At 35.8% G+C, this 144,179-nt stretch overlaps 1 protein-coding gene across 3 annotated transcripts; it reads right to left on the minus strand.

Annotated features, from left to right (window-relative positions):
- Nucleotides 1-49,823: 49,823 nt before the first annotated feature.
- LOC145674274 (BSD domain-containing protein 1-like) lies at nucleotides 49,824-111,014 on the minus strand. 3 transcript variants are annotated; one of them, XM_081744113.1, is made up of 10 exons: nucleotides 110,864-111,013; nucleotides 104,021-104,056; nucleotides 98,209-98,254; nucleotides 88,072-88,188; nucleotides 77,906-78,061; nucleotides 70,573-70,755; nucleotides 66,748-66,889; nucleotides 64,528-64,947; nucleotides 58,897-58,986; nucleotides 49,824-53,688 (listed from the first exon to the last, which is right to left on the minus strand). In XM_081744113.1, the coding sequence occupies exons 1-10, from the start codon at nucleotides 110,872-110,874 to the stop codon at nucleotides 53,663-53,665; spliced, it is 1,227 nt and encodes a 408-aa protein (XP_081600239.1). In that variant the 5' UTR covers nucleotides 110,875-111,013; the 3' UTR covers nucleotides 49,824-53,662. The 3 variants fall into 3 exon arrangements, with proteins under 3 accessions (XP_081600239.1, XP_081600249.1, XP_081600256.1); XM_081744123.1 differs by having other exon boundaries at nucleotides 66,757-66,889; nucleotides 110,864-111,011; XM_081744130.1 differs by lacking the exons at nucleotides 49,824-53,688; nucleotides 58,897-58,986 and adding an exon at nucleotides 59,029-59,048 and having other exon boundaries at nucleotides 110,864-111,014.
- Nucleotides 111,015-144,179: the final 33,165 nt, after the last annotated feature.

Raw genomic sequence — 144,179 nt, forward strand, 5'->3', positions numbered from 1 at the left:
CGTTTATATATTTTTTAATGTTTTAGGTAGGCCCGTGCCTACCCGGCCTACCCGCTAAAGCCACCACTGCTCGTCTCAGGTAGGAGCTATTTCTGGACAGAGTGTTGACATGTGATGAAAAGTGGGTCTTGTACGAAGCTCCACGGTGACGTCATCATTGGTTAACATCCCATGAACCGGTTCCAAAACAGCCGAAACTAGCACTGGGCCAGAAGAAGTTCCACCTGTGTGGCGTTGGTTTGGTGGACTATTCGCGGCATCGTGCACCGGGAACTGCTACCAGCTGGACAGAGCATCAATGCAATTGTGTCCTGTCAGCAGTTGAGCCTTGTTCAATAAAAACGAAAAACTATGGAGCCACCACTTGTAAATCGCAAAGGGGTCCTCCTGTTACAGAACAACACTAAGCCCCACGTGGCTAGGATGAGCCGGGGCACCATTTTACGCCTTGGATGGGAAAGCTATTGCATCCGCGATACTCCTCGGACATTGCAGCTTCCGATTATCACCTGTTCCATTCCTTGGACAATCACTTTAGAGGGGGTCAGTTTAAATCCCTTGTAGAGGTGCAAAATTCACTTGATACCTTCTTCATTTCACAGCCCACAAAGTTCTATCGCGAAGGAACGTTGGCAGAAGGTCATCGATGCTGTAGGAACTATTTTTGATCTTCCAGATACGTCTTAGGTGACATATATATGTTCGAAGGTGGTGGGTAAAAAAGCGATAGAACTTTCTTAGTTACCTTTATACCTGTACATTTTTCATAGCGTTGATCCTCTATTATTGAGGGCAACAATTGTTTATGAAACAATCAAAAGTAATTTGATTGTATTCTCGCTAGTGAATGGAGTTTAGATTCAAAATAATTTTTACTACTGAGAGTTATTGTAGTTGTAATCTCCTGGGGAGTCTCTCGTTAGCCACTCGTGTACTAGGAAGTTAAAGTATTACTGTGTCAAAGCCCAGGGAGATGAGTAATTTCCAGAAAAGTAAATAACTCTCTCAAATTATTATAATGAGAACGTCTTCGTGTTATGTTTTGATTAGAAAATAATTCCATTCAAACTTTCCATCCCAGTGGATTTTTGGAGATCTTAATTCATCAGAAGAAGTCGATTGAATTTGTCTTCGTTTTAGTACAAAACAAAATAGATTACACCATAGTCATCTTTCTTCCAAATCTTTCCATCTTTTTTTTTTTTTTTTTTTTCATGTGACAAACTATGCTTGGCAGGAAAAAAAACTATGGTTGCAGTAGTATGGCTTTGAAGCAGGTGAAAAAAATGGTGTTGATTCGTTGATACTATTGGGCTAAGCACAGGCAAATCAGAGGAGCGGCAAGGATTTACTCTAGACAGTCGCCAAGTATGTTTCCCTCCCACAACTGCATTGAAATCTCCCATTACAATTACACATGTACCTTCTTCTACCTGTCTATAATTTAATCCATTTTCCTCATAATTTTCCTCTACTTCTTCAGTTGTATGCAAAGTCGTCGGTGCATATGTCTGTATTACTACTAGATCCTTCTTTTTTTCCCTTAAAATCTAATATCTTTTATTATTATTATTTTCACAGTTTATTCTATTGATTATTGAGATCTCCTCATTATGATATAGTGACGCCTATATACTCATTGGTGTGTTTTACATTATTCTGTTCTTCGGGCACATGTGCTAGACAACATTGTGGAGATCTCAGGTCACAGTCCCAGCCCGAATCTTTGCGGGACTGACTTGTCTAATTCGGAGCTTTTGTTTCTTTCATTTCATACTTAAAAGTAATTAGTTGGAAGTGAGAGATTTCTCAAATTATTAATTGTAAACAAGTATCAAAGTGTGAACTTCAGGTCCGATTAATTACCACGTGGTCTTAGCCGGTTAGATCGCATGTACACTCTTGAGACCCTTACCAGAAACAATGTGACTCTTTCCTCGATGGGGTTATATTGTGAATAGCGGGATGGCACCATACAAATCAGATCCTGGGCAACTCCTTTACCTTCAACTATCCTGAGCTAAGCCTTATAGGCTATGCTAAACCGCCATAAATTATTTGCAGTGGCGGATCTAGAAGGTAAAAACTTGGGGGGGGGGCAGCCAGTACCTAAACTATGATAGGCATATATAAACTTTCAAAAATATATAAATAATAGCTTAAATTATTTTGTCACTAAAAAATTGGGGGCCTAGCCCCCCGGCCCTGGCCTAGATCCGCCACTGATTATTTCATTTCAAGAAAAGAACTACAAACTTTGCCTTATCTTGAAAATAAAAATCTTACGGACGTCCATGCCCTTCACTACATAGCACGTCTTTGCTTCTTTTCCTTTCTATACACATTTCATTCGCTTCCTCATTCCTTTCCTTCTTGTTTATGGTGTTCGCTGTCAGTTTTCTCCGGAGAGGGCTCGAGCCCACAATGACATTTTTCCTAAGAAAATAAAAAAAAATGCATCTTATCTTATTTCATGCGTTCTGTCTCTGAATGCGATTTCGTTACAATCGTAAATATACTTTAGATACTTATGAACTAGTACCTTCATTACAAATTTTGACATTTTGCTTCCATAACTTTGTGCGGACCTCTTCTCCACCTAAGCGCTTTGTCAAGGAAAATACTATGCAGATACTCCCTTATTTTAGGTCAACTATTAGAGCAATTTCATTCTCTTCGGTCTACTTCTTCCTGCACTCTTCGCGTCGATTTTCAAGTTTTTGAATGGGGGCTTTTGTCCCCCTCCCAAGATTCATTTTCAGCAGAAATTAATAATAATAAAAACATGTATTAGCTTCATGTCTATAGTAACAATCTGCCAAATTTGATCGTAATTGGCTTCCTTAGATCACTAAGATGATCCTTCTTGTAAGTAAATAACTCTGCACTTACTTTTTATTTTATTACTATTATTGTTTGTTTTAATTTCAAGCCAACAAACGTATAGCAGCAGGAGTTCTTGTCCTTACATGCAAACCATCAAATTGATTGAGACATCAACGTTAGCAACAAGAAAGAAACATTAACACTGATTTTTTAATATATATACTTTAAGTATAAACAATGACAGTTATATTTTCGTAAAATTAAGTGCTGTAAAGTAAAGAATACTCTGACTGTGTGTACAGGATCATGAATACCACAGGTAGAAAACCTTCGCCATTCATATATGGTGATTTTAAAACATTGAATATAGCGCCAGAGGGCTGTCTTGTTTTTGTTCAATGTCTTTGATCTTTACTCAAATAAATAAAAAGAAAAGAAACATTACATATGTATCTTGCGACCTTTTTCTTTTGCATTCTTCATATTTGGATTTTTCGTTCTTCTTTGCATCATCTTCATATTTTTATATCCTTTTTTCTCCTTTTCTTGTTGGAAATTCTTTGCTCTAGTGGGCAACGGTAACCCACTGCGTTTGTTGCAGCCCAATATTTCATTGTTAATTTATAGTCATTAGTTACTGTGGGACTGGAGGGCCTCTTGACACCCGACTGATGGCCGCTGCTCTGACTGAGATGAATTGGTCGACCGTTCGCTTCTCCTCAACGAAGGAAACCTTTCTGTGTTTTCATTTTTCTTCTGGTACATTCTTCAGAACCAACCATGGCCACCAAGTTCGATTTATAGTGGCGCCGCTCTCTGACAAAATGGCATCTTCATTTGTTTTTTCCCTTGTCCAACTGAAGATTACAGTATCTTCCGTTTTTCAGGTCTTATTATCACTTTCAATTTAAAGATTTCGGAAACATGAAAAATTAAATAAAAAGCAAACATAAATGTTGCTTTAAATAATTTGATAATTATAATAAGAAACTACACACTATTTTCTTTTTTCTTCAAAAAGTTTGTCACCTGTTTCAGCAGGCTCGTTCATAAAGGAGGGTGACCAGGGTGCCTCAGACCCCAAGTATCCACCTGCAACCCCTTAAAATTTCCGTTTGTTTATTTAAATTTAGAAGATAAGCAGTTGAGAAAGTCAATGGCTTATACTGGTTTGATTGCTTGGGCTACCACTAATCTTTCCAACACCTGTACATTATTATTATTATTATTATTATTATTATTATTATTATTATTATTATTATTATTATTATTATTATTAATAATAATAATAATAATAATAATAATAATAATAATAATAATAATAATAATAATAATAGCTCTCCCTCTTTGTTGTAATGAGTAGGCCTAATTGCTAGTTGGGCCTTGTTCCTCTTTAGTAACACTTATGCCTTCTTGCTGGTCTAATCGCTAGAGTGCACGCCTTTGATGGACGTGGTCTCGGGACAATTTTCGGTGGGAGAGTGTTGAACGCACTACGATGATTTAGATTCTACCTTAGCCTGTCGGTCCATGTCTCATCTAGACTCGGTGCTGCAAAGGAAAACTTCTATCGAACAAACAAACAAATAAATAATAATAATAATAGTAATACTAACAATAATAATAATAATAATAATAATAATAATAATAATAATAATAATAATAATAATAATAATAATAATAATAATAATAATAATAATAATAATAATAATAATAGCTCTCCCTCTTTGTTGTAATGAGTAGGCCTAATTGCTAGTTGGGCCTTGTTCCTCTTTAGTAACACTTATGCCTTCTTGCTGGTCTAATCGCTAGAGCGCACGCCTTTGACGGACGTGGTCTCGGGACAATTTTCGGTGGGAGAGGGTTGAACGCATTACGATGATTTAGATTCTACCTTAGCCTGTCGGTCCATGTCTCATGTAGACTCGGTGCTGCACAGAAACACTTTTATCGAACAAACAAGCAAATAAATAAATAAATAAATAAATAATAATAATAATAATAATAATAATAATAATAATAATAATAATAATAATAATAATAATAATAATAATAATAATAATAAAGAAAGAAAGAAAGAAAATAATGAAATGAAATCTTTCAGCTTTACATCCCACGGTTATGCCAGTGAGTCTAAAGGCGGCGGTGATTGTGAGAAATGAATGAAATGATAGAATGAAGGTGAGAAGATACTGGAGAATCCCGAGAAAACTCACGCACACGGTGTTTGTCCACCACAAGGTTCACTTGGCGTGAGCAGGGATTAAACCAGGGACCCCATGCACCAGAAATGAACACTATCATTGAACCACCGCGGCCATTTATAAGAGAAAGAGTACAGATGAAGTGTAAGATCAAATTTTCATGCTACATCAATCATTCCGTCTCCTTTAGCCTAACCGGCATAACAGTGGGACGTAAAACTTAAAGATTTCATTTCATTTTTACATCAATCATTTCCCTGTTAAACAGGTATAGTTATATTGAGAAAGTGTACAAATATATATTGAGTTAAGATGTTTTGAGGGTAGTCAGGACCCGTGGGTGCGCCACTGTGTGCATGTTATAAAGAACGCTGAAATAGCCGATTATTTACAATGGAGCCTCAGTCTGTAAGAGCTTTTGCAACGTAACGCAAATAATGAAAGAAGTAACTATAACTATGCCGACTAAAGCAAAATACTGCAAACCACAAAATTTGCATTGCGTTGGCGCAAACCGTTACAGAACAAGACTCAAGATGTCCGAGACAATTCCCAGAGATTCCCAAAATACGCTGTCATTCTCGTATAAATTCCCTTTACCTTCGCTCACGCACAAGAAACCGATTACTCTAGAGGCATCTGGTGTTACTTGCTAGCCCGTACGTACGCTGCTTGCGGTGGTGGAGGTAAGGGAAATGCATTGATAACTACACGATTCTTCTTGCAGTTGAGTAAGTAGATGAGATTTCTTACTGTGTTGCCAAATTGAAAATCCCTTAAGGAAGCGAGACAGAGTGCGAGAAAAAAGTTAGTGGATGTTTCTAAATTCATACATCTCGCAGAAACTTGTATCATAGAAAGAAGATACTCAAGTATAAAATTAACAATATAAATTAGTTTATATTACATTATTTTTATTTTGTAACATTCTAGGGCTCGGTAGGCCAAAAATTACGCCACTGGAGGAAGTGTTATAGCTTGTAGTTGGGGCAGAATAGAGAACCTAATTCAAATAGCATTCCCATTGTTATCGCTTATTGTTTCCTCTAGAGTAGGGCCGCTGGATTTAGTAAACGAAAAATCGGGACACTAATCTCAGGCTATATATAAGGTCAGGATTCCTACTCATTTGGTCAGAATCAACTAATTACTTGTCTTTTCCAGCTTACTACTCACAATTTTCCAGTTTATTCTGTACAGAGTTAATACAAAGGAGCCTCCAGGAAATGTATGAAGAATGTGAAAAGGTAACATAAGAAGAGTTGTTAGTGTCCCTTATTGCGAACTACAGTTTGTTCTGTTTAACATTTTCTAGATATTACGCGAATTACGACACACTCTCCCATTTATGATTGAAGAGATACTTTTTCTTTGTTGTGTCATCACTTGTCAAAACACTATCATAAAAGAAATACAAATTTAGCAAGTAAGACATACCTAGGACGTCCCACGGACATCCTATTTAGATCGTGATGTCCAAAGGATATCCACGGGATGTCTCCAAGATATTCTCTGCTATTAGAATGATAAGTTTGAGAAACGTTAATGAAAATGCAATGAAAAACATTTGAATATGTGTATTTGCTTCAGGTAACTGCAGTGGTTCTGATTTCATTGTGTGTGTGTGTCTTTGTGTGTGTAAAAGTGAAATGAAATCTTTGAGTTTTACGTCCCACATTTATGCCACTTAGGCTAAAGGAGACGGTGGTGATGAGTAATGGATGAAATGGTGGAATGAAGAAAGTGGGAGGAAACGGGAGAACCCCGAGAAAACCCACGCACACGGTGTTTGTCCACCACAAAGTTCACTTGGCGGGGTCTGGGATCGAACCCGGGACCCCAAGCACCAGAGGTGAACGCTCTACCACTGAGCCACCGCGGCCCCTAAATAAATAAATTTTACCTAGCAAAAAGTCATAAAGACTTTATTTGTGGATATGTTGTATGTACCTAAGTACTAGTTAAAACATCAAGTTTGTGACCTCCTAGATACTGTGTTAACACCAGGAGGCCCCTGAATACTCCGAGGGATTCAAAGAAATGCTCAATCCAATGCGACGAGTATATTTACATTGCGAAAGGTCGTAAATTTTTTCTTTTTGGTCACGTTGTATGTACTTAAGTACTGATGAAAACACCAAGTTGTCGACCACGTGGATCCTGTGTTTACACCGGGAGGCCCGCGCCCGCATGTACTTCGAGGAGCACGGAAAACAGCTTAGTCCAGTAGATAAATATATTTTTGCCTTGCACAAAATCCTGAAAATATATGTTTGCATGTGTTTTGTCCATCTAAAGAACTTATTTTTGCATATGCTTTGTCCATCTAAGTGCTAGTTAAAACACTGTACCAAATGTATAGGGTAGTTGAAATAAAGTGTTCATGGATTTTGAGAGTGACCCACAAGAAGGTAATGCACAAAACACGGTATGGCGTTGCACTAGATGTAGCAAGAGTGGTATGCAAAACAAACTTATAGAACAAAAACGCACCGATGCAGCGGAAGAATGAAAATGAACATGCGAAAACGTCATGGTAGATAGCTGTAGTATGTGTGCCAGAGCTCTAATATAAGCTCATGTCGAGATAATACATGAATGTATAGTATTTAAAAAAAAAAAAAAAACAGAAAAGAAAGAAAGAAAATGTAATAAAGCAAAAAATTGATTTTCAGATGCATAATATCAATATAAGACAAATTACACTCAGTGGAATATTAAAAATAAGCGCTACCGTAAGTAGTGATGAGCGCAAGAGTCTTGGTCTTCCAGTTTGTGCAAGAGTCTTGCGTGCAAGACTAAGGCCAAGACCAGGAATCCCGATGCAAGACCAAGACCGAGACTCTTGCACAAGAGGCTTGTATAAGTACTGGTGCTACTTGAATTTTTTATAGAATGTAAAAGGGAAGGGGAAAAATCATTACAACTTTCACTAGAATTTCTTGGCTTCAGGAAAAATGCCGCTCGAGTGCATATGTTCCCACTCCGTTTATGCAATCCGTGTGAGTCGATCTGCCCCTATGTCCATAACAAGCGGATAAGCGAAAAGTAAACTAAAATATGTTGTGGTCGCGGTGGCTCAGTGATAGAGCGCTCAACTCTGGTGCATGGGATCCTTGGTTCGATCCCAGTTTGCGCCATGTGAGCATTTTGATGGACAAACACCGTTTGCGTGGGTTTTCTCGGTTGTTTCCTTGTGTCCTCGTACTTTCTTCATTCCACCATTTATTGATTTCTCATCATCATAGTCTCCCTTAGACTCGCGCATAAACGTAGGACGTTAAACTAGATATTTCATTTAATTTCAAAACATATCAGTGGTGTTCTTCTTCCAAAACTAAAGAGAAATATAATATTGAACATCAGTAATTGAAAACTATAGGTCCCGACTACATGGGTACTGGCCTTGGCTCCGAAGCTCAGGCATCCGTTGGAAATTTTTATTGTATGCTCATAAAATTAATATCGAAATAACATTTTCATGACATTAATAAAAGCTTAGTACATGTGACCCCAAGTTTGATTTCATGGACGGATGCTTATACGTTGAATAATTGTTTATCAATATAACTTCTAGCCTCCTTAGATCTACGCACATAGAAGATTGAGCGATATAACATTATATAATAATAAATAATCCATATTCACAAGTGAGAGTGATTTTGTGCAGTTATTTCAAATAACTTGGAGTTTGATGCCGTTATTTTCTATTTCTAATATAGGTCAAAAGTATTTCTATAAATTGAGTTTATACAAAAGACATAGACAGTTGAGTCGTTTTCAATTTTCACTCAAATTATTCTAAAATATTAAGAGGTTTGATTATAATAATTATTATTTTAATTTTTTCTCTCTTTTTTGGTCAATATTGCTAAACATATCATCATCATCATAGTTATTCTGCCATTATTAGCAGGTCACTTGCTGCAACTGAGAAGCTTCGATGTACGTGGTCCTCAGCTAGTCTCTCCATCTTGAAGTACCAATTTTCTGTTTTAATACCCTCTTTCTACTATATTTTCCTTCGCCCCTCCTTCTCTTTTCTTCCACCATACCCTCTGGCACGTATCTCATAATACAGTTCCACCTCCGCCAATGTCCCAACCAGTTCCTCTTCCTCCTCTTAATTACATCTAAAATTCTTCTTTTCTACCCTACTGCTATTTGTAACACCCTGTTCGTTTTCTGTTCAACCCAGCTAATTCTCCCTTTTTTTCTCCATGATCACGTTTCAAAAGTTTCCATTTTTTTTTTTTATCGCTTTTGCGTAATGTCCATGTTTCTACACCGGAATCAGTAAAACAAAATCTCAATATGTAATTGGAAGTTTGTTCAATACAAAGATTATCTATCGTTGTTGAAAAGAAAAAAAATATGATGCCTTTAGAGTGTAAAAATAATTTTGTAATTCATGGTATTTCAGCGATCTGTGTTATCTTCATTTTCTTTCATGCGTCTCAGGGGTAGCCTCCCCAGTCTCGGAACCAGTGGAGTGTTGGATATGTTAAAACAATATTCAAAGATTACGAAAAGTTGTGATTTACCTTATAAGTGAAGCGTGGGCACCCATTGAAAAAAATAAAGGTCAACACCCATGGTGTACACTATCATCATACTTACACGAAGTTAAACTATATTACACGTAGAAATATACATTGTATTTCCGTTACTATTGCACTTTGTAGAATTTATTATCCCTTATATCCAGAGTAAAATTTACCTATAAAAAACATAAGATTTCCTGAAGGCAAGACTTGCAAGACTCTTGCAAGCAAGACCAAGACCAAGGGTTCCAATGCAAGACCAAGACCAAGACTAAATGTGCAAGACCAAGACTAAGACCAAGATCATCTGGATCTTGGTCTTGCATTTGCTCATCACTAACCGTAAAACGGGGCTACTTTGCTCATCACTAACCGTAAAACGGGGCTGATTTAAGAAATTTTAAAGAAAATCACATGTAACTTAACAAACGTAATAATTTAGAACACTGTATTTTAAACATATATTAGCTAGATATAAAAGGAAAACATTCGTGCAAGTGCATTAGTAAACATTCAGTATGCCCATGGTTATTGAAATTTAAACTTTGGTGCAAAGTGAACCCATAGGTAGGGATACTTTGCACAACATACCAAAAAGTATGTTCAACATACGAACATAATGTTTCCGTGCAATGTTTTTCCTTCAGTATTTATACATTTCACTTCTTACACAATACCGCATGCAGTCCACAAATATGGATATTAGAATGATGGTACTAGTATCAGTACTTAGTATGAATTATCGATATTTCCCAAGAAAATTATGTATTTTTTGGTACCGGTACAGCAACCACATTCAGATAGTTTAGCGTACTATATGCTTCACAGAAATGCCAACTCAGGAACAGACAAAAATTCCCGTCAACTGATTTGCCTTGGTTGCTCTTTATGTCCAAGAATATTATCCCAAATGTAATCGGTAGAATATTTACGGGATTTTGAGCTTTCAGGCTGAAGCCCACCCAAATTGCATGATTTCTTCTTTTTTCTTTTTTTAGAATCTAATGTTAGTCATTCCTATGCGTAACAGCTTCAAGTTCTCCAAAAGTCTAGTGATTTCTAAAACAAAACTAAGCTTTTCTGAGTGAAGCCCCTATCAAAATATTTTCTGGATCCGCCAGTGTTCATAATTTATTTTTCCACAAGAAATCCATTCCAGCATCTACCTAAATAGGAAATTTACCTAAAATTAGAAGGCACGAGGTACCAGCAGTAGTAATTTTCTATCTAACGGGTTACTCTGGACCGGTGCAAAGTAATCCCGATTAGAGGCTGAAACCGCCTTCTCCCAGTTTTTTTATGGCTTTAAAACATGTAACAGTTCAATTTCAACTATTGCTTCAAAGTCCCATTATACAGAACAGTCTTCTACGAAACTGACTTAACGTTGTCGGAAATTCATGTAGGTGATATCTTTCAAAATTTCTCGGTCTTTAGAGTGACTGCTTTCCATGCTTCTAAAACAACAAACCTTCCGGATAATTAGAACTGATGTTAACCTCCAACATTATAACCAAAATACAATTAGATGCTGTATCTTACAGTGACAACTGAAACTTTCTCTTTACAGTTCATAGTTTTACCGACAAAGAACTGTGCCACTCTTTTCATGTTTTGTGCAAAGTTACCCTTGATGTGCAAAGTCTTACGCTATCACTCAATATTTGTATTGTACCAAAATCTAATCTTATCAGTATTACTAGGCTCATATTATTTTTCGATATATATTTCACAAACATGTAAGAACCGTTGTCAGAGCCGGTTTGACTTTTCCTATCATATTGGAACCGGTTCATGAAACGCTCCTATCTTAACTCTCAGAGCTAGGCCGACAAGTACTTTGTATGAAAACGGTTCGTGAACCGGTTCTTGAACAACAGCCGAAACTCACAACCGCTCCCAGAACCAGTTCGACCTTTTTCCTAACATATCAGAACCGCTCCCAGAATCGGTTCGAGCTTTCTCCTAACACCTCAGAACCGGTTCTTCATTTTCTTGATGTCTAATAACCGCTTCTCTCTGCCCTTAACATCTCACAACCGGTTCGAAAACCACTTTCTGAAAAAAACAGAATGGTTCCTGAACAATAGCCACAACCCAGAATCGGTCCGGAGCGTTTTCAAAAGAACCGGTTCATTTTCCATCCCTGCATATGCCCCCTCTTAAATATTTTTTAAAATCCATTTTCCCCTCTGGAAGGTAAACAATCCATAGGACGATAGGCTGGATGTGATTTTCTAACTCTTGGTTGTTTGTTTAGTAAAATTAATTAGCTAAACAAATGTTCCGAAAACCTTCCGTTTTTAGGTAAGATATATTGGGCCTTATGCAGAATCGTTCTGACGCTTGATTAGTGTCATACTAAAGAGTTCGGCTAACATGTTTCCTGCAGTAGCCTGGCCTTTACTATGATGCTAATCATACTCCAAAACGACTCTGCATAAGGCCCATTAGTTCTTTCAGTTGATATATTTTTCAGTCTGAAAAACGAAAACTAAGATAAACAGGTGTTCCAAAAGCCTTTTTCGGGTCAGTTAATTCTTTCATTGAAAACCAGGACGTCTGACAACCCTACTCTAGAGTATGATTTATCAACCTGTGATACTCGAGCCACTGCTAGGAGGTACACACGAATCGGTGCTGATTATCATGAATGTTGCCTCCCACAATTTGTTTTTGGTACCAATGCCACAGTTTCATCATTTTTTTTTATCACGAATACATGTGACCTAACTGGCGTACTGACTGCCACAAACCTAAAGCAAGTAGCATTTGAGAAGAGGGGAGGGTGTGCAGAGACGCACTTCAGCACCTAAAATCAAAATCTACATATGTGAGATAGAATTATAGCAAATTTATGTAAATCGGAACTTGAATAAAGAGGAACTGTGTCTATACGAAAAGGTTTGAAAGTTACCTATTCTGTTATTTATTTCTTACACCAATGCACACAGTTGCTCGACGACGAAAAGCGACGTTAACACGGAGAAGCATAAGAGAAACTTGATGAATTTTGTTCAACACCACATTTAATTCATACTTTCAGGCAGTGTTTCTTTCAGAATCAATGTTCCGGGGAGCACTGCTGATACTATTCTATTTATTATTATATTATAGAAGTGTTATTTTGGTCTCCTCCGGGGGGGACACTCTCAGAGCTCCGGGGAGGCAGTGACCCCCAAAAAACAGGTCTGGAAGAAACACTGCTTTCAGGTGGCTCCAATAGGAACCTTATCACTTGCTTGACCACAAAGTGCATGACGTCCAGAAAAAAAGAAAAGAAAAAAGAAAAATAATTACAACCAGACAGCTTGGAATTCGGAAGCATTTAGAGGTGGCATTTTCGAAGTCTATTTTAAATTCGTGCTGTTCAGCGCTCTTCCAAGACAGGTCCTTAAAAAAAAAAAAAAAAAAAAAAAAAAATCCAAGAGTGAAACTGTTCTAAATTTTCTAAAACATAAAACTTAGAACACTGAAACTTTCAGATAAAATATTCTATAACAGAGAAAGTAACTCATTTATAAAAATCATAGCACATGTAACTCCATAACTTGCTTAATCCATTGGTGGTGAATTTTGTTGTGGTATTTCATGTATATTATTGTTCATTATAGCTTTGAAAATAGTTAACATGAATTAATAAAACAAAATTGATCAAAACGCTAAAATATATTAATAATACCTGTATAACGGTTTCGGCATTATAACATTATTCTGGCTGGCTATGGACCTATTGTTGCAATTAGTCTTTTTATAACAAGAAGAGTTGAAAATTTTCAAAGTAGCCTTGAAGTAAATTCAGGCGCAGGAGTCATTGTCTAGTACACAGATCTATAATCTTATAGACTACTGACGTCCTCGGAAAGGGAATTGGAATTTATGAAATACAGTGTTCGAAGTGGGAAAAAAGCAGAGGTGGTATGTTTTATTACGATTTTGAAGGGACATACCGGCTATCTAAAATGTTGAAATACAGCCAGGGTATGTTGCCTAAAAGATGGCATTTCTTTTTGTATAATGACTGAAAACCATTGGAGAGCTTCTCTGTAGTTAGGGGCTGGGGGAGAGAGAGATGGAGAGATTTTGATCTCCTGCCAACAACTTTCTGAAAAAATAAAAAAAAATATCCCCTTATGTTGTATTATACAGAATTATAGTAGTAGGCCCCCCCGTATATCTCGCCGAGTCAGCAAAAATTTTAGTGACGTCATAGGTCAAAGGTCAATGGCCTTGGCCCGGGGTCAATGACCTAGGGGTACCTAGGACCACCCCTCTAAATTTTGGCAGGGGTACCTTGGCCCACCCCCTAAATTTTGGCAGGGGTACATAGGACCACCCCCCTTAAATTTTGGAAATTGCCAAATCTAAAAATTTGGTATGGTAGCCTAGGACCATAGTATGTACCTCTATCAGTATTGGGTGTCTATGTCGTTCCCTTTCATGGGTAAAAAATTGCCAAAAATTCAAATTTCGGGGGTTTTTGACCTAATTTATCCCCTTTGATGAGGTGTTATTACCCTATATAGTTATATGGGCGTATACAGGGGTCCATTACTTTTCATAAGACATGGGTATATTAATGCACCCCTTGAAAAATTTGGGTAGGGTACCTTGGCCCACCCCTTCAATTTTGGAAATTAACCAATTTCAACATTGGGTATTATAGTATAGGACCCTAATATGTATTATAATAAATTTGGGTGGTCCACCTCATTCCCTTCTAGGGGTACAAAATTGCCAAAAATATAAACGTAAGCAATACGTTATACCACGTGTTTGGTTTTTGGCTCAATTTATCCCCTTGGATGAGGTGTTATTACCTTATATAGTTATATGGGCGTATACAGGGGTTCATTACCTTTCATAAGACATGGGTATATTAATGCACCCCTTGAAAAATTTGGGAGGGGTACCATGGCCCACTCCTTAAATTTTGGAAATTGCCCAATTTAAACATTTGGTATTATAGTATAGAACACTAATATAGATCACTATAAATTTGGGTGGTCCACCTCGTTCCCTTTTAGGGGTACAAAATTGCCAAATTTTAGTACAACCACGTGTTTGGTATTTGGTACATTTTATCCCCTTTGATGAGGTCCTATTACCTTATATGGTTATATGGTCATGTATAGGGGTTCATTACCTATCATAAGACATAGGTACATTTGTGCACCCCAGGAGGGTACCTTGGCCCACCCCTTAAATTTTGGAAATTGCTCAATTTAAACATTTGGTATTATAGTACAGGTCCTCAATATGTATCATGATAAATTTGGATGGTCTACATCGTTCCCTTTTAGGGGTACAAAAATTGCCAAAATATAAACGTAAGTAATACGTTGTACCACGTGTTTGTTTTTTTGGTCCATTTTATCCCCTTTGATGAGATCCTATGATTACAAGGGGTCCATATCCTATCATAAGACATGGGTATATTGTTGCACCCTTCTTAAATTTTGGCAATGGGGGTCCACTGAAATTGTCCAATTTAAGCATAGTACAGGACCTCAATATGTTTCGGTGTTCCTATTGTCAAATTTTTAAGTACAACCACGTGTTCGGTTACTGACTCAATGTATCCTCTTTGATAAAGTTATAAGGTATGGACGGTATCTCCTTTCAATTTGGTAGTACCCTTCGGGTGTAGTACAGTCACGTGATCAATGATTTGGTTTTGATGCGCGACGAGGTCCCTGGTCAATGTTCTTTAGGAATTAGGTGGAAACTTTGCCCAGGGTTCTCGTCTTATATCGCACAGTTCTTTAGGAGAATCTGATAACGTTGTATATGGAATGGACAATAAAAACACATAAATAAGTATAAATTGTATTTTATTCATTTTTCTGGTTTCTTCTTTTTCTTTCTTATTGACAATGTTTGTATATTGAGCTGGGTTTCTTCATTAGACCGCCTCCTCTTCTTGATTGTAATGATTTGTTTCCATGTTTTGCAGCATAGCACCCGTTTGCAAAGCTTCGTATTGTGAATTCTGTAAAAAAGAACGAGGAAAAAGATGATTAGTATAGAAATAGATGATGATTAAACAATACATTTGCAATGATAAATATGATAAAATTACCTGGAAGGTATATTGCAGCAGTCTACGATCATTAACCGTGGGTACTGTTGTGAACAAGTATTGAATTTCACGCAGAGATTTTCCTTGGGCTTTACAGCACAAATAAAAATAAGCATAATAGCCACATACGGATGAACCAAGACTTTGCATTTGGCTATTATTATATTTATAGTACATACAATGAAGTTTTAAGAATGCAACATGTTGTGGTACATAAGGAGGAAGGCCATAGCTGTCAAAATATTCTCCAACACCGCGATGATCAATATAAATTGCAATCCAATGACTTCCTAGTTTTGTGGATGGATCTGTATTTACAATCATTGCCAGAGGAAGAGAAATCCGTGAGGGCAACTCATCGCTTGCAAATACCCCGGTAAAATGATTTCTGAATAATGGACTACCGTTTAAAGCACTAGCTAATTGTAATGTATTCAACATCGTGAATGGAAATGATACATAACGTATACGTACCTTGTAATTTAAAAGTCCAGGATAATGTTGCGCTGGTGGTCGATCTCTAGGAGTGAGGAAAACTCTCCATAGACAATACAGTTTGCAGGTGCTGCTAATTTCTCTTGGAAATGAACTTCCAATCGGATGGCTCCATGTCGTTGTAAATTCCAATAGTGACAATCTCCAGCAGAAGAATCGGGAGTTAGGTCAAATACAAACAGTGTATATCCATTCTTGTAGTCGGCTCTTGAAATTGTATTTCCAGTATTGGTAAAATGTATGCCAGAGCCTGAGAACAATGTGTGGTACGATGAAATGTAGAGATTTTCTTCAAAGTTGGGTTGCAACGGTTTTGAAGGTACAGCTTTTCCATCCACGTACAGTGTAAAGAAATTAATGTTTAGATGTTGAAATTCAAATGGATTGGTGGTAATAGTTCCACTGGATGCTTCATTCGATGTAAATCCTACAATAATACGATTTGGCAATGTTCCCATAAACAGGTTATCAATAGTTTTGGATTGTATATCCTTCGGGATGGTAAATGATTTCATTTGAACCCTTGTCAGAGGATACTTTGCCGGTGTAGATTGTAAAATTTTATTGTGTGCCAATTTAACACTAGGGCTAATGTTGACTTTTTTCACCTGCAACGATGCATCTAGAATATTGATTTTTGCACTGACACCACTTTCACCGGCCATGAGACAAAAGTTTGGTTTTGCAGGAATAAGTTTCACACGTAATTCCACTCCATGAATTAAAAATTTATCTTGATTAAAAATGTCACAATGAAGATGTCCAATCATATCGAATTTCATACTTTGTTTTGTCAGTTCATAGCGTTGTTGAAATCCTTTGTTCTCACTAGTGGTTGCGTTCATATGACCAGCCGTATCTTGAAACCACATTGCTGTTTGTAAATGTGTATTTTTAGCTCCATCACTATAATTGAGCAGTTTTTCCATGTACGAACGATATGGATGATTATGTGACGGAAATGAAATCAGTTTATTGTTCAAGTAGATTTGTACTTCACTAAACATAGCATTTAGAAAATCATTGACAGGTGCAATTGCTTTATCCGTATTGGTGAAGGAGGAACCATCTGGTTTCACAATTTGTGCTTGGATGTATAATAAGGTTTGTGGCAAATCAATGTATTCATCACTGCTACCACTCACTACAAATTCTATTGGTGAATTTTCAGCTATTGAACTAATTGGTTTGTAGCCTATAATACGATTGTCCAGAACACTGGTTTGCGTGGGCAACGTTGAAAAAATGTCCAATTCACTTTTTACACATTCACAGGATTGATGATGTAAGAAAGCCATCGTTGAATTAATCAAAAATATCTGGTGACGATGCCAATGATTTCTTCTTCTTCTTATGTGATAATTTACGTCTCTTTGTAGGATTGATGGTGTTGTTGATCGTTGGAAGGTCAACCTCAAACTGAGAGCAGTCATCCCATTTTCGTTTATGATATCCACTTCCCAGCATAGTTTTCAACTTATTTTTAGCTTTTTCTTGTAAATTTGATTTTGCCTCTTGCATACGTTGATGAAACGATTCTTCCAGCGGTTGATTCGAGATCACAACATCATTAATCATATTGGCACCTGATTTTAATAATTCTTTTCCCACAGTTTTAGCTCCTTGCTTCACAAGTGGTAACACTGAACGAAATAAGCCACCAAGGAAACTTCCAATGCCATGTCCTGCTTGATAGGGACTTCCCACATAGACGTTGCCGATACCGGACAACGCTTGTTTTTGGTAGTATTGCAAATACGGATCAGTCATGACGACGACGACGGAAATGTAGTTTTGTACACACCGTTCCAAAGGTGAATGGCATACGATGACCTGTGCTATCCCTTATATCGATTTGTATTTGCTCAAAATTCATTTTTTAAACCGGAACATAATGTGCAGGATTAAAGATTTGTACTGCATGACTTCCAAAAGTATGATTCACAGGATCCATGTTGACAATTCGTAGCAAGGGTACCATTGTATCTCCAACAATGACAGATTCAATAATGTCACAATAGACGTACATTTGTGATGGTAAGCCTAATCGTACATCCGGTGTATATTGTCCCTTTTCCATATCTTTTAAATCACTTTTCGGGTCAAATCCAAGCATTAAACTAACACTTGGTGAGATTTGTACAGAAGTATGGATTTCCTTTTTGGGATGTCTTATGAGGCATATATTATTAGTTGCGTCATGAGATATAAATAAATTGGTTTCTTTATGATGTATATTAATTGCATGAATAAGATCCCGTATATTGTTATAATAGCGTACAGGGATCGTTACAACCTTCCACGGTTCTTGATCATTACTACTTGATGATTTGTAATATATTTTATTGTTTTTACTGTTAATGTTCAGCAAAGAATGTGGATAATGAATCTCTACAATTGCCACATCCCATTTCTGGCGAAACTCTACACGTCGTTGTAATTTCGTAATATATGAAGTCAATGTATTTTCTGGAAAATAATCCATGGAACTATTACTGGGAAGTGTAACGTAAAAATCTTGATCAGGTTCCATTCTTCTTCTTCTTCTTCAATGAAGTTGCAGGGATCCACGAATTGAATGAGGAAGGATATCCTTTCCACTGGACGAGATACTCCTTTCTGCGACCTTTTATTCTTGTACGTAATATTTTATCGATGAGGAACGTCGAAGGAAGCGGTACTGGTTGTAATTCTTCTCTGTAGAAAACACCATCGATGAGTTGATGATTTAAATCCTCTAGTCGATACACTGGTGGGTTTCTTGGTACAATGGCTTTTACTCTGAATATTTCCCAAGTCCAGTTCTCGAGGTAACCCTTGTCAAAGATACGTTTTGTTTTACTTATACGAACAGTATCACCAACAGATAAATCCGTATCTTGTTTTGAACGTTGTAGCTTTTTGTCGTATAAGTTATGCCACACCTCCAGTAAATTGTCCTGAGAAACGTTTGCAGGTGCCATTTTAATACTGGAATGCCGACTTTCATTGTATGCTTTTACAAGTAAAGGCAATACTTTGATGTAATTGTATGTTTGATATTTGGTAAAGTATTTCCACATACGATGTTTCAATGTCTGATTAAATCTTTCTGCGATGCTGGCTTTAATATCTGGATCCTTTGTTGTAACATGTTGCACGTTGTGTTTCCTGAAAAACTTTTGTACTGTCTTGTTGGTAAATTCAGTTCCTTGATCACTACGTAGTACAATTGGTTTCCTGTCCTGGAAAATCATTTCAAATGCATTCACTATATCCTCGGCACTTTTTGATTTTAGTGGTACAGCCCACCCGTACCGACTAAACACATCAATCACTGTAAGAATATAGCGGTAATTGTCATTATAGTTTTGAAGTGATTGTAAATCATTTAAATCACATTCCCATTGATCATCAATATTGTTGACAAGATAAAAATCTCTACGGAAATGACGACGTACAGGACGATGTAACGTGTAGGTAGGTTGTTTGTTTAACCAAAGTTTTATTTTGGCTAGAGGTATAGATTTTCCTGTGGCTTGCCATAATTTCTTTGCAGTAGAAAATGATGCAGGATGTGCTGGATTGTAATAAATGAATTTCAACTTTTTGTTCATGGTTTGTACGTTGACCATTGTGGAATGATACGTTTTCTTTTTGGTCGGACTTCTAAATCGTCATCATCATCTTCTTCTTCTTCTTCTTCTCCGGAAGAAAATAATTCAGGTGCCGGTTTTGGTGGTGCAGATCCTTCAGATGCTGTTGTACTATTATGCTTGACAATATAGTTTAATCTCCGTGGATTACCAATCAATTCTTGAGGTGTGTTTGACGATGCAAGGTAGTTGCAAAACAATTCCCAGCCTTGAGGATTAGAATGTTTCCTCGGTCGAGTCACATCGCACATTAAATCTACAATATTGGATCCATGTAGTTTATTATCGTTGATGTACACTGTTCCTTTATGATCCCACGTAATTGCGTCATCTTGTTTTAAACGACGGAATAGTAGTTCGGCTTTCTTACGATACATTTGTGGTATTGCGGCTAAAATTTCTTGTTTCGTGCTATCGTCAACATTCGGGACGTCACCATTAGGTTTCATTGATGTAATTGTAAGTGGTATTGGTTCTTCTTGTTTACGTATCACATAAAGATATTTCTGTAATATTCTATTGTACTGATTCCATTTTTCTTCATCACTTGGATACGATGTATTCAATATAGATTGTATTTCACGATCGAGATTAGATTCTCGATTTTCACTCACACGGGATGATGATGCATGCATTCGTTGAAGCATTTCTGGTGGCACTAAAACCATCTTCTTGCTATGTTCCATGAAGTTTATTGTTTAAACAAAATACTGGATAACACACTTCCTACAATAGGTGCAAGTAATGCAGGTAAGAATCCTCCTTGTTGTACGGCTAAATGTTTCTTCTTTTTATCCAATGATTTTGTATTGTCTACGAGATAGCGGAGCGTGTTCTTGTAACGCTTTAATCTTGACTTCTGCGCACTTGTCAGTGGAACATTGCCTTTTAAAACATTATAACAACATTTACAAATACTATGAATTAATGAAGCGTCTGCATTGGCAATAATAGCTTTACGCAATCTTGGTTTAGCTTTGTGCAGAGCACGTAGCAGATTAGCGTGTTTCACTGTAGGAGACATCGTGACAGACTAAGTCATTCTTTTCACATGCACAATAATTTAAACATGTTTTGTTGGTACGTAAACATAATGATGCAAATCGTCGGGAAAAATATTTGTACGAAATCGCATTTCATCGGGTGTATCTTGTTTAAGATCCATCAGTAAATAACCATGTGGATTTCTTGTTGCGTCTGCATAACTTTCTTGTAGAAACAGTGGATGCTCAGGCATGATTTGATAACTCATATGCTTGATTTGTGACTTGTCACGTGGATTTTTAAACAACACCAAATACGAACAATTTAAACTCATATTTCTATTTGCTTTACTTTGATGAAATACATTTTGTGTTATAAAAATCACACTAATATTTCGATGATGTGATCCTTTTGTGAACATATCAACAATATCACTATTCACTTCTCGCATATGGTCATCAATAATAATCAAATGTGGTCCATCTTGAGGCTGAAAATCTTTCATTCGTGGAAGTCCTTCGTGAAATTCTACTGGAACTGGCATTGTTGCATACACGTCTTGCCATTCTGCATAATACCAGTATATCTTACGAAATTTTGCATTGATCATGGTTGGGAGATGTGACAGTAATCGCTTCACAAAATACGTTTTTCCACACCCACTAGGCCCTGCGAGAATACAGGTAAATGGATGTTTCCATTGTGTATCCATGATGAACACTAACACCTTGTTTCAAAAATGATGCGTATTTAAAGAGAGTACAAATTTTCTTTTTGTTTTAGATTGTAAATTCTTGCACTCACTGGTGTGAAAAGGAAAGAAACAGTTCATCTGTTTATCGAATAGTTGAAAACCGTTTATTTGTTAATCGAATAGTTGAAAACCGTTTATTTGTTAATCGAATAGTTAAAAACCGGATAAAGTTTAACGGTTAACCGTGAAAGCTGATCACTGTTTGATTTAAATTCTAATTGAAAATTTTTCGTTTCAAATTTGTTTTGAAAATTGTTTCAAAAATTTTTGTTTGAAAATTTTTTGTTTCAAATTTTTTTCAAATTTTTTCGTTTGAAATTTTTTTGTTTGTAAATTTATTGTTTCAAAATTTTTTGTTTGAAAATGTTTCGTTTCAAATTTTTTTGTTGAAAATTTTTCGTTTCAAAATTTTTGTTTCAAATGTTCTCGTTTCAAAATTTTTCGTTTCAAATTTTTGTTTTGAAAAAGTTTTAGTTTCAAGATTTTTGTTTAAAAGTTTTCGTTTTCAATTTTTTGTTTTGATTTTTTTTTAGTTTGAAAAGTTGAAAAAAAAAGTTTTAAATGCCAAGAATCTTGTTCAAAGTTTCCGCCTAATTCCTAGAGAACATTGACCAGGGACCTCGTCGCGCATCAAAACCAAATCATTGATCACGTGACTGTACTACACCCGAAGGGTACTACCAAATTGAAAGGAGATACCGTCCATACCTTATAACTTTATCAAAGAGGATACATTGAGTCAGTAACCGAACACGTGGTTGTACTTAAAAATTTGACAATAGGAACACCGAAACATATTGAGGTCCTGTACTATGCTTAAATTGGACAATTTCAGTGGACCCCCATTGCCAAAATTTAAGAAGGGTGCAACAATATACCCATGTCTTATGATAGGATATGGACCCCTTGTAATCATAGGATCTCATCAAAGGGGATAAAATGGACCAAAAAAACAAACACGTGGTACAACGTATTACTTACGTTTATATTTTGGCAATTTTTGTACCCCTAAAAGGGAACGATGTAGACCATCCAAATTTATCATGATACATATTGAGGACCTGTACTATAATACCAAATGTTTAAATTGAGCAATTTCCAAAATTTAAGGGGTGGGCCAAGGTACCCTCCTGGGGTGCACAAATGTACCTATGTCTTATGATAGGTAATGAACCCCTATACATGACAATATAACCATATAAGGTAATAGGACCTCATCAAAGGGGATAAAATGTACCAAATACCAAACACGTGGTTGTACTAAAATTTGGCAATTTTGTACCCCTAAAAGGGAACGAGGTGGACCACCCAAATTTATAGTGATCTATATTAGTGTTCTATACTATAATACCAAATGTTTAAATTGGGCAATTTCCAAAATTTAAGGAGTGGGCCATGGTACCCCTCCCAAATTTTTCAAGGGGTGCATTAATATACCCATGTCTTATGAAAGGTAATGAACCCCTGTATACGCCCATGTAACTATATAAGGTAATAACACCTCATCCAAGGGGATAAATTGAGCCAAAAACCAAACACGTGGTATAACGTATTGCTTACGTTTATATTTTTGGCAATTTTGTACCCCTAGAAGGGAATGAGGTGGACCACCCAAATTTATTATAATACATATTAGGGTCCTATACTATAATACCCAATGTTGAAATTGGTCAATTTCCAAAATTGAAGGGGTGGGCCAAGGTACCCTACCCAAATTTTTCAAGGGGTGCATTAATATACCCATGTCTTATGAAAAGTAATGGACCCCTGTATACGCCCATATAACTATATAGGGTAATAACACCTCATCAAAGGGGATAAATTAGGTCAAAAACCCCCGAAATTTGAATTTTTGGCAATTTTTTACCCATGAAAGGGAACGACATAGACACCCAATACTGATAGAGGTACATACTATGGTCCTAGGCTACCATACCAAATTTTTAGATTTGGCAATTTCCAAAATTTAAGGGGGGTGGTCCTATGTACTCCTGCCAAAATTTAGGGGGTGGGCCAAGGTACCCCTGCCAAAATTTAGAGGGGGTGGTCCTAGGTACCCCTAGGTCATTGACCCCGGGCCAAGGTCATTGACCTTTGACCTATGACGTCACTAAAATTTTTGCTGACTCGGCGAGATATACGGGGGGGCCTACTACTATTATAAACGAAAATGCTCAAAAACCGAGTTTTTATACTAACAATTTCCTGCGAAAAAACTCCCAGAAACCCCTCTCGACCGAGGGAAACTCCCGGAAGATCCACCCTCACAGCAGACACCACCTAAATCAGCCCATGCTCAAAACACGACGTTTATATGCATTAATCCAAGAAGATGGCTAACCCAAGAAGACACACACATACACAAGAAAGAAACAATTCGATATGGGACATCAAAATATAAACTAGATGAACTTCTTTGAAGGGACGTCATTTTAAAAACAAAAGATAGGAAGAAAATTTTTAAAAAATGTCGGTGTTAAGAAATTACTTCTACATAAGAAAGAAAATCTTTAACGTGCAAAGCTATTCGTCAATTATTGTGTATAAAAATTGATTTATTAAAGGTATTTAGCATCTACTCTCCAATGACGGTATGTCTTGATCACTGAAAAACCAGAGACGGTATGCCTTCATCGCGGATAAACCAGAGGCGGTATGGCATACCACCACATCCTGTCTCACTTCGAGCACTAATGAAATACTTTGAAACGTTTGAGACAAAATTCACGGATTGTTGCAGCATGACGATTGAGAATCCCTGGTCTAGCAGCTCCGAAAAACCGTTACTTACTTATCTTGCACTACGTAGTGAATACAATATCTATAGACATAGGCTATCATAATTATAACTTCTTCAGAAGTGGTCTTTCATATATTTTTTATATAATCTATTGATGACACGTCCAACTTTTAATGTATTAAAACATTTTAGTTCTGAAAGATCCGATAATCATAGATTATTTCTAGTCATATTGGTATTCTACTAGCAAACGTATATTACAATTATTTTGTTATCGTATGATCTGTGATGAGAAAACATTTTCGTCTGTAAATTTTTAAAATTTAAAAATTAACTCCATTCTTCCCAATAAGGAGTTAATGTACTTCCGCGTTCTTTCCCCTAATCTTATCGAAACAGCAAGTACATACTTGTTTTGGGAGCTAGACTATATCATATACACAGCACATATATTTCCAGTTTTCTGCTGTATATGCGATATAGCCGCCACACCATGCGTTATACGTGAGCACTTGTTCTCTCGTTGGACCGCTATCTTCAGTCGGGATTTACGACCGATCAAGCGTTTGTTAGTGGACCTAGTCCGGCCTAGCAGCCACTGTCATCTGTTCTGAAGCTGCAGCGGTTTCCTTTGATTCTCTGGTTTTGCCCGTCTTGTAGCATCCTCCCACTCAGAATCTGATAAATGCTCAAGATCGCAGGTCTTGTTACATTACATACTGAAAAAGATTTTTAAAAAAAACGAAGAAAATAAAATGACTGCAAGTAATACAATGTACTACATCTTACATGACCAGTGTTAGTGTATTGTATGTACAAGAAGTTTCTTCAAGTATTCCCTTCTTGTTTTATCTTCATAAATAAAGTTCATATAATTTTCTACTCCTTGTGATTTTAGGTGTAGGATATTAAGAAGCAATTAAGTACAAATACAAGTTTTGAACTACGGGGTGTATTAAAATTTGGAATCCAACACAACATACACACACATTTCAAATTGACATCTATTGCATAATACAGAACTCCAATGAACGTCCGTATTCAATGAATATCCATTGTGGGTCCAAGATAGATATCCACCGATCTTATGCACATTCAAAGAATACCAAAATACCAAATCCATGTTTCTTACTCGTTTGGATATGATCTGATTCTGTTGACAAGCATGCCAGATGGGAAACCATTAAAGGGAGTTCATGCACTATAATTAAAAATAGCACATCAGCGTTGCCAAAATGTTGACACAAAAAGTCACTAAATGAGAGGTGAAATGACTCCAAATTGGGAGAAAAGTCGCTAAAAAATTAATCCGTGATATTTCGTCTCTCTATCTCCTTTTATATATATATCACAGTATCTTGACAATAATTTTCTTTTAGTACAGCATATATGGAATCAATATCGCTTCAAAGAAAAAAAAGTTTGAAAACACACATGAAACTTAAAAGTTCACCAAAAAAAAACTTACACCCACTTCACCGTTTATTTTGCTTTTAGAGATAATCGGTAATGCTGTTTTATTTGTGCATCTGAACGGAACCTCTGGAAACTAAATTACATTGAAGGTTAAAATTCTTCTCGGTTAGAGGGCAAGACGTAGCCTATCAGAAAACAAAGCGGAATTCTAGAGATTTCACATGCAATATAGGCTGTGTATTTGCCGAACTGATTGATGCTTTTGCTGATTCAAATAAGCAAGAGGAAAACGAACATATAGAAAGTGCCTCCAACTAATAGTGCTAGATTTGTTCACAATACAACAGTCGCTAGATTTGTAAATAAGTCGCCAAATCGTCATTTAAAAATCATCAAAAAAGTCGCTAATCGGAATTATTATTATTATTATTATTATTATTATTATTATTATTATTATTATTATTATTATTATTATTATTATTATTATTATTATTATTATTATTACTATTATTATTTGCTATTCTGGAAGTCGAATCCCCTAGATTTAGTGACTTTTACTCCACATTGGCCACACTGTAGCACGTACTGTAAAAGTTAACTAGTAGCGTTAAAATAATAATAATAATAATAATAATAATAATAATAATAATAATAATAATAATAATAATAATAATAATAATAATAATAATATCTTGGATGTTATTTTTTGTAGTAAAAATAATAAAAACAAAATTGGAAAATAATTTTGGGTCGCAGCGACAGAAAATGTTCCCTAACCAACATTGAAGTATTTAAATAAAAATAAAATATTAACGGGCACATTAAGAATATGGGTGCCACTGTTTGAAATTTCTTTTCATACTATTTTTGCTCTATCCTAATGCACTATAGACTCTTATTTTCTTGGCACATACTCAATTGTATACAGATTATACTATGCTTGCGATCTAAAATGCCATAAAAACAGTTAGCCATGTGAAAACACGCACCAACCTGTGCTAGGTGGTCATTAAAGCAAGAATTATGTTAGTAGGATAAATTAGGTTAGGTTATATTAGTAGAGTTACTTATGTTGGGGCTTGTATGATGCATTTACAAGTATCTTAATGTGGGGTTTGCAGAGATACGAGTTCCTATACCACATGTAATGGTTTCACTAGTAGGCTAACATTACACTTGTAAGCATAAAATAGTTTATCTGTGCAAAAATACTCTGACGGCGAAAAATAATATCTAATACACTGCTCTTTCTAATATACTCACTTCTTTTAAGCATCTTATACCACTTAAATTGATTTCAGATTTTTTATTTATTTATTTATTTATTTTACTTTTTTAAGTGCTAACCATAAGCTAGCTCCCTTTTAAAGGGCTACACCCTCTCTTAGGTGGGAGAATTGTAGGTATTATGGTAAAGAAGTAAGGCATGGGTGGGCTAAGAGTTATTTATTTATTTATTTATTTATTACTAGAACTAGGATATTATAATCTTTTTGATCATGATCATACTTGAATGGTGGGTGTAGTTTTAATAACATAAGAGCAGTAACATAATAACGAGTATAATTGAATACAACATAAATATAAATATGGTAATTATAGAATATATATATATATATAAGTGAGGAAACAAAGCAAAATATGAGAACAATAGAAGTGCGAAAGCTGAGATAGATTATATAAATAGATGAAAAGAGACGTTACTTTACATAAATATGATTGTTATTAATAAGAAAATAAATAAGAAAATAATCAGGCAGTATATTATAAGCAAAGAACTTTAATGAGCATAACGAAGGATTAGGTATAGCATGCACGATACGTATGATATAGTAATGGGCGTGAATGATGTGGCGAGGTGCATACACAGGACAACACGTGGGTGATATTAGTTAGACAAATGAGCTTATCTTCAGCCTAGGGGCTGCTCTAGGCAATGATGAAAACGAATGAGGTCCACGTTAGTAAATAATGGTAATCACTGTGCTGGAAATGATGGGTGAATGAGAGGAAGATGTTCATGAATGACGTAATGGTCGATGATAAGTAAAGCGGGATCTAACGGTGGTAGAGTATAGTGATATAAGGTGAAGAGAAGCGAAAGTGGAGAATGATAGTAACGGTGAGGTGTTGGGTGAAGTGCTAAATAACGCATTTTATCCTGAAGTAATGGATGTCGGTTTTCGAAACGTCTGGTGATCTATGTTAGCCGTAGCTTTTCAAGATAGTATTGTAAGGTCGGAAAAGTAATTTGACGGTACAGTTCATCTGTGGGACTAGGTAGCTTAATACGGAACGCTGTACGAAAAGCATGGCGTTCTAGGATTAAGAGTTTATTGTAGAATTTTGTCGGAGCAGCTAACCAAGCAGTGAAGCCGTACGTAAGGACTGGTCGTAAGAAAACTTTGTAAGTATTTAGTATGGTGTGTGCTTTAAGGCCCCAATTGGTACCAGTCAATCGTTTCAAGAGATTAAGTCTATTATAGGCTTTAGTAGTAACAGTTTTCAAGTGTGGCAACCAGGTAAGGTGGCGGTCATATGTAATTCCCAGATATGTAACAGTATTACTGAGTTGAATAGGCACCCCATCAACCTGGAGAGAGAGTTTTCATGGATCTCTACGCAATTTGAAAGTTTGTCTCGGTGGTAAGAAAACTACGGCCTGAGTTTTCGCTGCGTTGATAGTAAGCCTCCAGAGAGTACACCAGGTGTAGAAGCTTTCGATAGCAGTCTGGAAGATAGTATTGATCTGCTGGATAGTTGTTCCAACTGCTAGTAAGGCCGTGTCGTCCGCATATTGAAAGAGGTGTACTTTATCTGGTAATCGGGGCATTTGATTTCAGACTAATAAGCCTACTTTTATAAATATAAAATACACGGTTAATATATGAGTTATAAGTTGGCCGCCTACATAAATAAGTACCTGAAATGTCGTTCATCCTTTGTGGATTAACTGGTAATTTAAAAAAAAATGAAGCACATATTCTTAATCTGCACTAACAGGCCTATTAGATTGAGTATACAGTGCGAACTGACACTACAACTTTTCAGAAGATGTAATCCCAAATTCCAAATCCTTTCCTTTCCTATAGTGAACCCAATTAACGCCTTATTCATAGCTTTTAGGTATCAACATCTGAGCGTAATAAGGAAACTCAATGAGGTCTCACGAAGTGGGGGCCAATGTTTATGTGAAACTTTTAAATAATAGGATCTTTAATTATGCTAACAAGCAAGAGATTCTGAAATGTAATGAAAGTTTAAGGGAGTGCACGACAGATGATAAAATCTAAATAAAACAAATAATAAATATCGTCTGAAATATTAAATCTAAAGTTACAATTTGAAATTTTAGAAATCTTATTTTAATTATCAATCAATCAATCACTCAACCAATCAATCAATCTATCTATCTATTAAAATGCTACAATAGCAAAAAACTTTTTTTGCTAGCCGAGGCTAGCGCCCGCCCAAAGGGTTACGTCCTTTATTCGGGATGAGGGAGTGAAGGAAGTTGGTGATGTTATAGTACATGTAGTTGGTTAAAAGAGGGTCTCATTTATTTATTTATCTTTATTTAAATAAAATCAAATCAATAATGGTCATTATGGCCTTTTGGCCATAATCATTAGGAACGGAAAGTGAGCCAGGATTCGAGTACAACTATTACAATACGAAGTAAGATATTCAATACAAATTAATATATACAAGTTAATATATACAATACAAATTAATATATGTATGAGCGATACTATAGAAAATGACGATCATGTGATGAGATGAGAGCGAGGTGCTATTGACGACACAACACATGGGAAATGTTAGTCGGAAGAATGCTGGTTATCTTCTTATCCAGAGACTGCTCTGGATATAATGGAGACATGGGGAGCCCTGTTAGTACGGAAGGATTACTGTGCGACATGTGATGGAAGAATGTAAGGTGAGTGCAAGTCTGTGATGTAATCTTCGATGAGGGGTAGGAATGGGCTATTGGGCGGGAGAGTGTAATGGTAAAGAGTGAATAATATAGATAACGGTGTATGGCGTAAGAGAGCAGAGGTCTTGCGGAAAGTAGCATCACGATGCATGGTGTCGAATAGCATAGGATGGTGTCTGGAACCGCTTCGTTATATAGCGAAGTCGCAAGTCTTGAAGGTGATACAGAAGGTTGGCGAAGGGGGTCCGAGCATATAGGTCTCGTGTAGGACTAGGAAGCCTGATACGGTAAGCAAGACGTAGGGCATGGCGTTCTAAAATGAGTAAGCGTTTGTAAAAGGAAGTTGGTGCATCGACCCAAGCTGTATACCCAATTACCCATACGTCAAAACGGGACGCATGAAGACTTTGTAGGTATTTAAGACGGTAGTTGCTTGGAGACCCCAAGTGGTACCTATGAGGCGGCGGAAGAGGTTGAGGCGGTGTATGGCTTTGGTTGTAATGCGTTTAATATGAGCATTCCATTTCAGCTGTGAATCGAAGGTTATGCCGAGATATGTAACTGTTTTGCTTGCGGATATAGCCTGGAGCCTGGTGGGGTTACGATGGATGCGGCTGCGAGTACGTGGAGGAAAAAAACAATTCCCTGAGTCTTATCTGCATTGATTTTGAGACGCCAGTGTTCACACCAGGAGTAGAAAGAATTTATGGCCTGTTGGAGAGTATGGTTGATCTAGTGAATAGTGTTACCAGTGGCTAGGAATGCTGTGTCATCACCGTATTGGAAGAGACTAACATTTGAGGAAGGCGAGGGAAGTCCGCCACGTTTAAGAGATAAAGGTGAACCGGCGGAACCTTGTGGAACACTTGAATAATGAAGACAGGATGCGAGAGATGGTTGTTAATGGAGACATATATCAAGCGGCAAAAAAGGAAGTGAAAGATGAAGCGAATATAACAATGGGAAGGCGAAATAAAGAAAGTTTATACAGGAGGCCTATGTGCCAAACTTTGTCGAATGCTTTTTCTAAATCAAAGAGCACAAGACAAGAAGGTTTCGAGAGATTGTAATGATTAGTGATATGTGTAGTGAGACGAAGAAGTTGATCATTAATACTGAAGGATGGTCTAAAGCCTGCTTGATGAATGGGGATGGAGTCATGAGTAGTGAGATGAATACGAAGGCGGGATACTAGTATCCGTTCAAGGATTTTGCTGAAGACTAGAGTAAGTTATATAGGGCGGTAGGATGAAACAGATGATGCTATCTTACCGGGTTTCAGAAACATTAAGGTTTTAGAAGTCTTCCAGTCGGCAGAAATAAATCCTGTGCGGAGAACAAAAGTGAAAATTAGGGAGAGTAAATAAAGCAGAACATAAGGACCCTCTTTAATATGTCGATAGGTGATAGTATCAATTCCAGGAGCTGTATTGCGTTTACGAGCAAGGGTGTTATGAATTTCAGCAACTGTGATGGGAACGGTGAGAGGTGAATTGGGTGGGAGAGTGTGATTGAGATTTGGTTGCAAGACAGGGGCATGAAGATTAAGATGATCAGCAGGATGGAGACGATTCGGTGCGTCAGGTGAGAGTGGGGTGAAAACATCCAAATGCATCGGCTTTTTCGGTATCAATAGGGATAGGAGTGTTATTCTCAAGTAACGGATAAGTAATAGTACTAGAAGATTTACCAGTCAGTCGATTAAATCGCTTCCAGAATTTTGTGGGATGCGTGTTTTCTGCTAAGTTATTATAGCTTTTGATCCAGGTTCTTTTCTTGTATGCTACAATGTAATTATGAACAGTTCGTTGGTATTGACGAGATAATCGAAGCGATTCCAGATTACCGGTACGTTTGTAGTCCGTATAGAATTGTCGCGAGCGACGAATCAGAGGCAAATATTGAGGTGGTAATGTCGGTTTGTATGGATGAAGAAACGTCTGCGGTATATATTTAGAGGATGCTTTGGGTGATCGTGTGGAGAGTGTCGCATAGATCGTGTTCAGTGGTGGGAGCAGGAATGTTTTCTAAGTGAGTGGTGAGATAAGATCGATAGTTCGGCCAATCCGCCCTGTCGTAACAAGGTATGAGTCTGGGAGGCATGGCGGAAGGAACTAGATGATGCTAGCCGTGTGGAGTAATGGTAAGTGTTACGGGCACGTGGTCGCTGCCCATGGGATCAAGGACAGCCATTTGTATCTGGGAGAGTAAGCTGGATGAAGTAATAACGATATCGGGTGTAGTGTTACTGGTAGGTCGGGTAGGTTTTGGAAGGTGATGGAAAAAGCCAGTAGTATGGGCTTGGATATATATGCGAAAGTCAGATTTTTGTCTGTCAGAGCGACTGTGGAAGTTGATGTCAGCCATGATAACATAGTTGCGAAAGGAGTCGGAAATAAACTGGAAGAACTGCAAAGGAATGGGACGTTCAGATGTATATGGTGGCCACTGTTACATAACATTGTGGAAAATATAAAGTAGTGATCAGATGTTCAGGCAAAGATTGCATCCCAGAGCTATGGAGTCTATGGGGAATTGAAGGAGGAAATCCGATAGCTACCCTACCGTTGGCGCGACGTGAGGGCATGAGGCAGTCGTGACGGAATAGATGGTATGAGGGGATTTTGCAGAGGGAGGCAGTAGTAAGATAGGTTTCATTCAGTAAGAAGCAATGAATGTGTTCCTCCAAGAGTAGTTGTTCAAACAAGGGTTTATGTTTAGCTAATGAGCGAATATTTAGAAATAAGAAATTAATGGTCATAATTACAGTGATAAGCAGTGGGTGTAGCAAGGTGTTTCATTAGGAGTTGAATGAAAATGAACATAGTTGCCAGAGTATGTGCCAGTGAAATTGATGTGGAAGATAAAAATAAACTCCTGAGCTCCAACCTATAACCTTTGATTACAAATATTTGATTTACGGTTATTTGTGATTTTGCATTTAACAGAAACAAATATTCTAAACTATGTGTACTTTAAATAAATTATTTAAGTAGACCTGTTTCATATAAAGTTTATTTTTCTTAAATTATTGTTCAAAGCCTTTGTATTTTAATAAGGCTTTTTCAAAATCAATGCAAATGAATTGTACTGCCATCTTTGGAGTTTTTTTAAACTATACGTTTGTGGGCGTTTATATGTTTATGGCCAATGTTTTCGACAATGAGATCTCGGAAACTACAGGCTCTAGAAAGATGACGTTTCCACTGGTTGATTGCAAATTTTATGTAGATTGTCCAGTTCTAATTGAATATTTAAAAAACATGGCCATTATTTCCTTATTACATTTTTACGGTTACACTGGAAGTGTTGAAATTAAAAAAAGAAAAAAACAAGTATCATATCATACACATTATACATTTCAACACCACATAATTGTATACAGGGGTTGCATACCTCTCAGGAATTTGTTTCATGAGCAAATGATAATGAAAAATGAATTATAACCATTTCTCCACTCTAACAGTAAGTTGAATCTTTATTGTATGGAGTCTTTTGCCCAATGAACACCATATATCACTGACATGATAATTAATTGTGTGTAATGTATTTGCTTATTACATACTGCATGCAAGAAGAAAGAAAGCACTGATCATACATGAATTAAAAACTTCAACCGGAAGTAGGCTCAAATCTTGCAAATGGTGCGAAATATTGAAAAAGTAATCGACAAAAACTCCCCTTTATGGTATATCTCGCCAATTTTTATCAAGACGTGTTTCACTTGTGTCTGTAAAGGGACATATACATATGTGAGGAATAACAAGGAGATTTATGCTCATATGTGAATGATGCGCTGTGTAGAGAGCGCAGATTCAGCTAGTCTATATATTAGGTTTATATGTTTGTCTCCAATCCTTTCGACAATGAGATCTCAAAAATCACAAATGCTAGAAACGTGCCGTTTTCACTGGTCGATTACAAATTTTGTGTATATGGTTCAATTCTAATTGAATATTTAAAAAAATGGACCGTTATTTCTTTATTACACTTTTAGGGGTACACCGGACGTGTTGCTTTTTTTAAAGAAAAGCAAAGCATTGTATCCTACGAGTTATGCATTTTTTCAACGCCACAAAGTCATACGTGTGGATTGCATATCTCTCAGGCATTTGTTTTATGGATAAGGAAAAACAAAGAAGAATCATTTCTCCAATCTAACATAAGGCGAATCTTTATTGTTTGGAGTATTTTGTCTAATGAACACCATATATCATTAACATTATAATTAATTGTGTATGTAATGTATTTGCTTATTATATATTACATGCAAGAAGGAAGAAAACACTGATCATACATGAATTAGAAACTCCATCCGGAAGTAGGCTCAAATCTTGCAAACGGTGCGAGATATTGAAAAAATCACCCCTTTATCGTACCCCGTGCCGCTTTTTATCAGCCCGTCTTTCGCCTATGTCTGTAAAGGGACATGTACAGATGTTCAGAGGCATGACAAGGAGATTCATGCTCATATGTGAATGACGCGCTGTGTAGAGAGCGCACGTTCAGCTAGTATTTCTTAACTTTTCTCCTGCATAGCATAATTACACATTATTTCTTATCCCCTTACCCCATAGGAGATGTGCCATAAAATGACGTATTTATGGCAGATACACATCAGGCACAAACACATTGGCTGTTCCTGCAGGAAAAGCACATATGCGATCACTGTGGATTTACCTTTGCTAGTGGAAGACAGGAACACTGAACATACTGCACAACATGTATTTATTACATCTAACGTGGATGTAATATGATATCAAAAGTAACAAATCACACTCCACATTATTCACCAAAGAATAAATTTCAAATTTTTGTTATAAAGCGTTCACTTGCAGAGTTGGATTTAAAGCTTTAAATAATAATAATAATAATAATAATAATAATAATAATAATAATAATAATAATAATAATAATAAGAAGAAGAAGAAGAAGAAGAAGAAGAAGAAGAAGAAGAAGAAGAAGAAGATATCAATAGAACACAAAGATCCATGTCCAATTTTAGAAAATTTTATAGGAGAGTAAAAATAAAGTTCGATTTTTTATGAAAATTGCAAATTGTTTTATTAGTTAAAATAAATTCTAAATTTATATATATATATTAATAGCCCAGTAATAGATAGCGAGAAGCACTTTTTTATATGGGTTCAGTACTGAATAGATAGGTTCCATCTCTGACTTCATTCATCTACTGCTCTTCGTGGTGAACAAACACCGTGTGCATGGGTTTTCTCAGGGTTTTCCCGTTTCCTCCCACTTTCTTCATTCTACTATTTCATTGATTCTCATCATCACCATCCCCTTTAGCCTACACAGCATAACTCTGGGACATAAAACTGAAAGATTCCATTTTCATTCATTATTTGCAACTGGAAATGGTAGAAATCCAATTTTAGTGTCCCCCAGACGAAAAACGGAAGAGATTGCAAGATTTTTTTTTTTTTAATATGAATTCAGTCTCAGTTGTTATTCTTTTACTGAAACCGGCAGTAGTAAAAGTAATATAATTTTCAATATTGATTTATATGTAGTATCAATTGTAAAAGATAGCGAGGAAGAATTTTTGATTTAGATTCAGCATTCGAAGAACAAGAATCTCCATTTTCTGAAATTATCACATTCTATTGCATCCGGAAGTTAGAGATCTAGTACTATTTGTTTCGGTATTGCACTTATATAGTTTGGAACTCTACTATAGTTTCATAATGTGAAATGAAAGAACTCTACCATAGTTTCATACTGTGAAATCAAAGAACTCTACCATAGTTTCATACTGTGAAATCAAAGAACTTTATTATAATTTCATACTGTGAAATCAAAGAACTCTATCATAGTTTCGTAAGAACCAAAAAGAATACATTTCTACTACTTCCGCTTGAAATAGAGGGATAAGGACGGAAATGTAATTTATCCTCTACACGCTGAATCCATAATAGAAAATCGTTCCTAACTATCTCCGACTGTTTTTACTCTGATATTTATCGACAGACAAACTTCAGTTTTACACGGCTTTCGACACTTATTTATGACATTAAAACTAATAATACTTTTGAGAATTGTATTGGCAATAGTAATGCGTTTATCATTGGTACTATTTTTGCGTCACATTACTAGAAATATGCATTATTATTTGCCTAGATTTCTTTCCACAGAAAATAATTATTATTACTCCAATATTTGCTTCTGACACTCATGTTCTTCTGTCATAAACCTCCTGATGAATAATGTTCCTAATTTACTCGAAATCACATAAATATTTTGTTTATACAAGGTAGCGACAGTTTGATGTAATTCGCGGTATCGTTGTTGGCATTTTCAAAGTTCTTGCCATTTGTAACTGCCTATGACATTTAGTTTCAATCTGCTATGGTCTTCCTTTAACCCACTGAATATTTCTACTTTAATGTTGCTGAGTTATGTTCACACAGAAAACACATTTCTTTCTTTTGTTCATGCTACAAAACAGACCTCATGTGATGGCTTCATTATTTTAATTCTGCTCATGTGCGGTAGCCTTTTCTGCACATCATATCATCATCATCATTATCATCTCTGACAAGCTGCTTGCCTCAAAATCAAGATTCATTGCACTAGTCCTCCACCTGTTCACTTTCAGCTAGGGGTTGTTCTGTTTAATATTACCCATCAATTACATCATATATATATGGTGCGAATTACCGGGGGATGAGGGGGATTTCCCCCCTCAATCACATTTTGTTTCCCATCCTCCCAAAGAAATCGAATGAAGTATCCCATCTGGGATGCTCGCTTCCCCCCCCCCCAAAAAAATAAAAACTATGCTTGGTATAACGCCAAATTTCATTGTTTTTTGTCATTTTTTGTTAAGTTCAATCTGCTAGCTGTATTTCGAAAATAAGCGACGATGTAAACTATTCAGTTTTGGCCATTTCTAATTTCCCCACTATTTTCATCGTTGTTAAGTTGAACTGGATTATTATGACTAGTTGTTCGTTGCAACCGTATCTTCGTACCCTGGGGGCCGCGGTGGCTCAGTGGTAGAGCGTTCACCTCTGGTGCTAGGGGTCTCGGGTTCGATCCCAGCCCCCGCCAAGTGAACTTTGTGGTGGACAAACACCGTGTGCGTGGGTTTTCTCGGGGTTCTCCCGTTTTTTCCCACTTTCTTCATTCCACCATTTCATTCATTCCTCATCATCACCGTCTCCTTTAGCCTAACCGGCATAACCGTGGGACGTAAAACTCAAAAATTTCATTTCATTTTTCTTCGTACCCTTCAGTTCTTTGTCGTTCGTGAATTTGAATGTAGTAATTGTGCATAACAAAGTCAAATACGGATTTATAAATGCTGTTAGTGGTTGGTCAAGAAGAAGTAAACAAATAGCTTGTACCACCATACTTGACGAAGGTCGGACATGTCATATTAATTTTCTACATTTGTATCGATTATCACTTTGTTTTAAATTGTTATATTTAATTTTCCAGTGTATTCTTTCTTAGCGCATGGCCATCATTGCCTAGTGGTTTCAGTTTACGGAACTCGAAGGTTGCATTTATTTTGTAGTAATTGGCATAGTAATTGTAATGGCTATCGCAATTTTTGCGTTGCGTTGCGATACACAAATTTTATGGACACCGATATGGAATGTGCCCATATATTACAATCATCTTGTTCAGGTAATTCAGAGTGATATTTCCTTGTTAATTTTTTCTTTGTTTAAAAAATTCAGTGAATAGCTATTTGTAAAATAGAGTTCTTCGTCAAGTAAAGAAGGGCTATGAACAACTAGCCATTAACGAAGGGCTACGATTAACTAGCAGTTTGCATAATATCCAATAAATAGAATATAAGTCGACTATTAACTCCTGGACGTCACTGCGTTTTTCAAAGCCTGTCCTGAAAGTAATGTCAGTAAGTCTATTTAAAATCATTTATTGAATTTATGTTACAAGTGTTTAAAAATCTTCAAATTGGCCTCCTTTTGAGTCGATACATCGGTTCAAGGGGGACTTCCAGCTCTCGAACGCGTTGCGGTAGTCCTCTTCCGGAATGTCCTTTAATGCTGCAGTGTGTGTCTTTCATCCCATCCACTATCCCAAAATGCTTGCCTTTCAGGGGTGTTTTGAGACGTGGAAACAGAAAAATGTCGGGGGAGCCAAGTCCGGACTGTACGGGGGCTGGTGGATCGTTGGCACCCCTGCCTTGACCAGATAGTGAGTGACGATGAAGGCACTGTGGGCCTGCGCATAATCGTGGTGCAACTTCCAGTTGTCTGCGATATCCGGCCGGATGCGTTGAACCCTGCGTTTCAGTCTTTTGAAGATTTCCACATAAAATTTGGAGTTCGCAGTGGTTCCATGTTCTACAAACTCGTAACGAACCAGTCCATGGATGTCAAAAAACACGATGAGCATGATCTTGATCTTTGATTTGCTCATCCTGGCTTTCTTCGGGCGAATGGATGAGGGCGTGTGCCACTCCGATTATTGCCTTTTGGTCTCCGGGTCATATTCAAATACCCAAGTCTCGTCTCCGGTAATGACGTTGTCCAAAAATTTTTGATCACGTTTGTACATTGCATATATCGAGATTTTCTTAGCACGTTTCAAAGCGGCGCGACTTGTGGTTGTCAGTGAGCACTTTTGTAACCATTTTTGAGCACGCCTTCCGCATGCTGATATTTTTTGTAACGATTTCATGAACTTGAGTTTTCGAATGTTTAACATGTTGACCATTAAACGAACACAATCTTCGGTCTGAGTTCAACAGTTCACTCACTCGCGTCACATTGTCAGCCGTGTAGGTCGTGGATGGCCGTCCGGCGCGGTCCTCATCGTCGACCTCTTCCCGGCCTTCCAAAAAGGCCTTGTGCCACCGATACACATGCCGATCTGACAGGGCATGTTGTTTGTAAGCAATCTTGATCATAATAACAGTTTCCGTAGCGGTCTTGCCAAGTTTCACGGAAAACTTGATTGCAAATCTTTGTTCTAACGAGCGCTGCATTTTCACTTGCACTAGGTCGAAAAACAACCCTCACGGACAGGCCCGTCCTCACACTCCGGATGCTCGGAGCATATTGAGTGACGGGGTGCTGCTTAGCTGGGGTCCCCACTGCCAGTTTCAACCAGTTAGACCACGCTCCGACGTACAGTCGCGTCACAATAAATTCACTGGCATTACTTTCAATAACAGACCTTGTACAGTTTACAGAAATGAACTTTTGAAACAGTACTCAACATTTAAGTTACATATTTTCTCGTGGCTATATGTTTTAACGTACACGCTGCGGATGCTTCCGTAGTAAGCAGACACGATATTGAAGGTAATTAAGCGCATAACTGGATTTGTTTCAGCATTTGCTAATACGACTGGCTCTCCGCTATATAAGCATTTCAACTGAAGCGGGCTGTAACAAACTTCCATCTCCACGGTTCCTTGTGTTTGGACTAACGCGTGCTACAATGTATTTTGTCGCGGTATATTTCATGTTTTTTTTTTTTTTTTCACCTAGAAGCGTTAAACAAAAATCGCAGAGCGCGTTATTCCAAATACAGTTCCTAATACTTCCGACTTCCTTCAGAAGTATTTCGTGTTTACTGTCGTCAAGTCTTACATTTTGCCTACTTTGGAACAACCTTTAATTCAGAATATATCTAAGAATTCTGTAAATAGCGTGTCTGGGAATTATGTCCTGTAAGAAACCCCTTGCACATTCATTGCATATTGATGAAATTTACACTTTTGGCTTGTATATGTATGACATCTTTTACGCTAATATGAGCTGCCTCTCCACGGTTTCTCGAATACGAAATAGCAGGTGTTAAAATTTATCTTTTCCGCGATTTTCTATGATGTTGAAATTTAGCTCTGAATCTATACATTTTTTCCCACAGGTCCATATGAACTTTTTTTCTCATTTTGATGTGAGGAATTACCTCTTATACTTTGTCGATATAATTCATTAATACCGATACATACACATATACATAGTCATTGTCAAAAGCCTGCGCACATTATTAATTTTTCAGAAGTTTCCAAATAAAGGACTGTATCCACACAAAATCGTATTTATTGAACTCATTTTTAAAATTAACAACACTGTTCATATAGTTCATATTGTTCGTTTTGGTTTCACAAAAACCAAAACGATTTTGAATTTAAGGAATATTACAGAAGGTATAGAAATAAATTTACACAATTAATAAAAGAAGCTAAAAATGATTACTGTAGAAAAAATAAATTATATAATAACAATGATAGTAAATTATGGAAGGTAATAACAGATATTAGAAAAAAATGACAAAAAATATGTAGAAATAAATGAACTAAACACTAAAAATGGTCTAGTAATTTATCAACGTCTTCCAATGTTAATAGTTGAAAGTTTTAATGGGCATTTTTCCAATGTTGGCAAAAAAAAAATAACAAAGAGATTGATAATAAAATAAATGTTAATTTGAATTGCCAAACAAACGTAGTGAACTCTATATTTTTCCCTCCAATCACTGAACAGGAAATTAAACACTTCATAAATGAATTATCACCAAAAACAACATCTCATAGAGATGGATTATATTGGATTGCAGTATATCTTTAACCTAAGCTTAGAAACAGGTATGTTTCCTGATGATTTTAAGACTGCTGTAATAAAACCTATATATAAAAAGGCTCAAAGGCTGATCCTAATAACAATAGACATATATCAACATATATCAAAAAAGTAAAAGTACATCAGGTGCGGTGTACAATTTAACAGAGATAGTTTGTAAAATGTTGATAAAGGTAAAAAATTTGTTTTCCTAGACTTAGCTAAAGCATTCGATACAATATCACACAAAATTCTCTTAAATAAACTAGAAAGATGTGGAATAAGGGGTATATCGCTATCTTGGTTAAGCAGTTATTTGAAAGACAGAATACAGGCCATCCAAATAGGTAATTTTCAAAGCAATTATTCATATGTAAAACAAGGAGTCCCACAAGGAACTGTATTAGGTCCAATATTTTAAATTTATATAAATGATTTGTGTAATTTGAAAATGGACGGGCATGTACAATCATTTGCTGATGACACCTCTCTTGTATTTACTGGTAAAACATGGACAGATGTATTCAAGACAACTGAAGCAGAAATGAACAAAATTAAAACAATGGCTTGATAATCATCAGTTAGTATTACCTAGGTAAATGTTAAAAACCAGGTATACAACTGGTTTACGCCAACTTTAACAGGGCATTCGGAAAACATGTCACTAAAATTGCATTATCAAAATACTGAAAATGTAACTGTAGTCCTCTTATTAGTGAAAATAAAGTAAAATACTTACGTATATTTATTGATAAGCATCTAAAATGGTCTTTTCACATTACACATATTACCACAATACTAAGAAAATTATTATATAAATTTGTTCAATTACAAAACATTGTAAGCATAAACATATTACGCACTGTATATTATGCTCTTGTAAATAGTATACTTACATATGGTATATTAATTTGGGGTGCTGCTTACCCTACTCATTTAAAACCTCTGATTGTTCAGCAAAATAATATTGTAAGAATATGTTTAAAACAGGGACTTGAAAGTAGAATAAATAGACTCTATGACCAATTTTCAGTGTTAACACTTTCAAAATTATATTTGCAGAAGGTATTAATATATGTTAAAAAGGATAGTAACAAATGGGACGTAATAAAACATATATATAACCAGAAATGTAACAAACAAAAATTTAAAAATTAAAGCAACAAGTAAATCCATAACTCAATATCAAACACGTTACAGAGCTCCGAAGATCTATAAGGAACTCCCACTCTGAATCAAAGAGGAAAGTAATTTCAAAGCATATAAAAGATTAATTTTACAGTGGTTAAAAGAATCAAAAAGTATTTAAAAAACTATTGTTAGCTAAAAGTAAGAATTATAAACCTCGCATGTTACAGTAAGAAAATAAGTAAGTGGAACAGGCTCACACACAAGCATTTGCCTATATGAGCCATTTTCTATTGTTTCTTTATTGTTTGCATAAGAAATACAAAAATTTTGCAATATAGAAATAAGTGCATTGAATTAATCTGCCCGACACCGGAAGATAGACATGACTTCTGAAAGTCCAAAATCCTGTCATCTATAAATACCGGGTACGTTAAACTCTGTTAATAGACGGAATCTAGGAAGTCCGATTTTCTTTGGAGAAGCAATAGCACTTACAAGTAGGAAATTTGACTTACTAATTTCAGTAGCAGTTAATTTGTCCTTATACTTTTATTTTATTCCATTAATATTTTGTATATTGTTATTTTTTTATAATTTAGTATGTTTATATATTTTATGTATATTCTTTAATATATTGGATACATCCAATACATACATTTTCTTCTTTCTTTAAATAAATAAGTGGTTCTCAACCTAATTCCCATCTTGACCCGCTCGTGAGTGCAAGCCCGAATGACTACGAGCCCAGTTGAGAGATGTTAGTGCGAGCCCAAGTGACCGCGAGCGGGAGTGATTGCGAGAACAGTCGAGGGAAGTGTCGGAAACGCGAGCCCAATTGAGATAAGTGAGCGCGAGCCCAGTTGAAAGAAGTGGGCTCGAGCGCGAGCGAGCGTAGTGCAAAATGTTCATCTATGTTTTCTGTCCATGGCTGTTTTCGCTCACACAGTATTTGAATTCGCACTTTTTGTCCTTGCGCGGTTTCTATTCATGCGCTGTTTTTGTCAATGCGCTGTTTTTGCCGCTATATCTATTTAACTGTAGAGTGCCTGTCAATTATGCAATCTGAAACACAGGAAAGACGTTTGGGTTGTCATACTTAAGGGACTTCTATTGTTCCTGGCTCATCTTTCCTAAAGATGTCTATAAAAATTGTAAACAGTCTGTGGCAGTGGTTCTCAACCTAATTCATATTTTGACCCGTTCGTGTGAGTGCAAACCTAAGTGACCGCGAGCGAGAGTGATTGCGAGAACAGTTGAGGTAAGCGGTCGAAAACGCGACCCCAATTGAGGTAAGTGATCGCGAGCCCAGTTGAAACAAGTGAGCTCGAGCGCGAGCGAGCCTAGTGCAAAATGTTCATTTATGGTTTTTGTCCATGGACTGTTTTGCTCATGCGGTATTTCCATGCGCTGTTTTTGTCCTTGCGCGGTTTTTGTTCATGCGCTGTTTTGGTCCACGTGGTATTTGCACACTCTGTTTTTGTCCATGCGCTGCATTTGTCCACGCGGTATTTGCATGCGCTGTTTTTGTTCTTGCGCGGTTTTTGTCCATGCGTTGTTTTTGTCCTTGTGCTGTTTTGACCGGATTCCCCCATTAATAAGTTAGGGAGAATATGAAATGTTAAGGGAAATATGAAAATAAAAGACAGGTCAGGTGAATGACATGTTACATCAGAAAACAGCAGAATATCCTGCTGTCATATATCCTTGTTTTTACCCTGCTGACATTAATGAGATTTTCGTAAATTAAATTCCTTAGTTTTAGTTTCAAGGAAAGCAACTGGACAAAGGTATATTTTAGTAACATTCGAATTGGCAGTAAAACAATTAGCAAATCGCGTGAAGCAGATGGTTTAGTCATTGTAGTCTGTTTGCAATTACAATATTTTTCCTAGTTCCATCACTTATTTAATCGTTCTAGATTAAAAATATAAATAATGTATAACATTTGCAACTTAAAATTACCACAATCTTCTGTATCGTACTATTTTGTTTGTCTGCAACGAAATTATCATATACGTACTGCAATATTATGGTTCAATTTCCAACTTTGACTGTGGCAAAAATGCAGAGAGAGAAAAAGCCAGATTTAAAGGGAATTCGTAAGAACTTAGGGTCATTTTTTCGGATTTTTAGTCTCCAGAAGGCAGTATCACTTTTTATGACCAGAACTGTACCAGCTAATCTAATCTTCTGATATTGCGGAACTACGTAAATTTTAAAGCAATATATTTTTCTGTATTTCTTTACTAAAGCTCCCTCTCTGTAAAGAATCTTGAGCCAAGTTAGAGAGGAGAGGCGACACCTTACAAACGAAAGAGGGCAGTCTGGACCGATGAATCAAAATTGCGACTTTTCGCCTTCCAACGCTAGAAGTTAGTGCGTCGACGCCCCGAAGAGCGCTTTCATTCCTACCGTGTACTACCTACAGTACGGCATGGAAAATATAGCGTCATTGTTTGGGGATGCTTTACAGATTACAAAGTTGATGATTTATTTCAAACTAATGGAATAATGGACCAAAATATGTTTCACAACGTTTAAGTGAGGCAAGGAATTCCACTAGGAACGCAGATTTGGGGCAATAACTTTGTACTACAACAGGATTACCGTGTCAAACATTATTTTACGTTTTCCTGCTAGCACATTAAGCCTGCTAGCTAATAGTGATCTTTTCTTGCCGAATGCCTCTTTGGCTACGGCGATTCTTGACCTGATCTCTTTGGTGTAGTAAGAGTTTCTCGTCAAAATACTTCCCAGATATTTGAAATGATCGACTTCGTTTTCTTTGTTCTAATCTGATCTATAAAGGCATGTTTCCACGGGGACGTAACTTTTTTAAAAAAGGATTCCAACCTTGCAGTCTAGAAGAAAGGACCTTCGATTGTGATATCGACAGCTGTAAGTCTTTAATCAAACCATTTAAATTCCTACTGTGGTGCTGTTGATACCTCCATATCCATTTGCATTACTGCTCATGCCTTCCATGTCAACCGTGTTAAACTGGCAATTATTTAGAAGTACTCGAACAAGCAACTCTATATTGTGTTGAATGGGCAATGATAAGTCACAGATTTTCTTGCTTTAGGAGTTATCTTGATACTAGTTCACCAAGTAATGTTAATAATTATTTTGTACCATTGCTAATTTAATGTAAAAATCTATCAGAATGAGCTGCAGCTTCACAGTAGACACTCAGATGTTCTTTGCAACAATGTTGCTAGTTCGATGTGGATGAATTTCCCATATGAAGTTTACCTCTTTTTACAAATTTCCCATCTTACAATTGGAGCTTCATACAGAACAATACAGATCAAAACAAAACTAAACGAAACAGACAGACACACAGACACATACACAAAAAGAAAAAAAAAACTTCTCCAAGTAACAAGTAAACGACTAACGTAAATTTCTGAAGTTCTACAAAATTCCTTTTATCTCTCCATTACTCCTACTTAGACAACGCGTACCTGCTTTATTGGGAAACGAAAATTTCACATGCAAGTTCTCCATACATTTGACTTTACAAGTTTATTTTTATTTTCGTAGAAAGCTATACTTGAGTCAAGAAACTGAGTAAATGGAGCCAATTTATTTACAGCGATCCTCATCGGAAAATGCAAATTGTGCATGTTACAGGTAAATGACAACATAAAACATATATATATAAGTATCAATCAAAGAAAAACGGCATAGAAGATTCGTAGTAGTGGTACTGAATGGAATTGCCTGTAAAAAAAAAAAAAAAATGAAATGAAATATCTGAGTTTTACGTTCCACGCTATGCCGGCTACGCTAAAGGAGACAATGATGATGAGAAATGAATGAAATGGTGGAATGAAGAGTGGGAGGAAACGGGATAATCCCGAGGAAACCCATGCCTGTAAACACGTCAAGGACAGTTTGCACAGCAAAGTCGTCGTGGTCTGATGGTTAAGATAACAGAATATCTAAAGGTCTGTACGAATCCATAGTTCTTTTTTTTTTTTTAATCATTTTTGCGGTGCTTGATAGGTGATGCCAAACGTTTTAACATTTTATGGTAAAGGAGGACAGACATTCAATTGTTGTTGACTATAACATTATGACGATGAAAATTGAGCTTATATGATCACAAATACAATAATGTTTAATTTATTCTCTTATTGTGTGGAGCTCAACATTTCGAATCGATTCCTCCAAGCTTGGACATAATTGAATGTTTTATTTTACGTTTTTTTTTTTCCCTCACGGAGGTTATGTAAAGACGGAATCTATAGTTTAACGTGGATTTAGAACCATTCACCCCATCGGGAATCGAATCCAGGATCAGAGGCACCAACTGTGGCATGGAATGAGTTACAAAATAGGACTCCCCTCCTCAAATTTAAGGAATCACTTTGTATAACTACCTGACAGTTTGAAAACTTTTACACAAATTGAAAGTCTACAAGGAGTTTTAACTTCTCAAATTTCATTTCAAAATTTTCATAAACATTGGATGGGCTTCATATCTTACAGAGGAACATGCCGCCAGATCACTTCGCTTCTCTCCCTCACTTACCTGAAAATGTATTCCTTTAACCTCTTTGGATGCCGAGTGTCGTATGCGACACACAACATTAGTATTATTTGTCTTAATAGAGCTACAACATGGCACATACGACACTATATGTTGCTTCTCTTCCTTGCCAGCTTAGGCGCTGCATTTGATAGAAGCTTGACAATTGAAGAACGCTTTCCGTTTTTCCTAGGTAGTGTTTTTGAAGGGAAGAAAATATCGCAGAAACCGAAAAATGACACGATTACTTAAGTATTTTACTTCTCTGTCTTGACCGGTTATTTTTTATAATCCATGTTGATTTATCTTGTTAAAGCCTTGGGGATAAATACACAGTTAATTATTTTCCTCTTCTATTGTATGGGGGAAAATAGAGACCTTTTGTTTTATCATGTGACGTATGCGACACTATGAAACCAACCGCTACAAAAGATGATTATCTATAATCTAGAGATATCTCATGTTTTCAATCTTTTCACTTGGGTTTTATGAACATGTGACCGTGTTTCAGTATTGGACATTGTTGTTGTATTGCATAGATGTATTAAGGTGCGTTGCAAAATACGACCAGTGCATTAAGGTGCGAAAAGTGTATGTAAAAGGAGGAAAGTGAACTGGATTGGATAGTTAGTTTAACACTAACAATAAATCACACAAAATCAAGCAAGTAGTTGGTACAGTATATTGTATGGTACAGTGTGTAGAAATACAAGAATCAATGGGTATATAGAGAAATGCACGTTGCAAAATGATACGACCACTGCACTTAATACCTTATGTATGAACCATTGTTCACTGCTTGTTGAAACACGCGGTCTAATATGGTGTTCACTTGGCTCTCTAACGTGGAAATGTCAAGTGCATCCCATGCAGCAATAACTGCATCTTTCAAGGACGCGATAATATCGCATTGTCGACCTCCAGCATATACTTGTCGATATAACCACCTCAAACATTTTTCATTGGATTCAGATCCGCGGAGATTGCAGGCCAATCCATTATAGGCACGTTTTTGTAGTCAAACCAATCGTTTGTGGAATTGGCCACAGGCATAGGGGCATTATCCTGTTGAAAGACCCACAAAGGTTCACCAATCACACTAGCGAAGGAGAAGCAAATTATCTTCGAGCACAGTTTATTAATCAGTGGCCTTCATACGGCGAGAAAGGACAGAGAGATTGGTTTTACCATAAGTACCGTACCCACTCCAGAGCATTATGGATTTTCCACCTTGCTGCTGTTTGGAAAAGATATGTTCTCCTTTCCTCAAATCATGCCAATATGCCCACCCATCTGGAACATCTAAATTAAATTTACTTTCATCCCTGAAGATTACTCGCTTCCATTCTTCTTTCCAGTGCACATGCTCTTTTGCCCATCGTAGTCTCTTGCGCTTATGATCAGCGCTGAGTCGCGGTTGAACTTTCTTTTCTTTGTATTGGAACAAATTACACTGCTGCACAGCGCGGTACAAGGTTGATTTGTGGACTTTTATGGTAAGACCACCGGACAGGTTGCCTAGACACCACTAAAATTACGCACTACATTTCTTACTTGTCTCGGTGTTTGTTTCCGTAATTTTCCAGCCGACTTCTTTACAGCATACTTTGCTCCGAGTTTCAAATAATTATTCCCTACTCACACAGTGTGCCCAATTTGTCTACCTATAGCTCTAGAAGACATTCCTTCAGCTTTATACGCGGTAATTTGGCCGTTTTTGTACTCAGAGAGTGCGCTCCTTCGATCTATTTTTCCTCCTCCTCTGTCATATGCATTACGAGCGCGTTTCAAACCCGATACTGTGTATTTTCCAATCACATAAAATCTAGTTTCCTGCTTGAAAACGCATGAGCGCCAACAACCTTCATCAATCTACAGTAACGCCCTCTATCACATAGTGATCGTATCATTTTGCAACAGCTGATATCCACGTTTTGGTTTGTTTCTTTCCTGGCTACTCGTTATCAGAACAAACACGTGAGTTTTCCATGTCCTTTTCTAGTGCATACTAACAGCTATTAATCTACTTTCTGTTTCGTTGTTATTTTCTCTTGGTCTTGAGTTATGTTAAATAACTCTGGTGGCCGTATCATTTTGCAACGCACCTTGTCTGTGTAATACACACAGACGTATGTAGTGGAGCGGCAAGAGGGACAGACCACTATCAGAAAATAGTTTCTTACTTTATTGGTAGAGCTCCAATGTGCCCTATATGACGCATATGATTGTCACTACTCTATGCACAAAACATTGTAATTTCTCTTACTCTTTGCATGTATGGAACGAAAGCATTAAGCAATATAAAATTTACAAGACAAAACTATTTTCTTCTACTAGTTTTGTCTTGTAAATTTTAGACACTGAAGAGATTTACGTATGAATGTTTGTCCTCGTCTCTCCCACTCTAACTCTGCAATATACCCACAATTATACATACCCTTTGTGCTAAAGAGACAGATGAGTAATGAAAGTGATGATCATGAAATTAAAATGTTGTGCTCTCCCACTCGGATCACGTGGACCAAAGGTACACACGCCAACCAGTAAACCAGCGAGGATGATTTGAAGAAATTCGATACTAACATGCAAGTAAGATTTTAATAGATTATACCATGTTAGTTCTAGATTCTTCTAATTCCTATACTCTTTGACATCTGCCGCTCAGATATCGTAGTATTACTAATCTTCGTTAATACTTTATAAATATACCTTGTCTAGATTCTTCGATTGTTGGGTGAGAACGTTGGTAGGTAATTCACCAAGATTATCATCATAATCCTACATCTTTATCTCTGAAGCACAAAGAGCAGAATGTGCATAAACGGAGGTTCTAGTCTACACCATTCCTTAGATTGATTTTTGGTTTTCGAATTTACAGTATGAGATCATATTTCGTTAGTGGTTACTATTCATTACCAGAACCAGAATAAGCCACCATAACGAGCTAACAGCTCTTGCGAGTTGAGAACAAATGTCAGGTCCGTTCAGTTTTTCTTTGTCAACCTCAACAAACACAACACCCAGCGAGGTAAAACTTTCCTGATTCCAAAATGATCCTGCAGAACATGAACCTGTCACATACTATTGCCTACAGTCGCACTTACTTCGCGGATAATTATTTCGATGTGTTCCTGTATACAAGAAAGTTAACGTCGTTCACAATTATGTTTAGGCGTTTATTACAATTGTCTTCACAATATCTTCTGACAGCTCTAAATCGATCAACCCAATGATAAACCACTTTTGGAATCTATATCCCACCGAATATTGCACTTTTAGTAGTTACCGTGCCTTCCATATTTTCAAAATTAGCGATTAAAAACAAGTCTATACTCGCGGAGAGGCTATAATGTTCTGACCCGCGCTAATATCGCTGGACAAACAGACTTATCTGTACACGGAAATACTAGTTATCAAACCTATATTATTCGGCGATTCAGCGATTTTCGGAATATTCCACGCACATTTGATCCGATTTTCTATTCATTAACTTGACTCTACACGCAATTTGTCGTCAGAACTAAATTATATAAATAACTCTTTACTGACCACCGTGTGACTTTTCTCTCATTTCTTGACTTTTCATGACCGAAATACTTGCTATTTGAAAACTGTACAAAATGGGAAGAAACAGAGAACACAAAAGTGGAGAAAGTAATTTTTTTAAAAAATGAACTTTGCCCCATCAGATTAATTACACGATTTCACGATATTGCCTCCCATTAGTTCCACACAGAAGACGAACTAATTTTGTTGGCTGAAAAAAATCGGGGAGGAGGGGGAGAATATTTGCCAAATTATGTATGGATTTTTCATTTTTATTTTTGAGAAATGGCTGGTAGCTTGCCTGGCCTCTCTTCCGGAAACGGCTCGATTGTAGATTGTAACAATGGAATTTCCTTGTGAACATACATAAAATTATTCTATGAATTCCAGAAAGACACAGGGAAATAATACAAAAAGACTAAAATAAAATAATATAATAGTTTATTTGTTTCGTTTGCATTAGAAGTCAGTCACAACAAATTAGAATGTTCTGATACCACGATACGACCATATCAAAGTAATCTCAAACTTAATTTCCATTAAACGATCGCATCAAATTCTCTTAATTCGATAGCAGACTTTTGATTATATAAATCATTTATTTATTTATTTATTTATTTCAAATTGCTAATGTACTCATTAGACAATTGATATGTGTGTGTGTACACTTACGTAATGAGTGCCTAAAACAGAAATTATATCACATAATATCTTAAGAACACGTAGTGAAAAGAATATAATCAAAGGTGAAGTACTTTTTTTTTTAATAAGTTCAACAAAACATGAAAACAACCATATATGGAAAAAAGATAGAAAACCTATTTCTACAGCTAAATTAAACTGCAAAACTTAACAAATATGAGATTGTATACAAAGTATTACATAACATACATATATAACCTTTTTACACTTACAAAACAATTTAAAAAATACTTGTTAAAGTGTACAGAACTTCTCCTTTTAGGATATAACAGATCTTTCTTCGAATTGTCTATGGGAGGAAAACATGGGTCTGATTTTAAACAATATTTCTAACTCTTCTACTAATTGCAAACATGAACCTCCAACTAATGCCCTCCATTTACATTCTATTTTAATATTCCAAGGAAGATGAACTTTCCATATATATAGATATATATGGAAGAAGACTTTTCTTCACACAGTCAGGTATCATCTTTCGAATTTAAATTAAAGTTGGCTTTTGAAAAAAAAAAATCTCAAAATTATATACCTATATAATTCATCTATTCATCCGCGAGTCCGCTTCTATACGTACGTTCACAAATTTAGCTTACACGCTCACGTATACAAGCGGCATAATCTTGAATTATATACAATGAAACACATGATTAATAACAGCTGCATGCTTTATGTGTAAGACTAAAGATAATCCTCAATATGCGCTTTGATCTTGAGGCCTCAGGTTATAATAAATAATATAAAGTATTATTCGTCAAATGAAATGCACCTACATGTGACTATGTGCACAATAAGCAAAAATTTCTAAATCTTGAAGAGCGTCAAGGATAAGCTTCAGTAAATTTACGTACTTTTTTTTAGGACTGCTTGAAGGTGCTTTAAAATCGTACCATCATGCTTTTGTGTGTTACTGCTTGAGGCGATTGGTTCAAGGCTAATTCTTTATCGATATTAGACAAAAACTCGTGCTGAATCCAAAAATCCTTTAGGCGATTATGCGAAAGTAGCCTGGAAAAGTCATGAACAGAATAAATGGTACGAGTAGCGAAATACGGATAGAGATCTTTATGAAAAGTTGTCTTTCATAAATCAATAGTTCAGTAACAATATTTTCCATTTTTGTGCTTTTTCTCGTAACGCAGTGAATAATTTGTTAACATGTGTGTATGTCTGCTTAACCAAAAATTGGTGAAATGTGAAATCATGTACAGCAAGAACACTGAATGTTAGTCTGAATTTAGTAGCCAGTAGAAGGTAAAGTTAAGGTCAAGTGCTTAAATCCAAACTAAAATATTTGGTCACCAATGGGGAACAGAAATTTTGCGCTCTGATGTACAATCATGTTCAAGAAACCTTAACATATAACTCTTAAATAAATAAATAATAATAATAATAAAACTGCAAGAAAATAATGTGAAGTACTTATTGATACGCACACTACAAGAAAAGGTTTTGAAAAAATACGTTCATATCTTTGTTGGAATGCTATCTACAGTTAAATGAGCAGATGCATACGAACTGGTATTCTGAAGAACGTTCTTAATGAGTGCACTATGCAGGTTCCACAGATGGACGATTACATATACACACAATGCTATCTCTACATAAGTGGTCGCATCTTTTGTGATATTGCAGCTTTGTGAAAGCCCAGTATCCTGAATCAGCGCAATTGATACTTTTACCAATGTGTTACAATTACCAATAAATGCTGTACACTATTGCCACTCAACTGTTGAAATTCCTACATACTCTATTATTAGTAATACATCCCAAAAGAGCTACTAGTAAAAGTTCAAGCAAGCTGTCCATTAGTACGAAAGAATGAAGCATATGACGACACCTCAAGTAACCAAGCAAAATGAATGTGCTTACGTTCGGAGCACGTGGTTCTGGATTTGAATCTCACGGTATAACTTTTTCTGATACTGGTTGGAAGAACGACATGGGGTAACTGAGGCTGTTTGAATTAAGAAGCACAGCCCAGTTTCGAATGCCTCAAAATAAGATGAAATGAACCGATGTGTTAAATAACATAGTTCATCTGGAAGTCGTCTTCGTAAGCAAAAGGGCCCTTACTAAATGTAACGCCATGGAGTTTAGTATTTCTATAATGAAGAAACAAAACTACAGCAACAACTTACAAACGAATTTTAGTAAATCTTGTTTTATTTTTTAGAATACAAATCAAGCTATTTCATTAAATAATGAATTATTTCAATCTTTAATTTTTGCAATTTTAAATAATAATAATAATCACAATATTTTCACCCAGTTCACTGGGCTTTTTCAGACGAAAACAAAAAATGTATAACACACCACACTTAACCTAATAAGTGATAGATGTGCATCCACTTTGGTTGTTAACAAACAAATTTTGGGTAAAATATTGTGATTATTAAACTATGTTCATAAGTGAAAATGTATGCATTTACTTAATAATTAAACCGGTTTGGAGAGAAGTGATGTTAACTTCTCTAGCTACAGGCATGCCGCTGTGATTGAAAATATTCAATATGATAACAATGGGAATGTCAAAACGCTTTGATCACTTTGAGCTAACTCAGCAATGGTTCAAGACAATCAAGCCACTTGCCAATACTAACTGGAACACTGAAACAACACAAAATAGACAGAGCCTACCTAACTGTACAAAATGTTATCTACATTAAAAACAGAAAACGAAATCTGAAATTTTGTTACTGTCAAAGAAACATGTATGAGCTACTTCTAATCAAAATCTTGAACTTGTATTAGTACTATGTAACATAACTTTAAACTCGAACTGTCGTACATGTAATTGTCAATCGCCTACCAATTGCACAAATAGGAAAGGAACATATTTTGTATTCTGATAAATTAATATAGACGAACTAGGCACGCTACCAGTTTTCATATATGTTCAAAAAGACTCCTGCTGTAGTCATATTGCAGGATAGAAAGAAATAAAGGATGCTTATCTTGTATAAAATCCTCCATGAAACAAATCACTGTACAAGAAAACCAATAAAATAATTTACAGAAATAACAAATTATATATTAATAATATATTCTGATTGCAAGCACTTAGTCCTTGCTACACTTTATAATACAAGAAAAATTACATATGATACAAAAGAAAAATTCTTAGAAGTAGCAACTTAAAATAAACCCCGAAAAGAATTTTAAAATGCAAAACACATCAACTGGATTCTTTTGTGTTCAGTATCATTTTGTTTTGCCTAACATTAGACGAAATTTTGGAAAAGTATAATTGGAGCACCTTTTGATTTGCACTTCGTATAAATTCAGTTACATACATGATTACAAATTATTTACAAAACAAAGTTACAATATTTTCTCCCCATCTACGTTTATAATAATTATTCGTATATATATATATATTACTTATACGCACATATGTAAAATATATATTTATATATTATATATAATAAATGTACAATAATCCGATTTCCATTCAGCAGCATTAACGCGAACAGTCTAGCCAATATGAAGATGCAATTACATAATATATTCAGATACAATTCAACCAGAATAGTGTTTATTTCAGTCCTCATTCCATTCCAGTCATACTTTCCCGCCTTTAGTTGCTCCTGCAAAATTAATTCAACAATGAAAGATAACTATTATCAGGTGAGAAAAAAATACTGGATACCAATAACCAAAAAGAGTTTTACAACACCACAGGTACACCTGTAGTAGTATTAAACTCGAGAAGTATGATACTGTTTCAAATGTAACAGAAAAAATAAGAAAAATCATAATGTAAAAACACAGCAATGAAAGAAAATATCATAATTGCTGTAGCGCTAGAAAAACGTTTCTCACTATGCTTAACTCCCCTTCTATATGCCCTTTGGCTCGTCATTTATATCTTCAAGTAAGATGTTACTCTACAATATGCTTGCACTCCGTGACATACTCCGTTCTAAGACCCCACTAATTCAGTCATTTCCAAGTGGTGTGCGCGACGAAGCTATTGGTGTACCGGGAAAAGTTAGAGCATTACGGAAAATAATACACGCTTTATTGAGAAGTTTATAATTCATATCTTTCAAAGCGGAAACTACAACTATTTTTTTTTTTTTTTTTTATTTATTTGATAGGCAGACAGTTCCATAGATAATGATTCTTCAAAAATACAAAATAGCATAGCATTAACTATGCAAAACATTTTTTTAGGAGTGCCGTAGGATTTTAAATTACACAGTTAGTGTACCAAAAACTAAAAAATATCGAAAATGCTATTAGTTCATCAATGTGATTTGGATGTGATTTGTCCCATATTTTAAAGGAAGCTATCCAGAAGGAATTAAGAACTACAGGTAGATTTCTATGGACTTCTAAGGTCTTAAAAACAAATCCTCAGGCATCGACTGTTAGAGAAAACTAATGGCTTTCAACCAATATGATGCAATGGAGACAGGCAATATAAACTTCTATTGAACGTTTTGTAGTGTTAGTGGATCTATACAACAACAGCTATAAATTTGCATCCCAACAGTGCATACACAGTGATTTCAGAACCTTTTCCCCCGGGGAGGTTGATGGACTTTCAACATAGAGGATGAAAAAGAGTACTGCAAAATACTGGTGATCCACATTGAACACAATCAGAGATTTGGCTCCGGAGGAGATACCCCCCTCGACTCACTCTCTGAAAACATTACTGTGCGTACCAATTGCCATTCCCTGAACAGGAACAAGAAGCAGAGAACTTTATTCAACAAGATTACGAGTTTGGAATATTAGAGGAAATTTTATGAATAAGTCAAGGTTTCAAGAATATATCAAGAAGTGAAAAGTGATGAGTGTATACAAGAGTCAAACGGAGTACACAATACGTAAAGTGTATAGTTTAGGGTTAGGACAAAGGATGAACATTAACATTTCAAGAAAAGCAGATACAAGTTAGTATGAAGTGATTAAAAAACTACTATTTAATTTAAAATTGAATGTGTTCAGAATACTTGAAGGCATTTCTTCAGTTACAGAACTAGAAAAACAACAATGGTTTTCTGGTGAGTTCTAACCACGGTCGCAGAGGGGTAAGGGGGACGAAATACATAGTGAGAATTAAATTCTAAATATGAATTAGAGGTGCAAGGCAAGAGTTTGATTAGAAACAAGAGATGTCTGACAACCATTGCCTAAAACAAATCTGTCTTCTTCACACTCTCTCTCGATAGTTATCTGAACGTAAAGAAACACTTATTTATCCGTAAAGAGAGTACGGCAACCACTCTACGTTCCTTCTAACTTCTAAACGAAAATAAACAAAATTATGATATCCGTGAGCTTTCCAAAAATCTGATCGACCACTGATACATCACTCCCTTTTCATAGGGACAAAATGCCTTCTGATAATTTTGGATTGTATAGAGAAGTTGCAAAAGAAAAGGAAGAAAGAAAACCTCTCAGTCCTATTTAGAACAATGATATTTTTCTATCACAATCCTCAGTAACCAATACATTTAGCCAAAGCTAATTTTATCACTACGTAGCACTCAGTTGTTAGTGTTCAGCATCGCTGAAACACGATCCACGTCATCCATATATGTAATTTGAAAGCAGAACAGATATAAAATTAAATTAGCTCAGTGACAAAACCATGTCATGTTTTAGCGCATGGCCGTTTAGAATAAGAGACCATCTTAATGGTTCTGTGTCTATCTGTATTCACATCACCATTGTGTATATTTAGTGGAAATCGTCGCTGTGCAGTCTTGGTTGAGGTTTCAAGCAGTCTCGTATCCCTAATGTTCAAAGTCACATAGAGAATTTCAGTTGTGAACCATGGCTGATGTGAGTGGTTGTAGTTACATAGTTGAGGAACAGTTAGTGATATGTGTGGATGCACGAGCACAGGGCAAATAATAATACAGACAATGACTGCGTTTAGAGATCTCTTTATCGAGGATTTACTTCGTAAAGGAATCCTGCTTGGTTGGGAGAAATGTACATTTGCTTCGGGATATGTCAAAGATAGGTAGCCACGTAGTGGATGTAAGAAGACATGTGAGAAAATACGTGCTGCGACAGCAATGTTTCCAACTAAATCGCCTCACAAACGAGTAACTAAACTGAATATACCGCAATCAACAATGCATTACCACATTACGAAAGATTTGCATATGAAAGTATTTAGACCAACGTTCATGAAATAATTGTCTAACAATGATATGGAACAGTGTGTTGTAGCCTGCCGTGTTTTATTTACACAATTCTCAAATGCTGTGTCTCGCTCATGAGTGTGCGATGAACGTGCAATATATATATCACAATTTACACAGGAGGAACGTGGTCTTCTGCTCTAAGGAAAATTCTCATTATGTGCAAAACGGAACAAAACCCGCCTCATGTTATATGGCTCGAAATAACACTACGATACTTGTTTGAGTATATATATATATATATATATATATATATATATATATATATTATTAATATGTGAATGGGCATACTTTTATTTACACATGTTGCAAATGTGGTTAATACCTCAGTTACAAGAGAAAGAGATTATGTATGGGTACAATAGGACGGGGTTCCAACCAATTTTGCTCTTCAGGTGCGTGACTTCCTTACAGAATTATTCCCAAGTAGCCATATTTGGCAAGGTTCTCCCAACACTTTTATCCCACTAAAATGGCTTATTATTAAAGTTCGGACTTTACAATACCAGACAACTTACTGCGGAGTATAATTGAGTCACACATCTCTCATCGTAGGTACAGAATAAATAAAGGATTACGTCAAAGTGTGGAGGAAGCCGTTGAATTCCTCAGATGATCCTCAACATGTTCAGGAGGGCATGGAGATGCATATATCTATGTGTACAGCATGATGGTGCACACGCAAATCCACTGGACACATCATATACGTAAGTACTCAACTATCATCATCATACGTATTCTGCCATTATTGGCGTCACTTGCTGCAACTGAGAAAGCTTACATGCTCCATGTCTTCCGCTAATCTCTTCGTTTTCACGTGCGATCTTTCTGTTTTGATATCGTCCATTAATTGCAGTCTCCTTCGCCCCGTCCATCTCTTCCTGCCACCATATCTTGTAGCACATCTCTCATGATACAGTTCCTCCTTAGCCAATGTCTCAACCAGTTTCTCTTCCTCTTCTCAATAATAACTAAAATTGTGCTTTTCTCCCTTACCATTTCTAATATTCCCTTATTCGTTTTCCGCTCGACCCAGCTAATTCGCTCGATTCTTCTCCACACCAACATTTCGAAAGCTTCCAGTCGCTAGTACTCAACTATAGCATTACTAAATCAGGGTTTTATATGATCTTCTCGATTCTGGAGGGGTAAGGGAAAATCTAAAGCTCTGGGGAAGGGGACCAGTTTCATCGCCTACTTGCCATACCTATTATCTTCTAAATTTGGGGGAAATTTCTACTCCTCTCCCAATTAACAACATGCCTGGATAAAACACCACGCTAACACTGCTGTCTGTGATACTCCTCAAATCTAGGGATACGGGGACTTCTCGGATATCCTATACACATAGGGTGTTTTAAAAAGAATAACCCGATTTTATAAGGCTATATCTTCTACATGAATGAAGACAGAATCTTATGGCATATTTTAAAATATATCGAAACTCGAATTTTCTTGTCACCAGATGAAAGTTCTTGGTTCACGCAGTTGTCACTAGCAGTTTTCCTCGTGCAGCTACCGAGCAGCGCACTCGCGCACTCGTACAATATCCACTACATTGTTTCTCTCTTTCGCTCTGTGTGTGTGAGTGTATGTGTGTGTGTGTGTGTGTGTATGTGTATATGTGTGCATGTGTGTGTATGTGTGTGTGTGTATGTGTGCATGTGTGTGTGTGTGTGTATGTATGTATGTATGTATGTGTGAAATAGAGAGAGAGAGAGTGCGCGGGTTTATGAAAGACTGTCAGTGTTTTTCCTTCCAAAACTTCTGATGAACTCCGACACTGCATAGCAACAGCAGTGCCTGCAGTAACACCGAATATACGTGTTTGCATAAGTATCGGACAAATTTGATTATCGTCTGCAGTGCACCAGGGGCTCACTATCGACAACTACGTGAATCAACAAGTTGCAACTAGCGCCAAGGAAAAAGTCTGCGTTTATATGTGTATTTTAAAATATTCCGCAAGGTTCTATATTCATTTATGTAAAGAACAAATCTTTGCTGCTTTCGAATTTCTTACGAATTCAAAAAGCAGCTAACTTTAAAATCAAAACAAGAATAACGGTTGACTTGATATGAAATTTCTCTGCAACAATTACAAGCACACAACACAGAAGATATTGTAAACCAGTACACTAAACAACATAAATTTTTACTTCTTCTACAATTCTGTTACTAAATATATACTGATTTACTATCTTCAACAAACAAACAAACAAAAAAGTGAGAAACATCAAAGGATAATATAATTTATCTTTGAAATTCAAGATATTAACACTCACAGCTCAGAGTTCTTCGCCATAAATTTTTCTCTTAGAGAAAGCAAGTAATCAAGCGACTCAAACATTTGAAAATTTCAGGAGTCAATGGAAATAAACAAGTTATTCGCAATCACCTGGTTGTCGAATAACAAAATAGTACCATCTGGCATTTAACAATAAAACTTACTCAAATCTACCTTATGAACGTATAATATGCTTCTTTCTAATGAGTTCTATTGATTTATCTGGATCCATCATAAAAGCAACTATCCTGCAGAGAATATAAACAACGGAAATTATATTCATAACTTATTACAAAATACAAAACTATTTACATGTTACGTGATGGTATCTACCTACTTACCTGATTCCGTTTTATTTTCACTGCTGACATCTAGTTCGCCATCAGCATCTTCCAAGTCGAATACCTTTTCCCAATCATCGTCATTACTCTCTAGAAGAGAGAGATAGAGAGAAAAGGATTTCTAATCATGGGTAAACGATTAAAAACTCATGCTATCAAAGAAAGAAACTAATGGAATTATTTTCATAATGGTAAACAATGAAATGTTACTCGCAACCTATTCGCCGGGCTCTGTATACACTATTCTTCACATCAAAATAAAACAATAGTAGTCACATTTTTTTTTTTTTTTTTTTTTCATTTCATTAGCTGGAAAATGAAACACGTTGTCTTTCGGTTAGAATTTCCAAATTTTTTACGGCTTGGGGGCCTCCAATGACTTTTCGCTTTGAAGGCATTCTTTAAATTCCGAATATTACAGAAAAAGTAAAAATAATTTGCTACTGCATAGTCATATATCTAGTATATATCTTACATACTGAATTATTGAACTTCAATACTTTACTCAGTACAAAAGATTCAAGCTATTCAAGTAAAACTGACGACAGCTTTACTGGAAAGAAATTGATGTTGACAACTGTTTAACTCATTTCTGCAATTTAAATTTCTCAATCAAAAATTCTGTAATAATTCTTCGGTTACATACCCATTAACATACATACATACTTATTAACAATATAATTTGAAACAGCTACAAAAAGTTGGTAATGATGAAAAATTAATTAGCTCTATTTCTCGTATAATACGTATATCATACTTATTAACTTGTAAACTAAGGACACGATAATGTTTTCATTATGTATTGAAATTCAAGTATGAATTAGATTTCAATAGTTTGTAAAGCAAATGACTTAATTTATTGGATCATACATTGTTCGGCACCAAGATATTGACTGACTGTTAAAACGTAGAATCTGAATATCACACGAGCTCTTACCAGGAATCGAACCCTAGTATCCTATGTCGAAGACGCGTCTGCTAATCATATCCATGATGAAGCTCCAAAATATGAAGTTCCGCAAGTCTAGCGGGCACCGAATTAACTGAATTATCTGTGAGTATTCCTTCATCTTAAACCTACCCTATATGATCTGCTGATTCAAAATGCACGATAATGCTGACCTTCAGGCTAGTAAAAACAATAGAAATTCATGCTTACGCATTTCTTTGTAAAATTCAGAAATTGTACTTTCCGATATTTCGCTGTTCTCTATTTACTGATATTTTATAACTATTCATTTGAATTAGATGTGGAACACTTACATATTTGTGAGTGAATTCCCACGCTTGTTTGCATACTAGCATTTCAGAAGTAAATCAATTTAAAACGTAGTTCAAGAATGTTCATTCATTCTCTAAATGTGTGAATAAACATATATCAGGTGTTATAAAATTCCGAAATTGTAAAGTAAATTAAGAAAATATCGTACTGTTTTCCTTTACTAATAATGTTTATATAGGCATCACATAGCAAACACAATCCTTCGAATATCTTTACTGTCGATTTTCTCGTCTCCAAGCGAACAGAAGATGTCGTTACTTCTGTACTGTCGCTACCTTGAAGCATTAAGAGTCAGTCTCTTTAATTAAGTGCGCGAAGCAGAAAGACAAGTTCCTCCCTTTTTTACGTGTAGAATGCATAAAATAAGACATCGGCAGATCTGCGCAGAGTTTAGATCCTCTGTCCTATTTCTTCCTCTCCCACTGCAAGTATAGAGAACAGATTTATCAGTCACGAGTGACAGCCTGATTATATTATACGTACGGCCAGACACGTTTAAATAGACACGTACCTGACTGATCATGCTTAATCTGTATGCATTTATGCTGAAGATAGACACTAGAGATAATCCAGAATATTTGAAGAGAGGGTGACAACATCGAACATTGTGACTTACGCTATTGCCAAATCTCTCAAGGACATCAGGATTGCTGACTCCATTGAAATAACTACAGTTTGTGTTCGGTCGTTCTGCATTCGTATACAAGAATAAATGTCTATAACTTTTGCTTATCTTTTTTAATACTTTTTTTCGTATGCACATGATCTTGTGACTACATGATACAGCCACCCCTGATAAAATCTTAGAATTATGTATCAACATAGTCAACATAGAGTATCATCCTGTTGATTTAAACCAGCTTATCCTGTGCACCCTACAGAGTGCTTTCATGGTTTATAATTGATGCGCTCATACTTGAAATATAAAAATATTCTTATTCTTTTTCTCTTTTTGTGTTTGTAGCTTTATTTTTGCTTGTTATACATTTCAATGAGGTTTCACTGCCACACGAAGAGTCAGAAATGACTCAGGAAATTTACAAACTAATGAGAATACAATGTGGATAATCCTATATGTGATTGTATCTTTTTCAAACATAACTCCATCTTAGTTTTTCCATGCCTAACAACCAGTGAACATGGATGGTCTCTTTTAACAAAATATAGTGTTCCTTTCTTTAATTTTATAAAAGATATATTTCGTTCCAAGAGTACTGTGCCCATGATTTACCTACCTCTGTAATAATGCTCTTTCAGACAGACATCAGGGAATTCTAGAAAAGAGGCGCAGCTGTTGCTCCAGTTGTTCATGATAATATATAACATTTTCTCGCACGAATAAAATGATCATACGTTCGTAGCAATATAATCCGTATGTCTAATCGTACCATATATTGAAATACTTTGTTAATATTAATGGCAGGATGTAATAATACCTGTCCTATGTTATTACATCCGAGGTCTCTCAGTTGCTAGTACTATTGGCACCAAGTCCACTACATGAATTTTATAAGCGGATCTTCAAGACTACGACTACAGTTTTCGTCAGGCTGTTCACTGGAGAACGGGTAAAATGAGCTTCTTGCAAGGTAAAAAATTGTTATAAATAGTAAAACTTACATTAACATTTTTTTTACACTTAAGCACAGAAATACAAACAAAACAAACTGTATCGTATCTAGCATTGTTCATAATCGCCACCCTAATCGGTAAGCTCTCGCCATTTCGCAGGAATATGAATCCCTCGGCAATAAAAGTTCTGAGACTTGGTGTCGAAGACCTATTTAAGGAAGCTTTCATAGCCTCTAATTATCAAATATTTTACGAACCAAGGAGTTCTGCAACGCATGAAAAGGTGGCATATCACAAGAATGAAGCCGGTACGGTATAATGCAACCGCAATCCATTAATTTTTAATGTGTGTTGACAGCAGCATGTGGCCTAGTGTTATCCAACTTTTCACAGTAAAAAGAAAAATAAATAAATAAATAAAATAAAGTAAAAAATAAAGTGGCATTAATGGTTTGATTAGGATTCAGAACCCCCAGGAAATTTTAAGATTCCACCACATACACACAGCACTTTCTTGAGATAAAGTTCTGGTTTGAACGTCAACAGCGGCGGTTCAGGAACACAAGATGCAGTCTTGCAACGCTTTATGTTCCGAAATGTTACCCATTTCTCATCGCTCGTGGTAATACGTGGTATGCAAGGAAAATAATAAAATACAGATCGCGATTTTCCCCTCTCGCTGATTTACCGTTAATTCACTGGAACCTAATGATCGAACTTTGTGGTGAAACCCAGTGCTCTGACCCATCTTTCAACCATTGTCCTGTGTACCTCGACGGTGTTTGCTAGTTTCACTACAGTTGGCATCGAGCTGTTTCGTAACATTGCTCGGTCAAGGTCCTTCACAGAAAAGACTACTAGACGTCCACACTGGTTGATTTATTAATACTAACAGAGTCTGTCTCCTACTTTGAATTTTCGAACCTGCAACATGTGCTATCGCCAACTGCATCATTCCCATACACTTCCTGAATGTTGCGGCATGCACTACTGCATTTATACAACTCAAAAAGTAAAAAGTATCTAATGTTTCAGATCGGTCCCCGTTCATCCACCCACCACTTTGTCCCCTAAAAACTCCTCACCCATATTCACTGTTTATTGTTTGTAGTCTCATCACGTGACCACCGATTCACGCAGACAGAGCTATCTCTACGCTCGGTACTTCGCTCAACGGTGACAAGCTAAAAATAGATAAAACTTTTACATATACCTGTATATATTTCTCTTATACACTCACACTTATTACGCGTCCAGGTTTTATTACAAGGCGAATTGATTAATGTTTACAGTTAAATGAGAGAACTTCGAAGTGTGTTGGCAACTTACTGCTTTTACCCGCTTGTCCGTGACCGATTTCAACCTTAATCAATAGGAATAAACGGGATGTGCTACAGAAAATATACACTATATTTTATCAAAATCGAATAATTTTTACGAACTATATTGGAAAATTGTTGCATCAATATGTGGAAATTTGCAACAAGGGATAGATTTTAATCGCTTCTTCTTGACGGATTGCAACTCCAAATAATAGGTTTATTTCAGAAGCTTGGAGGAAGGCAGATACCAAGTTTTAAGAGAGTTATAGTGGAACGAACACAATTGCAATCGATTTGAATGATAAAAGCTTAGTACACTCATTTCAGTAATAATAATAAAAATGTTATAGCTATTTATAAACTACTTACGGATTCTGCAACACCGAACTGTTTTAAGGAAAGATTAACGTTATCAAACATATCTTGTAGAAATATGGTACTGACAAACAACTGGATGTCTTGAAAGTACAATCCTATCACTTACCGGTACAATTGAATAAAATCTTACAAACCAGAGAATTGGTGTCTGAGGAGGTCCCACGTGGATTTTTTTTTCAAGCAAGAAAAAAAAATCAGGAGTTCCACACATATGGAGTCTCAGTCCTAGGCACTCACTCTGCGGTACCTGGTCCGATCCCAGCTCCCCTCAAGTGCATCAGGTTTTGATAAAACACCACGTGCATGTTTTTTTTCTCCACTTCTTTTATCGTCTCTCTCTTAGCTTTGGTGCATACTTGTGGGACTTTAAAAAAATGTTCGTTTGTTAAGGTTTAACTTCCATTTTGAGTACTGGGACGCTATTGCATCTATATGAGACGTGGCCCTCATCTTTACATTTTAGGGTGGAATCCGAACTACTGCAACGCACCTCATTTTTTAATTTTTTTAAATGCTCTCCCACGGGATCATGTCCACCAAAGGTGAATAACCTAGCCATTAGACCACGGAGAGAACTCACAACGCTTACTCAGGAAGAAATAAAACAAGAAATGTATTTCTAGAAAAAATTATAACTTTCGCTTAAAAGAAAAAAAAAAAAGCCTGTAGGATTAAATACTGAAGAAGAATATGGATCACTGTTCCAAAAACTATTTCATTTAGAATTAGTAAACGATTTCTATAGAATTTTTACAAAATATGCATAGCAGTAGCTAGAAGGTTATGAAATTTGTTGGACTAAGTTGCCCAATGACCATCTAGGTTTACATTGTATGAAAAATTTAGCTAGATCTGAAGTTTAGCAGCAGAAACATCTACCAGATATTCACAAGTTTGTTCAATAATTAAAAAGAAAAAGAAACAATCCCATACATGTAATAAACTTTCAAACACATCACCAGCGACTTTTATTTTTTCTAATTATTATTATTTTTTTTACAAGAATATCATATTTTCAATTCTTAAGTCAGAGTTTAACAGGTATTGGCATGTTCATACATAAAAGCTAGAAATTACCTTTATCGCCAGAGCTTGAGGAAGTAGTGCAAGCGCTTGCAGCATCACCAATAATCACCATATCATTCTTTTCTCTCATTTTTGTTCCCTCTGTTTCAAACTCCAAGTGAAGACTGTTCTCATTTCGCTGTTCTGAAAACTTGGCTAAATTGTCTGCTGCATGTAAATTACCTGATCGCCCTGTTAAGTCACTTTTTGGCACAGACGCATTTACGTTGGAAGAACTGGAAGTTGCACTGTTTATCACACTATCTTCGTTAACGCCACTACACGAGTCATCAGGCCCTTCTTGTTCTGAATTTACTTTCCGATCCTTCAACTTATTTCGTCGGTCGGCTTCTTCGCGTTCCTTCTGATATTCAGATAATAACCTGACTTGTTCTTCTTCCGGAATATCTACATCGCCACCAAAATCTTCATCTGAAATAATAAAAGAAGGTCATTTAAAGTTCACATATGAATTTCTTTCTTCATAGTGTTACTATTTAATAATAAATTTGTTTTTCCCCATAGTTATGCCCTGTTAGAGACAACAGCAAATGAAATTGTATTATGAAAAAAATATATATAAATAAATAAATAAATAAACTATTCGCGGTACAATGGGAAAAAAGGAATTATCCCTTACAAAATCTCAATCCAAGATGAGTGTCTACTTTAAACGCCACAAAGCGTGACCATGCTCTAAATGTACAAGTAAGCGATCTTCTATTGAACTACTGTCCATCTCCCCCTTTTTTAACTAAACAATTATTATTGCAACAATAAGATCACCAAGAATAAAATAGTGAAAAAAAATATTCGCTAGTTTCAAGACTCAATTCCTGTTTAGGTTAGCCAAGAGACTTTCTTGATATATACCTCGTTAGTATATATATATATCGTTTATATGTATCTCGAGGCAAACAACACTATCTCGTTAGTAATCCAGTAGAGTAGTGTGACTGAGTGTAGTTTTTGTTCCACCTGAACAGACTCTGGGAGGAAGTCATTGTGGCCCTTTCCGACGCTAAGTTCATGGTGTCGTACATTTAGGAATTTGTAAAGTGAGTAATTTTTCGTGTTGGTCGTACCATTGTAAATCTTATTATACGGAAAGTATGCGCCACAGAGTCCTGGACCCACCAAACCGACACGAGCAGCTAGAAACCACCTTCCTGTGAAGAGGACTCCCATCACTGTTGCGTGTGGTTCAGCGTATGGCGACCCCCAAAAATCCTTCTACACAGCGTACGATGGCCAGTAAATGCCATACATCGCAGGCAACAATCAACCGCGCCATTCATAGAGATTTACGCAAGTCTCTCACTATCTATTCTCTGTGTGTTAAATCCTGTATACTAAAACATTAAAGTAAACAATTAACTTTCTTCGTTTACAAGCTACAAACAACAAATGTGTTTTATACTGATTCATTTTTTCTTCTCTTTTACTTAATTTTATGTAATACAATGTCATAATCACAACTTAAAAAAAAAAAAAAAAAAAAAAAAACATACTCCATCTTCCTTGCGCAGTTTACTCTCACGCCTTGGCCATTTTTCCACAAAACTAGATATCTATCAAGCCTAAATGGATCCTTTAAACATCATCGTCTACTTCCAGACTGGGAAGTCATCCGGGAAACCTCTATAGAGGCTAAGACCTGTCAGTCTGATTCTTGGCAGTTATACTTATTAGCTAGTCAAAGGTATCATCGAGACTTGGAGACATCAAGAAGCCAGCATAGTCAAAGCAAATATAGCCAAGGTAAATTCCCACAAAACCTAAATTTTCTCTTCCCTAACAAACAACCTGCCTCTCTTTCTCAAACCATTATGCCTACCATTCTCATTTTACATTAAAAAAAAACTGCTCTTTGCAGCACGACACCCCCCCCCCCAAAAAAAAAAAAAAAATCCGATCTTTGTAAATGGAAAAAGCTTCTAACACAAATCTCCAAACCTTAAACTAAACAAGTTTAAGTCAAAAAATTGCATCCTCCTGTTCAAAACAGCTCTATAATTTCTCCAACTTTCACCATACTCTTTATAATTATTATCACTACTACATTTCGATTTAAACCAGTTTTAACATAATAATTACATTGTTTCTACGGACAACACGTGTAGCTGAGAGAATGATTGGTCATACTGTAGCTTTCTGATATTTCCATAGTTCTCTGATTTCGCCTACAAAATCTTTATCCTTGTTAATTTTTGTAGTAAATGTTGTACGTACTATTATTACCTTCATCCCATTGAAAATCTTCATTTAGCTCAACTTTCTCTGCCCTCTTTTGTAGTGCCTGTCGTCGCGCTTCTTCTTCTTCTATCAATGCCTTACGAAATAAGTAACGCTGCCAAAACAACACATGAGATACCTGAAACAACACAAAATAAATATAACAACGCCACATAAAGTTATGTGCAAGGTTACCACTATCATGCAACTATCAAAATACGAAGGATCTGTATCTAATTTTACGTCCATTTAGTCCCTCTCCCAACAATTCAATTAAAAACACATGTAACTTGCAATGTTTAACTCGCTTGCTCTTAGTTTCACTCTCCTGAGAAATATTCATTACTCTGTCTTAAATAATAGACATCCAAAAAGTGAACCTGGCATATTGCTACGTACCAGCAGCGCACAAAAGAAAGCATTTCTGGCGCAGGAGTTCATATTTGGTGCAGCCCCTTTGGCAGCACGTAAAGCTTCAAGCCTCCGATGACATTCTGTGATAGGTGGTACAATTAGTTACATAGTGCCTCAAGTAACTATAGTTTTTTTGTGGCTCTGTGTGGCTGTTTGTGCAATTTTAGTTGAAGGACAAACCAAGTTTATTTAACATGATTCATGTGCGGAGACTGCCAGGACTAGAGTTTAAATTCCATTTTGCCTCTTTCAGTGGGTGAGGCCACTTCCAAGTTATGCCTTATGATATGGTATCACATCATCCTTTAATTACGTGGCGTCCCGCAACACATCACACGTGTCAAAGAAAGATAGCAATCCACTTTGCGATACCTTCGAGTTGTTAGTAGGATTGATGTGTCAATCAGCCCCTTCCCCCCCCCCAAAAAAAAAAACTACAACCACTTCCATCTCACACCATGGAACATGCAACGCCGTATTTCTCCATAGGATGATTAACTGTGGTGAATCATAGTCTGTCAATCGCTTTTACACTCACCAACGAAGGCTTTCTGAGAATTTGCAAAATTGGCTTTAATCGGAAAATTTACCATGGTTCTAAAAGCGTTGTGGCTTGTTATGGCAGTGGTCCAATTATGTCTCCGTGAAATTTGTGATTTTGTACACAAATCTTCTTTAGCAACACGCCGATACATTCGCATACTATGCAAGTAGCACTGGACCGTTCATGCTAATCTGTCACTCTCGGCTGTGATGTCAATGGCAGATTTGGGAGGATAAGAACTTGAACTCCGCTTGATCTCATGTTCAGGCATAGCATTGATCCCGGTCTCGACCAGATCTTGGGTCTACTTATGTCATTCTGTTCAGTTTGAACTGCACTATAATCCTGTACACAGCTGCTAACGATACACGTAAAGCAGCACTGATAAAGTACTGACTTGAACTATTTGCGGCCTTAAGTAAATTTCGTCTGTTGATCATAGCTACGTCTGTGCGCCATGTTGCCACTTGTACCGGGCAAAGAATTGTATTACTAATACTAAGCCAATATACAAGACCTAAAGAACTTCCAGCATTAAAATTTTGATTCATTATTTAGAAAATGCTTACTGTAATAGTCGCTTAAGTTGGAGGCGTGAAATTCGATATATAAACAAATAATCAAAAATAAGGGGAACATGTGTTGCAGCTTTTTCAACAATTTCACTTTTAAACGGGAAAAGAGGGATCATTTTTACAACATTTAAATTTCCAAATTTATATTACATTAAACCTTATTCTTTCTGTGTAAAGAATGGACACTTTATTTTTTCTATTATAATTACAGCAGCCCCAACGCATAAAAAGCATAACGGCAATTTACACATATTGTTGTTACCTTGAACATGGTTGGGGTTGTCTAAAGGTCCAGAAGAAACTAATTTTAAGAACATAATAAAGCATAATTATAGAAAATAAAGCATAAAGCATAATTTAAAATATATAGCACAAGTCTTGGAAAATTCTATTAGAACAATTCCAAGTTAACATACTGTATTAATATTTTTTCTATTAATTAAATATTTTTTGCACTGTATTAATATAAAACCAATATTTACAATGCAAAATCATTCAGAACGTAATGCAACAATGAAATTTTTGTATTTTTGTATTGCACACCAATATTTTTATTCCGGTGCAATCTTTTAAATGTGGAGAAAAAAAGCAAAAGAAGAAAACTTTCCGTTAAAAATGAATAGTACACAATATTGTTAAGTGTACCTCTTAAACTTGAGCACTTTCTGTTCCTTTGGTGGTATCTTTTACTTTCACTTTTTGTATATATGCAACTCTAAGGCGCACACAAGTGATTAAAAAAAAAAAAAAAAAAAAAAAAAAAAAAAAAAAAAAAACTGATTCAAGTAAAGAATATCTCTTTACAGTGCATTAAGTAGAAAGTTCATTAAACATGAAGGTAAATGGTTGCATAAAATATTAATAAATAGATCAAGATATTTAGAATAATTAATGTATAGTAAATATTTTCATTATACATGACTAATGTAAAACAATAATTGCAATTAACAAATAAAGCATAATTTGGAAAAAAAAGCACTATTAGACAAAAAATAAAGCATAATGTGGGTTGCTCTACTTATAATTATTCACTAGCTTTACTAAGTCAACACCAAACAGTCAAACTAAATTAGCGGGAGGAGGGGGGACAAAGTCTTTTGGGGGCTCTCATTCCACCCCCCATCCTATAAGTACACTCCTACGTTGATTATTCTTCCATATGTAATATTTCTTTTCAATTAAAGACAAATAGCATTCCTATTAAATTAATTGGAATACTAGTTCTGAGATTATAATCCGATCTTTCACATATAGCAAGACATCGATGGATTTATGGTTGGATAAATCGAATATTGTAATCACTGACATATGTTACCATACGATAACTAAAATACCTTCACTTCTATTTCTAGTAAAGTAACCTTGAAATGAAATTTTTGAGTTTTACATCCCACGATTATGCCGGCTAGGCTAAAGGAGACAGTGATGATGAGAAATGAATGAAATGGTGGGAGGAAACGGGTGAACATCGAGGAAACCCACGCACACGGTTTGTCCACCACAAGTTCACTTAGCGTGAGCTGAGATCGAACCAGGGACTCCATGTATCAGAGGTAAACCCTCTACCACTAAGCCACCGCGGACCCGTTTTAGTAACATTGATTTTGACACAATTTAGAATAACAGGAAATTTAGTATATAATATCAAAATTTTGGAAGTAAAATCTTGAAGTTTACATGTCGTAGTTTTCATGTCGCAGGAAGATATCTTTCTGATCCTACGACGCTTAACAACGCATTTTACTACTTTTCCAAGAAGCTTGGCCTATGAATTAACTTACGAACAGATGTATTCTCATATATGATATTTCACCTTTAAAACAAAGGAAATTCCCCTTGGAATCTGGATACGCTTATTTTCCTAATTGCAGAAACACTAATTATTTTTGTGTATTCAAATATAATTATCTTCGGAGCTATTTATTTATGTTTGATAATTTAGATTACAGTTTTGGTATAACTAGTTTTAAAAATCCATTTATGTACATCTTTAAGGAAGTATTCCTTTTCTTTTCAGGTTAGCATGTACTACAAAAATTAAGCGTTTTCTAAAGAGTGTTGTTATTACACCAAAGTTATAACACCAAAAACGCTTAAACAAGAGACGTAAGTACTGCAAAAGAAATGTCAGAAAATTAAACCTGTAGTGTGCACTGAGCGCGCGCTGGCATTAAATCTTCCTTCTCGAAATGTATTTAGTCTTAACAGAAACAAATTACTAAATAATTATAGATTTAATACAATTAAAATGTATTTTGTTTTCTTTTCTTAATTCAAATAATTACATACCTGTGCAGGCACCAATGTTGTATATTGTGAATGCAGTTCTTGACTAGCTACTAGCTGCTCTGACAAGGCTTCAGGCTTTAGTAGTTCCTCACTCATAGCTTCCAACCAAGCTTCGTATTGTGTGTTCTCCTCAGGATCCATTAGGAACGTAGCTGGGTCCGTAATAAGCGAATACAACTGAGCCTGAAAGTAACAAAAAACTGAAGAACCTTGCCACAGATCTATATCATTGAGCAAAAACATAGGATGTCAAATCAAAGAGCAATAATATGTTTGACAGAAAAACACTATTAAAGGTTTTCCCATTCGTACTTTTTCACTCTTTGAATTTAAGCACATTTACTAATTCATTCACCTAATTTACTCATACTATGCTACGCATCAAAGTACTGACTTTTCGGAAGGCAAATTTACAAAATACTTGATATCAATTTCAATATTACTGTCTTACTCATGTCACTACGTTAACAATATTTGGTCACCATTTATTACACATAATCCTGTACTTTCAAATGAGTGAATCAATAAAACTGCCAAAAAACAAATTATAGAGATATTTAATTGTCCGGACAGAGTCTGACAGTTGGACAAAGATCACACATAAGGATAGATAGGACTGCAACAGAAATCATACGGATAGAAAAGTAATTATACAGTGTAAGAAAATGGACGATTTGAAAACAAACAATGTGTAAAGAACACTTTATATAACATAATATAAGCATATAATATTACTCATGCCATTTGCGGCACATTATTGGCCACTTAAATGATGGCCGTTTTGAAGAATGCAAATATGGAGTGACTTCGTTAAGTTCTCCACGGCTAGACAGTATTGTAAAAATGACAAGTAGATTATTGAAGCCAGTGGCTTTTTCGGAGCTATCTCAATACTGGGCGTGGTGAAGCCATCCGAAATCCCAATAATATTTTGAGGTAGGTTACATCGTTTCTATCACGTGGAGACGAAAACACCAGTTTCAGCCTTATCCAGGAATGTGCTCGCCATTTTCGTCAAACTATGTGTGGTATCTTAAGCTGGTCCATCATTCAATCTTGGTTACGATATGCTCCGTTCGACTAGGATTAGGAATTAGATTTCTGGGCTTTTGTCATCTATGGCTATGTTATTACGTCACGTATGAGAGATGACGTCCCTCGGCGATCACACAACCCTGGAAATTGGGGAGGAATAAAGAAATGGGGAAGGAAGAAAGCGGCCTGAGACCATTAAGTTAGGTACCATCCCGGCATTTGCCTTGTATGAATAAGGAAAACCCGACAAAAACTTCTCAGAATGGCTGGATTGAGAAAGCTTTTACACTTTTTCGATCAAGTGTCCCTGTCGGAAATCAAACACAAGACTGCTCGCACTGAAGACGAGAGCATAAGCGATTACGCTACGCGAGGCCACCATACGCAGTTCGAATTGCCAAAATTGTACTCTAAAATCTTTCAAATCTATTGATGGAGAGAACTTCCCTAGCAAGTAAGAGCCTACTGATGCCGCATGCAGAAATGGAACGTTAGATTTCGAACATGTAGAACTGTAATGAAGACGAAAGCACGAAGTTCAGCCTTCTTCAGAAATATGATCACCATTTACATCGAACGAGGACTCTACCCTCAAGATAACTGACAAAGCCTACTTCCACCTTAATGATGCAGTAAACAAGCAGATCTTTCGGTATTGGGCGCTAGCAAATTCTCGTAAAGCGCGTGAACAACTATTCCAAGCCTGAAAATAACTGTTAGTGTTCGTTGCATTATGGCCTATATCCTTTTTTGATAGAACTGCTACATTGTGACTGTAGCCTCAGCTCGATATATCAAAAACAGTCAACACATTCTTAGAACCAGAACTACCGATACGAAGGATTAAGTGAGAATTCAGCAGTACGAACTGCCATATCGAGCCAAGTCTAGCCGGTATATACAAAATGGAGCCGAAAATGGCTAGTAGAGCAAGTTAAATGCCCCCTTCCTACGCCTCTACCCCTTCTTCCTTCCTTAAATTATTTATTTGAAAATCGTGCGTTCACATGACGCTCTATACATTATACATTTGTAGGTGCCTTCCATTTCAAGTCAGGCAGAACATGTTCCATCACCATCTCAGATTTTGTTGAAACTTTTTTTATAGCAACTAGACATGTTTTTAAGAGACCCATATTTTTTTGTTAGGTCGAAAAAAATTTTCCCGACAAGTAATGGGCCATCAAAGACGGGGAGTACAATTTATGAATTGTAGAAGATATGGAAAATGGTCAACTTCGGAGCCCCACCATTCAGCTATGAAGACAGGTAGAGTTATAATTCTTGTTGTGGTATGTACAAAGGTATATTAATAAACTATATTTTATTATAGTTTGGTTTGCGCATGTACATCTTTTTGTACATAAATTTACAAATGAACGTCAGTTTATCTGAAAAGTCGAAGTTTGCGAATGGTTCGAATTTTAAAATTCTGTTTTCACGTTTGGTAAGACCTAGTTACCCGCTTTTCGAAAAAAAAAAAAAAAAAAAAATGTATCGCTTCTGTGTGCAACCGTTTTGTCGCAAAAAATTCGAGAAATTGCAAAATTTTCAAAAATCGTCATTTTTGGGCGCTATTTTCTCGAAAACACCATCTTTTAAAATTCTGAAATTTTGTCAGATGGTTCAACCTTACATGAATAATAAACACACCAAATACCATTCTAGACCAATACTTCATGAATTAACTACAGCCTTTTGTAGTTAGCGAAGTTTCGTTAACTTTGATATTACAGTTAGCAACACTGGAAACAATAAAAGTGCGATGATTTGATGATGTTTGTGGTTTGCATTCATTACATGAAGAATAAAAGGTTTTCTTGACTGGTTTTTATTATTTTGATCAAAAAGGCTCTCTGAAATAGTAAAATGATCCTCCCCCTACTTCGCTGTTTTCTTAAACCGAAGTAATCTGAGATGGAAATTACGATTACGAAACACACAAATTTTAAGTTTACTTGAAATGGCCATCCAATAAATTCTGATCTGTAAAAAGCGTAAACTATTACCTCAGTGATGATTTGGAATGCTCCAGACAAAGTCTTAATGAAGTGCGATGTCATTACAGTGATCGAAAAAGAACAAAAAGTTAAAAAAAAAAATCAAAACGTTTTCTTACGCGTTCCATCAAAGAAATTTACGGCCTTTTAAACTGAACAATCCCAGAATAAGAATGGGTCACATGGAATTTTATAGTATTCGACTAAAGTGGGTCAGTCCGCAACCTGTGAGGGAAGTGTGTGTGTGTATTGTGCAAATTTTAAGTTAGCTGCTACAGCGTTGCAACAAATCAAAGGTGCAGCCTGTATTGAAGCTGTCATGAGTGACCTATTTCCTTTAGTAGTATGATCCGTAGAAAATGACAGTTGTCTTCTTCAGGAATGTGGTGCAGGCCCGCAATTAGAGGGGGGCTAGGGGATCTGCCCCCCCTCCCATAACTTTTCGCAGACCTTAACACAAAATGCTATTAATAATACAAAAAACACAATTTAGCTATTTGTAAGAGAATTTTTAATGATTTGCCCCCTAACATATTCATGCCCCTCCCCAAAACCTCTGTGGCTGGTTGCGGGTTTGATGTGGTGAATGTCCTGGATTGGAAGGAATAAGTGTGGAGTCTTTAATTATTGATCCTGGTGAAAATGAAAGTGTTACGTATGCCATATGGGATCTCGTTAAAAAACTGTGCCACTTTCTGTTTTCGTATCGTACATTGCTGGTTTAATTGTAAGAGTTGTAATTCATGACTACATCAAGCAAATCCAAAGAGAATTAACTCCTACCAAAAGCATCGTATAAAATTTCAAGATACAAATTCTATTTTACTTCATGTGGACTTCGTCGAAAACTGGACTGTTATTCTGCAAAGTAAAATTCAGTTATCACCGGAATATGAAACAACTGACAGTTTTGTTGTAATAAGCGACGACAAAACACACTCATTCGGCTCATATACCCATAGCCATAGACAAGATTCTAAAAATACTCGAAGAAAAGCGAAAATATAGGCTATAGAAAAAGGTTCGAATACGTGAAAATAAGTGTTTACAATTTCGCAAGTGTCAAGTGATTTTTTATGGTGTTGCATCCCACTTTAAAAATCGCTTTCAGATGATCGAGATTCAGACAGGTCCGATAAAGCAGTGTTTTTCCAGTGAAATCGGCCATGCAAGGGTCTTTGCGACAGTATTGGGGGGGAGGGGGTTGTAAAGAATGAGGCAACGCGGCATAACCTTAGGCGAAAATTGATACACAGTATTAAAACCGCAGAATTCGTGAGTACAAACTCCGGGTATTACTCTCGTTTTGTTGCCTGGAACTGAATTCGACAACTTCCGGAAGAAGGAAAAAGAAGCAAGAATGGGAAAAGTGTGCGATCGGTAACTGGTATTCAACGAAGTTACCTTTGGCTGTCGGAAAATGGCGAAGTTTTTAATGGCAGTAACGGGTCACCATGAACTAACTTCATGCTTCCCCCAAAATCGAGCTTCTGCAACTGAACGTGTAGATTTAAGGTTTGAAAAAAGGAACTTTTGTTACATATATACGTATGATAACCAGTGATGCGTAGCAGAAATATTATGAATAAATCATGAATTACGTGAAGTTGAAGTGCTGTTTAGCCTTCCACATGGACCTTCGGCAGGGTAGAGGTTTCCAGAAGAGCATAACAGAAGTGAAAATAAGTGTTGTGTGACTATCGACAATGTCCTACGCAGGGCAGGATCCAGGACGGACTTCTGGGGGCGGGGTTGTAATACTGCTACTTAGAGCTACTTTTAAGAGCTCCAAACTCTGGGATGGGTTTTATTTATATATAAAATAAGAAAGTTTCTTCTTCTGAGGGGGAGGGGGATCGTCGCCCTGGATACAACCCTGGACGAGTTGTGAGTGCACCAACACCTATTGCGCATCTGCACGGATACATGCTATTAGCGAAGAAGACACCAAGCAAGCAAACGATTTGTCCATGTGAAAAAAAAAGAAAAAAAATCAGTGAAATTTTGTTTCCGAAGACCATTTTAAGTAAGTGAACTTTCAATTTGTGTGTTTCGTAATCGTAATTTCCATCTCAGATTACTTCGCTTTAAGAAAACAGCGAAGTAGGGGGAGGATCATTTTACTATTTCAGAGAGCCTTTTTGATGAAAATAATAAAAACCAGTCAAGAAAACCTTTTATCCTTCATTTAATGAATGCAAACCACAAACATCATCAAATCATTGCACTTTTATTGTTTCCAGTGTTGCTAACTGTGATATCAAAGTTAACGAAACTTCGCTAACTTCAAAAGGCTGTAGTTAATTCATGAAGTATTGGTCGAGAATGGTATTTGGTGTGTTTATTATTCATGTAAGGTTGAACCATCTGACAAAATTCAGAATTTTAAAAGATGGTGTTTTCGAGAAAATAGCGCCCAAAAATGACGATTTTTGAAAATTTTGCAATTTCTCGAATTTTTTGTGACAAAACGGTTGCACACAGAAGCGATACATTTTTTTTTTTTTTTTCGAAAAGCGGGTAACTAGGTCTTACCAACCGTGAAAACAGAATTTTAAAATTCGAACCGGAAGTGCTCGAAAAAAATTCGCAAACTTCGACTTTTCAGTTAAACTGACGTTCATTTGTTAATTTATTTAAAAAAAGATGCGCATGCGCAAACCAAACTATAATAAAATATAATTTATTTATATCCCTATGTACATACCACAACAAGAATTATAATTCTACCTGTCTCCATAGCTGAATGGTGAGGCTCCAAAGTTGACCATTTTCCATGTCTTTTACAATTCATAAATTGTACTCCCCGTCTTTGATGGCCCATTACTTGTCGGGAAAATTTTTTTCGACAAAACAAAATATATATATATATATGGGTCTCTTAAAAACATGTCTAGTTGCTATAAGAAAAGATTCAACAATATCTGAGATAGTGATGGTACTTTTTTTTTTTTTTTTTTTTTTTTTTTTTTTTTTTTTTTTGCTTGAGTTGAAATGGAAGGCACCCGTAGCCAAGTTGATAGTGATATTCAAAACAGGTAGTGTGGCTGATAGCCACACAGAGGGACGCCACCCACAGCAACAGACGTGTCCAAATTGAACATATTTTATGACCACATTCTAATAAATCTGCTTTCGCTTTTGGGGCGATTTGTACAGTGATTACTAAATCGCACTTACATTTAATGAAGTATCAACAAGTCAATTCAGACTCATCTCTGAAACTCGAAGTTCGCTTCTTATCCTTTATATCTTGCAGCAATGCGTCTCGTAGTAGAGCCCCGAGCCGCACGCATAGGTACCTTCGGTAATGATTAATTAAAATTTGTATCAATATTACGACATCGTATATTGATACAATACTCAGGTAGTAGTACGAGAATCAGTGAGGCTCGTACAACTACCTTAGATCAAACTATATCTATGTGACGAAATTCGTACTTGACTTTCTGTATGCAACATAAAAAAGAAAATTGTCACACCCCATCTTCAATTCTGTGCTGCAGATAAAAAGCAAACTCAATGCATAATAGTTGTTCTTCAAAATGAATTCTCTCTTACGTGCTATTGAATTTCTGCAAAGCATTAATTCCAATACTGATTTTATAAATTTTTTTTAAAGTATGTTCACTCTATACCAATACATATAGTCATTACATCTTTTGTAAGATAAATAAATCATAATAAGTGAGTTTATTATAGGTATCGAATCACTATTAATTACACAGGAAGAAAATTCACTTAGTAAAACTACCTCTGGATCAACTGCAATAAACATTCTTTTTCAGCATTGAGGCCATGAGACGGAACCCATTGTTTAACGTTAGATCCCAGCTACTACTTGCGTTTTCACCCGAGACAAGCACTCCTTACAAAAAAATCGAACCCCCAACCATGCGCAAGTAAGCATGCAAATTAACCACTCTATAATTTATACGCTGTGATACCATAATGTTATTGTACCTTGGCTTGTATACTCGATATACGGTCAAGAACCTCATTTGGAGTATTACATCCTAACATGACACTATCATTGAGTTTTAACTTTCAGAGGTTACTTTACTTAAATACCAATAATGTAAGTGTCTCCGATTTCTTTTCGGAATAATCCTCAAAGCTTTGCTACAGATATAACATTTAATTTGTGTAACGTCATCTTTTGTATTTCATATTTACATTCAACATGTCTGATGCACTTGTAATGCAAAATCAGAAAATGAAAATAGACACGAGCAATACATAAACATCAAATGTAATAGGGTACCCTACAGTGTTACATAAGGTTTTAAAAAAAATACCTCTAGTCGATTGAGAATAATAGGCTTTGAATTCTGGATAACAATGGCCTCCTCGTCTTCGTCCTCTGGAGGAGGGTTTAGAACAGTTGACACTTGGCCCAGGAATGAAGAAATGCTTTTCTTTACAGTGTTGGCAGTAGAGTCCGAATTATCAAGCTAAGGAAGAAAAAATCAATTGTCAATGTCTCTGCATGAATAACGAAAAAGCACAGACAAAAAGTTATACTAAGAGAATAAATTCAGACTCAAGATTTAATTACCAAATCTACTTGTTCCAGCTGTAACTACAAACTGTTTTGTACAACAATACTAAGACTGTAAACAATAAAACAATGGGTTATTCTGACTTCAGTCAAAATGTAATTTGCTATCACAGCAAACGGCACTGTGTCACAGAGAATAGTTTAATCGGCATTTATATACAAACAGAAACTCATAAATGAAAATTATGTCGCAAGCACATTTGCTTATACACTGTCACTGTGGCGCCAGATGTGTTTTTTAATGTCTGCTCCGAAACTCTTACACAAACGAAGATACATATATTGCAAACTATAGTTAAAACAAAGAAGTTCAGTGAGAGCGTACTCAAATGAAAATAAAAACTACTTACACAACAGTTAAGCAGACGGATACATGTGGTTCGTGGTCCGGTGTGTTTCACTGTCAGCCACATCGAGTATCTTCTAAATAAGCATAAAAGCATCTTATACTCTAAAACCTCAATACATACTCTAGTATTTCCCACTTACCTACAGTCTGAAAAGAAACCTCTACGAAGATTACATTTGATTTCCTGAATCGCACACAGAGGTTCGTTCAGTTATATTGAGCCGAATTTGAATATGCCTCTTACCTGGTAAATGCCGTAATTTCCACCACCGGTTGTGTTCGCTCTACAGACTATTACCCGGCATAGAAATGTCCATTGCAGGAGCATGCGTTGCAGCTGAATCATGGATATTGCATTCCACTCCTCTCCACAGGCTTACAACAGGCCGGAGACGGTGTCGACTCGATGAAGGGACAGGCGCCGCTTGAGGATTCCAACAACACAATAGTTTATTGGCTAGCATCTGAATTCTTGACAAGGTTATTAGAGGAGAGAACTGTCAAAATTACAGTTTTCTGTTCCATACGGCGATAGAATTCGGTGATATTTTTTGCCGTGTGGCTTGATGCCTTGTCTTGGTGTAGTTCAACCTGTTTCACCTCTTGTCCGTACAATATTGGAATTTCATGCTGATACATTTCAGTCAGGACAGGAGTCTGATAATACGGAGCATAGATTTTGACGTTTCGCAAATCTTACGGAGACGCAATTTGTCCCTGTACGAACGGCGGTAGGTTGCGCATGCGCAGTACAGTTACATATTAACTTCGGCTCAGTGTAACTGGATGAACTTCTGTTATTCGTTGCATAGAGGACAATATTTTAACCTTTACCTACCTAACCGCCAGGTGTGACTGAAGTAACTTATCTCAGTTAGCTGCAATAACTTGATATAACTTGATAGGTTTATAAAACTGTGCGTAATCTTGATTTTAATATTAATGTAATATAGCAACACACAATCTTTGAAACGGCTAATCTGTAAATTTCTGTTTACTCTCGATTGTGATACTCTCATATAATCATATATACGAGGAGTGATCCGAAAGTAATAATAATTGGACATTAGAACTACACATAAAAATCTAAATAAAATAATTCCGCCTCCTATACCCTCAACAGTTCTCTGTAATATATATCGGATGTTCTAAAAAATAGCGCCCACGGACCACAGAGCATTATTCCACAGGTGAAGATAAAGCAAATATGCAAATATATATATATATATATATATTTGTATGCCTTTGTATATATTTGATGGTCGTCTGAAGACGCGATATCCACTATGTGGCAACATCGCATTGCAGATAAGGATCATACACATTTAATCTAACAAACCACCAAATAGTTACATCGATTCTTTCCAGATGGCAGTTGAAGTTGATAGACTTGATACTAGCAAAATCTATTAGCATCAGTACAAAATACTAGCACCATCTATTAGCATCAGTACAAAATACTAAGTTGAGCCAAATAGTTTCCACAAAAATACCAATATTCTAGTTAATTTAATGGAATTTTCTTATTTTGTAATGAATCTCAAATAAACAATTGTTTAAAAAAGAGAATAATAGATCAAGAGACTTGCTAAATTCAAATAAATTCAAATTCTGCTTCATTGTTTAGATGATTTTATAATGCCTCACCACAATCCAGTGAGATCGCAAAATATAAATTAAATATACATAATTTTTTTTAATATTCTTTTTCAAAAGGGCATAATTACATGATATAGATATTTGAAATGAATATCTTAATGATACAATTAGATCGTAGGAGGAATAAATAAAATGTAGAACATAGTGGGATTTGAACCAGGTAAAAGTGATCTCTCAAATTTACAAAATAAATGTCAAAGGAACATGCTTTAGCACGCTCGGCTATCATGTTAATTGTAAAATCGTCACAGTATCTATATAATTACATACTTTAAAATTCTAAAAAATAAATCAATATAATATTGTTATTTAAATAACTTTACGTTGTTTCTAAAATATAATCTCCAAAAATTATGAGCTCATTCATTAACAACAGTAACACTTAATGTGGCATATACTTTGTGGAAGAATAACGTGTAATTTGTATTATTAAGTATAGGAAACTGACACTAAAGTTTCAACTTCTATTTATTTACTTATTTACAGTCTTAATAGTAACAGGAGAGTATCGTTCTTGGTCACTATTTAAGTAGCATGGTGTGTGTTTTACGGTTATCGTTTACTTTATGATATACTTTACTTCCCTTTCTTATAATAATACCGTAATCCATTTTAGAGCGTGATTATCCGTGCAACTTTATTTCTGGTGAACCACACGAAATAATTGTTGAAAAGTTATAATTCTTTCACTAATGTCCTTCTTATTTTCTCCTAAATGAATTGTGCTAGGCAACATGAAAATATCTCACTTTTCGTAGATAAAATTGAAGGGAGTCACCAGGAGTAATTGTCGAAACATTACATTTCTTTTACGATTTGCGTATATACCCTACATACAGAGTCCGAATATATGGCATAAAAACCACAGTGCAAAATCATAAATCAACCTGTGCTAGGTGGCCACTAAAAGCAGGAACGTCATCTAACCGAGTCAGTGCAGGACGAAGCTGGGGGCCGTGCGGTAGTGACTGGTTGCGTCAGAAGGGAGCAGCACGTCAGCGACGATGGGTAGATAGTGAAGGGAAGATAGTGAAAACAAATGGTTTTTGGCAATGATACCAGTTGCATTAGCACTTGTCATGGTTTCATACTAGTAGCGCTCCACTTGTAAACATACAATACTGCTTCTGTACCTTGTGCAGAAATACACTGCTGGTGGAAAATAGTATCTAATAGAGTCATCTTTTATATGCACTGACTTATTTTGTCCGTCGCAAAGCACTTGTAATGATTTTACACTTGTAAACCTAAAGTGCAGATGTATTACTTGTGTTTAATTCTATCTCCTGCAGAATTTTTTTCTTTATAAGTATGTCTTTTCATGCAAAGTATTGATTTTTTCTGTAAATCTTCCAAAATGTGGTGCGCTAAAAATTAAACCAATATCTTATTCTCTTGGTGCATGTCCAAATAATCGTACAAATCAATAATATCCCTGCAAACTGATACTCCTTAAAAAGAGTATTGATGTGAAGAACATGCACTAATTGTTCATTAATTATATATATTCCCCTTCAGGCCTAGACGAAACTTCGAGCAGGCGCGAAGTGACGGTGGGTATAAGCATAAACGAAGATGCTTTGGAACCCACAGTAGCTACTCATATTATAACGTAAAGGGCCTTATGCAGAGTAGTTCTGACGAATGATACTGCCATACTAAAGAGTTCTACTAACATATGTTTCCTGCAGTGTCAGGCCATTAGTACGACGCTAATCATGCGTCAAAACAACAGTACGTAAGGCCCAAAAGCACTAACCTCTCTACTAAAGCCGGAAGTGTTAGAAACCTAGTACCACTTCCGGTTTCAATATTAATTTAGAAAATATATATTAACATATAAACAAACTCCTTCAGGGAATGTACACGTAACACTATTACCTGTTTTTACTCATAGTCTATTACATTATGATCTTTTGTAATTTGCCTTACGTAACCATAATTCTAGCTTCGTTTCCCAGTATGAGTCACAAAAGTTTTGGCGTTAACCCAGCACCTTGGGACAATTGGAGACCTAGTTAAGTTAAACCTATAAGACTTAGCAACAGTTTGGAAATTTAAAAACAACGGCTAAAAGAATCGTATCCTGAATATATATAATCCAGCTAAATACTGTCCAGCAGGATATTTGTTATAATGTATATTTTATAGATATGGTCTGAGGGCTTTCGTTTTTCTGTGCACTAGCTTCGTGAGAAAGAAATTTAAACTTTCTTTAATGTTTGTTCTATATCACTTCTTAAGACTATATCCAGAATATGTTTCCTTTACATCATTAATGCCTTATTAACTGACGTGTGCAAATGAATGTGTATTGAAGCTATGATCATTCAATTTTTTGAATACAGACTACAGTTATTTTTAATTCTCATTTTATCATTACACTCCCACTCCTTAAGTATCATTTGTCATATATTTGGTAAGCGAGATCCCTTGGTTCAATCGCAGCTCGTGCCAAGTGAATTTTGTTGTGAACAATCACCCTGTACGTGGGATATCCCGTTTATTTCCACCTTCTTAATTCATATTTCGTTTGCTATCATCATCGTCACCGCCTCTCTTAACCTCGGGGCATAATCGTGTAATACTAAACTGAAAAATGATATGCGCAGATAAATAATGTTTTATACTTCTGTATGTAGAATGGACAACCAGCAATCTCATGCAAACGGTTACAGATGGAAAAGTTCCTGAATGTTGTAAATAAATAAATAAATAATTTTAAAATCAGTTTATATGAATGAAAAATTATATTAGTAAATAAACGAAACAGGAGCGCCAACTCCAGATGTGTTACGGTGATAGTGCACCGGAGAATTTTTTTGAGGTTCTCAGCACCCCACAAAAACACAAAAATAGGAAAGAGAAAATAAAATAAATATTCAGAAAAAGAGAAAACTAAATTAATCTCCGCCGTAATTCCTAAATGGGTTATTCAGTGCACAATGGATTAAAATCCACTTTTTTGGTTATTTTGGTTATATTTTATATTGAAGATTTATGCATGAAGCTCTTTTCAGTGCTTGAAAGATTCATGCCTAGGTATTGTAAATAGTTCTTATATTGTAGAAACCAGTGCTCCTTTTTCTGTGTATACAAACTTTGTCATTTTTTCTCACAGATTTGATAACTGAACTTAAATCCCTAACACCCCAAATGATAGTGTCTCGACATTTTTATAGAGTGGACAAAAGGGATATAAAATTTGGGCTGATATTTAAGCAGGAATGGAGAAATCCGGAATTGTGATCCTGGTGATGAAAAGACAGTATTTTTTTTTTCTCCTCGACGAAGTGTCGATTCCTTTAAATAACAAATTGAACTATAATTTTTCACGCTTCTTATATCACAAACGGCAGGCGTTGAGAATGATGTGGGGTCAATTAAAGTCGGGGGTTAGAATCTTAGAATATCCCTTGTTACACCGCCATACACTCATTCAAAAATACATATTGTTTACTGTGAAAACACGAAGACAAAGCATAAAAAAATCTATTCATTAAAAATATCTTAAATTGCATTTTTAGGAAGGCCAATTTCCACACTTATTCCGGAAAGGGCCCTCTTATAAGCCTGAGTGGTATCTGTACCCCGAGATTCCCGGTCTTGAATAAATAAGTAAAGAACCCCTACTGATTTACAAAAACCTGCACTTCTGCATAGAAATATTCGTGAGGATTTACATTTTTTGGTTCCGTTTCACAGAAAGTACTATCCTGATAATATTAATGTAGAAATAATTAAAAAAAATTTCCTCAATTGCATTTTTCTTCAATTTCTATATTTTAGTATACTTAACATGACAATTATTTTACTATTACAATTATTTACAAATGCATTTTATTGATATGACGTTAAACAAGTAATAACACGAGACTTGCTTTTATATTAATCCGCTGCGTACGTTGTATAACACACACATACATACATATAAATTACTCTACTTGTGACTTTTCCTAGATCATGATATAACGCTACCGATGCTAAGAGATGGCGTTAGTATCAACGTCTATCTGACTAAAGAAAAGTACGAGCAATGACAACCTATTCTGCAATCGAGAAAAGATTAGCCAATGAAGAAAGCTGAACCAGACGATCAGACAATCTGCATGTTCGATATAATCCCTGGATACCCTTAATATGACTGTTATGAAATATATAATTTCTATTTACTCTGTGCCTGTCAACTACAACTCCTTCTAGCGATAATCGATGTAACTACGTGAAGAATTCGTAGAGTAAGTGTTAATGTTTCAAAGTTAATCTAGAATGTTGCCACATTGTAAATTTTCAGTTCTCTGTAGCAGCTGAAGGAGGCCGCGGAGGGTATTTCGTCATATAGAATTTTCGCTTTATTTTGACTTGTAGAATAGTGCTCTGTGGTCCATGGGCGCCATTTTAGAAACCCGATATATATAAGTTACCATTTCTGGGAAATACATTTATTTGAATACAAACAGTCGAGGTTATAATACGAAATGGAGAGAAACGAGGTAGGACTCATCAAGTAGCTTTGCTTAAAAAACAACTGCTAGATCATCCACTCTACTCTCCAGATCTAGCCTCCCAGTGACTTTCACGTCTTTCCCCGGCTGAAAGAAAGGCTCAGACGCAAGAAACTGAAGTTAATTGCGAGGCGATGCCTACTGTGGAAGCAGTTTGGGAGGGTCAAGACAAATATTTTCTTCTACGGGTATTCAGAGTTTAGAAAAAATGGGCTAAATATATTGACTTGTTAGGAGACTATGTAGAAAAAGAAATATAATTTAAAACCATAACCGATGTACTACTTACTCGTTATCATTACTCATCGATCATTTTGTCGTATGGTTATTTCCTATATTGTGTATTGGTACTTATATTACGGTTAGCCGAGTTCATTCTACATTCTCTTGGACTACACTTATGAAGTAAAGAGTTACCTCAGTGTTATGCACAGCTCCTTTTCTATCTTCTGGATATTTACTTTAAACACATAATTGAATTCTATTATATTTTATCATTAATCAGTATAATCTTCGGTACTCTTCGGTATCCTTTTATATTTAATTATCTTCCTACTGTCCGATCTTTATAAAAAACTATCTCTTCTTTGTTCTTCTTTTAGCTTCATCCTATTTCTCCAAACATTTCTCGCCCGGACTATTTTATATCCCATATAATCAGTATGTTTTAAATAGAGTAATTGTGTTACTTGTGACATTAAAAATTGAAGGATCGCATAGTTTCCGCAAAACCCTGCACCAATTATGTTCTGTACTCAGGGGTGTAGCCACGGGGGAGCCCATCGTGGCCAGCCCCCCCCCCCTTCCCAAATGACCAGCTTTTAAAACATCATTGTAAGATTACCTCTCTTCAGTCACTTAAAAATAACAAAGTTTATATAATTAATAATTTACGGTAAAATAGTATGGAAAAATACTATTTTAACATACCAACCGAAAAATAGTATGGTATCTCCTCCTTATACCAATCGGAAAACAGTATGGTTTATTTATTTATTTATTTATTTATTTATTTATTTATTTTTGCAGCAAATTAAACAATTTACTGCGATTCATATTTGACACTTTGAAGACAAACGTTTCAACAAAGTACTATAAATACTACCATAAAACAATGGTACTAATAGCTATACATGCGCACGGGATTCCCCAAAGGAATGGAGGGATTCTCGGACATGCTGTAAAGGAAAGAAGTGTCACATGTTGCTAATCCCGTGCGCACACGTAGCTGCGTTTTCAAATAAATAGGTACGACTTTCTAAGTGACGTTTTTAACCACACTTTCTACGATGTGTTGTTTCTAAGCTGTTGGCCTCTGAAGTTCATGTTACCACGCTTTCAACACTCTGTCATTCCTAAACGGGACGAAATTTTCCCCATGTTCACTACGATTTCTTTCCTTCTGTTTAGCTGTACTATCACCTGTCCAAGTTCGTCTACGTAGTTACCGTTCACCGTGTATATATAGATATATAGATAGATATATATTTCCATTATTTTGAACAGTTGCGAACTATAGCCTATATAAATTGAATCATACAGAAGGCATTCGAAGACGAACTAGACACCAGCATGACTGGTGAAGAACCCTGTGTGTATTACAATACAATAAAACTCAGTTTTGTGGCTATCGCAGCATTGCATTCACGCCACACGCTTTTCTGGAGTTAGTTGTTAGTAATCGTAACCACAGCTTTAAAATTCCTTCGCGTTCCCACTTGTATCGCTATTTCTGAGAATATTATTTAAAACTTCTGATTCGAATCATTACCCATTCTTTTCTTCGAAGAAGTTTCGCATGTGAAATAGAAGAAACATTTTTTCGTGAAGTAATATTCTCCGCGACGGAACGATGCATGATTTGCAGACCTAAGGATATTAAAAACCTGATTCGTCAGATATTAACGTCGTACTACTTTTTTATTATTATTTTTGGATTTGAATATTTCTGAAGAAATCGAATTTATTCGCATTCTCGCATTGATTTAGGAAAAAAAGAATTTGTAAAGTGGTAAACTGAAGTTCGAAGTCCAAAGAAGATACGCGAAAGCTTGTTCACAAACGAGATGTCCTGCTCCTTCACGTGTTCAGCCACTTCGAATCTATGGTCGAGGAGGAACAGAACTTTGCATCGTTGACACTGGCGAACTTCAGATGCACGAAGCATCCTGGATCTCGGAAGAAGAGGTTCGATGTTATTTCTTTAAATCCTGTTTTAACTGTATCTTCCGCAGTACTTTCTCCTTGCCAATCACCATTGACCTAAAATGATAGGTGCGTTCTCCTTGGGGAAAAGACAGTAGTATTGAAGAATTAGGATTGGTTAATTAAACAACCTTATGGGGATAAAATATTATTACGAGTCTGCCATTTTCTAATACTTTGATTTGTTGGCGAAAAACGCTACAAATATATTCACAATAATATAAGCATTTTGTAATAAAAAAGTTCTACCATTAAAAATAGTCTTTTTTATTGTAATAACCCCTAAAATAATAAAAAATAATGAAAAAACAAAAATCAAAAAGAGTTACGTAACAAGGGGGAGGAGTTCGGCCTTGCGTTATGAAATGTGACAAGCAAGGGAGGGGGTAAAAATTGGTCAAAAATAGCGTTACGAAATATGTGGACGGCCCCTAGAACAGGAAATGAGACAGATGTTAATAAAATAATTATGTTTCTTCTTTTAGTCACGAATAATAAATAAATATATCTGTCAGGAAATCTTTAAGAAAGTAGGTGAAATTTTAAAGAAAATCAGCTTTATATAGATTGAGGGTCTGTGTACAAGGTCTTAAACTAAAATAGTTATGCAGAAAGGTATGTTTGGTCCGGGACAGTAATTATTGGTTAAACAATAAAAACTACCTGGAATATAATTTATGGAGAAAAAGTGAATAATAATAATAATAATAATAATAATAATAATAATAATAATAATAATAATAATAATAATAATAATAATAATAATAATAATAATAATCTAGAAACCAGTGTTTTTTAGTTTCGCAAAGGAAACCGAAATTTTCCTTTTTTCAGGCCTCAAAAACACTAGCTGCAACATGATTTCTTTTGGCTTTGTAGCTGGCCCCCCTGAAAAACGGCGGGCCCCTCCTACATAAACCTGCTGGCTACACCCCTGTCTGTACTGCACATCGGCTATCGAGACAGAAGTTAAGTTCTATACAAGTGAATTAAAAGATAGTTCGTTAAATATATAATTTATACCAATATAGGATACTTTAAATATGGTTCCAGGGAAACATTTGTATCACACAATTCTATATACAGAAAAGATTGTACATTATTTTGACAAGCATGGTATATATTTTTCTTGTATACATCTACATACATCTTAAAAAGAACATCACAGAATCAAGTCTTACTTACATGCAGCTTATCCTTCAGAACTGTTGCTGTCGAACTGACAACACTACTAGCTTCATTCTTCACAGCAGACGAAAACTCATCCAAATCACGTTTAACAAATTCTAGCACTTCAGCAGACTGGAATAAATACATAGTACATTGATATTAAAATTCGGTACTACAGAAGATAGTTTCAGATTTATGGTAACGAATTTGGGACTTTTACCAGCTTAAGTACCAGGAGTTAACGACGTATACGGCCTGTCTGTTAGCTACCCACCTCAACTCATCTACATTTCACTTTTTACTGAAGGAGACTATGGAAAAGCACAGTTTGATCAAGTCTAACCTATTCCTCCTGACAAACTTTCCAAGAACTGTCTAGTGTACACGGTTATCAATGACATTAAGTTAGTCTCAACAACGGGAACCAAAGTAAAACCCTGGGAGATCCATCAGGCAATTTCTCATGTCTGTAAAAGAAATCGCATGAATTCCCGTATATCATATATAATCCACTCCATGTACGTTACCGCTGACTTTGCCGTATGACTGGACGCCTTGCCCTGATGAATAACAACGAGAGATGTGTCGCTACCACATACGAATCGAATATCATGGCAGTATAATGACTCCAAAATGTTTGTCAGGTAAATGGCATTTATTTTTGCCCATTTGTCCATTCCGCGTAGTGTAAGTTTGTCATTGCAACAGTAACCATAAAGCCGTGTGGAAAATTTTCCGCACATTCACGTACTCGATCTGAATGACCTCTTGGACGATAGAAGATGGCATTTTTTAAAATCAAATTATTCCGACAGCTACTCTCATGCCTCATCCAGTCACTACAAACTTCCATCTGTCCTTGCAAGATGACGTACAGCTATCGACTGTTTGTGTTCCTCTTCATGATATATGAGCGACGGAGTATATGAACTTGAGCATGGGCGTGTCAGCCGGGGGGATGAGGGGGACGCGTCCCCCAGAAATTTTCCAGGAGGGGATTGTCCCCCCCCCCAGAAAATTGTATAGCAAGCATAAATTCTTCCCCAAATATCTCGACAAAAATGATGAAATACTGGAATGGGAACGTCGATTGTCAATTAATTATTCCTGGAATTGAGAGGAATTACAGTTGCAATTGAAGAAAATTCTGTAACAATTACCAGGGTATATAAATGAAGTACAAAACGTAGCGACACTGTATTAGCTACGTCGAAAACTATCATAAAGCGTTCACAAATTCATTTGCAGCAAAAATAAAATTTTGAAATATCTATATATTAAAATGCTACGTTTTTATGTTTGTGATCAAGAAAAGTTCATATGTTTGTGGATATTTATATGTTTGTGGCAAATTCTTTTAACCATATCTCGGAAACCACAAGCTCTAGAAAGATGCCGTTTTCACTGATCGATTGCAAATTTTGGCAAGATTGCTGAGTTCTAACTGAATATTTTTTTTAAAAAGGACGTTATTTCTTTATTACATTTTTAAGGAGTACACGGAAGTATTGAAAATTTAAAAAGTAAAGCATCATATCCTACGAGTTATACATCCCCACACCGCGCATTTGTATATGAGGTTAGAATATCTCTCCGGCGTTTGCTTCATTGTTAAATGATAATGAAAAACGAAGCATAACTATTTCTCCAGTGAAAGATGAATCTTTATGGTTTGGAGTGTTTGGCCCAAGGAACATCATATAGCATATCACTGACATTATAATTAATTGTGTAATGTATTTGCTCATTACATACTGCATGCAAGAAGAAAGAAAACACTGATCATATGATACATTATTTAGAAACTCCAACCGGAAGTAGGCTCAAATCTTGCAAACGATGCAAGATATTGAAAAAATAATCGAAAAATCTCCCTTTTATGATATCTCTTGCCGATATTTATCAAGACGTCCTTTACTTGTGTCTGTAGAGGGACATGTACAGATGTTGTGAGGAATGACAAGGAGATTGTTGCTCATATGTGAATGATGTGCTGTGTAGTGAGCGCGGCCTGAGCTTGTATCTTTATGAAAATAGTAGATTCTAATTGATAGTACGCAATTCTTAGGGCGTTCCTTTATTTTGAACAGCTAACGCTTTGTGAAAGATTTACAACTTGCTTCCAAGGCAAACATATTTCAAATTTGACTTAGTATTTATCAAGTTTCATGCTCAGTTTCAAATATTTCTGCCTTGAGATTTTAGTATTTATCAAAAGTTTCATGCTCAGTTTCAAATATTTCTGCCTTGAGATTTTATCTCTAGTCTTCCAAGAAAGCGGTAGCTGCAAGAAATAAAATGTCCCTTTCTAAGTATCTAAAAGATTCCTTTCCCTCTAAATTTATAGCATTACAAAGAGAAAAGAGAAAATGTGGAATGGATTTTTTTTATATATAATAATTACATGTTTGTCGACATATACCGACTCTTGCTGCATTGGCTGCTTGTAAAAATACCATCATTATTGCGCCAATCTGAACAATCTTCGGAAATATTACTCAAAACCTATCTTAAAAGACCTTTTTCTTTGTGTGCGGGTTAGTAGGTCTCTTTGGGTGTTCTTTCTAATGTACTGTGGAACTTCGTCAACTGGGCTGTGCACGAGTGTGCCACTGTTTTTGAAAGGAAATGTTTTGCAGCGTGTTTTCTCTAACAGTAACGTTATTTAGACAGCGGTGTTCATGTGTGTTACTGTGAATATAACGTTGATATGAAGTTTTTCATCTGTTGTTTTTGCTCAGTGTTGTTTTATTGTTTGAAATGAATCAATCTGTCATAAGGAAAAGAAAACAAGACAGCACGTGGGCCAAAGCAGTGAAGAAAAGAAGAGAAAAATTAATTCAAATGATAGTTTAACTGATGGATTACAACCTCAAACTGACAATGGAAATTAAAATCTTGTATCGGTCACCATCACCATCAGTGTCTACAGATGAAATTTCTCAATCTCCACGTCTAGCAAGCGGTTCAAATTCTCCCCACCCTTCGAACTTTCAAAGTCCAATTAGATTTTAGCGTTACCTGAAAATTTTCTACAACAGTCTCTGAAAGATCGAACATTGAAATTTGTGCCAAATTGGTTCCTTCCTTAGCTGCACGTCGATCCAAACAAAATTAACGTCATTTTCTGTTTTTACTGTATGGACATCTTGAAAAACAATTTTAAAAAAGTTCGTATTAAAACCATGGAAAACGACTTCTCTACTCTAGGATTTTGCAACTGGAAGAAGAATAAAGAGAAATTCCGTATACACGAAACTTCAGAATACCATAAACTGGCTGTACTGCGCTACACGCAGAGAAAAAATCCAATAGAAATCCTACTAAACAGACAAATTTTAGGTGAACAACTGAAAGCCAGGAAATTCCTGGAAAAAATGCAATCTCAAGTATACGTTATCTTGCAAGGCAAGGACTCGCATTTAGAGGACATGACTCCCGGTTCAGGAAATTCTTTCAGTTGATGAGCCTTCGCTCTGAGGATTTTCCACAATTGAAGAGCTGGATAGTAGGAAACATGAAGAGATGTAGTTTCATGGATGTCAAAATACAGAACGAAATCTCGAAAATATGGGCCAAGAAATTGCTTTTCATATATGTAACAAAATCAAATCTCAAAACCCTCCTCTGTTCTCTATCGTGTCTGATGGTTCCCGTGATGTGAATGATGAAGAACAGTTAAGTATTTGTGACAGGTAAGTTGATGAAGATCTCTGTTCTCATGAAAGTTTTCTTGGGTTCTACAGTATATCAAAAAATGACTGGAGTTTATAGCTTCAGTTATTCTGGATGAGATGATGAGACTCCAGCTTCCCATTGCTCAACTCAGAGGACAAGTTTATGATGGCTCTGAAAATATGAGTGGTGCAAACATTAGTGTTTCATCTATTATATGTAAACAGCAACCTCTTGCCTTGTACGTACATTGTGAAGCTCACAGTACTAGTTATTAAGAGTGCCTGTAGTGCGTCAGAAGTAGTGAGAAACTCTTTGCAATGGGTGCATGAACTAGGAGTACTGTTTACGGAGTCACTTTCAGTGAGGTCAAGATTTTCAGCTCTGATCAAGGCTAGTGCTGGTGGTCTCGTCTCAAACATTGTAAACATTAAACCCTTGTGTCCCACTAGATGAATTTGTAGACTCAGTCTAATAATGGGAGTTGTTTAAAACACGTTGACTGCCATGAGCATCATATGTGGTGCTCACCTTATTTCTCTGTGGGGCCATGAGCACCATAGATGATGCTCATGTTTGATATCACAAATTACTAACCTATCCAGATTCTTGAGCATCATATATGATGCACATTGTTACAAATTACTGTGAGAGACCATGAGTATCACATGTGATGCTCGGCTCCCATTGGTTCATTTTCGGGATAAACAAAATATCTCGACAAAAATGTGATATAACTATTCATAATCGAGCCAAAGGTCAGAAGAAATTTATGGTCTCCTGGGACCAGTACCCTGAAATCACCTTGGCATTAACATTATGAAGAAATTCTCTCTACGTTGGAAGAGATGAAGATTGACGGAATTGTCAAGACATTTTCAGGATCAGCAGCTGGGTTTTTGCGGCTTTTTGAAGAAGGATCTACGTTTCTTGGGCTCATATGGCAAGATATGTATATTATCAGCAGGTTAGAACTTCTTAACAGGACACAGAGACCCAATTTCAGTGTCAAAATGGGAAACAATACAAATCATAAATGAAAACACCAACTTGAATAATATTTTTAGTCACTGATCATAAGTTCATTGTACTGTCATGAAACCTACAAATCAAAAACATCACCCTGGAAACCCCATTAATTTTAATAAATATTGTCAACAGTACCATAAATACACTAGCGTGCGCAGGACATTAGGAATGTGGGTGCCAGATCTAAAGTACCACCATATGGAATGTCGTCTTCCCCCCTTTCCCCCTAAGAAAAGATAGCGTCATTGCACCCGACGCTGCGTCGGCGATGCACGGCACACATGCAGACGGAAAATAATTTACATGTAATCTCTTCTCAGTTTGGTTTGTCTAATGGCGGTGCCAAGGCGCCCATGGCACCCACGTTGCGCACGCCTGTGCATAAATAGGATTTTTCGTGTCGCTGACATTTTGAAAATGGGGGGTGCAATGCCATCAGCCTTTCTTTAAATTTGGCCCACAATGTTGATTGTAGGGTAGTGTCCCCCCCCCCCCAGAAAATTTTTGGTGGGCACGCCTATGACTTGAGCCTTATGCTTCTTTATCAAACATTAATCCTGTGCAATTATGTGATTCACGGTGGCAGTGGGAAACTGTACTACTTTGAAGCTCACCTCTGCTATATGGATAGAGTATGCGCCTTCGGCATGGGGAGAACCAGGGTTCGATTCCCGAAGTTTATTTGGTTTGGATCCCACGTTAAACTGTAGGTGCACGTTTCAAATAACCTCACTGCTAAACGGGACGCTAAATCAAAATTTTTCCCTCCACCTACATTGGTCCTTTTAAGAAACTGGGTTCTGACGTCGCACCAAGGAACGCACTATATATAACCACCACCATATATATATACACCATTGTTCAAATTGGTGTGTGACCAATGTGGTATTTTCAACCGGAAAAAAAGCCTTCGGAAATGTTAAGATAATACTCAAATTAGAGATTTTACGTAAATATTTTACTGCTGTCGATAGCTTCCCAAATCTCAACATGTACTATTGAGACAAACTGTACGAAGTAACTTTTATGGTGGCTTTCCAACAATCACAGTATAAAAAAAAAATAAATAAATAAATAAAAAAAAGTCAAGGAGGTGGACTGTATCGAAGTTAAAACTTCTAAGTAAAGATTTATAACTGCTCTTCTCAAACTAACCTATGAGTACTGGTAGACAGTCTCAATGCCCACTGGACTTGCCGCACTACTACCTGATGGATGATTACAATCCTCAAGATTTGCGGGGAAAATCAGTTATGTGATACCAATTATCACAACCGAAAAAGGAAATTTTACGTTACGTTGACGCAAACCGATACGTGATGCGGCCTCAGAAATGTACATGATAATTATAGTTTCAGTTATGGGGAACTTCTTTCGAAACACTTTTCAATTATATCCACTCCACATCATACTCTTTCGAGTTTTCTTTTTCTCACAATTCTAACAATATGTTTGAACATTCATCGATGAAATTTTACAATATATGAAGTTTTCTTATTGTGTTCTCGAACCGTGGTACCCAACCTTTTTGACTGACAACACTCTTTACTGAGCGCACGCGACACACTTTAATTAACAATAATATGAATTATAATAGTAAAACAATAAATTTCTATACAGTGGTGACTCCGTAGTATTGAGCATTGTTCCTGCCGCTCGAGGCATTGACAGGTACTCTGTTTTAAAACTGTTATTAACTAATTCTTAAATGCTTCGTGATTTGTAAATTCTAAAATTTCGCGAACAACGGTGGAGAACCAATGTTCTAACTATCCACTAGACAGTGTAGTAAGCAGCAAAGTATACGATACAGATGCAGTGTTAAAAGTAAAAGTTTGTATAATATGGATAACGTACATTCTGTCAAAAAAAAAAAAAATAAATAAATAAATAAATAAAATAAAATAAAATAATAATAATAATAATAATAATAATAATAATAATAATAATAATAATAATAATAATAATAAAATAAATAAATAAATAAATAAATAAATAAAAATAAGGATCCGGAATTTCTTACTTAAAAATCCGTTGTAAAATATTCTGAAAATCTTTTTCTGCTCTAAGATGACAGCACTATGCTTAGTTACGATATGCAATATGAGCGCGATCAGTTAATTAGTTTGCTTACATCTGCTGTCTTGTGTTAGTCGGCCTCAAGTGTGTATTGCGATTTTTACAATGAATAAAAATATTGAGCAAAAACTGAGCCTGAAATTTTTGTGTTGCCAACGGATTTGTGTTGCGCATTTGTTGAAATTTTTGGGAAAGACCTATGGTGGATTACTATTGCCCAAAACTCATGCATTCGAGTGATACATGCCATTCAAAGGCGGCCAAGAAATGTGTGAAGGTGTACCTCATTCCGATCGTCCTTCAAATCTTCGACCGATGCAAACATCAATCGTGATGGAAAATCGTGACGCAAGCTTGAGAGAGATAGCCCTGGACCTCAACATTTCACACAAAATCGTTTGTACCATTCCTATTGATACTTTGAACACGAGACACGTGGCCGCTTGTCTTCTTTCCAACGAGCGAATTTTCTCCAAAAGGAATATCGGAAACAAGTTGTTCAAGACATGCTTGTCTGGCCAGATCCGATCCTACATTCACGCAACGCATTATTACGGAAGATGAGACATCAGTTTACGAGTCTGACATGCAAAGAAATCAACAGATTGATGATTGGAGAAAAAACAAAGAAAGAAAACAAAAGAGCCAAAACCAAACGAAACACGTCGAAGTCGCTCCAAAATCAAGGTGATGCCGATTTTTTTTTTTTTTTTTTTTTTTTCGATTACTGTGGTGTTGAGCATTCACAATTTTTGCCTGACGGACAAACAGTCAAAAAGAGTACTGCTTGGGCGTCATGAGGAGTTTACGTGAAAATATTCGTCACAAAAGACACTAATTGTGAAACTACGATAACGTACCAAAACCGAAGACATTATTGTGATGAATTTTTTGCGAAAAATTCAACGATTGTTCTTAATCGAGCTCCGTATTTACCTGATATAGCCCTAGCTGACTTATTCCTGTTTCCAAAACTAAAATTACCACTTCGCGGAAGGCATTTTGATTCAGCTGACTCCATCAAACGAAATTCGCTGAAGAAGCTAAAGGCTATTCTCAAAAACGACTACAAAAAAAGTGCTTTGATGATTGGGGTAATCATTGGCATACGTGTATTGCTTCAAATGGGTCATATTTTGAATCTGACAAAATAAATCTCGATGATTAATTTAATATTTTGTGTTTTACTAACAAGTTTCGGATACTTTTTGACAGAATGTATGATACAATGTAGTCACAGAAGGAGGAACAGTCAATTCGTGAACAAAGTAGTAATTTAAAAAAGAATAGCTGACGTCTTTGCAGGAGATCGCTATTGTTTATTACAAAATTAGTGCAATTTCTTTTAAGGAGGAACCTTTCTGAATTTGTAGCAATAGTTTTTATTGAATGAATGAATATTATTTATTGGTGACATTGGCAGTAAGGCTATTTGTCTCCGTCACGATAACCTCAATGGCCGACACATATTGCATGTTGGAAGTTCAAAATAAAACAACAACAACAACAACAAAAAATGTAGTTCAAACACAAGTTCTACAAAATAAGATATTAGAAATTAACTATAAAATTAGAAAAGGTCGTGGAAAACCTAAAAGAATAAATAACACAATGTAAAATACAACAAAAAATTAGTCAAAATTAGCAATAATAATAATAATACTCAACAGGAAAAATCTAAAAAAGAAACAACTCAGACTGGTTAACTATTCTCATTTACAAACATAAATGATATTAACCGTATTCTTCTAAACTAGACTAAGACTTTCAAGCAGTCCTAAATGATCGTGTTAACAAATAACAGACAAGTACCACTGAGATACAAGTCAGGATGAACAAGAGAAGTTGACAGCAGAAAAGCACATATTGTGTTTTGGGCAGAAAGCCGTAAGCGTTTCGTTTTCCCAGCAATTAAGAAACTTTAATGACAGTAGAAGCTACTGAGAAAATGCCATGAAGACATATAGAGCGCCAATAAGTAACAAGGTCGTCAACGAAGAGCAGACCACAGATGGGAATTAGGATCCGCGACAGAACACTGTTGACGGTGACAGCGAACAGTGTGACACTGAGAACACTGTCTTGTGGGACACAGATTTCCTGTAGAAATCGCTATGAGGGACACAAACCCGCACACACGTGAAAATAACGTTTATCCAGAAAGTTCTCTATGAATTTCACCATGTGGCCAGGAGGACTCCAGTCATTTAGCTGTTTTAACATTCCGAAACGCCAAGTTGAATAATAAGCCTTTTCCAACTCAAAAAATATAGCAACAAGGTGCTGATGATGAAAGGGTTCTTGAATCTCGCTTATGAGATAAGTAAGATTTGTCTGTATTTTTTACTGGTAGCAACGTACAATCATCTACTCTGCCGTGTCGTGACAAAACGCTGTAACTTTGGCGGAGAAGTTTTGCGAAAATGAGCCGTAAAGTTTTCATTCGCACATGTGATCTGTATCGTGTAGAACCACTGTATCTTGACTTTGGAAACACGTGGTTACATGTAATGTTACGTAAATGCATGTTGTGTGATTAAATTTGGTGAAAATGGATTGGTTGACCATTATTGCCTAGTTACACTGGTTCTACACGATACAGATCACATTTTCGAATGAAAACTTTACGGCTCATTTTCGCAAAACTTCTCCGCCAAAGTTACAGCGTTTTGTCACGACACGGCAGTACTACACTAGCAGTTCACTTCATTAAATACTTTAACCATTCGGGTCATATCTGACTCTCAAATTGTACACCAGTCTCAGGTGATCACTTATTAAAAAAGAAAAAAAAAAGTTGTATTATTTACATCGGATAAATTATACCATGTATTTAAAATAAAGAACCAAGAGACAAGGGTAGAGATTGAAATACTGATTTGGAATTTAAAAAAACCGCTCCTCGCACCTATGGTGATCAGTACCGACACAAAACAGCAGAATTCTACCATTCCGGGGTTGGAATTGAGAGAAAAGGATGAAAACTGAATCTATTCTTGGAACGATGAAAATATATATGTAGATACAATTTCTCGCCCTCTTACGCCTTTACTCTATGGTGATGCCTGCTGACACCGGAAATAGTATATTTTTACCATCTTCGGTTTGAATAGAGGGTAACAGGTGAAGAAAGAACTTTGGACAGTGAATCCATAATTAAAAAAAAAAAAAAAAAAAAAAAAAATCACGAATTCTTACCGTTTCTGTTGTGATACCTGTCGACAAACAGACATAGTCGTTTTATAAGATTTAACATACTTATAGATATCATAGTTTGGAAGTCTTAACATTACAAAGAATCAATAAAAACATTAAAATGAAATTTAAAAATTAGAGCACTTGAAGTAAAATTTCGGTTATATACTTTACCTTATCTTTGGCTGCTTGAAACCAACTACCCCACCAATTTTCCTCCCTGGAAAGGGAAAAGCAATACATACTAAGTTCAAATTTTAAAATATCAAAAATGATGAAATATTATTGTAGTTATTTGAATCATTTTGAGAAAAATTAGAATCTTTCTAGTGTACCCATTATTTTAATGAGGAGCATTTTATGACTGACTTCTTTAAATTTGAATTAATTATATGAAATATCATTTGCTGTAACTTTATTATTACTACTAGTATTTTTAAAAAGTTTCTTTCAATATCATCTACTAGTCATTTATATATATGGATAAGATAACACAATAGAAAGTCAGACCTCAAAATTACCGACGTAACATCCTATTGCAAATATTGAATGATCTTATTAACATCCTCTAAGCTTTTGAGAACCGAATTCGAGTTTTTAAGGGTCATCTGCAAGCTGAACAGTAGAAGGAAGGGGAAGGGAAAGGGGAGAAACGTAATTGGTTGATTCGCGAAAGCCCAAATGTTGAAAAGTTGTTGGTGGTTCGATGTTACTGCTTGAATCTTCCTCGGTTCAAGTTTTAGGCATCTATTTGCCAAAATGAAGGGAGTTTCCTTACGCTTACAGATAGTCGGAATGATTGGACGAGCACGGAAGAAACCCAAATGCTACCAACACTTCCACTTGGAAAGTATGCACGTTGACGTGGGAAAGAGTTTCGAACGCATGCTTATATGCAACCCAACTGCCTAAGTAACATTCCCCACTATAGATGTAAATTGGGTGGTTAGAGGAAGAGACATAACACGAAATTCACAACTAGATGCTGTACGCAATGAGTAAATTTTAACTATAATGTTTATATAAACCTTACAGTACTTTCAATATTGTAGATTTTACCTTTACTTAATAATTTCAAATCTGGCTGGGGTTGCCGTGAGGTCTAAGGAGTTAGGCTAGAGATCGAAAGACCTGTCTGTGGCGGGTTCAAATCCAGTTCAATGCATGGGTGTTATGTATTGTCCTCTACCATTGTCTTCTTTAGCCTAAAGATGCATACGTATGGCATAATATCTGTCAATAATGCTTTTACGTAGTTAAGAAAATAAGTCTTCTTTACCTGAATACTTCAAACAGGATTACCTTTGAGTCCACTAAATGTTGCATTTGTATACACATTGCACAAACAAGTCACTTTTGGCTGAGATTCGCACATTTAATTCGGTGAGTGTTTTTAAATTTGTACATCACAAGTGACTTGCTTTTTGTATTACAATCGTGTATAAGAATCAACTTTTCGTGGACTCACAAGTATCCTTTTCAAACATTCAAGTAAAATATAAAAACTTTTCTTCTACGTGTGAGTGTGTGCGACAGAGCAATTCTAATACAATATTTTTCAACTGTTGCCTGGCAGTCGATAGTAATACATGAGAAGTAATCACCCATTAATATTACTAGGGCACATTAAAAAAAAAAAAAAAAAAAAAAAAAATTTAGATGTGAATTTTAACAAAAATGTTACGAACTGTTATGTTTGTTAAAAGACAAGGATCAGTCCTAAGTCTTGGAATATTCTGATACACAACACACCTGTATTTATTACAGTACACTGGAAGTAGGTTAACATTCAATTTGAACCCTCATGCTAACTGTCTGCACCTACAGTTACCTTTCCACCAGTTCCCTGATTCCACGTCTTGTTCTTAGAGGCAAAAAAGTCAGCCAGTGCTGTTTCCATCCCCTGCTGATTGGTGTAGCACAGTGAGTTTAAGAAGTGTGTCAAGGACCAAAACAGGTAGTAATCCAAAGAGTCAAGATCAGGACTATATGCCGGGTGTGGCACGTTTCATGACAAATTCCTGATTTTTTTTTTTTCAGTTGAGTGTGATTTTGCGCTATTGTTACAACAGTTCAACACTACATATGTTTGGCGTAGTGCAAAATACATCCGCTCCAATTGTTCGGAATAAAGGTCGACATTGATAGTACGACCGTTAGGAACGAACTGGAAGTGATTACCCCCTCATAATTCTACCACAAACAGAGTATAACTGTATGCTAGAAACGGCCCTATTTGGCGAGCGGTTCTGGAAGTTGTCCGTTACTCAACCACTACTTTTTGAACCACTATTTTTTCGGGAAAAAAAAAACATTTTTTGTCGGGGATATGTGAAAATTCGTTTCAGGAAATGAAATTATCGCGGATTTTGCATCAGTTGTAGGGACAAATCCACCTCCCTCTGGGCCTGAGCTGGGGCCAATTCACGTGGCACAACGCGGCAGCTAGTGATGGGTTTTTTCGAGTTAGTGAATGGTGACCGACCCACTACAGTGGACTGGAACATGCCGAGCTGGTTTGACAATGGTCCTGTGCTACTACTAGCGAATGGATTTTACTCAATGGCGCGTCGTATGACCTCAGAATTTTTTACCCTGAGACGGCCAGATTTTGACTGATCTTCGACATTTTTAACAACCTGTACGAAATTTCTGGAATCAACGAATCGCTGTGCTGTGTGGTTCATTGCACCTTCCTCTTTCGCATCACAAATGTTTTGGGTTGCTGCCGAAGCATTATGCTCGAATCTGAACTCGTACAGTAACAGTTCACGTATCAGATGTTAAGAACTCAGCATTAATGCCACTAAAAATTGACTAAATACTGACGGAGTAGCGGCCTCCACTTACCACAATACCTCTTGGGTCAGTTTGACCTTGTACGTTCTTACGGCCGATCACGGTATATATATATGCGCATGCTGTTGGGATTGTTGAAATATTGCAGGACTTACGACTCACCCCTAAAGAAGAATTATATTCTTAACCACGTAAAATCTCACGAAGTCCAGTCGAGGAAGCTAGTAGGCAGGTTTCTGAAATTACTGATAAAAATAAATTCTACAATTGGGAATACTGTAAGATTTGTATAAATCTATATATTTAAAATGCTAAGTTTATATGTTTGTCCCCAATCCTTTCGACAATGAGATCTCGAAAACTACACGTGCTAGAAATGTGTTGTTTTCGCTGGTCGATTGCAAATTTTGTGCAGATTGTAGAGTTCTCATTCAAAATTTCAAAAACCGTGTCGTTATTGTTCTATTTAACATTTTAGAGGCCGTTTTGAGCCCGTAAGATTAACATTGTTGCAGCCAAACCTACGGTGTTAGGTAACCCCTACAGAAGTTACGTATGGCGGGTTGACGGACATTGCAGGCGCTTTGCTTAAATCTGGATGGCAAAACCTATTGCATGCTGACAACTTCAAAGGCTTCAAGAGACGCAATGAGATGTATCGAACAGATATGGATTTATTAGAAAAAAATATTTTCACTTGATGTGTTACTTCTACAAATTTGCTACAAACTCACTTAAACATAGCAATTCACTTCCTTTGTGAGTCTCCTATCCTTTACTTGTGTGAGTAAGGAGACATGCACAGTGGGAAGGAGATTCATGGTCATAACAGAACGATGCACTGAGTAGACAGCGCAGGCTTAGCTAGTATTATAGTAAAATTTAAGGTTAGGAATTATATTTCTGGATACTACTGGTATCTATGGTCTATGATATCTACAGATAGCCAGTCAGCAAGTAAGATTTTTAAAATGCACCAGAAGCTCAAATTGTCTAAAAGATTTAACATTATCTAAACATACATGATACTGAAGCTTTGAAAGACTGCCTCATGCAAGACTGTATGGTCTATGATATACTGGGATCTATGATACCTACCAGTTTCACGTAGGAGGGACCATATTCCGCGGTGATCATATTATCCGGCGAATTGGGGAAGGAAGGAAGCGGCCTGGGAGCATTATGTACCATTAGTATTTCCCTGGTATAAATGAGGGGAAAACCTCACTTTGGATGACTGGTCTGAAAAAGCTATTACAACTTACCGACCGAGTGTATCCATCCCCACTGGGAATCGGACGCCAGGGCCGCTCACACCAAGCGGGAATGTTAGCAACTACGATACACAGGGCTACTAGAAGTATTTAATAATAGAACTGATATATTATGCTTGTATATTTGTCCAGTGATATAATTTTAAACATTCTACTATTCTCTGTCTGTCACGATGTCAAAACTTATGCCAGGAACTAACATACGTAACACGATAAAATTAAATGCACATAAGTATACTATATTCACAAGAAAACTAAGTATAATACTCTCTAGGAAGAATTCACATCTTTGTTCAAAACAGAAACACACACACATAAACATTATAAATTTAAAGACGAACAACAATATATGATATGAAACATGAGTCCCTGCTAGTTCATCTGCTGAAGCGAATTGTTTGTAGTAGTTTTCACAATGGAATGGGGCGATTATGAAATTCGTGTCATAGTAAGGTAGCCAGTCAGCAAGTAAGATTTTTAAAATGCACCAGAAGCTCAAATTATCTAAAAGATTTAACATTATCCAAAGATTCATAATACTGAAGCTCTGAAAGACAGCCTCATGCAAGAAAGGCCAAACACCACACAAACTCCGGAACTGGTTACAACAGTGGCAACTCGTGTGACAAACGTCCTGTAAGGGAATGGACAATGATGGCGCGTGAACTAAAAATATCCAGAATGTCTATATCTTGTGAGTGTAGTTGACTTGGGACTACATAATTACAAACGACTAAAGGGCACTTCCTCTGAAATGAATTGAACAGCCAGAGAGTCATAACGACAAATCGCTTACGAGTTAAGACGCAAACAGACATCGACTAATCCTCTTTACTGATGAAAAGGTTTTCCATGTTGAGGAAGACTGCAATGCTCAAAATGACAGGGTATACGCCACAAGTTCAAGAGAAGCTGACAATAAGGGTTCAGACCGGAACAACACCGTCCTGTGTCAATCATTGTGTGGTGGAGTGTGAGTTACAAGGATACAATTGAGCTCCATTTCTGTGAGAAAGGATTGACTGATTTTTTGAGTTTAACGTCCCGTTCAGCAGCGAAGCTATACGAGACGTGGACCTACTGATTAACGTGGAATTCGAACCACCTGAGCTCCCATTGGGAATTGAACCCGGGCTTCCCACGCCATCTGAGAGAAAAGAGTAAAAACATTAGCTAAAAAGTACAAGAAGACAATGCTAGAAGGACTTGTCAGAAATCTCAACAACACCCTGTTCCATAGTCAGAAGTGGAGTTTCCAGCAAGATTCGCACCCACACATAAAGACTTGGATAAATCCAGAAGTGCTTGCAAGCAATGTATCAGATATTCATTTCCACATTTGACTGATCTTCTGGTAGTTAGGACATAAACCTCGTGGATTATAAATTGTGGTATGTGCTTTAGCAATAGCTTGCAAGACGAGGCATCTAAATGTTGAAAACTTAAACATCTCTTTTGAGAAGAGACTGGCGAAATTTCCTGTTGAAGTCCTGCGTAAAGTAACTCACGAGTGCTCACCAAAACTACAGAACTGCGTGCGTGTTAAAGGTGTGATTTTGAATAATGATTTGTGTTTATTACACATCCATGTAACTGGTATTATTAAGATATTAAAGCATCTTTCAACATCTTACGTCAATTTTTTAAAGACTGTACTACAATGGAAAGACGGTGTTGGGAAGAAAGCATTTTACTTTAGCAAAGCATTGCTTTAAGGAAAAAAAAAAGTCTTCAGTAAAAAGAAAACGTACGCGCATTGTTTCATATTTGTATATTTGAGTTTAAAGTATAGTATGGTAGAAGTTATGGCATGAGTGATATTAAATTATTATGACAAGCACTATGCTTTTTATTACAATAGTAGGGATTTAGTTTAATTTAGTTCGACATGCAATATTTAGCTTTACACATACCTTTTCTGTATAGCCGATTGTACGGGGCGTTCATCACTGAAAGATAAAAGGAAAACATTAGGAAATAACTTTATAACAATAATCAAATTACAACAATTTATGAGCAAGATTCAATTTTTATGAAAATAAAAACGTCCTTTGGCTTGAATGGGATCACAACCAGATAACTTTCTCTTCTTCGTAGGTAATATTTGATTTTGCCCATCTGTTATGATTTTAAATTACTATGGTTAAAAGCTTAACATTTAAATGAAGATATCAAAATCTTTAACAAGTACAAAACAAAACCAATATATTGCATTCATTCTTAGATAAATCGATCATGATTTACATTTTTATATCCATTCTTCTTTTTTTTTTTTTCAAACCATTCATATACAAGCTAGAAAAGAAAATGTTTTAACGTTTCCGCTGTTATAATTGGGATTACTTACCAATAGAGGTAATTACGATTTAAAGTATATTTTCTTCTATTTTCAACAGCAAGCTTGAATTTTTACCACTGTCGTATTACCGTTTGCATCCAAAGCTTTTTAAGAACTATCACTATTCACATTTGTAGCCAATGCCTTTAACTCTCCTGTAGGTTCGATACCACTCGATTTCAAGTTCGAGCTTTGACACTGGCTCCATTCACTTCCTTCCTCCCTCTCTCTCTCTCTCAGTGTTTTTCGGGTCCATGACATTTGGGCGCGGTCGTTTGGACGCAAAACATTTTATCCTTCCTACCTACATATGTTATAATGTATTTCGTAACTAGAGCCAAATGTTTAAGCACTGGAAATTTCGAAAAACTTCCGCAAATTATTTTGCAAAAACTAAAAGTAACATACTGAACACAGCGAAGTTTTTGCATATCATGCACAACTTGTCTCTACCAGTCGAAAAGAGATGGGAAGAAACCGTAGCAAACTACTGACTGTCCGGTCTCCGTACTAGGCGGCTTATTTTTAAAGGGATATTCCCTTTTAATAAAATAAGACACGTGTAATTTGTATAAAGAAAAAAAAACGTACGTTTTTCGTTAATATTTAGTAATTTTAAAGATGTGGCTACATATTCATACTGTACTGTGCCCTTGATTTTTTGAGTCAGACATTATTAAATTTATCTTAAAATGTGTACAACACTGTACATAATTTCATTTTCTATAATAAATTATACCAATATAATATGTACCAAAAGGTCAGAAGAAACGAATAAGAGCTGTTTTTTGGAATAAAAATGGTATTTTTAATGAAATGGGTGATTCAGGAAGTATTTACTGAATGCTTTTTTGTTATTTGATCTGTCCATTAGGCCGGACAGTCAATACTCTATTGTATTAATGAAAAGTTATTTCTGATTTTATAAAAATAGGCACTTATAGTCACTAACTATACCTTACCCTCTTCGGTCCTGGCTTCTGGAAAGCGCAACAAGAATTTTTCATTGCACTTTTTTGAAGGTCTATAGGGTGGTGAACATTACAAGAATATGATTTTTTGCGTCTGATGACGTCATAGGGGGTAGCTGATAGTCCACATACGGGGACTTTGGTTCTTAAGTAGTATTAAAACCTGCTTATGTGATATTATACGTTTAATTTATTATGTTTCCATTTAACACGACAAATACACGATGCACTTTTATTTTACTGATATAACAACTGTTATTTCAGTAAAATAAAAGCACATCGGGGTTTCTCAAACTATGGTTACTTATTACTTAGGGCCCAGAACATATAGTGTTGATTTAAAGTGACTACTGTACATATATGAAGAAAGATTATCTTTAGTACTGGAAAATTCTTTTACATTTGACGTAAAATCGAATAGGTCACTGTTTGTACTTTTAAGAAGGTTCTTTATTTCACGATCATCGAGCAGCTTCATAACTAAAATAAGAAACAATAGAATTTATTCATACAGGGTGGCCCAAAAGTAGGTATACAATCTCGTATTGATCAACTCATTGCTTTTTATATCATTTCCTATTGTTATCCATCAGGTAGAGTTAGTTTCTTTATTAGCTGTTTTTTATGTCTTTTTACGTTCGGAACGTACAGCCGAATCTTAAGTTCGGAACAGCCGAAGCAAATACATCTATACGGTAGAATGTTATACTTGATCAATGTAGGGGTGTATACCTACTTTTGAGCCACTCTGTATAACTAGGAAGAAATACTAATGGTTGTTATTGCAACACTGACTACCAATAGCGGATTTACGGGGCAGTGGGTGTTCGGGCTGAAGTCCCCAAATTTCCGGTATTTCTTTATTTAAAAAAAAAAAAAAAAAAAAAAAAACTTAATATAGTCATGACTATCATGATAAACCCCAAGCGGTCCGTTTCAAAAATTCCGGAATTTCTGAGAAAAGGGAAGTATTCCTACGCAAAGACCCTTCCCAAAATATTTTCTAAATCTGCCACTGTTAGAAATTACAACTCAGAAATCGAAGAGAACAATTAAGATAGAAATTCCATGATTTAGTCGAATGCAACATGTTTAAGCGACGACATGATAAAAAAAAAAAAAAAAAATCTAAACTGAAATATAGCACAATATGACCCCAATGATCAATTTGTAGGTACCTCCCCTTCCTATCCTAACTAGAAGTTCACACAAGTATTAGATATGAATCAGGCAAAATAGATTAACACTTATTTAGGTGTACATACAATCAAAATAATAATTTCATACCTAGCGTCTTTTTTTTTTCAAAATTAGAGAAATACCTCTGCCCCCCCCCCCCCCTAATCATCTTACTTTGAATACTGAACTTAACTTCACCAGTGATGTAAACATTCAATAATGCGGGCACCAGAGACATAAGTTTAGAAAATTTAAGTAATTAAATGTTACTGTACAACAATAATAATAAAAAAATACCTATTAACATTTGAAGTTCGGAGGCCAGTACACCCTATGCCCAGCCATATCATCGCCCAAATGGAAAACATCTGTACATATATGCAATGATAAAATATTTATGTCGAATATGCTTTTAATTTGTTTTGTGTAACCTTATACCTTTTATTAGCATTTTTATTGTATATCATGAAATGGGTAATACTTCTTTAAGAATTTGTATTGTAGATCTGAGGTCCACATTTGTGGACCTACACTAAACACATGTGTAGCCGAAATACTATTACGCAGATCAAAAAATGTAAAATTGTTACTACTTCTAGAAGTATTAGACACATATCTAAAAAAGTATTGCCTTCAAAATATTGAAAATAATAGAAAAAATATTTGGCTATTTGCAGTCCTCTCTACCGAAGCCATCTTGACTCAGCATTCATAGAAACAAAACAAAATACGTGGAAAAACAATCAACAAATGTGCCACCATGTGACAAATTTTTCAACTAGAGAACACAGTACTGAGATTTTCGCGTGATGAGAAAGTGACATTACTTGAGTCATCCATTGGAAACGTTTTTTTCTCAATGTCAAACATCATAGGGGATTACAGTCTATAAAATTACGGAAGAAATATCTAATGTTACTTCAAAGGAGGAACGTATAAGTAATCAAAATATATCGGAATCTTACATCTGATCTGCTTAATTATGTTCCAAAATATAACCAGAAGTGTATGCTCTTAAGCACGTAATACTTTGTAAGGAAGACGTCGTCAATGCAGTGTATTAAATCATAATCCACAACGATAAAACTGTCTACCATATAAGACGTCCAACTATCCACGCCTATGTGCATATCTACCATCGCTGACGCGCCTGCTAAGACGCACCCCGCACAAGCCCACCAACTTTGCCCTACCCTTACGCGGGTTAGATAGCATTAGTGCTTTTTAGTGGCCACCTCGCACAGGTTGGTTGGTGAATTCTGCACTGTCATTTTTATGGTATATGTCAGCACACTGTATTTATAATCATATCGGCTAAGCCGCCTTAAAGCGAATCTGCAGCCAGGAATGCAACTGCTCCCGTAAGAAAAAAAATTATACGGTACCGTAGCTCTGTTTACACGAGAAGCGACATTAGCAGTAGCCAATGATATTCGATATTTACCGCAGTGCAGCACAGATTCTGAAGCCTCTGATAATTATTTTTTAAACACATTTTCTATACCCCATGAAAACACACAATAGACTCTACTAACATTATTCACTATAAAAGAATTCACGTTGTACGTTTAAAGACATCATCTCTCCTTGACTCAAATGTCTTGTTTTGAACGAGATAATTTATTTGCCTTGCTTTGATGCCTAAATGTTTGTTCAGTAATCTTGAGCCTAGATAGAAGAGAAATAGAAGAGAAGGGGTAAACGGATGATGAAATACTTAACCGTGAACGAGAAGCAGAAAAGAAAATCACATTGGTTCTACTGGATAAAGAAGTGTTTTGGTTTACGAAGGAAATACGATATTATACAGAAATGCGATATTATACGGAAATACGATATTACTTTTTTCAAAAACTGCTCGTATTATACTTACGAAAATGTTTATATTGATAAATAATAGTAGGAAAAAACTGATCTCATATGCATCTAGCAGAACACAATATAAAGTACAGTTCGTAAGTTATTTTGAATACTATTCTTTGATAAGTTAGGGGTTCGATTTCGCATAAAAAGAATTTATTAAATAAACGCTTGAGTCCAAATATATTCGCACTACACCCGAGACAACTTGTTCTAAAGATTTTCACAATCGCTTTCTATGGAAATATTTAAAAGTCTGTAACATGACAACTACTTGACTAGAAACATGTGGTTTGCACATATGTGTTCATAATTACTTTTTCTATTTGCTAGATAGCAATCACTATAGTAATTTAATATTTCTTGGAAGCGCATCCAATACTGACAACACTGAGCAGCTGTGACTGAAGACAGTAGAAAACCCTCTCAGAACCATGCATATATGGTCTCCTAAACTGGGACTGTACTTTTATTGGTAGTGATCTTTGTCTCATTAACTGCTCCGATTACTGTGATCGTTTAAGTGATTCATCACGTAACCAAATCACTCATCGTAGCAGTGAATCGGAACAATAAACCGTGCTTGCCATATGACAGTAACTAGAACTTTTAGTTTTGGTTACATTTAGGTGTAAAAGTTGTAAATTTCCAACATACAGGAGCTTCACTGCATTTCAGATTTAAATATTAACTGAGTAAGGTGAGAAACATGGAAAAAATTCGTAACAAAAACTAAATCCCATTAATCTGAAATAACACTTCAAATATTACCAATGCCTTTGCTAATTAACGGGTCAGCTTAGCTGGGTATCGTCAATGATCTTGGTTTCGATGCACTTAAAGACTTCAGTTATTAATTCGGGCTAAGTACCGGAGGGTAGGTGCAGAAAGGAAAAATATGTAAAAGCCACAGTAACGAAAAGGTGGATTGGTAATTTTTCATGAAATTCATGCTAACAAAAGAAGCGTAATGTAGTATTTTCAAGTGTCAGGAGCTGTGTGTTCTTGCTACTATTTTCAGTAGAGGCATGCTGACGTCAGACATTACGGTGTAATGAGGAAATTAATTCCTAGTATTCAAAAATGGTAGTTGTATGTGACAGATGTGACATTTCGATTGGGAGTTTTATAATAAACCTATATTGGTGAACAAAAAGAGTTGTTTTGTGGAGCGGCAGGTATTATTGAAATTGAACACAAAGTGTCGCATATGTAGGAAAACATTTAAAATAACGAAACAGAAGAACAGTTATTTCCAAATGTGGACATTGTATAGATGGTGTGGAATGTCATATGCAAAAGTCGGCAGTGACAAGGTACATTTCTTGGAGGACACAAAGTTAACGATAGAGAAGGTGTTATTATTTATAGTGTAATGGTGCAAAATTAAAAAAGATTCTTAACGACATCCTCAATTACGCTTATACTCACCATCGATGACGCGTCTGCTCCCTATCGACGAACTCGCTGCTGCGCTCCTGCTCTGACTCAGTTAGCATTTATACTTTTCAGTGACTACTTAGAGGTTGGTTTGTTTTTTACGCAGTAGTTTTTAGGATATATTTTCGGACGCATTATTTACATGCAAAACGATAAAGTCCTCCTAAAGTGAATGTCCACCAAGGACTTCTTAAGGAATACCTTCCAAGGTAATGGCACTGAATTTCTTCGAAAATGACAAAAATTTACATTTTTCAGCCTGAAAATATTGGACCTACTCTGCGACACAAAGGCCATTAATTCGTTCATACTAAGGTTATTCGTCTTGAAAAGACTAGTTTCAATCGGAAGCCCTAGTGGTCACATTGTTCACTTAAATGATTCATCCTTCTCATAAAAAGTAATCCATTAAAACTAAATTATTATCTGATGTATATGTGTTTTAGATTATTCCAACTAATTGTTTTGATAATTCAGGATGTGACGTACAAGTTCAGACGGTATTGAAGATGGTAATCCTACCATCAAATTCGAAGCAAATATTTAGTGGCTGCAGAAACGAATATTACTATTATTATTTTTCAGCTAATAAACTAGCAATTTGATATAAATCTGACTATTAATTTGTAAATACATCTTTTGCAAGTGCTCTTTATAAACACTAAAAACGGAACAATGGACACTACGTCATTAGTAATGTTATCACAATGATAGCTTCGAAGAGAAATGCATATATGACAATAACTGAAATATTATATTTTTTCATTAATTTAACATGCAAATTGCCTGAATTTTTTGTTGACAAACGCACAAACCTCATAACATATGCAGAATTTATAACAATCGAGGACATGGTAAATTAGCTGCAGGGCCTTATCACCATATTAGTTAAAATTACGCATGATCCCCTTCGTAAATATTTTCAAAGAAGATAAAAGTTAACAAAACTACTCTTGTGTTTTCTTTACCTTTCCGCCATCCTGCACAATTCCAGATATTACAGCAGATCTGTGCATGAACACGATTACAATTTTATTTGTGTTTATCACTTAATTTCACTAATTGCCCACAGAGGCGCTGCTTGATACAATGTTATCAGATTGTGACCAAAGTTTAATTCTATAAAAATATAATTCTCATTCCTACATTTATTTTGTTATTGTTTTTGTTGTTAATAATACATGTGTGTGTAAACGTTGCACTCAATGGTGCACACAAAATTTCATTAAGGGTAGGATTCACACTCAATTTCATATTCTTTCAAGACACTTATAATTTTTGTAAATACACATCTTGAGAGTAATTTACTTTTCGAGGCCTGAACATTTCTAGTGGTTCTATATAGGCAATATTCGCATCAGACGATTCAGGACTACGAAAGAAATTGATTGACACCGATTCTGACCAACCCTTCCGGAAAATTACATAGAGTCACAAATGACTCTCCACAGTCTGGACATTTCTATTGACTCTGTTTACACAATATGTATATGAATGATTTAGGGTGATGAAACAAATTCATCGATACCAATTTTGACTACTTCCGGAAAGTCACTTCCAGTGCAGTCACAATTTACTTGTCGAAACCTGGACATTTCTATTAACTCCAGAGCCGGCGCGAGGGGGGAGGTCGAGCCGTGCCACCGCCCAGGGCGGCGAGTCTAATGGGCGGCAAAATTTGAAAAAGAAAAGAATACTATTAAAGTGTTATGCTTCGTAATAGGCCCACATGGAAATATTATGTTCACTTGAAAATGTAATTGAACTTACTTCATTCAGATACTCAGAAAATCCAGAATATTCCCCCTCATTTTCAATTATCAAACTACTAGCCACAGGTATCTCGTTCAAAATTTCTCTTGCATCGGCGTAGGGTGGATAAGATTATCAAAGTGTCTTAGTTCACCTTAAGTTGCAAAGAAAATGGGTGGAGCTTTTAACAAGACTAAAAAGTGGTCTTGCAATTGACGCAGAACATAATAAAATGTTAAATGCCGAAGTACAACATTGGAAGAATGTAATAGAACGACTAGTTGCGATAATACAGTATTTTAGGTGAACAATGTTCCTCCAATACGCGGAACATCAGATAAACTTTACACAAGTAATGATGGTAATTTTCTAAAGTGGTAGAACTCTTTGTCAAGTTTGACAACGTCATGGGCTAACACATTAAAAGAACCAAGGGAGGACAAAATAAATACCACCATTACTTAAAAAAAAGATGTCCAAAATGAAATTATTCAAATTCTTGGTGTACAAATTAAAAGTAAAATACTGTCTTTGTTGAGAGCTGCAAAATATTATAGGATAATACTAGACTATACGCCAGATGTTTATGGTGCAGAGCAAATGACAATAATAGTTTGTTTTGTACAAATTATATACAGTAATTGAGAATGCCTTGTAAAAATTTGCGAACATTTTCTTGGTTTGTAGCGGTAACAGACACCACTGGTCTAGAACTGACAGAAGTAATGATTGAACATCTAAAGGAAATGAGCATTCCTATCGAAGACATGAGAGGCCAAGGATATGACAATGGTTCCAATATGAAAGGCAAACATTCAGGTATTCAGAAGAGAATTTTAGAAATAAATTCCCGAGCCTTCTATGTTCCTTATAGAGAACCTTGTCGTTAACTATGCAACCACAAGATCTCAATACACCGTTTCATTTTTTTTCTTTTTGTATAGTTAAAAAAGTTTCTCACTTTTTTTTTTTTTTTGCGTCAGTTCAACGTTGGACCATACTAAAAGAACAAAACCGTTAAGCACCACAAGGTGGAAGAGCCGAATTGAAGCTCTGACGTCACTTAGATATCAAATAATGGAGATTTATGATACCTTACTCCAAATAAGTAACGACAATAGAACATATGGAATGGTCGTCCACGATACACTGTGTATAGCAAACCAGCTGCGTGACTTTCCTTTGCTCATTCGTTATCTGGTATGACTTTTTACTCCACATAAACATAGTAAGCGAAAGTCTCCAAAGCATTAATTCTCATATGTTGGTTGCAGTGGGGTTTCTTGAAAATATATCTGAGTTCATTGAGAGGATCAGAAATGGTACAAAGTTTCAATCTTACTTACTTGATGAAATGGAGTTGGCATCAGCATTAGATATGGATGATCTACGGATAGGTAATACAGTGAAAATTCGAAGTCGAAAAAGAACAGACAGTTTCAGCACGAGACAGGGGATAAAGCTATTGAAGATCCACAAATAAGATACAAGATCGATTTTTATTACAAAGTTTTTGACGTTATTGCGTTAACTTTATGAGAAACATTTGAGCAACTTAAACATTACAGCGAGTAAAAGTAAAGTGTTATCCACTATAATTAAACTTAAAAGTTCAGCAAAAGACACTTTAAAATCAATTAAGGAACATGACTTTGCTCCCAATGTCGGTACTGCACTTAACGGTAGCTAGGGATGCGCACGAGACAAGATTTGTGGCTGTCTCGTCTCGAAAATGTGTTGTAAAAGTGATGTCTCGACTCGAAAAATGTATATTTCTCTATTGGAAGAGCCGTGTCTCGACTCGAATTTTATCAGAAAATTCCTGTCTCGACTCGTCTCGTGCGCATCCTTAGCGGTGACAGTGGCATGTGGAGAAAGAAGTTTTTCGAAACTTAATCTTATTAAAAACTAGCTGCGTTCTTCTATGTCTGAAACACGCTTGAGTAGTCTAGCGATTATATCAACAATACACGAATTGGCTGGAACATTGACTACGCGAATGTGATAAAGGAATTTGCTCATATCAAAGTAAGAAAAACTTCTTTCAATTAAGGTATGTTATATTTATGTATCTCTATTGTGTTTTAGTACATTATAAGGCTTAACCTAATCACTAGTTTTGCCGTAATACTTGATTCACTATATTATCTTCATGCTCCATATTCTATTGGAAACACCTTCTGATATAAAATAAAAATCAAAATTCTTAGTCATGACTAAAATATATTTTTTAAAATTTCATTTTCTGTAAGCGCTACTGTATATCACAAATATACAGTGAAATCGAGCATATTGAATATTGTCACGTATGGAATTGTTTAAATATTACGTAAGCGTTCGAGAGACGTGGTTCATTTTTTGTTTACTTTTCCATTTCATCTTACTTTTTCATGGCACTTGAACGTAGTAGATATCCCCGCGATAGACGGCCGAGTCAGCAAAAAATTATCTTGTTTTCCTAGAATTCTGTGTCATTTCCTGGAATTGGGAGGCAAGTTTCGACAAGCCTTTAGTTGCTATGTTCATAGCCTTTTACGGGTAGTACAGAAGCGCGTGGGAAAATTTTGGTTTATCTGAACCCCTATGAGAACAGTTTGTTGTTGTTATGGTGATAGTCTTGGATGTTCATACTCTTGGAGGGATCATAGTCCTATCAGTTATCATGATCGAAGCTTCCCAATTGATTGATTGATTTTTGCTTTTCGTTATGTATTGATTAGCTAGATGCTCTTGGCCTTCATAGTCTTGGCTGCTCATACTGTTGGACGGATCAGAGGCCTATTAGTTATCATGATCGAAGCTTCCCAATGGATTGATTGATTGATTTTTGTCTTTTCGTTATGAATTTGAACCCCCAAACCCCCTCCACTCCCTCCTGCGAAGAACGTAAGGGAACGTTGTTACTATGCTCATACTCTTGGACGGCGAAGCTTCCCAATTGATTGATTGATTGATTTTTGCTTTTCGTTATGTATTGAATAGCTAAATGCTCTTGGACGGATGAGAGTTCTATTAGTTATCATGATCGAAGCTTCCCAATTGATTGATTGATTTTTGTCTTTTCGTTATGGATTTGAACCCCTCAAACCCCTCCACTCCACTCCCTCCTGCGAAGAACGTAAGCGAACGTTGTTACTATGCTCATACTCTTGGGGCGGCTACCGGATCTTGATGAGAGTCCTTTTAGTTATCACGTTCGAAGCTTCCCAATTGATTGAATATCAAGTTCGAAGCTTCCCAATTGATTGATTGATTTTCGTCTTTTCGTTATGTATTGAATAGCGAAGAGCATACTTAATATCTTAAAATATTCAATGCTTTCTCATCGAGAATCGAACCCGGACCAAAGTGGTATTAAAACATAAATAACAACCATAAAAATAAATTTAAAAAATACATCATTACATTATTATTATTATTATTTTGGGAGTGAAAGTGAAGCAGACAACTAACCTTGATTGTAGCTTCGTTAACTTATGAAATAAAGATTGTACATCGGAATCGAACGCGAGACCAGTACTTCACGATTTAGAGTTGAATTAATCCTCGCACGGAGTAATCCAACTTGAGGTGAGCACTCTATCACTGAACGTCAGTGCCTCGCATATAGATTAGATTTTATTTTTTTAAAAAAAACTTTTCGTCTTATTTTTTTTTCTAGTCGTCTTGTATTGGGTAGCTAGATTCCCCCTCCACCTTAACCCCACCAGACCCATCTTGTAATGCTAAGAATAGAAGTTCCCAGATTTTCTGCGAAGAAAAAAAGAATGCTTTATCATCGAGAATCGAACCCGGATCCCAAACGATCGTGGTCTTTCGTAAGTGTATGGTATATGAATAAACAAGATGATACACGTTTTCCTCATCGACATCCCTTCTTGCATCATGCATGTGTGCACAGATATTTGTATGCATAGTGTCATTAGTCTCTGTTGATCATCTGCTGAAATAACATGGCTGTGTAAATCATAAGTTACTTTATAATATTGACTTCCATAGATTTCCAACATAATTGAACATAGAAACGTAAGCAAGATTTCATTGAAGTAGACGATTAGAAAAATACGAATAGTGGAAGTTTAAGAATGGAACTGCGACCAAATTCTGTATCTGAAAGGATACCACTTCAACAAATGCCAGAATTACCATATAGTGGTGCACATAATTGTTTTGCCCCTCAATATAATCAGTATTGTACAAAGGAATTACGTTTAAGAACATTCGAACACTGGCCTATTTCATCAAAACAATGCCCGGATCAATTAAGTGATGCTGGATTTTTTTACACGAAGACAAGAGACCAAACTATATGCTTTTATTGTGCTGGTGGATTAAAAGATTGGACTGATAACGATGTTCCATGGATAGAACATGCGAAATGGTTTCCTAATTGTCCATTTCTTTACTTTAAGAAGGGATATGCTTTTATTAAACAAATACAGGAAAAGTGCCCTGATATACAAGTATTTCGTAGTGCTCCGAATGATGATATACATAAAAATGCCAGTAAAAGTTGCAATAAGGAACATAATTTTCAATATGGTACAATTTGAAGTGAAACTTGAATAAAGTTCCATTACATACTTTTTCTTTGTATATAACTGTAAAAAGTACATGTACATATTCTAAAGTTACCAAAACAATATGTATTTATACAAATAATTTACGTATGTGCTATTATGTATAACTTCCATATGCATTAGCAGCGTATTTGGAAAAATGGAAATATATGTTTAATATATAAAGGAATGAAGATTAATTTATTTGGACGTAACATGCACGATCTTGAATTTACTGAACTGATATCATATTCGTAAGTGTATAGGACATATATAAACAAGACGAAACATGGTTGTTTCTCCTCCTTGTCATATTAAATGGTGCATAAGGTCTTAATTTAATGAAAGCCAAATTAATGTGTATTGTACTAAAAAGTGGAACATTTGAATAAGTGAATCGTGTTGCTAAAGACCTTGTATTTGGATTTAAGTGAAATTTTAACGGAATGGGAAAGAAAACTTGTACATTTGATTCCGCTTGTTTTCAGACTATAAACAAAAAACTCATAGATTCAATTATGACTGATTTATTGGATAGTGTACAAACACAGTCAAGTTTGACGGAAAACGAACTTTAAAGTTGATGGGTGTCAATGAAGTGGACTTCTGTTCATAAAGAAGCAGAAAATACTTTTCATTTATACTGAACAATGTAGTACTAATTCTAGTGAATTTAATAATAATAATAATAATAATATAGTGAAATTGAAATCTTTTATTATTTTCACATAAAATTTGTATTTTGTGATCGATCAATACGGTAGGATTTTTAAATTAGTATACTAATGTTGTTGTTATTCCGATACTTCTCTTTTAGGAGTTAAGAAACTTCATTTAGAATGGATGATCTGAAAAGAAACCGTACGGACGTCTTTTTTTCGATCACAGTACAACGTACGTTTACGGTGAAGAACGTTGTGTTTGTAGATTTTTGAATTTATCAGAAAGTCCATACGGTGTGAACCGCGATCGAATCAGGGACCCCCAAAAGAATGGATGTAAATCCTTTATCACTGAGCCATCATACTCGTCAAACCATAAAAAAACAGACACATATGTGAATGCCTGTTTTGCTAGTCTCTTTCTTTCTCTGTTTGCTAGTACACTGAACTCATCTTAAAATGGTTTAGTTTCAAGAGCAACAGATAAGATAACATTGTCAGATGTTTTGATGATTCGTAACAGACTGACCTTCAGCCCTGCTAAATGAATAATAAAAGGTACAGTACATTTAATTGTATGTTAAATCATATTATGTCTTAAAATGATATATATATATATATATATATATATGTGTGTGTGTGTGTGTGTGTGTAGTATGTGCTTGGGTGAGCCCACCTGGAACATCGATTCACTTCACCTTTAAGTAATGATGATAGAATAAAAAATTGTGGAACGAGAGAAAAAAAGAAATGAAATCTATGAGTTAAGTCAACAAGTTTAATGGGAAATCTTTAAGTTTTACCCACTGAAATGAAAGATTAAACTATATTACTTATGCAATGATTGTTTGACATCCCATAAACATTTGTCCCTATACTTGTGAAATATAAATGTAGGTATATCTAAGTGTTTATCTTTCTCTCTGTCTATTTGTATGATGAGCATAATCGTGGTACGTTAAACTGAAATATTTTCTTACGTTTCGAACGTAAGAAATATGTGAAAGTTTGTGTGTGTGTGTGTGTGTGTGTGTGTGTGTGGCTCAGTGATAAAACAACGATGTATTCTTTCAGATGAATACTTAGTATAGTAGAGCATTGTTCCGCAACCCCCAATACATGCGGTCCCTAGTTCGATCTCTGATCAAGTAAGCTTATAATTTTTTATTACACCATACATCAAAGATGATCGCTGTACCATTGATTCACTAGGGTCCCCCACCTGTGATGAGAGAGAGAGAGAGAGAGGTCAAATCATAGTTTGACAAGAGAGCCAAAGAGAAAACTCATAGATACAATGTTGTCTAACACACAAAGTGAGTTTTACGTTCCACGATTATGACTGTTAAACTAATGATTTTGAAAGACGGAACTTTATGATGTGAATGATGTAATAATAATCATAGCTTGTGTGTCTTAAATTTTTGATAATATGTCTACTTGTTTCTCCGTTTGTCTATGTATCTGTAGTACGTGGAGTCCAGACGAAGCGAAGATATGTGCGTTTTAGCAAATGAAAATAGTATAATCTGTGTGGATGGGACAAGTGAAAAGTGAGTTTTACGCCCTACGGTTACGTCTACTAGGCTGTCCAGATGAAGCGAAGATATGTGCGTTTTAGCAAATGAAAATAGTATAATCTGTGTGGGTGGGACAAGTGAAAAGTGAGTTTTACGTCCTACGGTTACGTCTACTAGGCTAATGAAGGAGAGGTGATAATGAAAAAATGCATGAAATGATGTAATGAAGAAAGTGGAAGGAAACTGGTGAACTCCGATGGGAAATCCACGCATATGATGTTTGTCCACCACAAAGTTCATAGGGCACGAACTGGGATCGAATCATGGACCCAAGCACTTGAGGTGAACGCTCTACCACTGAGCCCACCGTGCCCTCTGGAACGTAAAAATGAAATGATAAGGACGGTTTTCCGGGGACAGTCAATAGCATCTTTTCGTTAAGTTGTAAAGGAAGCAAGGGATTTGTGGTCACTAAAATTAATGACAAGTATATAGAAAAAAGACATGTGATTTGAACACGGGACCTCATGCACCAGAGGTAAACACTCTACCACTGAGGCACTCAAGTTAATTTCATAATTTTCTAATGTTAATAAGAGTGAAATCTAACGTTAAATACACATACATAAGTCAACGAACTGAGAGAGTTTCTGTATCTGCAATGTCTACTTGCAAAGAGCAGAAAAATAAGATAACAGAACATGTTTTGTATTTCAATGTTGTTCTCCAGCTATCCCGTCAACATTATCTTAGGTCATGGTTTCAGACAACACGAAGCGAAGATATGTATGTGTGTGTGTTTTAGGTAATATTAAAACAGTGTTTGAGATCTAAAACTTGACAAAACTAGTGTTGCCTATTCATCTTGGATGTCGTTACTTATGTACACATGATGTTGATTGATTTTTGAGTTTGACGTTCCGTTCAGCAGCGAGGCTATATGCACCACAAAGTCCACACGGCGAAAGTTAGGATCGAACCAGGGACCCCAATCACAGAAGGTGAACGCTTTACCACTGAACCACAGCACCCCACGATTTCAACATGGGTACAAATCTTCAAGTTAAAACAAATGTCTATTCTCAAATAAGAGAACATTTCTCCATTTCTTTAAGTTGATCTAGGAAGATGAACTTTGTACAGTTTTCTCTATATTATAGTCTAAGCTGTATGTGATATTACTTTAAAAGGACGAAAGTAGTTAAAATATTCCCTATTATTATCATCAATTTCTTTTAAAATGCTCAGAATCCCGTCATAGAATTCGTATACTAGCTATGTACACAGGCGTGCATCAAGAATTTTTTTTTGTTGGGAGAGGTCCAAGCTTTGGGCGACGAGGCTCAAACACTACAAGTATCTGTGTAGTATTGAACGCGTATTATTCTATACTCGAAAAGACAATAAGTACTATCTAAGTGTATATCTTTCTGTCTGTCTATCTGTATGATGAGCATAATCGTGGTACGTTAAACTGAATTATTTTCTTACGTTTCGAACGTAAGAAATATGTGAAAGTTTGTGTGTGTGTGGTTCAGTGATAAAGCAACGACGTATTCTTTCAGATGAATACTTAGTATAGTAGAGCATTGTTCCGTAACCCCAATGCATGCGGTCCCTAGTTCGATCTCCGATCAAATAAGCTTATAATTTTTTATTACTAATTGCCGCCCAGTGTGGTCGACTTCCGAACATAGTGTCCGTGAGTTTTCATGGTCTACTTATATATTTTTATTTGACTAAGTATTCATTCATTCATTCATTTGTCTTAATCATTCGTCTTCCTCAACATAATGAGCATAATTTATTACTAATTGTCGTGCACTGTAGCAAAGTGCATGCAGTCCCTAGTTTCATCTCCGAACATGATGTCCGTGAGTTTTCATGATCTACTCATACATTCTCATTCTACTAAGTTATAGCAAATTCCGAACTCGTTATCTTTCTTTTTTTAAAGTAATTAACTGAAGGTGTGATGATTGACAAAATGAGGCACGGATCGCCATTAAGTTCCAGCACTTGCTTTGCTTTGTACAGGATGCATATCAAGAAGCTTCAGCATATGAAAAACGAAGTACTGGTTGTAAATCCTTTACCACTGAGCCAGCACGCTCCTCAAACCCCCCGGAGAAATAAAGATACCCCCACAAATATACCCTTTCTCGGTAAAAGGACATATGATTAAGACGAAAAAATATTAGTTGATAGAATGACAATGTGAATAAACGTTATATCACTGAGACATCATGCATCCTGAAATCCATTGAATTTATGAGTAGAAGAACAATACACGTACTAGAAAGAAAAGATACATGTTCTTCTAACCTGACATAATTGCTTTAGAAAAATAACAAAGTAGAAGTAAACAGGGGAACTAATACTCACAGTTTTTTTGTTTACCACAATTACCTATTAACATGAACTCGGATTGAGACAGGAACCACAAGCACCAGAAGTATTCACTTTACCCATGCCCTTATCCACAGGGATGACGAGCGCCCCTAAAATTATCACGGTAGGCTTGCAAATGAACTAAAATATGATTGAATTGGGTCTTTCCTAACTTCTACTGCCCATCTCCCTACATTTGGGACTGACTGTTGCCAATCTACCAATGGGACTCAACCATTGATCCATCATGGCCGTTAAAAAATTAAATTGTGATTACTCATCACTCTTTTACAAAAAGTTACGAATACCGTCAGCGAACTTTCCATTGTGATAATACCAAGGAGACAGGAGGCTAATGAGGTAATGCTTAAAATTACTAATATTTGGCGAACATGTGAGCCATGATTAGCAACCAAAAATTGGTATGTCCATGCTCCCTTTTAGAAAATTTTGTTCCAACTGGACCTGATTCAAAACGTTAGTGGTTACATTAGATAGTGTTTGCAAAGATGTGATGTGCACAAGAGTAACATGTAATCGTTTCTTAGAAAATTAATTACTTTTCAAAACGAAAGTCTAACATTAAAAATGAATCGAATGACTTCATTAAGATTGAAATCTAATGTACACGTTCACCATCATCATCTTTAAACATCGCAAGTTTACTTTAAAAAAAAAAGAATGAACTACATACGTGTGAAGATAAATATTAAACCAAGACATTCATCAACAAAAATGAGAAGTGATAACGTGATGTTCTGACGTAATGCTGAACAGCAAAAGATAGCATATATCTAAAGAAACACTGACCTATCCTATATACAGAAGGAGTAGCAATGTAATATTCTGCGATATAATACATGATGCATTTTTATATAACTCTGCACATGTCGACATCAGGTCCACAATTTGAATTACTAGCGAAAAAAGATTGCAACACATAATGGCCAATAAGTTTTGATCTATATTTGTTGGAGAAACAGTAGATCATTATTACGTATAGTCATATAATCTTCCTGTACACACGAAAAAGAAAGTATTCTTCAGTTGACAAATTTTCTTTTTCGCATTAATTCGTGAACAAATGAATTAATCTGTTTTCACGTTATCTTTGGAATAGTTATAATTTGATAACTTGTCAAGTCGGTACTGTAATAGGAAAAGAAATTTTCTCAACTGTTTGTATGGGTGCTAAATGATTATCCGCGAAGATGTGTTGCTTTTTTAAGACAAGTAAGAAAAGGTAATTCAGATGATGAATTACAATAGTCTTGTGTTACGTTTTTTGAACAAATCTGAGAAAGTGATTAGATCTAGCAATGTAGTATTCTGTGATATAATACATGATGCATTTTTCATAACTCTGCACATGTTGACATCAGGTCCACAATTTGAATTACGCTATTAAAGATGTACCTAGACTTATATTCGGTTAATCAATTCTGTAACTGTAACTGATCACTTACACTTCGAAAAATTGCACAAATCTGAAATTTTCAGATGAATCTTTAATGCGAAAAAAAGTTGCATCACGTAATGGTCAACAAGTTTTGATAAGTGATGACACTACGGATAAAAAAATATCTATATCCTCCTAACTCTAGCAATTCCCGAAAGTCACTGCTAACAGATGTAATATAAATCAAAAATCATCGCTGATAATGGGCTTGCGTGTACAAATTTCTAATTTCGATATCGTTTTTTCTAAAATATATTGGATCTTGGATCAAGTTATCACAAACTTTTTTGAACGTACCTATGTTTTTGTATCATCTCGAATTTGAAAATGTACTTATTGAATTGAGACTTGCCTCTTTTTGTATCGAGAAGTTTCTCTCGTTTTGTTGGCAATACTAGTTACCATAGTAATAGTATTTTGAGGTTTCAGCGTTAGATCTTCATAATAAATCTTTCAATCCCCCTTCATTTGTACATTTTGTTTCTACTTTTATATCTCTGTAGTTATTAGATAAAACATAAAATGTGAACGTAATTTAAAAACAAAGATAGAGTAGGAATATTGAAGAAGCATTTAAATAAGAAATAACCTATCTTGTGAATCTTTGAATAAGAAGTTAGAAACATAAACTCTACTTACGCACACACGATGTTTGTACACTACAAAGTTCACTTCATGGGAACTGTGATTAAAATCGAACCCGTACACATCATTTGAGGTACAATTCATGTTCATTCCTGTTCTTTGTTTACTGTAATGAAAAGGTATGTTCTAGGTCAGATCACCAACATTCCTTAATATTCCGAATTTTCTGTAAATTTTGTCTAATGTGGGCATCTTCCTCATCACAAAAACTTGGGCGAACTAGTATTGCTCATAAGTCTCGGATGTGTGTGAATTAGTAATGTTCATAAATCTCGGATGTTTCTGTATTGTCTTGAGTTTGAAAATACATCGTGTTCGTGCAATTACTATATCAATTTAAAGCTTTTATATATACCGCATGTGACATTAAAACAGTGTCTGAGGACTAAAACTTCAGTGAACTAGTATTGTCTATGAGTCTCGGATGTTTCTGTTTCATTTCGAATTTGAAAAAAAAATGTACTTGTCGATTTGCGACTTATCTCTTTTTCGTACCGAAAAGTTTCTCGAATCGTGTCATATTTTGTCAGACAGTGAAGATAGGAACAAAGGAACCACTGGATGGATTATTTTACAAAGAGGATTTACAACCTGTGACGTTATCAAAGATCTAGATATTCTATGATTGGTCGTCCTTCTGCCTTTCTCTCTATCAACACGGATTTAATAAAAAAAAGTCGTGAGAAACACTAAAAGTATTTCACATTATTGCTTATATTTCTTATGGTTTTCCTTTTCCAGTCTAATAAGGCCATGATTCCAAAACGACTTAAAATGAGCTGAAGGAGCGAGCCATTTATGAAACTCGACTCGACTCGAAACTCGGCCTGAAAACAGTGACTCGACTCGAAACTCAACTCGAGAAAATTACATTTGACTCGACTCACGCCTATCCCTAAGATTTACGCATGTAACCTACGATTTTACGTACGCTACATAGTTTTTTCTTTGTGGCATCAAGTCTGTATATAATTGGTTCATATTGAGCCTCAAAGTCTTTCAAAATCCTCAACTTCAGTCCATATAATGGAAATTTAATCCATTTTGAGAAATGTTGGATAATGATGCGTGTTGTGTGTCATCTTCTTTTTTTTGTCCATTGACTTATAGAGGATTTATTTTTCTTTCTTCTTTGAAATGAACTGGAATGTTAATAATTTATTCTACTAATATCTTCTTAAAATATTCCTTACTTAATAAAAACTAAATTTTGGTAGATCTACATCAGTTGTCTGAAAAGCAATGTCCTTTGAAGTTCAAAATTTGAGAATACACTTGTGATTTGAAAATAACGCAATGAAACTTCAAATACAAATGATCTGCCATTTTTCCGGTAACAGAATTAACCTGTATCTGTAGAACAAGTATTTCAAACTTGTGAGTTGCATGTGGCCCTTGAATCATTTCTTTGTGACCATCGGTTCACCTTCAGAAAACAAGAAAGAAGTACTCGTATATATATAATGGCCCAAAAGTATATATACATCCCCGTACTGATCAGCTCATGGAATTTTCATTTACTTATTGCATTCCATACATACAGTATATTGACTTAGCTTCTCCATTATTTGCTCTTAATTCCTTTTCACTTATGCCTAAACTCGGAATAGACCGAAGCATATAATGTCATACTTGATCAATGCAGGTATGTATATCTACTTTGGGTCACTTTGTGATACGTTCAAAGATAGTTCACATAGACAATGTTCTTAAAACAACTTCATATGGCTTAAACCAGCGACAATTTGCTGTTTTCTTGGGAGATTTTGCATAAATATTCTAGGTTTCCCTATCGCAGAGAAGTGTGCTCGGTATCCTGTGCTCCACGGGTCTGAAAAGTTCCTAGAACTTGAGAGATGAAATTAGCAATTTTCTTCAAATCAAAGAACAAAGCACAAACTTACTGACAGATTCTTTATGGTTACAATATGTTTCTTTCATGGCAGATGATATTACGAAATATTTGTCACATTTTAATTTGAAACTTTAAGGAAAAAACATAATTACTGCAAACATTACGTAAATAAAACGTTAGAACACAAGTTGCAGCTCTGGGAGAAACTGTTACAAAACGAAGGCTTCATACATTTATCAATTTGTGTTAAGTATGGAACAAGTACAAGACACTTGCTTTGTACAGGATACATACCAAGAAGCTTCAGCATTGGAAAAATGAATTCAAAGAAAGATTCCGCGATATCAAAGATTAGCTCTCCCTGTATTCTGCTTCTTTCTGAACTGACATTAAGGAATGAGCAACTCTCAGTCCTTTCGCGTGGGAGGTGCAGGTTCGATTCCCGTCGGGAGCTCATGTGGTTTGGATTCCACGTTAATCAGTAGGGCCACGTCTCATATAGCCTCACTGCCAAACGGGACGTTAAACTCAAAATCAACTGATATATGCCACATGTAACATTAAAACAGTGTCTGAGGGCTAAAACTTGAGTGAACTAGTATTGTCTATGAGACTCGGATGTTTCTGTTTCATTTCGAATTTGAAAAAAATGTACTTGTCGATTTATATCAAACGAATCTACTCCCCAAATTAATAATAATAATAATAATAATAATAATAATAATAATAATAATAATAATAATAATAATAATAATAATAATAATAATAATATTCAAACGGTGAATTTAGTACATAACTTTTCACAAATTAAGATTTCCTGCTCGAAGTGATTCTATCTAAGGAACGTCTGAGATGATTTTTCGTTTCTTTTACTTTTATTAAAATGTAAAACTTCCAAACAAATGTACAAGATTAAATCTAAACCTAATAGCTCTCTCTCTCTCTCTCTCTCTCTCTCTCTCTCTCTTTCTCTCTTCAATTAGTTTTTTATTGGTGAATGAATTCAAATACGATTTTTAATACAACGTAAAATATTAGTGAACTAATGAATGATACATAATCGGAAATGTATAAAATATATCACTTTCACTAAAATCACTACACTGAAACAAATATTTTTTTCTTTTCATAATAATGAATTCAAATACGATTTTTGCATACAACGTAAAATATTACTCACTAATGAATGATACATTTTTCAGAAATGTATAAAATATATCACTTTAATAAAATCACTACACTGAAACATATGTTTTCTTTTTTTTTGCGTGTTTCATTTCACTATTGGTATAGTAAACTTGATAATGTATATAATTTTCAGACAGTTAGATATCCTCTTGTCACTCAATTTACGTCATAAAAATATATATCACTTTTCACTAAAATTACTACACTGAAAAATATTTTTTCTTCTTCTTTTTTTATCAACACATATCCATCTCATCGATGTCATCCACAGGTTGGGTATCAGTTTCCCCCCACCATGATTGTGTTTGAATTCTGTCAAATAATTCATCCCTGATTGCTTCTATAATTTTTTGTTTACATAATACTTTCATTTCCAATTTTAATCTTTCATCATCAATGTTTATATCACCGTCCTTCTTCAAAGTCGAAGATACATTCGGAAAACTATTGTTCATTTCACTAATAATATTTTGTTCATTTACACATGTATGAATTGCCGCAAGTCCAGTACATGCAAGACATTGCAATTTCTCGCGATCCCGGAAACACACAAATCCACCAAGATGGGAGAAATTTTAGGGAAAAAGGATGAGAATGAAGAATAAGTCGATAATCATGTACATGTTCATACACTTACGATGCGTTCAACTCTGTGAATTCAATATCGTGCATACTATGTCCCGTTAAATTAATCTTTTTTTTTCCTTTGTATATTAAACAAACGTTTCCACTTTGCAAATATGTTAATAAAGCGCCATTATCTGCTTCTACTTTTTCAGTAAATCGTCCTGGTAGAATCACTTTTTGTCCTGCTTCAAAAGTCACACAAACCTTCTTTCCATATACGGTTGTAATTAATTTGCAATCTACAATACGATAGGTTTTATTAATTTCTAAGTCTTGTAATTTTGTAAAAGATACTAACGACGCTGCATTAAGTTTGGTTAATAAATTCATTGACGATGACATCTTTAACTAATGAATAATATGTTCACTCTCGAAGACGTATTCTATATGTATGACCATTAAATCACCTTGTCCTCATTATCTTAAGAATTCGCAGGATACCTTTCTTATCTCTCGATGGAAATAATAATAATAAAGGACTCTCCTGCGTGAGACACAAAACTTAATACATTCACACAGGATTGAAAATTTCCAAGCTCATCGATTTTCCTTAATATTGTGTGAGAACACGATGTCTTAAGAAATCCCACGAACAAAGATCATTTCTTTGATCACATAGGAAGTAAATCGTAAACGAAATAAGCTGAATTGTATAAATAATGAAATTTGCAACTAAGTAAGTTAACGAATAGTGTAATGAGAGAATTTACTTATCATGGGCGCAAAAGATTTATTACACTAATTTTACAACTAAACAAGGGCTAATGCTATATCCATACATATCAATTATTTATTAACTTGAGAAAGGCCTACGACTCGAATATGTGGGAAACAAAATTTGAAATACCGAAAAAAGTTATTTAAACTAATTAACATATATTTAAATGAATGATGTCTTGTACTTCCAAGTCGAGTTGCCATATTACACGATTTAACGGATATCTTCCAATTAAAGCCTTAATTTACAACAGTGAAAACAGAATGAATCCTTTTTCTATGACTTTTATAAGGAGTTCTGTCCGACATTGGATCTCATCATAAATTTTTGTAAAAGTATCGTCGATCTTGCTTCTCGATGTATTCTATCTCGTCTCGAGAATGAACTATATCATGAGGGACGTACCCTTCGCCACAGAATTAAGATTTCTTGTTCAAAGTAATTCTACTTAAGGAACGTCTAAGACGATTTTTCGTTTCTTTTATTTTTTATTAAAATGTAAATCTCCAAACCTAGCCATAAGAACAGAAACACGACTAAATGTAGAATGTTACACATGATGATCGGGAAAACAATTGTGTGCAACGATAAAGATGAAATCTTTCAGTTTAACGCCCCACGAATATCTATTTTAGGCTAAGATGAAAGGATGATTAAGGTATTTTAAATGAAATGATATTATGAGATGAAGCGGAAATACCACATGAGAATCAACGAACACGATGTTGTCCATCACAAATTTATTTATTTAATGTCCTACGATTATACCCATTATGCTAAGGCATCATGAGCTAATATATTCGGTAGTCGAGCTAGGGACCATCATATACCAAATGTAAGCGCTTTGCCGCTGTGCCTTCTGCTCATCTTTTCAGCACCTCCATCTGTTCTAATAGCTAACACGGACATGTGGTGAACGTGATCCTGAGTTCGATTTACGGATGGGAGAGCATTGGAAGTCAAAAATAAAGCAAGTTTATTATGATAACTGTTTTCAAGAAACATATGAGCTTTTCCAAACGAATAAAATCTCCCCACCTCTCCCCTGCTACATTTAATATCCTTATTCAATTTCATTTCCTTATTCACACACATTATTTGATAGATGTATCAAAATATCATCTTTAGTAAATCTTATCTATTAACAGACTTATTTTTCATTACACAAACTCAGCGTTTTCGCATTCAGATTACACTATCTTCAGTCGCACGTGAGTATGTTCGTATGTGAAGACGACAACAAACATACATGTAATCTCAAATGCTGTATACGTTTGAAAATACGATATTCACGATTCATGCAATGCGATATTCCCCTGAGCAACTAAGGTCTATTCGATCAAAGAACAGTCTGCAAACAAATTCTATTCCCATGAACACTTACAAGTGAATTCGTGAGAATCCCAAGACCAAATTAGATAAAACAAATAGTTCATAACCTACAGACATTTCGTGGGGCGTAATCTTTTGTGCTATGGGAATGTTATAGCGCAATATTTCATCACGGCTTCAACTTAAGTGATTTTAATTACTTGTCATAGCAGATAACATCATGTGAATATCCATATAATACTTTTCACATGCAATACAATCAACCCTGCTGATTTGAGCATACACATTTTTTCATCCTACGTTTTAAAACATTATGATATGCTATGAGAAGTGCTTCCGCTACCAATACCTTTAAAAAACATCCAGGAACTACAACAATCATCTTATCAACTCAATTTCCTGAGAAGGTTCCAGACGAAAATTTTCCAGACGTTTCGTAAGAAACTTCTCAAACTCTTCGCAGAAAATCTGGGAGCTTCTATTCTTAGTATTACAAGATGGGTCTGGTGGGGCTAAGGTGGAGGGGAATCTAGCTACCCAATACAAGACGACTAGAAAAAAAGGACGAAAAGTTTTTTTTAATAAAATCTAATCTATATGCGAGGCACTGACGTACAGTGATAGAGTGACCACTTCAAGTTGGATTACTCCGTGCGAGGATTAATTCAACTCTAAATCGTGAAGTACTGGTCTCGCGTTCGATTCCGATGAGAGAACTTTCAAAATAAAAGCATATTTAGGGTTCTGATTTGATTCTTAGTGAAAGAACATTAAATATTTCTATTTCGTTCCTTTCCGTGAAGTACTGGTCTCGCGTTCGATTCCGATGAGAGAACTTTCAAAATAAAAGCATATATTAGGGTTCTGGTTCGATTCTTAGTGAAAGAGCATTAAATATTTCTATTTCGTTTCTTTCTGTCGTGAAACGCTGTGCTATATACGTGAAATTCTTTTTTTTTCATGCAAGGATTAATTCAACTCAATGGTCGTGAAGTACAGGTCTTGCGTTTGATTCTCAGGTCTTGCGTTTGATTCCCGTGTCCTGCTGGTTCGATCCTCGATGAGAAAACATTACACATTATAAGACATGAAATTAATTCAATCTTTTCTGTCGTGAAAACGATGTGAAATTCTTTTTTTTTCATGCAAGGACTAGTTCAACTTTAAAATCATGAAGTACCAAATTCGATCCCAGCTCCCTACCAAAGTAGAATTTTGTGTAAAGTCTTTTTTTCATAAGTTAGCGAAGCTACAATCAAGATTAGTTGACTGCTTCACTTTCACTCCCAAAATAATAATAATAATAATGTAATGATGTATTTTTTAAATTTATTTTTATGGTTGTTATTTATGATTTAATACCACTTTGGTCCGGGTTCGATTCTCGATGATAGAGAGAGAGAGAGAGAGAGAGAGAAAGGGAGCATTGAACACTTGAAAGCATTATAGAGCTTTGAAATGAAGAGCTTCGAACAATGTACATATCATATGCTACGCTAAAACCAATACATGAAATTTTTTTTTCATGCAAGAATTAATTCAACTCTAAATCGTGAAGTACTGGTCTTGCGTTCAATTTCAATGAGAGAGCTTTCAAAATGAAAACATATTTAGTGTTCAGGTTCGATTCTCGATGAGAAAGCACTGAATATTTTAAGACATTAAGTATGCTCTTCGCTATGCAAAATAGCTATTCAATACATAACGAAAAGACGAAAATCAATCAATCAATCGAGAAGCTTCGAACTTGATATTCAACCAATTGGGAAGCTTCGAACGTGATAGACGTCCAAGAGTATGAGCATAGTAACAACGTTCGCTTGCGTTCTTCGCAGGAGGGAGTGAAGTGGAGGGGTTTGAGGGGTTCAAATCCATAACGAAAAGACAAAAATCAATCAATCAATCCATTGGGAAGCTTCGATCATGATAACTAATAGAACTCTCATCCGTCCAAGAGCATTTAGCTATTCAATACATAGCGAAAAGCAAAAATCAATCAATCAACCAATTGGGAAGCTTCGTCATCCAAGAGTATGAGCATAGTAACAACGTTCCCTTACGTTCTTCGCAGGAGGAAGTGCAGGGGTTTGGGATTCAAATTCATAACGAAAAGACAAAAATCAATCAATCAATCCATTGGGAAGCTTCGATCATGATAACTAATAGGACTCTGATCCGTCCATCAGTATGAACATCCAAGACTATGAAGGCCAAGAGCATCTAGCTAACGAAAAGCAAAAATCAATCAATCAATCATGAAGCTTCGATCATGATAACTGATAGGACTATGATCCCTCCAAGAGTATGACCACCCAAGACGATGAACCCATCCAAGACTATCACCATAACAACAAACTGTTCTCATACACGTTCAGATAAACCAAAATTTTCCCACGCACTTCTCTGGTAGCCGTAAAAGGCTATGACCATAGCAACTAAAGGCTTGTCGAAACTTGCCTCCCAATTCCAGGAAATGACACAGAATTCTAGGAAAACAAGATAATTTTTTGCTGACTCGGCCGTCTATCCGCGGGGATTTGACGTTCTTCTGTCAAAATAAGGGTTGCGGTTTAAAGGGGCGGCATGTGAAAGTACCGCCCAGGGCGGCAAAACTGCTAGCGCCGGCCCTGATTGACTCTGTATACACAATATGTATATCAATAATTCAGAGTGACGAAACAAATAGATTGATATCAATTTTGACCACTTCCGGCTCAGTCACAATTTACTTGTCAAGGCCCGACATTTCTATTGACTCTGTGTACACAATATGAATATCAATAGATTCAGGGTGAGAAAAGAAATAGTTGAGACCAACTTCAACCACTTACAGAAAGTCATTACCGGATTAGATTGACAATTTACTTTTGAGGCTTGGGCATTTTTATGACCCTGTATACACAATATGAACACCAAGAAATTCAAACACCGTGTGCGTGGGTTTCCTCGGGGTTCTCCCGTTTAATCCCACTTTCTTCATTCTACTACTTCACTCATTTCTCATTATCACCGTCTCCTCTGATAATATCTCTAACCATATGAGCCCAAGAAACGTAGATCCTTCTTCAAAAAGCCGCAAAAGCCCAGCTGCTGATCCTGAAGATGTGTTGACAATTCCGTCAGTCTTCATCTTTTCCAACATAGAGAGATTTCCTTCATGTTAAACAACTCCCGTTATTAGATTGAGTCTACAAATTCACCTAGTGGGACACAAGGATTTAAAGTTTACAATGTTTAAGACGAGACCACCAGCATTAGCCTCGATTAGAGCAGAAAATCTTTACCTCACTGAAAGTGACTGCGAAAACAGTACTCATAGTTCATGCACACACTGCAAAGAGTTTCTCACTACTTATGACGCACTACAGGTACCCTTAATCACAAGATTAGTACTGTGAGCTCCACAATGTACGTACAATGCAAGAAGTTGCTGTTTACATATAATAGATGGGACTACTTCCAGAGCCATCACTCTTATTTCCAGAGCCATCATAAATTTGTCCACTGAGTTGAACAATGGAAAGCTGGAGTCTCACCATCTCATCCAGAATAACTGAAGCTATAAACTCACCAGTAGTTTTTTGATATACTGTAGAACACAAGAAAAGTTTCATGAGAACAGAAATCTTTTATCAACTCACCTGGCACAAGTACTTAATTGTTCTTCGCCATTCACATAACGGAAACCATCAAACACAATAGAGAACAGAGGAGGATTATGAAATTTGATTTTGTTACGTTTATGAAAAGCAATTTCTTGGCCCATGGTTTCGAGATTTCATTCTGGATTTTAACATTCATGAGATTACATCTCTTCATGTTTCCCATTATCCGGCTCTTCAATTATGGAAAAATCTTCAGAGCAAAGGCTCATCAACTGAAATAAATTCCTGAACCGGGAGTCGTGTCCTCTAAATGCGAGTCCTTGTCTTGCAAGATAACGTATACTTGATATTACTTTTTTTTTTTTTTTAAGGAATTTCCTGGCTTTCGGTTGTTCACCTAAAATTTATCGGTTTTCTATTGGATATTTTCCCTGCATGTAAAGCAATACAGTCAGTTTATGGCATTCTGAAGTTTCGTGTATACTTAATTTTTCTTTATCCTTCTTCTATTTGCAAAATCCTACAGTAGAGAAAGCGTCATCCATGGTTTTAGTAAGAACTTTTTTTAAATTTTTTTTCAAGGTGTCCATACAGTAAAAACAAAAAAAATGACGTTAATTTTGTTGGGATCGACGTGTAGCCACGGAAGGAACCAAGTTGACACAAATTTCAATATTTGCCCTTTCAGAGACTGTTGTGGAAAATTTGTAGGTAACACTAAAGTCTAACTGGGATTTGAAAGGTTCGAAGGGTGGGGAGAATCTGAATCACTTGCTAGACGTGGAGATTGAGAGATTTCTTCTATAGACACTGATGGTGATGGTGACCGATACAAGATTTGAATTCCCATTGTCAGTTTCAGGTTATAATACATCAGCTGAAGTATCATTTGAATTTTTCTCTTCTTTCCTTCAACAATGGCACTGCTTTGGCCCACGTGCTGTCTTCTTTTCTTATTCTTATGACAAATTGATCCATTTCAAACAATAAAACAACACTAAAGAGAAACGAGAGATGAAAAACTTCATATCAACGTTATATTCACAGTAACACACATAAACACACCTGTCTAAATAACGTTACTGTTGGAGAAAACACACTGCAAAACATATCCTTTCAAAAACAGTGGAGCACTTGTGCACAGCCCAGTTGATGAAGTTCAACAATACATTAGAAACAACACGCAAAAAGACCTACAAGTAGTAATTGCCCCACTTGGTCTAACTTTGGACTTTAACCCCGACCTTTATGACGTCATAGGTCAAAGGTCAATGACCTTGGCCCGAGATCAATGACCGAGGGGTACATAGGACCACCCCCTCTAAATTTTGGCAGGGGTACCATGGCCCACCCCCTAAATTTTGGCAGGGGTACCTAGGACCACCCCCCTTAAATTTTGGAAATTGCCAAATCTAAAAATTTGGTATGGTAGACTAGGACCACAGTATGTACCTCTATCAGTATTGGGTGTCTATGTAGTTCCCTTTCATGGGTAAAAAATTGCCAAAAATTCAAATTTCGGGGGTTTTTGACCTTATTTATTCCCTTTGATGAGATATTATTACCCTATATAGTTATATGGGCGTATACAGGGGTCCATTACCTTTCATAAGACATGGGAATATTAATGCACCCCTTGAAAATTTGGAAGGGGTACCTTGGCCCACCCCTTAAATTTTGGAAATTGACCAATTTAAACATTGGGTATTATAGTACAGGACCCTAATATGTATTATGATAAATTTGGGTGGTCCACCTCATTCCCTTCTAGGGGTACAAAATTGCCAAAAATATAAACGTAAGCAATACGTTATACCACGTGTTTGGTTTTCTGCCTAATTTATCTGCTTGGATGAGGTCCTATTACCTTATATAGTTATATGTTCATGTATAGGGGTCTATTACCTATCATAAGACATAGGTACATTTGTGAACCCCTTTAAATTTTTGGGAGGGGTACCTTGGCCCACCCCTTTAATTTTAGAAATTGCCCAATTTAAACATTTGGTATTATAGTATAGGACCCTAATATAGATCACTATAAATTTGGGTGGTTCACCTTGTTCCCTTTTAGGGGTACAAAATTGCCAAATTTTAGTACAACCACGTGTTTGGTTTTTTGGCCCAATTTATCCCCCTTTGATGAGGTTCTATTACCGTATATGGTTATATGGTCATGTATAGGTGTCCATTCCCTTTCGTAAGACATGGGTATATTGATGCACCCCCGGGAAGGGCACCTTGGCCCACCCCTTAAATTGTAGAAATTGCCAAATTTAAACATTTGGTATCATAGTATTGGACCCTAATATATATCACTATAAATTTGGGTGGACCATCTCGTTCCCTTTTAGGGGCGCAAGAAATTGCCAAAATATAAACGTAAGCAATACGTTGTACCACGTGTTTGGTTTTTGGTCCATTTTATCCCCTTTGATGAGATCCTATGATTACAGGGGTCCATTTCCTATCATAAGACATGGGTATATTGTTGCAACCTTCTTAAAATTTTGCAAGGAGTCCACTGAAATTGTCCAATTTAAGCATAGTACAGGACCTCAATATGTTTCGGTGGTCCTATTGCCAAATTTTTTTTAGTACAACCACATGTTCGGTTATTGACTCAATTTATCCTATTTGATAAGGTATGGACGGGTATCCCCTTTCAATTTGGTAGGACCCTTCGGGTGTAATACGGTCACGTGATCGATGATTTTGTTTTGATGCGCGACGAGGTCCCTGGTCAATGTTCTCTAGGAATTAGGTAGAAACTTTGATAGGAAAGATTCATGGCATTTAAATTTTTTCAACTTTCAAACAAAAAATCAAAACAAAAATTGAAACGAAAACTTTTAAACGAAAATCTTGAAACTAAAAAATTTTCAAAACAAAAATTTGAAACGAAAAATTTTCAAAAATTTTCAAACAAAAAAATTCAAACAAAGTTTTCAAACAAAAATTTTGAAACGAAAAATTTTCAAACAAAAATTTTGAAATAAAAAAAATTCAAACTAAAGAATTTTGAAAACAAAAAAAGTTTGAAGCAATATTTTTTGAAACGAAAAAAATTTCAAACTAAAAATTTGAAAAAAATTTTGAAAAAAAAATTTCAAACGAAAAATTTTCAATTAGAATTTAAATCAAACAGTGGTCAACTTTCACAGTTAACCGTTAAACTATCCGGTTTTTAACTATTCGATTAACAAATAAACGGTTTTCAGCTATTCGATTAACAAATAAACGGTTTTCAACTATTCAATAAACAGATGAACGGATTTTCCGTTTCTAGCCAACATTTACCAGTGAGTGCAAGAATTTACAAACTAAAACAAAAAATTTTGTACTCGCTTTAAATACGCATCATTTTTGAAACAAGGTGTTAGTGTTCATCATGGATACACAGTGGAAACATCCATTTACCTGTATTCTCGCAGGACCTAGTGGGTGTGGAAAAACGTATTTTGTGAAGCGGTTACTGTCACATCTCCCAACCATGATCAATGCAAAATTTCGTAAGATATACTGGTATTATGCAGAATGGCAAGACGTGTATGCAACAATGCCGGTTCCAGTAGAATTTCACGAAGGACTTCCACGAATGAAAGATTTTCAGCCTCAAGATGGACCACATTTGATTATTATTGATGACCATATGCGAGAAGTGAATAGTGATATTGTTGATATGTTTACAAAAGGATCGCATCATCGAAATATTAGTGTGATTTTTATAACACAAAATGTATTTCATCAAAGTAAAGCAAATAGAAATATGAGTTTAAATTGTTCGTATTTGGTGTTGTTTAAAAATCCACGTGACAAGTCACAAATCAAGCATATGAGTTATCAAATCATGCCTGAGCATCCACTGTTTCTACAAGAAAGTTATGCAAACGCAACAAGAAATCCACATGGCTATTTACTGATGGATCTTAAACAAGATACACCCGATGAAATTCGATTTCGTACAAATATTTTTCCTGACGATCTGCATCATTATGTTTACGTACCAACAAAACATGTCTAAATTATTGTGCATGTGAAAATAATGACTTAGTCTGTCACGATGTCTCCTACAGTGAAAAACGCTGATCTGCTACGTGCTCTGCACAAAGTTAAACCAAGATTGCGTAAAGCTATTATTGCCAATTATAACGACTCACCAAGGGTAGTCGTCAACCTGGTTCGATCGATGATATATGAATCTTGAGTGGTAGTAATAGTTTGCATGTAAAAATATCTTTAATAATTATACATATTATTATTCTCACCTTTTCTATCAAAATTATAAAGTCGATGAACGGTATCAAATGATTTATTAGTTGATACACTTTTATGTATTCTTATTCAAAACATCATGCACACATACAAGATGATCAGGTATCCATAAACAACTACATAGCAACTAACTACATAACACTATCCCATAATATATCTTTTTTACATATATTAAAAACATTCTTCTTTTGTTATTATTAAATTAACATTCTATTAAGTATATTGCTTCTGTATGAGCACTTTCTGCCCAAGGTGCAGGTAATTATTAATCTATCCAAAGTATTTCGTTATATAAAATGTCGCCCGACAATTGGACTGAATATAAAAGTCATAAGCGAGCTTGGCTTTTATCTTCAAGAACCACTGGTCCGATTACAATAATGGTCTTACATTACTTATGCCTTTCACATTTTGATTGCACCTCGTATGTATCTTCATTTCATTTCATATATATAGATATATTTATAACAAATCTTTCATTTCCTTAATACTTATTTTTAACAATAAGATTTCAACACAAATTAATATAATGAAAACAATTTTTGTGTTTAATCAATCATGAGTTAAATTATAATCCTTCACGTTAATAAGAAAGAATAAAAATCATTGGAAACTTATCGTTAGTTAATGAAAATCAAAGAAAATTAAATTGAACAAAAATCAAAAATTAAACATAACCTACGTTCGAAGGACCAAAAAGGAAGAAAATAAATCTATTTTTACACAAACAGAAGACACCCTTTTGTAATATATATATATTTTTTTCAGTCTTCTTCATTCCTATCTATTTGAGCAAGAATGTCAGGCGCAACTAATTCTTTCACTAGATGCATCCATTTTTCCTTTGTATACTGAGTAGGTTTCCAAACCTTTAACTCATCTATATTACGAAGTCCAATTGACGTACCCGTTTTAGCGTTCAACAATTCAAAAACTTTAGGATTTATTTCCTTAAAACATAAATAAGGGCCTGAGAAAATGTCACAAAATTTATAAATCTTCTTTAACAACATATTACTTTGTGGATGTTGTTTAACAAAAACTAAGTCATTGACCTTGATCCGATATTTTCCTTCTTGCAAAGACTCTACTTGAGTATTACGCTTCAAAAATTTGTTATGTCTTCGGATTTTTACCATATTCACTAAACTGGAAGAATCTATAATTGTTGAATCTTCTAACTTGACATCAAAATGTTGTTCCACAGGGAAAACCAAATCAGAACCATTATGTACATTAGCAGGAGACACGCCTAAAGTATCTGATATAGAATGATTCAAAAGGTACGTGATTTGATTGACATGCTTGATCCATTCGGCATGTTTGTCTTTACAAAAGTGTCGAAACAACATACCAAAATTGCGATGTACATTTTCTACAACAGAGCTACTAGGATGGTACGGAGTTACAAAATGAATTTTAATGTTAGCCTTGTTCATGGCTTTGATGAACACATCACTTTTGAACTGTGAACCATTATCACATAATATGTGTTCGATAGGGCCACAATGTGGAATATATACATTCAAGATTTTATTTATGATAGCAGCGGAAGTTGCTCTACGCAGAGGATAAGCTACTACATAACGTGAAAAAATATCCATGGTTGTTAGTAAATAAGTTTCTCCAGTAGCTGCTCTTGGTAAAGGTCCATATAAATCGATTGACAGAAACGAATGAGGTCTCTCAGGCATTATTGAGAGCATTGGTTTTTGTACAGCCTGGTAATTATGTTTAATTCGCATGCACTCAATACAGTCCTTGATATAATTTTTGATTTGAGCTCTCATTCCCCTCCAGTAAAAGGATTTATTAATCAAGGCACATACCTTTACATAACCAAAATGACCGAAATCGTCATGATAGGCCTTTAATATGCGTGTTGTTAGCGTAGGTGGAATACAAATTTTGTTTCTAGATTTGAATTTAAAATCTTTAATAAGTAGAATTCCGTTGGTTAATTTAAATCTGGAATTCCAATGTTTGGGACAATTACATCCCTCACTGCATGAAGATAAATGTTCCATAATTTGTTTATATTCATGATAATTCATTTGATGTTCTCGTAGATCTTCTATTGAAATGGTAGCTATTTCATCCTGTAAGATCTTAAATTCGTTGATGGACAAGATATGTTGTTCTTCTCCAGGAAACAGACGTGATAAGGTATCTACGGGTCCATTATCTACCCCTTTAATGTGTCGTACTTCGAAATCATAAGCTTGAAGATCTAACGACCAGCGAAGTAGTCTCTTATTATATCCCTGTACGCTGTTAAGGTATCGCAATGAATTATGATCGGTAAGTACTATGAAATGACATCCGCTAAGATATGGAGCGAATTTTTGTATCGCAAAACGTACAGCCAAAAGTTCGATTTCTGTCGCGGTGTATCCTTTTTCAGCTTTCTTTAAAGTACGGCTAGCACAATGAATAACAGCCGGTTCCTGAATAGTTGGATTAGGTTGCCAGAGTACTGCAGAGATTCCAAGTTGAGAACCGTCACACTGAACATAGAAAGGAACGTCATATCGGGGGTGATTCAAATGGATGTTTCGTTTTACGCACTCCTTCAACTTATTAAATCTGTGTTCTTGAATCGGACCCCATTGCCATGGTACTCCTTTCTTTATAATCATAAATAAAGGCTGGGCTATCTCAGCAAATCGCGGGATGGCTTTGCGAAACCAATTGAAGAGCCCTAATATTTGCCGTGTCTGTTTCACATTTAATGGGGCAGGCAGATCTTCTATGGCTTGTACTTTAGATTGACTGAATTGTAAACCAGAGGCATCAATTTGGTATCCAAGAAATTCTATGGAATTCTGCAGAAATTTCGATTTCTGTAGATTGATAGTAAGGCCCGAACTTTCCAATCTGTCTAAAACTATATCTAAGTATTTCAAATATTCATGTGGATATTTTCCCATTATTAAGATGTCATCAGCGTAAGTTATCACGTTGCTACGTAAGTCTTGACCCAAGATTTTATTCAAGCAGGATGCCAACGCCGCACTACCATTGATAAGCCCAAAAACTACACGGTTGTATTCGTATAAGTGACCTTCAAAACTAAATGCTGTGTACGGTTTCGAATCTTCATGTAGTTCGACCTGATTATATGCCATTACTAGGTCTAAATTTCCGAAGACAGCATTCCCTTGTAAAGAAGCTAGTATTTCTTCCACTGGAAGATACCTCACTTGTTCCAGATCAATGTGACAATTCGTGCGCTTCAAATCTAATACCACACGTAGAGAACCATTTTTCTTTGGAACAACATGTAATGGATTAAGATGCACGCTTCGTGAAGGCCTAATGATCCCATCTCTTAACATATCTGTAATTTGCTGACGTACATTTTCCCTATATCTATATGGAATTATATAAGGCTTGGTTACTATGGGTTTGTCTGTTTTAACTTTAAAAGAATAAACAAAATCCTTGCAACGCCCAGGACGTTCTGAAAATACATTTTTATGTTTATATAGGATATTCTTAAAGTCAGCTTTTACTGTATTATCTGTAAAATCAAGATTGCTTTCGAGTGATTTAACACGTTCAGAAAACAATACATCGTCTTTTAAATTCACCAAATTTTGTGTGTCTTCCATTCGTTGATCATTTAATTTACCACTTTCTTCACTAACAGAAACATTATTCACTACATGAGAAATATTATTATATTGACAAGCACTATTATCTAATTTTGGAAGCAGTTTCTGAACGATTTCCTGAGGTATACCAGGTATAGTTAACGTTTGGTTTTTAAAATCAAGCATGACACGTAATTGAGATAATAAATCTAAACCCATAATTAATTTCTCGTTCAGTTCCTTTATTACCAGAATAGGGATTGATATTTCAAAATCTTGAATAGTTATTGTCACACGAGTAATTCCAGCTACTCTCTTTTTATGTTTACCGGTAAAATCAACTATAATAAGGTTCTCAGCCTTTTGTAGCTTAGGATTCGAATAATTACTAGTAATTGCTTTCCACAACGAATACGATAATAGAGAGGCATTTGCTCCTGTATCAAGTAAAGCTTCGGTGCTTAACCCATTGACTTTGATAGGTATTTTAGCTGTACTATATGATTTTAAAAATACAAAATTTTCTTCAATATTAAAACCATCATTGACAGTATCATCTTCGAACCAACAACGATTTATAACAGGTATAAATTGGTACTGACATCCAGGGCCGGCGAGAGCGGTCGCGGGCCCCGGGGCTGAGCAATCCCGGGCCCCTTGCATGTTCCCTTATAACTTTTTACGTTCTTACCACTTTGGACGGAAATACACTAAAATGAACATTAAGGCTTATTTTGAACTCTTCATTAGACCATTAATGCGTTTAATTTACATGTTAAACAGTATTGCTATATCTCCAAATAAGTGATTAATAAGAATTCTGAATTTAGCCTATGTTTACTATTCGCTGGATAAAAAAACTCATTAATTCACTATTTATGATTTTGTTTAGACCCGGCATTTAGTAATTCTTTATCCTCGGCCGTCGGGCCCCCTTTGGAGCCATGGGACCCAGGGCTCTGGCCCCTCCTGCCCTCCCCTCTCGCCGGCCCTGCTGACATCTATTAATTGCTATTTCCGAATAATTATTTACAGAGACGTCAAGTGAAAGATCATTTTCGTCATTAACACGAACATGTAAATTGGAAGATAAATGTTCATGAGAATCTACAGCTGATATGGGTTTAACCCCTACCACATCAGCCGCAATTAGTTTAAATTCATACTCGTGTATGGTTCCAATAAAGTACACTGTACAGCACAATCATGATTATGTCCCGTATTACTGTTCTGTACAGGAATTACTTCGATACCTGGATCTTGGTGCGAAGTGCCATCTCTTGTTCTCCAATTACGTCTATCCATGTAGTTTGCTGTATTCCTGGAATTTCGCCATACATTCCGTCTATTTTTAAACCTATTTTGATTATATGGTCTAACATAAGGATTGCTACGACTAATTAGGTTAGGCGGATTCCCTACATAACTTTGCCTATTTTGCTCGTTTTGATTGCTAGAATTTACTCGGCTTAGGTTGTGTTCCGTATCGTTCACACTTCTGATATTTAGATTCCGAACAGGTACAAAATGATCTGAATTATTCTTATTTTTCCCACTCCTACTTGTTGATTCAAAGCATGGTATTGAGTTTCATAGCATTGGACAAGCATTAATAAATGGTTGAAACTCATACACTGTGTAGAAAACAAGATCTGTTGTAACTTAAATGGGAGCAAATTTCGAATCGATGCTATTATTCTAGATTCCGATTGCAATGGATTAACGACCTTTAATTCGTTGTATGTATTTACAACAAACTCAACAACAGATTTGTGCAAACGAGGATTGAAATGTTGATTTCTAATGGTGACATCTCTATTTGCAAGCAAAAAGTCATTTTCATAATTCGCGATCAGCGCTGCTTTGAATTCCTCATAAGTATTGATGTGATCACGTACGGCTTTAAACCATAAAGAACATGGTGGGAGTAATACATGAGGGATTAATTTCATATATTGTGATCTATCTATACACATTATATTGCATTCGTCCTGAAATTTTTCCAGGAAAGAAGTAGCGTTCTCATTACATTTACCACTGAATTTACTCATAGCCCGTATTTCACTCACCTTAACACTTAATTTTACCTTCCTTTTATCATTCCGTGTACTTTTTGGGTTACAATTCCTATCCATGACGTGATGTGTCGTTGCACCATCCCTTTTCCGCCCATCTGTCCTCTTCGGATGAATTTCTTCCAAAATAATATCCTCATCAGACACAGGTGAAGGCGAAGTCATCTCTGGTGAGTGGGGAAACTCCAAGCGATCACTACCCATATTATTGTGGCATGTGTTGTCCTTAACCTGTAGCGTTCTAATTTCTTCCTGTAGAGTAGCTATCAATTGCGTATTTGCACGTAATGTTGTTAGAATTATTGATGACCTGAATCTTTTGCTGTTGAACAGAAGATTCTATTACTTCTAAATCCTTTTTTACACCACTGATTTCTTGGATTTGGTGGTTGTGCTTATCCTGACAATCCTCGGATATTCTTTTTAACTTTTCCTCGAATTGCGAGGTGATGTCATTCATCGCCTGGACAATTGACTGTTTCGTTTCATCCGACTTCTGTTCCATTCGTCTACTTAATTCCTCATATTGCTTGTTAGATTCTTCGGACTTCTGTTCTATCTTCTGTTCTATCGGCTGCTTCAACTCGGTAGACATCTGAATCAATTGTCGCTGTAAGGCTAGCAAGATTCGGTCTTCTGATGTCATTCCTGGTGCTACACTATGTTCACCGTCGTCACTATTATTGGATTCTTTCTCAATTGCCTCACCGTTCATTTTTCTTATAATTATTCTACCACTTCTTAGTCTAGTGAAATTTGTATTCATTAACTTTATTACAAAAGTAAATTCACCCTTACTTTGCTTCGGGATATGAATTTATGAAAAGGTCCCGGGTGAGGTAAACCAAAATTTTTAGCTAATCCCGGTGTGAAGGCACCAAAATTTTTATAACGACTCACCAAGGGTAGTCGTCAACCTGGTTCGATCGATGATATATGAATCTTGAGTGGTAGTAATAGTTTGCATGTAAAAATATCTTTAATAATTATACATATTATTATTCTCACCTTTTCTATCAAAATTATAAAGTCGATGAACGGTATCAAATGATTTATTAGTTGATACACTTTTATGTATTCTTTTTCAAAACATCATGCACACATACAAGATGATCAGGTATCCATAAACAACTACATAGCAACTAACTACATAACACTATCCCATAATATATCTTTTTTACATATATTAAAAACATTCTTCTTTTGTTATTATTAAATTAACATTCTATTAAGTATATTGCTTCTGTATGAGCACTTTCTGCCCAAGGTGCAGGTAATTATTAATCTATCCAAAGTATTTCATTATACAATGCAGACGCTTCATTAATTCATAGTATTTGTGAATGTTGTTATAATGTCTTAAAAGGCAATGTTCCACTGACAAGTGCGCAGAAGTCAAGATTAAAGCGTTACAAGAACACGCTCCGCTATCTCGTAGACAATACAAAATCATTGGATAAAAAGAAGAAACATTTAGCCGTACAACAAGGAGGATTCTTACCTGCATTACTTGCACCTATTGTAGGAAGTGTGTTATCCAGTATTTTGTTTAAACAATAAACATCATGGAACATAGCAAGGAGATGGTTATAGTGCCACCAGAAATGCTTCAACGAATGCATGCATCATCATCCCGTGTGAGTGAAAATCGAGAATCTATTCTCGATCGTGAAATGCAATCTATATTGAATACATCGTATCCAAGTGATGAAGAAAAATGGAATCAGTACAATAGAATATTACAGAAATATCTTTATGTGATACGTAAACAAGAAGAACCAATACCACTTACAATTACATCAATGAAACCTGATGGTGACGTCCCGAATGTTGACGATAGCACGAAACAAGAAATTTTAGCCGCAATACCACAAATGTATTGTAAGAAAGCCGAACTATTATTCCGTCGTTTAAAACAAGATGACGCAATTACGTGGGATCATAAAGGAACAGTGTACATCAACGATAATAAACTACATGGATCCAATATTGTAGATTTAATGTGCGATGTGACGCGACCGAGGA

The sequence above is a fragment of the Thermobia domestica genome, chromosome 2 (assembly GCF_964235325.1).
Source record: "Thermobia domestica chromosome 2, izTheDome1.hap1.1, whole genome shotgun sequence".
NCBI classification, from domain to species: domain Eukaryota; kingdom Metazoa; phylum Arthropoda; class Insecta; order Zygentoma; family Lepismatidae; genus Thermobia; species Thermobia domestica.

Excerpts from the sequence above, each read along its gene's own strand:
- LOC145674274 (XM_081744113.1), bottom strand. Across the intron at positions 88,189-98,208 it reads TTCAAGCAGCCAAAGATAAG|TCTGCTGAAGTGCTAGAATT; the intron begins GTAAAGTATATA and ends TATTTATTCCAG. Across the intron at positions 78,062-88,071 it reads TTCTGAAGGATAAGCTGCAT|CTTGATAATTCGGACTCTAC; the intron begins GTAAGTAAGACT and ends TTTCTTCCTTAG.